The sequence below is a fragment of the Xenopus laevis genome, chromosome 5L, assembly GCF_017654675.1.
Source record: "Xenopus laevis strain J_2021 chromosome 5L, Xenopus_laevis_v10.1, whole genome shotgun sequence".
Taxonomy (NCBI): domain Eukaryota; kingdom Metazoa; phylum Chordata; class Amphibia; order Anura; family Pipidae; genus Xenopus; species Xenopus laevis.
Genome location: NC_054379.1, coordinates 162,912,384 through 163,056,562, shown reverse-complemented (window position 1 = coordinate 163,056,562; position 144,179 = coordinate 162,912,384). Strand labels below are relative to the sequence as shown.

Sequence of the window (144,179 nt, the reverse complement as noted above, 5' to 3'; positions counted from 1 at the left end):
GTCTTCTGTTCATACTTTAGAAAACTACAGTTATGACTGTTCCTAAATGAGCGTTGACAGGTGTAGAGTATCGAGGGGCATATTCAGCCTGAAGGGAATGGGGAGTTGGTAAGAACAGGAGACGATCAACCAAAATGATCCCTAATCACTCCTGATATTTATACCATGCACCATGGGCAAATGTTTTCTCTGGTTATCCTTTGTCTCAGCTGTGCAACATCTGTTCCTAGAAGAATCCTCGCAGCCATAGAGTCCATATTCAACCTAAAGGGAAAGAAGTTGCTATAGATGAAGGGAAGAAAAGGGAACAAGAGCCACTGTTGATTCCCCAAGTAACATGTGCTGTTAACACCTATTTCAGCTCCCTACTCAGCTGGTCTTGTGTCAATGATACAAAAAAAGTTGCCAAACAGTGCAAGACGTGTGTGAACCCTATAAAGGTTAGCAGCCCTATGGTTAATAAAATCCAACTCACAGACATGAAGGGGGAGAGAAGCTGGAACAAAACTGTCAGATATCTCAAACCATAGTTATTAGAACATTGGGAAGAGGAGAACAAAACAATATTTCATGGTAATTTAACAGGCAGTCTTGGGAATTAAAAACAAATAAACCCATCACGCAGCTCCAAACAGAAGAATATTTGTAATTATATCATTTACACACAGTAAGATCTACCTTGTTCATATTTAAACCCCGGGGAATGTTGCTAACACGTTTAGAGATCAAAAACACCTCTCGTTCTGACAACAAAATGCGTTGAGCTGTTTTTATCTCTGCGATTAAAGGCTGCGTTTAATTACGGTGTGAAACATGTGTATTTGTGTAATTCATGCACTCTCGCACTTACCCACAGACTTTCTCTCTTGGAAAGTTTTCACAGGAATAAATTACAGAAATGTCACGGTGTTCACTCCCTGCGCTTTGTCACATGCCATTTTATCATCCGCGGTTACGTGGCCCACAGAATTTTAAGCAATAAGAATCTGTGTTACTCAAAGGCCAAAACAGATTCTTATTGGAAAAGCTGAGCTGCTCAACCCAATATTCAAGAATAGTGGTTGGACTGTTTGTTTGCAAATTGCTCAGACTGCCCAAGTGCACCCACAGACACCTCCCAAAACTTTCCCTTTGAGTTAAAGTCGCATTACAAGATGCCAGTAGTTGGTATGGTCTTGTGCTAAAGAGAAAGCATGTAGTTACGGGTGTGACAGACAAAGATTGAATTATACTGTGACATTAGCCCTAAATTTGCTCATACCCTATGCAGAGACTAAGCACATGGATAGCCAATTTGGGCTGATCTGATTATTTGATCCCAAGCCCATCAATCAGATCACAATGCAAGCCTAAAGGTGGACTTATACTACCTTATCAGATCTGGGTCAGATTAGGCCATCCATATGCAGGGGCGAATTATTGGGTCATACACTAGGGCAAATGGAGGTTGTCAGACAATGACCACATTAGCGCACTGATGTGCTCCACATCCAGTGGGAATTTTAAACCTATCCAATTGATACATGGGCGGTTTTCGGCCAGGTATCAGCTGCAGACCAGGTGGTGGGCCCTTGCATGGGCCAATAAGCTACCAACTTGGTCTGGAGCAGGGATCTCCAACCTTTTGTAATGGTGAGCAACATTCAAATGTATAAACAGTTGGGGAGCAACAAAAGCATGAAAAAGCTCATAGGGATTGTTAAATAAGCAATAATCACCTGCTTTGAGGCCACTGAGAGCAACATCAAATGGGTCAGTGAGCAGCATGTTGCTCGTGAGCTACTGGTTGGTGATCACTGGTCTGTAGGCACTGAATCAGCAGCATTAATTGGCCCATCTATAGCCACCTTTAGAAGAACCTATCTGGAAGGGCTGAATCCACAGCTTGTATTGGCCAATGAATGGCCAGCTTAGCTAAGTTTGTGATGTTTAATTGAGAAATTCTTGAAAAGTGCTTTGAAGGCTTTCGTTAACCATATTATTGCTGTAAAGTCTACCTAACAAGCTGCCAAGGCTCCCTTTCTGTTATATCACTAGTAGTAGGCTGCTATTTGATTGCATTTTTAAATAATAGAGCATTTTAGGAGCACTTTCTCGAATTGCCCACCAGTCTCGAGATACTAACAAGGACCAATGTGACCAACCAGCCTAAAATGATGATGTCAGGGCATGCAAGACCATATAAGGGCCTGTACAGCCTCAAATTTCATTGGCATTCCTCCATGAATAGGAAAACATATAGTCACCCCATTGTGCAAGGCTGTGCTGAGGTTTGTGTAGCCCCCCATGTATAAGTCTTACAGCTCTGTGCTCTAGAGAGATGTATGATATGATACGGACAGTTATTGCCCAACAGCATTATATTAAGTATAAGGTTTGTTATGTCTTTCAGACAAATGGAATATTGCCTGAGGATGACTGCTATTTGGGTATTTGCAATGGACAATTATCATTTATCTCAGATATACCCACCATGGGCAGAAAGCCAAGGTGCCACCATCTGTTATAATGCATGAGCCTATATATATTTTTATAAAAATGCCCCGTAGTAGAGTTATGAGAGCTCTTGCAATCACTAAAGTCTATTTATTTTGTATGAAAGACTCGGTTAGATCTTCGTTCGGTTCTATCTGCTCTATAATGGGGTTTCCAGTAGCGTTGCTAAATTACGCTGCATCGTGTGACGGGAATAAATAGTGTCTTACTGTCAGCTCTTGAGTGACTTGACACCAATTTATTGGCCGTGATATACTGGTCCCCGGGGCAGCCAGATAACAAATGTTTCATTCTCAGCAGAGCTGCTAATTTATAACCTCCATGGTGTGTTGAGTGGAAATGGTGCCTTTGCTTCACACTACTTCAGCAATGAGTTTTCCCTCATAGTAATATCCCACTCCCTACAGCGATTCTTCACCCAGTCTTCTCTACTCACTGCCCTTCACCTCCTCATCTTCTCTCAAATTCATTTCTACCCTCTGTATGTTCTGCCCAAGTTGGGGCATCAATATTGTTATGCCTCAATCAGTCTCTATGGCTGGACTTAAGCTCCTGCCTGTGGCATTTCCAAACAACATTGTGCTTATTATCCTGGAACTCTTTTGGCCATACACAAGAGAGGTCATTTACAGTCCGTACAGGCAGTCTGCAGGTGAGCCACATAGGTATGTTGCTGAGGTGCAGGGCTGATCCTGGGTCAGAAGGTAAGTTATCTCTTTGTGGTCTGGGTCTGGAAGCGTTTCTAGGTAGGGGGATGTATTGGATGGTGGGTGCAGGTCGGGTTATGGGTCAGTGAGTCAATGGGTCTTGCATGGATCTGTCCAACTGGGCCTGGGCAGGATTCTACCCTGCCCTGCACACTAAACAAATAGCCTGCATTCAGCTGAGGTTTCATGAGGGTCAGTAGACAGTGATGGTTGGGTCAGACCTGAAAGCTTTGTGAACCAAAATTAGAGCCAGTTTGGGCTGAAAAGGGCAGCCACTTTGGGTTCAGGTTATCATTGCCCAGCAGGAGCAGACATACCCCCATATGTAATAAAAGGCACCAAGTTTGCCCAGTAACAGTAACCTATAGCAACCAATAAGATGTCTACTTTTAACTAGGTGACCAGTAAATTCTACCTGCCGATTGGTTGCTGTGCTTTACTGCTTCTCTGCAAACTCTGTGTGGGGGGGTCCCTAGTAAATAATTTTATGTTATTGAGTGCAATATACCAAAGCCGTGCCTGGTAATACTAGACTAGAGTTCTGGTGGAAAACATTTTGAATTTTGGGTAAAAAAGACCAATTTAACAATGTAATTTCCACACATTTCCAAACCGATTGTTGTTTCTATTGTGATACGCACGCACCGATTACAGATCACTAGGCTGCCATGTTGGTGGTGGCATTGGCAGACCCATAGAACAAAGCCATTGATTGTGCCTAAAATCTGCATTCAAATAAGGACTTTGCGCATGAAGCCGAATGAGCAGCTTCTAAGGGCAGAACAGGTTAAATCTGCAGCAGTTGGGTAGCAGGGGCATCCAGGCCTGACACCATTAATCATCATTACCACTGATTATCAGCAATATTCTCTCTTTAAGGTCAGAGCTTGGTCTCCTTGATATGAAGAATCTCATTTCCAAGTATTGTTTTACAGTCTTCCAATGAAATCATTAATGTTTTTTGTTTTCCTACATTCCCTGTATTATAGATTCATCAAAGAGCAAATTAGGGGTGCATGTAAAGTTTATACTGCCCTAGATTAGTATACAGGGCTGCCTAAACCCGTTATACAGAAGGCTCTGAATTGTGGGAAGGCCATCTACCATAAACTCCATTATAAACAAATAACTCAAATTTTTAAAACGTATTTCCTTTTTTTTTTTTTTCTGTACTTGATCCCAAGTTAGATATAATTAATCCTTATTGGAGAATAAAAACATGGAACAGGAGAGAAGACAGAAAAGTAGGAGAGCATACAGAGCAGTGGAAGAGAGAACCACACAATGATTGGGGGTGGGGGTAGGACACAGAGAAAAGGGGTATTTATAAATGAAAAGAGTCAACAAACACAACAAATTTGTTCATAGGTTCAAGAAGGTAATTAAGAAAATGGCAATATTTTCCTTCTTCACCCATTTATGCATAGAGTCCTATTTTCCTCTAAGTAGTAAATCTTGCTTTTCCCATCAGAATGTAGATGTAGAAAAGGCACGTGTCAGTATCTTCTCTCCTTGTCTTTCCCCCCATCTCTTGGCTTCAGCTTTTACCCTTTTCTTCGCCCTTCAAGCACCAAGATTCCGTCCCGTATTGTTTGCCTTTGCAATAAGCCGTAATTACTTCTCAATTTGCTGAAAAGCCTAATGGCAGCGCTGCCGGTGAGCACACACACATCTCCAGCTTTCTTTCATTGTGCTCATTATTTACTCCTTGTTCCTCCATATTGTTCATCGGGAACAACAGTCCCATCTCTTGTCCTTGCCTACTCTGTCCTGAAAGAACCTTTGTGGTGGCCAGCGTGTTGTCTCTGCAAATAATGGGCTTCTTCCTTTCTTTACCCGACGCTTTTCAGGGCACAATGTTGGTTTTTTAGTTAATTTATTCTTTATATAGCACTGACGTGTTTTACAGATTCACACTTGTTTTCATAGCACCAAATTCAATAACAAATCAAATCTTTTAGGCCCAATGTGCAGCAGAATAAATATGATTTATAACAAAGGATTGCTACATATTTTTAATTTAAAAACCTTGGGCTGTTGAGGGGATGCTGGGGTTGTAGTTAACCAACATCTGGAGGGCTGCAGATAGGTTTTCCTTGATTTTTGTAGTTTTCTTTCCCCTTTCATACTGTCTCTAGCCTCCCTTCATTGTCATTGCCCCATCTTTTTGTGTTGCATTCTGTTATTATATCTGCAGTCCCCTCCCATTTGATATCCCCACCCAATGAGCTTATTTAACCAACTGTGTATATGCCTACAAGGTGCCTTTACAACCTGAACTTGCTAGTTAGTAGTACATGTAGGCAGTTGTTGGCCAATTGGGCCATATGGTTTCTGTTTGATAGTTATTGGGTCTGGAACATTACTAGACTATTTGGCCAACCACGGTTTTAGCAAAAACTGACCAGTCATCTGCTTCTTCAGTCATTGGATTGAAGGGACAAAACTGCCTTTTTGTGAAAAGATTTCTCATTAGTACATGGTCGGATAGTGGCCTCCTCCCCCTACTCTACCAGTGTTCTACCATACCACAAAAATAAATTGCTTTTGAGTACAAAATAACACAAATATAAAAACCATGAATGTGATCCAATCTTGATGGTTCTACATCAAGGATCCCCAACCCTTTTTTTTTTGCCCTTGAGCCACATTCAAATTTAAAAAAAAGTTGGAGAGCAACACAATCATGAAAAAGTTCTTGTGGGTGCCAATTATGGCTGCGATTGACTAGGAAGCTCTGTTTGGTAGCACACCTGGTTTTTATGCAACCAAAACTTGTCTCCAAGTAGGAATTAAAAAATAGGCATCTGTTTGAGGCCACTGGGAGCAGCATCCAAAGGATTGGTGAGCAACATTTTACTTACAAGCCACTGATTGGGGACCACTGATCTACATGGAGCCGTATTATGATACTATCATTGGCCTGAAAGTCAAATTGGATGAGGCCAATTTGGCCTAGCATTTAGGTGATCTTAAGCCAACTTGAAAACACAGCAAAGAAATACAAAGTATTTTACACATTCTGTGAAACATGCAACTGCAACCTAGAATGACAGCACTAATAGCTATTTCACTTTATAAAATGTCATGTGGTGCATCTGTTTTTTCTCTCCTTGCCCAGGAATGCGCCAGGGTAACGATGTTGGCACCATGTACCGCTCTGCAATCTACACCTACACTAAGGAGCAAACAGAGGCAGCTTTAAAGTCCAGAGAAGATTACCAAAAGGTAAGGCTTATTTGGAGAAAACACATGGCTGAACCTGCCATATTGAATGATATCTTGTCAGGTTTCTAGGCAGATTTTTCCCTTGTCCAATAAATAAAATCAACATCATGTTTTATCGTGACCGCGTGCTCAGCCTTTTGTGTCATTTTCACTCCATATGGTTAAATGTGGCATTAAGGGAGCAGGTGTGTAAATGTAGTGGAAAGTGACAGCTGAGTGTGCATTAGACATATGTACAGAATGGGATCCTGCAAGGCAAGGTCACAGGATGACAGGTGCTGAAAATAGCAGGAATTGCTGGTGTAACGGTGGCATGATTGGATAGAAGAAAACAGTATAATAGAATGAAGACCAGAGCTACTACACTAATGGACTTCAAGGACTGACACTTTATAGGAAAGGCAGTCAAAAACAATTGAAGAAAAATTTAAGGTGCATAGGGAGAATAGACGGTGCTTAGGGAAAGAATGGAAGGTGCATAGGGAGAATAGAAGGTGCATAGGGAGAATAGACGGTGCATAGGAAAAGAATGGAAGGTGCATAGGGAGAATGGAGGTGATAGAAGAAAACAGTATAATAGAATGTAGACCAGAGCTACTACACTAATGGACTTCAAGGACTGACACTTTATAGGAAAGGCAGTGAAAAACAATTGAAGAAAAATTTAAGGTGCATAGGAAGAATGGAAGGTGCATTGGGAGAATAGAAGGTGCATAGGGAAAGAATGGAAGGTGCATAGGGAGAATAGAAGGTGCATAGGGAGAATAGAAGGTGCATAGGGAAAGAATGGAAGGTGCATAGGGAGAATGGAGGTGATAGAAGAAAACAGTATAATAGAATGTAGACCAGAGCTACTACACTAATGAACTTCAAGGACTGACACTATAGGAAAGGCAGTCAAAAACAATTGAAGAAAATTTTAAGGTGCATAGGAAGAATAGAATGTGCATAGGGAGAATGGAAGGTGCATAGGAAGAATGGAAGGTGCATAGGAAGAATGGATGGTTCATAAAAAGAATAGAAGGTGCATAGGAAGAATGGCAGACACACTGAACAAATGGAAGGTGCATTGAACAAATAGAAGGTGCAGTGAATAAATGGAAGGTGCATTGAACAAATGGAAGGTGCATAGGAAGAATGGAAGGTCCACAAGAATTATAGTAGGTGCATAGGAACAGTGAAGATGCGAAAGAATAGAAGTTGCAAAGAAAGAATCTAAGGTGTACAGGGAAAATGGACGAAGCACAGGAAAGTAGGAAGAAGAGGGAAAAACAAAATCCAGGAATCTTTTCAAGTGCAAATTCTGCTTAATGTTCATGGATGTTGCTGCTTTATGCGCCGGGTGCTAAACACCAAGCTGAGAATCCTGCTGCCCATTAGGTGTAATTGCTGTTTTGTAGCCGCTCGCCAGCATAAAGAAGAGAGCAGAACGGATTTCGCTGAATCGCCTCCTCTGTTGGCAATAAAATCAGGGGCCAATATCTAATAAGCGTAATGAAGGCAAGCAAAGCAGTATTTGGGGTCCAGTCAGTGTGACTAAAAGGAAAAGCGCAGTGTAATAGTAGGTTTAGAAATCTCATTTCAGTAAGGATATTAAGCAGCTGGCTTTGTACTTACTTGAAATGCTCAGAGCCCCGTGCCCAAAGGTGGCCAACAAAGAGTTAAAGCTGCCTTGAATTATGCGATAGTGCACAGGAAATAATTTTTTTTGGGGGGGGTGATTTAGAGGCTTGTCTTGATCTAGGGACAGAGGAATAGGATATGTAAGGATATGAAGATTTTTCAGTTGAGTGTAGGCAGTGTTATAGCAGGGATGTTATTGGAGGGGGGGAGGCGCAGCTCCTGGACCTTTTGCAAAAATGCGTCTGATGCAACTTCTTATAGAGGCAGTCTCGGGGTTGCGTATCATCAAGTGTTCAAAAGGGTGCGAAACAAAGTAAACATTGTGCGAAACAAAATAAACATTGTGTATCCCAAGGTTCTGTACACCAGTGTATCCGCCATCTTGAAATACTTCTTATAGAGATGTCTGGCTTTGTTTTGGCATATTCCTACCGGCTGGTTGTCATTAGTTTGGCTAGAGAATCCAGCATTTTGGACCTGAAAGTGGGAAAAAGGACGGGCCTTATCAGAAATCTGATGAGGTTTAGTGTGAATCTGGGTATGGCTTGTGTAGATTAAGGGTTTGGCCTAAAATATTCAGATTTTTTTTGCACCTAGAAAAAATTGTTAGGCACTTCCCAGTGAATTAAATAACTAATTACTCTTTCTTAACAAAAAAACTGCACCAGCCTGGGGTTATAACTAACAGAGCGCTTAGCTGACTTCTTACCATATCTCTAGGCAGCGCCACCATCAACGGGGTACTGGGGGGCCTTGAGACAGAAAGAAGTATTTTGGTGGGCATTGCAGGTAGTGGGAGGTTTGGGAGGATTGTGGCCCTACTGGACAATCGCCATGCATGTGAGGAGCATTTTTTTTTTCAATGGGCCCACGTTTTACTTGTTGGTAGGGGCCAAGTTACTAGTAAGCTAATAATGTGGGCCCTGCTTGCTTAGAAGTATGGGGAGCCATGATTACTGTTGGCAGCAACCGGTTCCCAAGCACCCATGGCTTGGGGTTTATTTCTGCAACCAGAACCCTGTGTTTCTGCTCCCGGCTCATGGATTTGGGTCCAGCATTCAGTGCAGGGATCAGATATCCCATTCCCTATCTCACAGTGCTGATTTTATTTCTCCTAGGTGCACCATAAAGTGCTCCTTCCCTCTCTTCTACATGAACCGTATCATACAAATATACATTCTGACAGTCTGAATTGGGCTGCCGTCCTTTTCTCTGCCGCTTAAATGGATCATTTTTCATGCTTTTCTTTAATCATTATTATTTATTAGCTGTATTGCAGACTAGTAATTAGAACAAATAAATCATCGTGTAATGCAGTAGATGTAGACTGCGGGGTCTTGTTTACTCTAGTGCCCTCTAGTGGCCTGTAAATATCTTGACTTATCTTCATGAGAGGAATAGCTAAATGGCATTGGATTTACAGCCGCAGAACCTCCAACAATATGATGGGCTGGTCACACTTAGCCACAGCAGCTATTCACAGTTAGTCATAGTTTTATACATGGTGGTCCTACTGATCCCTGTAGATCTTCATTTAGATCTTAGTCTTTCAACCCTTTACTATATGGACACAGAGGCTGTTAAGACCTAGTAGTTCGGTTTAGGTAGTACACTTTGCATTTCAGCCTGATTATGGGCAGTTCTTGATGATAAAGCTCTAAAGCCTGATCTTAGAATTTTCCCTATGAATCTAGGGGGGTGCATTTAGGACAGGTATAAGCCTCTGTTATGGGGAACATGAAACAGCATTGAACTAATACTCACTCTGGAAGAGCAAAATATAAGCAGGGACAAAACACCCCACTGGTTACATTGACAATATCCACCTTCTACAAGAAAGGAACAATTGAAGAGATAGTTGACTTGACAATTAGGCAAGGGTTTTTTCTGGTAACATGGGTTCCATGTGGCTGGTGGTGCCTTAACTTCAGCCTCTACATTTTAGTGCTTGGTTATATCTTCTGAAACAGCAACGAGTAATATTAGTTAATATTAAAAAAAGGATACAGTGATGATTGTTTTTATTTCTAAATTACATTGTTTACACTGCAAATAATTCACTCTACAATATAAAATTTAATTCCTGAACCAGTAAGTGTATTTAGTTGTAATATTGGTGTGTAGGTGCATCTCAGGTCATTTTGCCTGGTCATGTGATTTCAGAAAGAGCCAGCACTTTAGGATGGAACTGCTTTCTGGCAGGCTGTTGTTTCTCCTACTCAATGTAACTGAATGTGTCTCAGTGGGACCTGGATTTTACTATTGAGTGCTATTCTTAGATCTACCAGGCAGCTGTTATCTTGTGTTAGGGAGCTGCTTTCTGGTTACCTTCCGATTGTTCTGTTGTTAGGCTGCTGGGATGGGGTGATATCACTCCAAATTGCAGTACAGCAGTAAAGAGTGACTGGAATTTATCAGAGCGCAAGTCACATGACTGGGGGAACCTGGGAAACTGACAATATGTCTAGCCCCATGTCAGATTTTAAAATTGAATATAAAAATATCTGTTTGCTCTTTTAAAAAATGGATTTCAGTGCAGAATTCTGCTGGGGCAGCACTATTAACTGATGTGTTTTGAAATAAAACATGTTTTTCCATGACAGAATCCCTTTAAAGTATTCCACAAAAGCTGTAGTTGATATAGTAGAGAAGGTTCCTCAGCCGTGAGTCACATCCTAACTAGACGTGAGGTTCATCTATGAAGCCCCTGCAGTAGTTAATACAATATCATTGAGGCCATGAGTAGGTTCAGACTGGGCCTGTGGGACACTGGGTGGGCCCTGCAGACCTAAATCTGCCCCAAAGGTAAGTATTCCCCCCCCCCCGGGGGCTGGCTTGTTGCGGTGTCAGCTCAAAACTGGAGAAGGGGGTCTCTGAGTGGGTGTGTTGGCCCCCTGGATGCCAGTCCCAGTGGGCCCTGGACACCCCAGTCTGACACTGGCCACCAGGTGAAAAAGTGACAGGATCTGACTGGCCTTTCAGGATACCTGGGAATCTCCTGATGGGCCAAACTCTGTGACAAATCCCACCAGCTCTTATTTGTTCTGTCAAGATGAGTAATATTAGTAATATTAGTAAGTAATACCTAGTGATGAGTGTATCTGTCCCGTTTCGCAAAAAAATTATTGAAATAGCCTGAAAAATTTGTGAAACACATTAAAGTCATATTTTTTTTACGTGCAACAATTTTTTATGCTTGTGACAATTTTTCTTGCTCCAAATGCATTAAAGTCAATGGGAGTTTTTGCTTATGGGTGCGCTTTCTCTGCGACTTTTTTGTCATGGCAAATTTTTCTGCGACTACATTTTGCCGCAGTTTGTGAATAAATTTGCAGATGGCGAAATGCAGATTTTCGCCAAGAATCCATGGCAGGCGAAAAAATTCACCCATCACTAGTAATAAAGATGAGCTTTTTTAACCATAATGGGCCCTAGGAAGCCCCTGTCCAAAAAGGTTTAGAGCAGGGGTCCTCAACCTTTTTTACACGTTGGTTACGAGTTCGGGAGCAACACAGGCATGCAAAAACTTCCTGGGGGCCAAATAAGGGCTGTAATTGGCTATTTGGTAGCCCATTTGTGGACTGGCAGCCTACAGGAGGCTCTGTTTGGCAGTACACCTGGTTTTTATGTAACCAAAACTTGTCTCCAAACCTGGAATTCAAAAATAAGCACCTGCTTTGAGGCCACTGGGAGCAACATGTTGCTCACGAGCTACTGGTTGGGGATCACTGGTTTAGAGAAAGGCAACAAAGGTAAGGTAGAAGGCCAACCAGTAGTTAGGTGGCACTTAAAGGTGGCCCACTCCAACCATTGACATTCAAGCAGGACAGCAAATAAGCAGTGAATAATCCTGGAAAAAGTACAGGCATATGAAAAAGTTTGGGAACCCCTCTCAGCTTGCATAATAATTTACTCCACTTTAAACAAAAGAGATAACAGTGATATGTCTTTCATTTCCCAAGAACATCTGAGTACTGGGGTGTTTTCTGAACAAAGATTTTTAGTGAAGCAGTATTCAGTTGTATGAAATTAAATCAAATGTGAAAAACTGGCTGTGCTATTTGGGTAGCCTTGTAATTTTGCTAATTTGAATGCATGTAACTGCTCAATACTGATTACTGGCAACACCAAATTGGTTGGCTTAGCTGGTTAAGCTTGAACTTCATAGGCAGGTGTGTCCAATCATGAGAAAAGGTATTTAAGGTGACCAATTGCAAGTTGTGCTTCTGTTTGACTCTCCTCTGAAGAGGGACAGCATGGGATCCTCAAAGCAACTCTCAAAAGATCTGAAAACAAAGATTGTTCAGTATCATGGTAGGGGGATGCTACAAAAAGCTATCTCAGAGGTTTAAACTGTCAGTTTCAACTGTAAGGTGTAACGGTTGGCACCCTAAAGTCAGAACAGATGCCAAGCACCCTGGTCTTGGCTCGTGCTTCTGCCTGTAGCAGCTGCCTTTGGCCTCGGAAGGAGCCCTCAGATGCCACCAGGTCTTATAACGAGAGGTGCAAGGCGAAAGGTTCTGACCAGGCAAAAGGGGCACAACGGTATGCAAAGTCTTTGGGCAGAAGGTTGTAGTACAAGGCGTTATGCAATAGAGTAGTCAGATCAGGCCGGGTCGAGGCAGGCAGACAATAAGTGTAGTCAGGCAGGCAAGGGTCAAAACCAAGTACTCAATCAGAAGGATGAGGCAGAAGAGGTAGTCGGTATTCAGGCAAGGGTCAAGATACAAGAATTCAGAATAGTCAATAACCAGCCAGGGGTCAAAAACAGGATACAGATCAGAATCAGGAACAGCTGAAGCTTAAAGGGCACCAATCATAACTAAAATCATTTCCTAAGTAAATACACTATGTGAAAGTTAAAGAAATCCAATTTCTAAAACAGTTAGAATTGTTTGTATAATGTAAATGATCAGCTCACTATTCCTTCTGCAAGATCTCCCCTATCTCCCCTGCAGTTCTAGCTGAGGCAGCCATCTTGGATTTCACTGGCTCCTCCTACCTATATCTTCCCAGCCAACTGTAGCTCTGAAATCTCGCACATGCTCAGTTGAAATCCCTTGTTGCTTATCGACCCTTCTAAGATATTTTCAAATCAGCCAAACCTGTGTGTTAGCTGCTGTTCAGTAGTGCTGCCCCCTGCTGGAAGTTACTGTGTGCCCTTCATTTGCATAATAACATCACCAGCAGGGGACAAGATAGGGAAATACTTCTAGTGGAGGAGTTTACTAAAACAAGGCATTCTGGGTAGAATACTCAAAGCAGTGTTACAATCTGAGCATGCTCCTGAAATTTCCATATTATAGTCTCAGTATGGCCTCCCTCAGTGAAAGAACCCATTTGACAAAGTAAGGGATTTTTTAAAACCTGCAGTTTTTTTTTTTCAAAAAACTGTAAATGTAGGTTGATTAAACGTGTTTATGTTGTACTGGTCAGATTGTTAATATGTGTTTGATTTTGGCTGTGATAGGCAGGGCCGCCATCAGGGGGGGACAGGGGGGACAAGCGTACCGGGCCCGGGCATGAAGGGGGGCCCGGCAGCGCTGCATTTTTTGAAGATCCGGGCCCCCCTTACGAGTGCCCGAGCCATACGTCTTGCCTCTTGCGTGCCGAATGCGGAAGTGCCGAAAAGCCGAAGCCGATGCGCCGAAAAGACCCGAAGTCACGGAAAAAGCCGAAGTCACGAAGCGCCGAAAAGACCCGAAGTCACGAAAATAGCCGAAGTCCTGAAGCAGCGCAAAGACCCGAAGTCACGAAAACAGCCGAAATTGAAGTCCTGAAGCGGTGAAAAGACCCGAAGTCACGAAAGGAGGCGAAGTTGAAGTACTGAAGCCATGAGTTCAATCCTACTGAACATCAGTTTGTGTTTTTTTTTTTTTTTAATCCCCTGGCCACCAATGTATTATTTTAATATTCTATAGGCCCCTGCCACCAATCTTTTTTTAAAACTTTTTTTTGGGGCCCCAATTTTTTTTTAACTCGTAAGGGGCCCCTTGCCACCATTGTTTTTTTTTAAAGAAAAAAAAATTAATTTTCTTTTTGGTGGCCCCAAATTTTTTTAACTTGTAAGGGGGCCCCTGCCACCAGTTTTTTTTTTCAAAAAAAATTATTTTTTTTTTCAAATTTTTTTTGGGGCCCCAATTTGTTTTTAACTTATAAGGGGGCCCCTACCACCAGTTTTTTTTTTTATTCAAAAAAAAAATTTTTTTTTCAAATTTTTTTTTGGGGCCCCAATTTGTTTTTAACTTTTAAGGGGGCCCCTGCTGCCAATGTTTTTTTTTTTTTCAAAAAAAAATTTTTTTTTTACATTTTTTTTTGGGGCCCCAATTTGTTTTTAACTTATAAGGGGGCCCCTGCCACCAATGTTTGTTTATTTTTTAGTTTTTTTACATTTTTTTTTGTTGGGGCCCCAAGTTTTTTTTAACTTATAAGGGGGCCCCTGCCACCAATGTTTTTTTAAAAAAAAAAAAAAATACAACCATACAACTTGTGTGGGGGGGGGTTACTTTTTTAGCGCTGATGTCTGTGTGGTCTTTTAACTGCGATGTGGAGTGGGCGGGATATGGGGTGGAGCTTGGTCGTCAGTGTGGGCGGGGCCCAGGGGGCCCCAAAAATTTTGTTGTACGGGGCCCCGTGATTTCTAATGGCGGCCCTGGTGATAGGTGCCCTTTAACACCACCAGGATAAACCTATAACGGGCAAGGTCTAGGAGCCCAAATGAGCCTTTTATAGTGGTTTGAATTTCACCAGCGTGTCGGCGTAAATTTTTGAAACGAGACACGGGCGCGCGCAGCCTAAGAAACAAACATGGAGGAAGAAGCATGCGTGGTGGGCGTCCCCGCCGCACCACTGGACCACCAGGGCAAGTAGTTTTTGGAAGGCCAATGGCACAGTTGCTGTAAAACCCAGGTCTGGCCGGCCAAGAAAAATACAGGAGCGGCAAATGCGGAGGATTGTGAGAATGTTACAGACAAGCCAAAGATCATCTCCAGAGTCCTGCAAGAAGATCTTGCTGCAGATGCAGGTGTATCTGTACATCGTTCTACAATTCAGCACAATTTGCACAAAGAACATGTGTATGGCAGGGGGATGAGAAAGAAGCCCTTTCTGCACTCACACAAACACAGTCGCTTGTTGTATGGAAAAGCTCATTTAGACAAGACACAGTCATTTTGGAACAAAGTGCTTTGGACTGATGAGACAAAAATTGAGTTATTTGGTCATAACAAAAAACGCTTTGCATGGCGGAAGTAGAACACGGCATTCCAAGAAAAACACCTGCTACCGACTGTCACATTTGGTGGAGGTCCCATCATGCTGTGGGGCTGTGTGGCTAGTTCAGGGACTACTGGGGCCCTTGTTAAAGTCCAGGGTTGGATGAATTCAACCCAATATCAACAAATTGTTCAGGATAATGTTCAAGCATCAGTCACAAAGTTGAAGTTCCGCTGCAGGGGTTGGATATTCCAACAAGACAATGACCCTAAACTCACTTGGAAATCTACAAAGACATTTATGCAGAGGGACAAGTACAATATTCTGGAGTCCCCCGACTTGAATATCATGGAAAATCTATGGGATGATTTGAAGCAGACTGTCCATGCTCGGCAGCCATCAAATTTAACTGAACTGGAGAGATTTTGTATGGACCAATGGTCAAAAATAGCCACATCCAGAATCCAGACACTCATCAAAGGCTATAGGAGGCGACTAGAGGCTGTTACATTTGTAACTAAGTATTGATGGAATATCTCTGTTGGGGTGCCCATATTTATGCACCTGTCTCATTTTGGTATGATGCATATTGCATATTTTTTGTTAATCCAATAAACTTTGTCACTGCTGAAATACTACTGTTTCCATAAGGCATGTTATATATTAAAAGGAAGTTGCTACTTTGAAAGCTCAGCCAATGATAAACAAAACTCCAAAGAATTAAGAGGGGTTCCAAAACTTTTTCATATCACTGTAAATACAGGGTAAATAAAATTGCGGTTCTACTGTTGCAAGACATTCTACGTGTCTCATGTTCTCTGCAGAGTTCTAGAACCGTTGGATACTTTATCAGTTTGCATTACTAATGCTACTTTCCTCCTAATCTTTTTTTTTTTTTGCCCAAAAGGACTAAAAATAAAGTATCTCCGGCATGTAAACTTTCTAAAGAGCAAGTTTTAAAGCTGAAATATTCATGCAATGTGTTTTAATTATGGATAGAGTTAGCTCGGAGTGTTCCAGATCAGCTGGAAGGAGTCAAGTCAAATCACTTATCTTGTTGCTCGTTGAGCGAGGCTTCTGCTCGTATACATCACTCGGCGAGTCTCTGCAAGACGATTAATGAACTGCTAAATAAGTGGATGCGGCTTTATGTGTCTGCACAGCCAGCCCAGATGATGCATTAAACTCACTTGTTGCCGGAGAAAATGGTTGTAGTCGAACAAAAGAGAACAAGGTACTGATATCAATAACATTCTGGGGTAATGGGATATTTATTATGATCGGAGACAGACACACTTATCAAATAGGGGAAATTGCACATAAAACAACGGACGTACTCCTGTAACATTGTGTAACGATCGCAAATACCATGAGCAACGGCAGCATTTCTGTGAATTGCTTCCTAAAGGAAAACAGTGATTTAAAGGGTTTAGTTTCCCTTCTTGAGTGGGACACATTGTAAGGAGCAATCCTGTCCTGCTTTATGGCAGCTGAGATTCTAGCTATCTGTATAACAGAACATTCTGTCCCAGTGGCTGCACAGATCATATCTGATCCCCATTGTAAGCAGCAGTCCTGTCCTGCTTTATGGCAGCTGAGATTCTAGCTATCTGTATAACAGAGCATTCTGTCCCAGTGGCTGCACAGATCCTATCTGATCCCCATTGTAAGCAGCAGTCCTGTCCTGCTTTATGGCAGCTGAGATTCTAGCTATCTGTATAATAGAACATTCTGTCCCAGTGGCTGCACAGATCCTATCTGATCCCCATTGTAAGCAGCAGTCCTGTCCTGCTTTATGGCAGCTGAGATTCTAGCTATCTGTATAACAGAGCATTCTGTCCCAGTGGCTGCACAGATCCTATCTGGTCCCCATTGTAAGCAACAGTCCTGTCCTGCTTTATGGCAGCTGAGATTCTAGCTATCTGTATAACAGAGCATTCTGTCCCAGTGGCTGCACAGATCCTATCTGATCCCCATTGTAAGCAGCAGTCCTGACCTGCTTTATGGCAGCTGAGATTCTAGCTATCTGTATAACAGAGCATTCTGTCCCAGTGGCTGCACAGATCCTATCTGATCCCCATTGTAAGCAGCAGTCCTGTCCTGCTTTATGGCAGCTGAGATTCTAGCTATCTGTATAACAGAGCATTCTGTCCCAGTGGCTGCACAGATCCTATCTGATCCCCATTGTAAGCAACAGTCCTGTCCTGCTTTATGGCAGCTGAGATTCTAGCTATCTGTATAACAGAGCATTCTGTCCCAGTGGCTGCACAGATCCTATCTGATCCCCATTGGAAGCAGCAGTCCTGTCCTGCTTTATGGCAGCTGAGATTCTATCTATCTGCATTCCTCTGATCCAGATGTGATCCCGTCCTCTCTCTTCGCTCCCCTGATCACGGACAGTTAGTATAAGTACAGTGCGCATGTGGGGGAGGAGCTGGCGGTTAGTGGATGGATGGCAGGGGACCTAGAGGGGGTGTGGGGGGCCCCTAGGGTAGCAGCCCCTCAATCCGACCTTGGTTCCACCCTCCACACAGACCTGCATAGACATTAGTTATGATCCGATTGTTGTCTGTGAAGCCAAAACATTGGATCAGCCCAATATGCCCAAGCACATAAATGGCCAAATTGGCAGATCTTGCAATGTATGACCAGCTTTAGTTAGCGGTCAGAATAAGGCAATTTTAAAATATGTAAATTCACTTTAATAAACGTATATAATACACAAAAGCCATGAATATCTTGTAAATTATATCCTTATAAACGGTGAGTAGTGATGTCATCAGTTATAAACGGTGAGTAGTGATGTAATTTCTGTCACATGACTCACTAAAATTTGTGTATTATAATAAATAAAGTACCCCCAGTTGCAAAATATGAGGATATTATAAGTTACCTCAGAGTTCCATGACCTGTATAAAAACACTCGGCCTTCGGCCTCGTGTTTTTATAGGGTCATGAAACTCCTCGGTAACTTATAATATCCTTATATTTTACAAGAGGGGGTACTTTATTCACTATATATTTAGTAACTAAAAAAAGTGCCCAGCACTAATTAGAATTTGATAACGGCAGAAATGATAGCGAAGGGTGATTATGGGCTGTTAATGCCCCTGTATTATCCCTCGCTGAAGCAATAACAATAATTGGAGCACGATCCTGCGCTTAAATGAAATTGCCGCCCAGTAGATACTCATGTCCCAGGTGCTATTACTGTTAACGTTGCGTTAGAAAATGCCACTGGGAATAGGGAATTAAAGAAAACCCTCGGCCCACGCGTATTTATTAATGTTTCCTGCGCAGAAATTTCATTTTGCTTAAGATAAAACAAATTGCTTTTTTGTCATGCTCGGAGACCTCGCTATTAACACCACAATATATGGATTCGCTAGTTTTTTAATTTGTAGTAATGTTAGTGCTCGGACGTGACGGGGTAATCGTGGGGAAATCTGACAACTCGAATCTGGCTGCCTCCGCACGTACCAGGGAAATGTACCAGGGGCTTATTTACAAAGGCTGCGTAGGTCCAAACATGTGGCCCCCGGATTTTCAATCCACTTTTTTACCCACTACCCAACAGCTTTAACCACAGCCTCACCCTTTACCTGTCACCTGCCGTCAAACCAGAAGTGATGTCATCATAAACCTGGGAGTGATGTCATACAAGGGCTGGGAGGTGAAAAAACATATTTTGCAGCCTGTTACCATCAAACCTACTGACTGTCAACCTGCACCCCTAAAAACTGCCACTTTTAGGTACTTGCATTTTTCTGGATACCCATCACCCTGTACAATGTCAGTTGGGTTGAAGTGCCCACCATGTTTAATATACATCATTGCTATCATGTTTCTGGGGTGCTCAGGGCCGGAACTAGGAGTAGGCAGAAGAGGAAGCTGCCTAGGGTTCAGTTATGGAGGGGCTGGGCAGCTACCTATAAAACTGTCTTCTGTCTACCCCTAGTCCACACCCCTCAGTCTTACTCTGCTTCCTTCCCTCTGTCACCCACCCCTCTGTCGCTCTGCCCTCCTTCCTGACAATTACCGCTCCATCTTCTCCCCACCCTCCCCTCCATCTTCTCCCCTCTCTCCTGTCACTCTCATCTCTTTTGATCATCCCTCCCCTCCATCGATCTCCCCTCCGTCGCTTCTCCTCCCTCGCTCACCCCCATCCATCGCTCACCACCTTCCAATGCTCACCCCTATCTCTGTCACTCACTCCTCCCTCTGTCACCATTGCTCTCCCCTCCCTCCCCTTCGTCACTCACTCCTCCCTCCATCATTCACCCCTCCCTTAGTCACTCACCCCTCCCTTGCTCACCCCTCAATCGATCTCCCCTCCATCGATCCCCCCTCCGTCGCTCACCCCTCCCCTCGATAGCTCACCCCCCCCCCCTGCTCTTCCCTTGTCATGGTCGGGCAGGCGCGCATGCGCACTGAGGGCGGGCAGTGGCTGGCCAGGTTGTCTAGGGCGCCCAGCCCTAGGGGTGCCTGATTCTATCCTCTTATTCCAGACAATCATGTTCAAGCCTCCAGGCTATATATTCCAGCTAAATGCCATGGCCCAAAACAATTGCATAACTAGATGTCAATGTGACATGCTGGGGCCCCCAACATACATAACCCAATAACCAGAGGTTATTCTGTTTTACCAATATATGTTGAAATTGCTCTTTATTTGGGCCTCATGGAGCCCCTATACCTCCTGGTCTCCCCTGCAGCCCCAGGGTCTGCTGTGTCTGTAATAAACTTGGCACTTGTCTCCATAGCTGACCCCCTCCCCCCACACGTCCAGAGCATTGACTTTTAATAGCAATAGACTCGCATGTCATGCTTAAAAGGTATCTATGTTCATTTGATTCTCCATTGATGGCAGCTCAGGGACAACCATGAAAAACTCAGATTTTGGCACTTTCTTCTTTTTTTTCTTTTTAAGTTGAAATAAAAAAACGATAAGAAACAGGGAAAAAAGCAAACAAAAGTGCATCTGAGGGAGATGAAAGAGTCAGATCTTTTCTTTGAGGCTGTCCGCTGCCATTCCCAGTCTCTCCTCGTTCTAACATCACTTGGACCCTCTTGGGTGCCTCTTCTCCTCCATAACATCAGCCAATTCTCCTCGTGCCTATTTGCCCCCGTGACATCTGCTCAAAGGAGTCACGCATTTCCGACGGTTTCCATGGCAGCCGAATCTAGTGCTGCCTCTGGTTGGCTGGTGATGGCAGAAGAGTAAAAATTGAAATCCCTGGGAGTCAAGGTTGGTGGCCCCTGGTGTGTGTTTGTCACCGTATACAATCAGCTCTTCCTCCTGCTGGAATTAACCGTGTGTATGGCGGGGGCAGAGTTCACAAGGTCTTGACATCTGGCAGCTGAGCACATCAGACTGGGCGGGGTCCCTGACCCCCGGGTCAATGTCATTAGCTCTATCTGTGAGATGCAGCCTTTACCAAGCTCCTTTTGTTTATACCCTTCATCATAACGCCTCTCTTGTTCTCTCCGTCATTTGTACAGATCAAAATAGTCAAAAAAGACAATATTGTACGCTATATATTATTACTATTATTTAATTATATAGCTCCAACATATTCTGCAGCACTTCCTGAGATTATACATCACTCACGTATAAATAAAAATACAGATGGTGTGGTGGAAGGGCCCTTGACAAATATTCTTGTAATTCCATAATTGATATAAAGTTTGTTTGTTTAATGTATGGGCCTCAGCTTTTCGTCGTACTACAACTCTCAGATCCCCCCCTAACAGACTTGTTGTACTAGTGTCATCTTGCTCTACTGTCTCCATCTTGCCCTACAGTCAATATCTTGCTCTACTGTCTCCATCTTGCTCTACTATCTCCATCTTGCCCTACAGTCAACATCTTGCTCTACTGTCTCCATCTTGCTCTATTGTCTCCATCTTGCTCTACAGTCAACATCTTGCTCTACTGTCTCCATCTTGCCTACTGTCTCCATCTTGCTCTACTGTCTCCATCTTGCCCTACTTTCTCCATCTTGCTCTAATATCTCCATCTTGCCCTACTGCCTCCGTCTTACTCTACTGTCTCCATCTTGCCCTACTGTCTCCATCTTGCTCTACTATATCCATCTTGCCCTACTGTTTCCATCTTGCCTACTCTCTCCATCTTGCTCTGCTTTCTCCATCTTGCACTACTGTCTCCGTCTTGCCCTACTGTCTCCATCTTGCTCTGCTGTCTCCATCTTTCCCTACTGTTTCTATCTTGCCCTACTGTTTCCATCTTGCCTACTGTCTCCATCTTGCCTACTGTCTCCATCTTGCCTACTGTCTCCATCTTGCTCTACTGCCTCCGTCTTACTCTACTGTCTCCAGCTTGCCCTACTGTCTCCATCTTGCTCTACTATATCCATCTTGCCCTACTGTTTCCATCTTGCCTACTCTCTCCATCTTGCTCTACTGTCTCTATCTTGCTCTACTGTCTCCATCTTGCCCTACTGTTTCCATATTGCCTACTTTCTCCATCTTGCTCTACTTTTTCCATCTTGCCTACTGTCTCTATCTTGTTCAATTGTATTTATCTTTTCCTACAGTCTCCATCTTGACCTACAGTCACCAGACAGGTGTGTATACTCTTAGGGGCACATTTACTTAGCTCGAGTGAAGGATTAGAATGAATAATACTTAGAATTTCGAAGGTTTTTTTTGGCTACTTCGACCATCGAATTGGCTACTTCAACCTTCGACTTAGAATCAAACGGTTCGAACTAAAAATCGTTCCACTATTCGACCATTCGATAGTCAAAGTATTGATATATTAGATATCATACCTCTATATTAGATATCATACCTCTATATTAGATATCATACCTCTATATTAGATATCATACCTCTATATTAGATATCATACCTCTATATTAGATATCATACCTCTTAATTAGATAAAATGAAGGAATGAGAAAGTGCCATGGTATGATATCTCATATAGAGGTATGATATCGAATATAGAGGAATGATATCTAATATAAAGGTATGTTATCTAATATAGAGGTATGATATCTAATATAGAGGTATGATATCTAATATAAAGGTATGATATCTCATATAGAGGTATGATATCTAATATAGCAATACAGCCTCAGTGTTGCTGAACTACAGCTCTCAACATGCTTGAAACCTCAGTAATATATTGTATTCCTGAGTCTCCTGTCTGCCCCGTTCTCTATTCATCAGCTTTCTGCTTTTGTTGACCTATAAATCCCAGCCTCCTCCAGCACCCTTTGTAGTTTAACAACAGCCTAAGCGCTGAAGGCCACGTCATGATAATGGAGCCAGTGCTTTATAGAAATGATACAGACTTTACCTTTTCCGCTGGCCTTGCACATCTTCCGTATGGTAAAACTGATCTTTTCAGCACTTACATGCTGGAACGTATTTATTTTATAGCAAATAGCAGGAGAATGATGAGGAATTCATGTGCTGCTCATGCTGTCATTAGAGCGCCATCTGCTGGACATTCTACTGTAATACAGCAAGACATTAGTACATTCTACCTTAGTGATTTATAAGGGGCTGCAGTGAAAGCCAATTTGGCCGGATTCAAGTGTTCCCCACCAACAGTTAGGCACCCCAAAGCAATACAGGCTGCTTGGGGTGCTGGTAGTTGTAGATGGTGAGATGTGTTTTCTGGTCCATGAGGGCAGCAGGGAGGTATTGGTAGACTGTACACGTTATGTATTTATGATTAGAAATAAAAGCAGAGAGAGCACTAAGAGTTATTGATATTCTTGTTCTTACTGGTTCTGACAAGAGACACAGTGAACTGAGTTACTGGCGACTGTCACACAATCTGTTCTAGAATCTCAGCCATAAAGCAGAGTAGAACTGCTGCTTACAATGGGGATCAGATAGGATCTGTGCAGCCACTGGGACAGAATGCTCTGTTATACAGATAGCTAGAATCTCAGCTGCCATAAAGCAGGACAGGACTGCTGCTTACAATGGGGATCAGATAGGATCTGTGCAGCCACTGGGACAGAATGTTCTGTTATACAGATAGCTAGAATCTCAGCTGCCATAAAGCAGGACAGGACTGCTGCTTACAATGGGGATCAGATAGGATCTGTGCAGCCACTGGGACAGAATGCTCTGTTATACAGATAGCTAGAATCTCAGCCATAAAGCAAGACAGGACTGCTGCTTACATTGGGGATCAGATAGGATCTGTGCAGCCACTGGGACAGAATGTTCTGTTATACAGATAGCTAGAATCTCAGCTGCCATAAAGCAGGACAGGACTGCTGCTTACAATGGGGATCAGATAGGATCTGTGCAGCCACTGGGACAGAATGTTCTGTTATACAGATAGCTAGAATCTCAGCTGCCATAAAGCAGGACAGGACTGCTGCTTACAATGGGGATAAGATAGGATCTGTGCAGTCACTGGGACAGAATGTTCTGTTATACAGATAGCTAGAATCTCAGCTGCCATAAAGCAGGACAGGACTGCTGCTTACAATGGGGATCAGATAGGATCTGTGCAGCCACTAGGACAGAATGTTCTGTTATACAGATAGCTAGAATCTCAGCTGCCATAAAGCAGGACAGGACTGCTGCTTACAATGGGGATCAGATAGGATCTGTGCAGCCACTGGGACAGAATGTTCTGTTATACAGATAGCTAGAATCTCAGCTGCCATAAAGCAGGGCAGGACTGCTGCTTTTCTAAACCTTAATAATATTTTCAGGCTGACACTTGGGTGGAAGTACCAGTATAACACAAAACCCAGGTGAATTGCCTATTTGCCCAGGATCATATCCACTTTGCCGTTACTAAGGTGACATTTCATAGACATAAAACATTGTTCAGAGAAATAGAAGTTACACGTAAATATTTATTGTGTCCCTGGTGAGTAGAAGTGATGAGTTAGTGTTCATTAATTCAGTACCATCTGGTGCCGAGATCCTTCAGTCCATGAATCAAAAATGCATCAAACTTCGGCAATCAAAATAAATACGGTACCCAGCATGTGGGATGGAAAACAACCTGTAGTCGTGCAGTGCCGCCCTTTTTATTCCTCGCTCGTTCAGTCGGATTCGCCTTTGATGAGAGCGTCAGATGTATATTTCATGCTTTGATGTGGGGGCTGATACTGTCAGTCTGTCTTTAGGACATGGACATAAAACAAAGGGAAATCATGAAAGGCCACACCTAATCTAGGGTTCTATGTGGTTTGTTCCAAGATACATTATGATCAGGGGCAAGTCCCACAGCTCTTTTTTGGTCCTACGACCCAATATGCCCACTGGCTGGCTTGTGCACAAGGCAAGTGCCCTTACAACAAGAAAAAACTACTTTGCGATGCAATTTTAGGTCCGAAGAGAAGTTGCTGGACTCAACAGGAGCCCTCAGTTGTAAAACTGCCTTAGTATTGCATACCTACAGAGAAACCTGCTTCCATTACATCATGTTTCATAGGCAGAACTCCCATCTGACTTGGCCTATCATGGCACAGCTTTCTCTTTACTTTATGGGACCACGTTGGATGAGCGAAGTTGTCAGGGGGCAATTGGATGGTTGATGCTTCAAGCAGTTTAATGATTAGGTAAAGGTAATTTTATCTTCTGCCCTTCAGGTCATATCGAGGTGAAACATCCAATGACTCCCTCTCCGCTCACTAATTTCTAAGCAGAGCAACATCACAAGACGTTCCTTCTTTCTCAAAGTAATTTTCAGCCGTCTCTGGCAGGAAAATTAATTTTGTGGGAAATGGAACCTCGTGTTATGTTGCTTTGCTTAGATGAAGTTAGTGAGCAGAGAGGAAGTCATTGGATATTTGTAAGATTAGTTCTATGTTAAAAAAAACCTGTTAATACCTTGAAAACCGGTGAGAAAGTCTAAGAAGCAGTTAATAAATTGGTGCACAACTGTGGCCGCAAGAGTGGATGAAAAATCACTGCTGCTCATTTTCAACATATCTTGTCTTTCCCCCCCCCCCCCTTTATTTTGGCAGGCATTAAGCAGAATGACATTTTGATTGGATTTTTTGTTTAACAGAAGGTTTAAGAACTTTTTTATTTGACCTTTCCCGAAGTTCTAACTTCACAGATTTGTCACTTCTCAGACTGAATTTATTTCTGGCAGGAGATAAGAATGACCGCATACAGTAGGCTGCCATATGTTTCCTCACGGTGAGCTCGATCAGCCGGCACCTGGTCTGGGTCCAGGAAGGATTTAACTCATGGAGAAACAGAGGCTTATGTGGAAGAGACCTCTGGCAATATAGAAAGGCTGGGTCTTATCTATGTAGGGAAAAATGTCCAAAATGTAGCCCTTCAGCTCTTGTTGACCTTTGACTTCCAACCCACCTAAAGGCCTTCAGTTGTTGGTGGGAGGCTGGGGATTTACAGTAGTGTAGCCTCTGGGTGCTGAGATCATAGCACCCAAAGTTGGAACATTGTTACCCTCAAAAGTGCACAGTACTATGGAATAATACAATTGACAGTACCTGATACATGAATTAAATGAAGGAACTAGTGCGTTGGTTGAGTTGGAGGTCTCCACTCACTATGGGGTCTTCTTCACCAAAAATAGTTCAGATAGGAATGGAAGTTGCATCTGTGCTTGTCATGCAAAGTAGAACAAAGGAAGAATTGGGGCTGAAGTGAACCATACGGCCGAGGCATCAGAGGCTGTTCCAAAACCAGCTATAAATGAATTGTGATGATACAGGTGGAAGACTGTGGCTCTAGAGGCCCAACATGGGTTCTCATTAGGGATGCACAGAATCCACTATTTTGGATTCGGCCGAAACCCCGAATCATTTGCGAAAGATATACCGAACCCTAATTTTCATATGCATTTTCATATGCAAATTAGAGGTGGGAAGGGAAAAAAAAGATTTCTTCCTTGTTTTGTGACAAAAAGGCATACGATTTCCCTTCCCGTCCCTAATTTGCATATGCAAATTAGGATTCGGTTCCACCAGGCAGAAGCATTCGGCCAAATCCTGCTGAAAAAGGCCGAATCCCGAACGGATTCTGTGCATCCCTAGTTCTCATGAGATGACTTCCTTGACTATATGTATAAAGCTGATTGTCCTATAGCTTAAGGAAGGTTCTAAGATTTTGCGGTAGGGGGTCCCTTAAAGGAGAATGAAACCCCCCAATAATAAACGCAGCGGAGCTCATGGGCGCCATCTTCCGGATCTTCATCTGTAAGCGAGAGCCGTATTGGATGAATGCACAGTTGGCGCAGTCTTCCAGTTCATAGCAACTGCGCATGCTCCAAAAGTGCAGTGAATTGCCGAAGGGAAGGAAGAGGACCTGAAGAAGACCAAAGATCCACAAGTGGACCTGAAAAAGACCAAAGATCCGGAAGATGGCGCTCATGAGCTCCGCTGCACTTTCTCTGCACCGATGTGTAAGCAATGTATTTGGGACACTTTCAGGGCCAATGAACTATGCAGGGGGGAGTGGAAGCAGGGTGGGGGGGGTTATCTAGGGTAGTAGGTAGGAGTTTTTCTTATTAGGGGGTTAAGTGTACTTACAGTATGTCCCTGATGTTACACCTGCAAATGTTTCTGTTTAAACATATGAAGCCTAATGCAAAGTGTTAACAATGGGAGCAAAGTAGTTGTACCTTAATTTTATTACAGTGCCGTGAGTTTGGTAGTGCTGTAATTTAGGAGCAGGTGGCATGTGGGCATCTCCTTGGACACCCTCTATCTCCTAGTGTTGTATGGGCCGACCCATACAGTTGCCATGTTTGAACCTGTGAAATTTGATTTGAATTTTTTTCGGCCGGGCCATTACCATACACTGTGGAGCACTAAAATCCGACGCAGGAGTGTGTACTTACCGGTCGCCATAGGAACAGGTCTCCCTTGCACCCACAGTGTCACACTCTAAACCAAATTAGCAACTAGTGCCAAAATGTGCTTCGTGGGTCCTTTTATTTGGACACGGGATTTGTAGTGAAAGAAGCCTGTGCACTTTGATAAATTAAATCAGATCAGCATCTACTATTTGGTCACTAATATGACACCATGTCTATCTGTAGCTCTTTTCCAATGTTGGTTATGTAGCTGCAGTCAGAAAACCATGAGAGAATGCCTGATTGGTTACTATGGGTTAAATGTGACCATAAAATGGGTGTTACTGATTGATCAGCCCTTTGGTCACATGGTCGGATAGGTACAAATGGGCACACACAATGTAGAGACAACCTTTTGCTGTTAGTTTGGGCCGAAGGCAGGTAACGATGAGCAATGCGGCTTCTCTTCACTTCCTCAACTGCCAATGAACCCACAATGGCTAACATGATGCTTCAACAGAATGTCCATACCTACTATCTAGGTCCCATGGTACTGAGATATCAGTGAGGGTCATCTGTCCAACCTACACCCAAAGTAATCCCACTCTAGCCCAGATTAGCTGTAGACATTAGGGTACAGAGAAATCAGTGAGGGTCGTCTGTCCAACCTACACCCAATGTAATCCTGCTCTAGCTCAGTTTAGCTGTAGACATTAGGGTACTGAGATATCAGTAAGGGTCGTCTGTCCAACCTACACCCAATGTAATCCCACTCTAGCCCAGTTTAGCTGTAGACAGGGTATTGGGATATTCGTGAGGGTCGTCTGTCCAACCTACACCTAATGCAATACCGCTCTTGTCCAGTTTAGCTGTAGACATTAGGGTACAGGGATATCCATGAGGGTCGTCTGTCCAACCTACACCTAATGCAATCCTGCTGTAGCCCAGTTTAGCTGTAGATATTAGGGTACAGGGATATCAGTGAGGGTTGTCTGTCCAACCTACACCCAATGCAGTCCCGCTGTAATTCGGTTTAGCGGTAGACATTAGGGTGCTGTCTGTTTGCAGTGGTGCTGAAATGGTTAGAAGCTCCATCCCTCCCTCTCTGTGCAGCTGAATCAGAAAACTTTCTCCTAATTACCATCATTCTCTGTTGTTTCTATTCTGCGAGCTCTCTCTACTCTTCCTAATTTCCTGACCAGCTTGTGCCCCTCCCCCGCTCCTTTTCCAGCATCTGTGGCCGTTTTAAATTGAGCTGCGCTACCTGCTGCCGCCACTCACTAACATACCCTGCCAGTTGGTTTGCCAAAGAGTAAACTGCCAGCCATCTGCCGCCCACATGACAATTTACATTGTTTCATCTTAAGACGAAGCTTCCAGAATATCAATTATCTATAGGCATCTACTGCTTTATGTCCTGTACTGAAAGCCGACCAGAGATTAGACAAATACCAAACGTGCCCGGGTTGGAAAGTGCAGATGAAATGCTGGCGCAGCAGTCGTGCCGACCAACTCACCGACCATAAATTACTAGCACAGGAGCAAATGCTAAACACTGCACCAAGTGCTTCTGGGACTGGGAACCGTCTGAATTTATTTTGCTGATGTGCCTCAGCTTGTTTGATTCTATGATTGTCCTAATCTTGTATCGATGTAGTGCTGACATTCTGCAGAGCATGGAGGAACTAAAGGGAGAACAGGCATTTTAATCAGGAGCCAGATACCAGTTAGCCTGCCTATATATTTTTAGTGGGGGAATCCACGCAAGCACTTAATATATAGTTTGAAATTCTATGTAGAGTCTATGTTGCTCCACATTCAGTCCTCCAACTCGAACTAATCCGGCACAAGAGCAAAGCACTGCACTGGGGCAGGCAGTAAAGACTCCTCAGTCCCTGCTCCTGGTGGTTCTCCATAACTTGTGTCTGAATAACATACAACTTAGGGGGTGAGATGAAAGTGCCTACTGTAGCAGCTTCCCTCAGGATGGCTCTCATTGCAGACCATTCATAGGGAGGGCAAAAGTCCAAGTGCTCCATTCTTGAGTGCAAAGAACTGCACCCCTGGTGCCAAGTTCAGGGCAGAGTGCCAGTTTGCAAAAAAACATGGCAATTTGTTTCATTTCCTTTTTCACTTTATAAATGACTCGTCATTGTCCTTCTTCATAACTTTTGGTCCCTGGTTCGCTGGTGGTGATCCCTTGTAGCATGCCCTCTGGAAACCAAGATCAGATCAGCATCTACTAGTTGGTCATCAGCACTGGGGTCTGGAAACCAAGATCAGACCAGCATTTACTAGTTGGTCATCAGCACCGGGGTCTGAAAACCAACATCAGATCAGCATCTACTAATTGGTCATCAGCACCGGGGTCTGGAAACCAACATCAGATCAGCATCTACTAGTTGGTCATCAGCACCGGGGTCTGGAAACCAACATCAGATCAGCATCTACTAGTTGGTCATCAGCACTGGGGTCTGGAAACCAACATCAGATCAGCATCTACTAGTTGGTCATCAGCACCGGGGTCTGGAAACCAACATCAGATCAGCATCTACTAATTGGTCATCGGCACCGGGGTCTGGAAACCAAGATCAGATCAGCATCTACTAGTTGGTCATCAGCACCGGGGTCTGGAAACCAACATCAGATCAGCATCTACTAGTTGGTCATCAGCACTGGGGTCTGGAAACCTACATCAGATCAGCATCTACTAGTTGGTCATCAGCACCGGGGTCTGGAAACCAAGATCAGATCAGCATCTACTAGTTGGTCATCAGCACCGGGGTCTGGAAACCAACATCAGATCAGCATCTACTAGTTGGTCATCAGCACCGGGGTCTGGAAACCTACATCAGATCAGCATCTACTAGTTGGTCATCAGCACTGGGGTCTGAAAACCAACATCAGATCAGCATCTACTAGTTGGTCATCAGCACCGGGGTCTGAAAACAAACCTCAGAACAGCATCTACTAGTTGGTCATCAGCGTCTGGAAGCCAACATCAGATCAGCATCTACTAGTAGGTCATCATCACCAGGGTCTGGAAACCAATATCAGAACAGCATCTACTAGTTTGTCATCAGCTTCGGGGTCTGGAAACCAACATCAGATCAGCATCTACTAGTTGGTCATCAGCACCGGGGTCTGGAAACCAACATCAGAACAGCATCTACTAGTTGGTGATCAGCACCTAGGTCTGGAAACCAACATCAGAACAGCATCTACTAGTTGGTCATCAGCACCAGGGTCTGGAAACCAACATCAGATCAGCATCTACTAGTTGGTGATCAGCACCTAGGTCTGGAAACCAACATCAAAACAGCATCTACTAGTTGGTCATCAGCACCAGGGTCTGGAAACCAACATCAGAATGGCATCTACTAGTTGGTCATCAGCACTGGGGTCTGGAAACCAAGATCAGATCAGCATCTACTAGTTGGTCATCAGCATCGGGGTCTGGAAACCAACTTCAGAACAGCATCTACTAGTTGGTCATCAGCACCAGGGTCTGGAAACCAACATCAGATCAGTATCTACTAGTTGGTCATCAACACTTCCCAGTCTTTCCAATTTAGGGATGACAGTACCAATACACCGACCCAAGCAAAGGCTGGATTTCAGAGGAGGTGGGTGCTATTTAGAGCAGATAGAAGACATATATGGCTGCCACTGGGCATTACATTGCTGGCAGTTGTATAATGTTGGCTGCTTTGAGATCTTCACACGTGGGAAATGTTTCTGTTTTCAGGACAAATCTCTTTATCTCATCCCAGTTTAAGAAGTTGATTTATTTTAATAACACAGCTTGGCCGTTATCCCCTTAAATTCTGGGCTTTCGAAACTTGGCGACCAGGCGCGAGTACCAGGCTTGCGCTTAAGAACTCTTGTAATTGTTCTGCCTGGGCCAGATGAAGGGATAACCTCTTAGTTGGCGGCATTTGCTGTAATCTCATTGCCATCTCTTGCGTTCTTTCATTTGTATCTTTAGTTATTTGTTGGCAGGGCTGAAAGAAAACCTTGTTGCCAGCCGGGCAGATTGGAAACTGTTTAAGCGGGCGCTACCACTTGGCTGGGGGGGGGGAGAAGTCATCTGTTTTGACTGTCTTGTTGATTGCAGAATTGGAGGCTGGGGTCATGGAGTTAAATGAACTGTGTTCTATTGCAGAAGGTGAGACGTTGGGTTCTGTGGTTACCCTTTCATTATTTAAAAAATAAAATTTAAAGGGCAACTAAAATTGAGCACTTAAACTGCCCAGCTTGAACTGATATAAGTACAAGTGACAAAATAAAATGACTACAGACGTTATTTCATTCTAAAAATTGTCCTTCAATGTCAACCTTAGACTCATCTTGGATGCACATCTTTCTAGATGACTCATGAGCCTTGGGAAGTTCTCCGGATCCTTAGCCAGTCAACAGTACTATATTCCGAAACATTCCGTGCGGGGGGGGGGTTGCTGTATGGTTTGGAATTTTAAGAGGGCCCCTGTTCTCTCATGCTCTTACTTAGTTGCATGAAACAGAAGGGCCTCCAGGCAAAGGCTGCCCATGCCAACACTTATCAGCCAATGGCAGCTGGCCAGGGACAGGGGGGAGCAAATCCTTGAGCAATATATTCGGCTCACAGACGGCACCCGCTCAAAGCTGTTTCCCCCACAGCTACAAAACCATTGTTAATTTATTGCTATTTTATTAGAGACTGGGTTCTCAATGAAAAGCTCACCTGTAAATCATGATATAGCTCAATAATATGTTTTATGACACTTTGGTGGGTTTCTTAAAGGGGTTGTTCACCTTTTAATGAACTGTTAGTATGATGTAGAGAGGGATATTCTGAGACAATTTGCAATTGGTTTCCATTTCTTTATTATTTATGGTTTTTGAGTTATTTAGCTTTTTATTCAGCAGCTATCCAGTTTGTAATTTCAACTATCTGGTTGCTAGGGTTTATATTCCCCTAGAAACCATGCACCTATTTGAATGAGAGACTGGAATATGAATATAAGAGGCCCTGATTAGAAAGACGAGTAATAAGATGTAGCAATAACAATGAGGCCCATTTATCAAAGTCCTAATTACTCAATATTTTCTGAAAACAACTCAATACACTTTCCCAAAAATGTTGTGAAAAAAAAACCGAATCGTACGTTTTTTTCACAAAATCTTCGGATGATTGCACGAAACCCAGAACAGATCTAAATATCTTTGGGACTACTCCCATTGACTTATATGCAACCTCTGCAGGTCTGAGATGCTGGATTTTCCGATTCTGACTTTTTCCATCCTCGGGGTATATTAAATCCAAAAATATTTGTGTATTTTTTTTTTACACTAAAAACACAAATTTGTTGGGTTTTTGGCATTCTGAGTTTAGTAAATAACCCCCTAAATGTGTAGCCTTACAGAGTATTTGTTTTTAGATGGGGTCAGTGACCCCCATCTGAAAGCCGTAAAGAGTCATAAGAAGAAGGCAAATAATGCAAAAACTATAAAAAATAAATAATGAAGACCAATTGAAAAGTTGCTTGGAATTAGCCATTCTAAAAATGAGCTGGCAACAAGAGGACATAGGTTGAGACTGGAGGAAAGGAGATACTTTCTGGATCTTACTTCAATCATTTCCCATTATGATTATTATTATCACAGAAGGACGGCGTGGATATTTCTTTCTTTATCAAGCAGTCGGGGATCTCACGCGCTGTCATCTCACGTTATTAGAGTTCAGAACATCTGCTTCATTGTGTCACATCAATTCCATTTGTCTCAGCCTTCCAATCCGGCGCAGGTGATACGCTGATAATCCTCTCATTTCATTCTCAAACCAAATATCTTTTTTATGCTAATTCCTTATCGTCGGGAGGCATCAGCTGATCCTGTGTAACCTAAACTGTATGGAGGGAGCCCTTTAATCAGATGTAACCCAAAAAATAGTCCTACTCTACAGAAAGTGTATCATTAATATACAAATAGTGATCACACACATGCATATTGCTCTGTCTCTCACTACGGTGGTACCTTCTCTCTGTGCAATATGTTGGCGCTTTCAAAATACATGTTAATAATAATAATTATACCTCCAGAGCCTAGATAGAGTCTGGAGACTAAGTCCACAAAGGACACAATGGCCACTTGAAATGAACAGTAATACAAAGAATACTGGGTGCTAAACACCAACGCTGCCCCCATCTCACCTGGATGTCTCTAAGGCAGTCAGTAGAGAGTCCCTGGCACCAGCTAGAGGCAGATTAAGGTACCAGAAGGCAGAAATGGAACCATATACATAGACACACGGGCAATACCTACATGAAGATCCCTGAAGCTCTTGTTAATCTTAGAAGAATCTTAACAGCCTTGACCAGAAATGCCATATATCCATCTTAAAGGGGATGTAAAGTTCTTTAATGAAAAAGAAACCTTTCTCCAATATACTTCAATTAAAAAAAGTGTACCGTTTTTATAAGAAACCTGACTTTATGCATTGAAATTGCTCCTTTGTTTTACTTGCTCTGACTGCTGTGGATAGGAAACTTGAGATGGTCCCTAACTGCTCTGCAGGGAAACAATCATACTTTCAAACAGCAGGGCACCTTACTTCCCAGAACTCAAGCAGCTTTGTTTGTTTCCCTGTAGAGCAGTCAGAGACTTGTATTGGATTTTATTTTTGCCTTTACATCCCCTTTACTGTTTCCAACTCCAGCTGTAGTGACAAAGATCATGGAGCCAGATTTAAACAGATAAACTGGGATTCTATTTGGAGGATTATTTTGCTGCAGCCACTGGTTCTGCAGAGTTGGAGAAAGTTTGTATTAAACAATACAAAAACTATAAAATCCACATTAGATCACATGACAACACAGGCCCCAGTACAGTCTGTATATTCTGATTATTAATCAGTCTTGCTGTATCGGCTTCTGGCAGATATTATTTGACTTGTGCTGTTTTGATAATTTATGACGATCCCTAAGCAGCCCAGACCACACTGAGCATGTGCACAGTCTTAGTCTTGCAAAGATGTAGAACAAAGTTACAAGATGGTGACCCCCTGTGGCCAACTTTGAAAGCATAAATCATGTGTTTGATTAGACTTGTGGTACAGTAAGTTCATGTTTATGTTTAGTATACAAAATACAGCATATTTAGTATTATTCTATTTTAGACTTTAGTTTCCCTAAGGGTTGTTCATCTTTGTCTTAACTTTGAGTATGACGTAGAGAGTGATGTTCTGATATAATTTGCAATTTGGTTTTCATTTTGTATTATTTGTGGTTTTTAGCTATTTAGCTTTTATTTCAGCAGCTCTCCAGTTTGCAGTTTCAGCCATATGGTTGTTATGCTCCAAATTACATTAGTAACCATACATTGATGTGAATAAGAGACTGGAATATGAACAGGAGAGGCCTGAATAGAAAAGTGAGTTATAAAAAGTAGCAATAATGATACAATTGTAGCCTTACAGAGTATTCATTCTTTAGATGGGGTCAGTGACCCCACCATTTGAAAGCTGGAAAGAAGAAGGCAAATAATTCAAAAACTATAAAAAAATAAATAATGAAGACCTATTGAAAAGTTGCTCAGAATTGGTCACTCTTTAACATAACAATTAACTTCAAGGTGAACCACCCCTTTAACGTATATCTGATCTGAAGGGGAGAAAAACTGTATATTTCGAATGTATATGACACGTACCCAATCCCCCTCAACTGTCGTTCCTTCCATTCTTGCTAATAAAGCACAGTACTAGTTGACACTTGATAGACTTTTTTAAACTCTGTCCCCTTTCCCTCCATTATCCATGCAATCAGGACTATCTTGATACTCCCAATTACCAAACAGGAATTCAAAATGGCCATTCCAAGTCTAGATTGCTCACCATCAAAGCCCTTCTGAACATCTACCCAAAATTGCTAGAAATGTTCTAACCAGTACATAGTGGTTGTACATAAGCCAGGGGAAGACTCAACCTTCTATACTTTATCTTGGCCCTTTTTACTCCTAAACACAGACTGGCCACCCCTACCAATCTGGCTTATGCCATGAAGGTCTTCCAATATCAACCTCCGCACACATGTTTAACAATCTTTCTCATCAAGAAATTGACTTAAGATTAGTGATCTTTCTTGACTAAGGGCTTTGATTCCATTGAGTGGAATTACCTATGGGAGGTCCAAGAACAGACCAGAGGATTGTATCATGGATCAAGCTCTTCTATAAATGCACCTTTGCACAAGACTGAGTTGTCCCCTCTTCCCAACCTTGTTTGACCTGGCGATTGAACCCCCTGCCCATATTGGTAAGAGACTCCTCTCACGGTCAGGGACTATCATTTGGGACTGCAGTGGAGACAAAATGTTTTTCTTTGCTGAGAACCCTCTAGATTACCTTGCTGGACCCATTGATCAAACTTGTTAGTTATTGTTATCAATGCTCTGGGCTCCAAATAAAGCAGGAGAAGTCATTGATCTCATTTATATGGAACAATAAAACACCTAGAATTGACTTGGTAAAGATAAAAGCATCAGTTGCAGAATGGGCTTGGGATTCCCAAATTTCCCAAACTAAAAACTCTTTTAAACTCTAAACATTTTTTATTATAGTTTCAAGTATATTTACTGGTTGACCAGCAAAGGACTAAAAGGTCTCAGATTTCTTGTATAGTTTGTTGCACTGGGGCACTTACAAGAATTGATATCTCATGTGGTTGTATCAGATACTTGGCGAGTAGTTTATTTGACAAAATCAAATTTAGCCAGAAGGGTGTCATGACCTAAACTGTGCCGGCTGCTTTAATAAATCCTGAAATCAACAAAAGGGAAATATAAGAGGATACAAGTCAAGAGCCTTAAAGGCCTCATGCAGAACTTAGTCTTGTTTCTTAAAGGTGGAGGCCAAAGCTTCAGCTTAGAGTAGGATTTTGTAGGATTCTATACAGCAATGAGCCTGAAACCTAAGCAGGACGTGGGTTAAACAGTCCTTGGCAGATATCTTCACTTTCAATGAGTAAAAACTTGTTTCTGCCATGCATGGACAGTGGCCATTCCCCCTCCCCATGTAAGATAAGGCGAAAAACAGAAAAGTGGGAGAGAAGACAACAAAAAAGGGGGGGGGGGAGAAAGAGTAGAAAAAAGACAAAAGATGTGAGAGAATAAGAGAGAGAAGAGGAAAATAGAAACAGAACAAGAGAGAGGAAATGAAAGGTGTGGAGATAGAATGATAGGATAGAATGATCATTTGGAGAGTGCATCCTAAGCTCTATGTGGGACATTCACTAAGATTTGTAGTTTCGCCAGCGCTTCGCAAATTCACTAAAATCCGAAGTTGCGCTCAGGGGTAGCGTAAGGTTGCGAACTTGCGCTAGCGTTGATTCGCTAAGCGAAGCGAAGTTACGCTAGCGATGGTTAATTTGCATACGGCGCCAAATTCAAATTTCAATGGAGGTATATGTAGCAGCACTACAAATGCCTGGGAAACCTTCAAAACATCAAATAAAATGTTTATTTTGCCCTACACATGTGCCCACTGTATAGTTAAGTTGCCATGAGTCAGGAAATGTAGGGGGGAAGGAGGGGGGCCCCAAAAAAATTTTTGATCTTTTTCAGCCTATCACCCATAATATAGAAAAAACGCCAGCGTTTTTTGGGACTTAGAAAACATTTTAACTTTTTTTGAAGAAATCCCTATCTGCGCTATTGCGCTTCGCCTGGTCTGAGGTGGCGAAGGAAGTCTAGCGTAAATGGTAGCGTTCAAAACAATGCGCGCGTTAGTGAATTTGCGTAGTTACATCCGTTGCACAAATTCGCCAGGCGTAAGGGTGCGAAGTTACGCCAGTGTCCGTTAGTGAATTTGCGAAGTAACGAAAATGCCCAAAGCTAGCGAATTGACGCTAGCGTTGGGCGCTTCGACGCATAGTGAATTTGCCCCTATGACTCCCCAGTCAGACACAATAATGGATGTAAAACTTTTCTTTTAGACTTAACGCATTTATTTGCTTTTGTCGGCAAGAGAGTAAAGGAATGGTTTCGGCTCTCGCTCTCCAACCTGTAATCGCAGGCTCATTGTCCTGAAACACAATATGGAAGAGAACCCGTGGCATTTTCTATTCAGGATTTCAGCAAGTGTTTTTGTGCAAGTGTTTTTCTTTCTCTATTAGTTGTCTATTCAGAAGCCGAAAACAACAAAATATAAAGGTGCAATGTACAGGGAAGCAGTAAAATTTACAGGACTAGCATCAGTCTTGCCTCCTTTTCCAATTGCCCAAAGTCTGAATATTGATGCAGGGGAACCCTGGAGATAAAGTGGTGGGAGCTCTAAGGTTCCTCCTTTATGAATCTTGTGCCAATGACAACATCCCACCTTTTAGTGCAGTTGTGTCTGATTTGCATCAGAACATCAAGCCTATCTATGTAGATGGCCAGGCTCTTTTTCTAGCAATGTGACATTATCAGGGTTTGGGCAGCAATGGGAGATGCCAAGATGACAGCAAGTCAACAACGATAGGGCGAGATGCCAAAAGAAAGACAAGATGGGGACAGCTGGGTGACAGTAAGGCAACATTGACATATTAGAGGAAAAAAGGCAACAATGGGGCAAGATGGAGTATGGTGACAGTAGGGCGTGACAGTAACAGTAGGGCAAGGTTCTGCAGTAGAACCTGATGCCAACAGTAGGACAAGTTGTGATAGTAAGAAAGCAACAATAGGGCAAGATAGAGACAGTAGGGTGACATTTTGGAAAGATGGCAGTTGTAGGGAAAGATGGTTGCAGTAGGACCAGATGGCTTCAGCAATACTTAACCTCAGTCCTGCCCAGCTTGTTGGAATGCTGCAAGTTCAACAACAACTATAGGCCAAACCTTTAAAGGGATGGTTCATCTTCAAACAACTAGTTATCTGACAGATCGCCAGAAATAAAGACATTTTCCAATGACTTTCTATTTTCTATGCGTTTTTCTAATATTAAAGTGTAAAGTGTCATTTTTCACCTTCTAAAGCAGCTCTGGGAGGGGGGGTCGCCGACCCTGTAAACTGTTCTAAATTGATACATTTAGTTAATCCATTTCTTATCTTTGTCCCTGCTGAGCAGAATCCCTGAGTTTCATTACAGGCAGCTGTTAGACTTGATACAATAGTTACTAATATTCCAGAGATGCTGCTGAGAAATGGATCAACTAAATGTTGTAAAATTGTAACAGAACCTGCACCTGAATTACTGAGCTGTCAGACTCACCAGAGACACCAACATTCAACTTTAACCTTAGATTTTGGAAAAACGGTAAAAAATAAATTATGGAAAGTAACTAAGTCTTTATTTCTGGGGAAAAATCAAAAAACAACTGAATTGAAAAAAGTGTTTGAAAGGTGAACAACCCCTTTAAGTAACTGGGTAGCCCTGTTTCTATTGGTTACAAGCACAGCCCTCACATTCCTCTCCTCTGCGGCCAAAACTGAGCACAATCACCCCCTGTGTTTTATCTCATCGATCAAAAGAAACTCAAATGATTCATAATGGGGCCCAGTCTGATGCCTGTAGCGCCCAATGATCTTGTGTAGCGCAACTGCCATAATCTACAGCACCCGAAATCCACTTCCTTCTTTAACTAGTCCGGTCCAGAGAGTTAGGATTAAAGGGAAAGTGCATGCATTTTTTTTTTATGATTGGCAGTCACATGACAAGATGAGAATAAAAATAGCTGAACTCTCACTGCAGCTTTGTCTTTTAGTTAGTGTGGCCCTAGAACACAAAAAGCTCAAAATTAAAGGGGTTGTTCTCTTTTAAATTAACTCTTAGTATGATGTAGAGAGTGAAATTCTGAGACAATTTGCAATTGGTTTTCATTTTTTATTATTTGTGATTTTTGAGTTTTATTCAGCAGCTCTTCAGTTTGCAATTTCAGCCATCTGGTTGCTAGGGTCCAAATTACCCTAGCAACCATGCACTAATGCAATAATAGACTAGAATATGAATAAGAGAGACCTGAATTTAAAGATGAGTAACAAAAAGTAGCGATAACAATACATTTGTAGCCTTACAGAGTATTTGTTTTAGATGGGGTCAGTGACCCACATTTGAAAGCTGGAAAGAGTCGGAAGAATAAGAAGGAAAATAATTAAAAAACTATAAAAAAAAGGTGAACCACCCTTTTAATAGCAAAGGTGAAGGTGTGACTACCTCATTTAAACAAGCAAGAATCAATACAATACAAGCAGTTTTAATATATGTCATTTTACGCAAAGTGTATGTATTCAGTAACAGGCCACTCAATAGCAGAACAGAAAACATGTATTAAGAATGTTTTGGTTTCTTTTTTAAAAAGGGAACCTTCAACGTACTCTGTGCCTTTAAGAAAAGACAGTTCTGTTCTCTCCCTGCGCTTTATTATTTTGCTGTTCATTTGAAGAAATCACTGAGCCAACACAATCCCATAAATATGACATCTGGCTCCCAACGTGGTGCCAAGTCAGCGTCGTTCCCAATCTGGCACCAGGGCCTATCAGATGGGCAACTGGGAAATATAGGTTTATACAGACTCTTTTATTCTTAGGGAAATGCTGAATTGAATACGAAATAAGGGTGAGACAGCGAGAGCTCCCTAACTGAATCTTCATATCTACAGTATCACTGGAAAGGATATACTTATACTTTATTATACAGAATATTGTCCCCTACTGTAAATGATAACATATAAAGGCACAAGGCTGCAGGCTGAGTTATACAGGGAACTCTGAGTATGACTTGTGTATTATAAGTGATAATGTACCCCCTACTGTAAATGATAAGGATATTAGAAGTCACTGAGGGGTTGTTCTGTGACCATATAAAGGCACAAGGCTGCAGGCTGAGTTATACAGGGAACTCTGAGTATCACTCATGTGTTATAAGGGATAATCTACCCCCTACTGTAAATGATAAGGATATTAGAAGTCACTGAGGGGTTGTTCTGTGACCATATAAAGGCACAAGGCTGCAGGCTGAGTTATACAGGGAACTCAGAGTATCACTCATGTATTATAAGGGATAATGTACCCCCTACTGTAAATGATAAGGATATTAGAAGTCACTGAGGGGTTGTTCTGTGACCATATAAAGGCACAAGGCTGCAGGCTGAGTTATACAGGGAACTCTGAGTATCACTCATGTATTATAAGGGATAATGTACCCCCTACTGTAAATGATAAGGATATTAGAAGTCACTGAGGGGTTGTTCTGTGACCATATAAAGGCACAAGGCTGCAGGCTGAGTTATACAGGGAACTCTGAGTATCACTCATGTGTTATAAGGGATAATCTACCCCCTACTGTAAATGATAAGGATATTAGAAGTCACTGAGGGGTTGTTCTGTGACCATATAAAGACACAAGGCTGCAGGCTGAGTTATACAGGGAACTCTGAGTATCACTCATGTGTTATAAGGGATAATCTACCCCCTACTGTAAATGATAAGGATATTAGAAGTCACTGAGGGGTTGTTCTGTGACCATATAAAGGCACAAGGCTGCAGGCTGAGTTATACAGGGAACTCAGAGTATCACTCATGTATTATAAGGGATAATGTACCCCCTACTGTAAATGATAAGGATATTAGAAGTCACTGAGGGGTTGTTCTGTGACCATATAAAGGCACAAGGCTGCAGGCTGAGTTATACAGGGAACTCTGAGTATCACTCATGTATTATAAGGGATAATGTACCCCCTACTGTAAATGATATGGATATCTGAATAAAGAAAGCTATTTACATTTTCAGTAGTACAGTGCTCCTTTGTTAGTGTTTTAGCAGCTGTCGCCCCCAACCCCTGCACAACTTTGTTCCTTTTTAGGGTCAGGCCACACTGGGCGTTTTGGGGGGATTTGGTTGCCTGGCAACTAATCGCCTCGTTTTTGTGCCGACCAATCTCCCCAAACGCCTTCCCTCACTCTGCGCCGGCTAAAATGAAAAAACTCCGGCGCTAATCACACGCGGCGTTTTGTTTTCCAAAGTCGCCCGAAGTTTCAACAAACTAGGCGATTAGTCGCCAGGCGACCAAACTTTCCCAAAACGCCCAGTGTGGCCTGACCCTTACAGTCTCCTCAGTTTCTATTCTTTATAAGGATTATTATTGATTGTGGTTCCTGACTGATTGGGACACTGTGTAGAAACAAGCGACTGCAGGTTCATCTGAGGCTACAGCGACTCCTGCAATTGCGGCAGAACAGAGAGAGGGGCAGAGATCTCCTCAGTACCATCTGTCTTCAAATCTGTTCATCTCTTTCTATCTGTGGAATGTGCGTCAGCTGGAGAGAAGTGTTTATATTGTTTATATAGTCGGTGGCTCTGTCTTTCCAAGTGAAGTCAACGGATCAGGATTTGTACCTGGGACAGCGAGGGGCAGTTACATTTAGGGCTGAATACAACATGTTCAGCGAGGAACAGGCTCTTCTCATTGGGTCTAAGTACAGGGCACCAAAGATGTTGCCGAACTACAATGTCCAGTCTTAAACTGTCAGTCGGTGGTAGTTATAGTTCAACCAGTTACCTGGTACATCATCTTGCCCCACCATCATCATATTACTCTACTGTATCTGCTGTCCCCACTCTGTCACTTTAGCTCAGTACATAGCAAGGTCATCCTATTACAGTCCAGCGCGGAACCAATTTATAAGACCCGCAGCCCGCGACCCGAATCCCAACTCGCTTTGATCCACTACCCGACCCTGACCCGCAACTCCCTTACCCGCAACCTGCAGACTAACATTAAACAGGAAGTGGTGTTGCTGCAAACCGGAAATGACATCATCAAAAGTGGGCGGGACAGAAATAAGTATTGTAACATTGCAGACGCACATCTATTCCCGCACACGAAAATCCTACCCTCATCCCGCAGGGTACCCATTTTATTTGTGGGTAACCTGCGGGATGAGGGTAGGATTTTTTGGAAAACAAAACGCCGCGTGTGATTAGCGCCGGAGTTTTTTCATTTTAGCCGGCGCAGAGTGAGGGAAGGCGTTTGGGGAGATTGGTCGGCACAAAAACGAGGCGATTAGTTGCCAGGCAACCAAATCCCCCCAAAACGCCCAGTGTGGCCTGACCCTAAAAAGGAACAAAGTTGTGCAGGGGTTGGGGGCGACAGCTGCTAAAACACTAACAAAGGAGCACTGTACTACTGAATTTTTACTCTACCACCCATTATATGTTGGGTATCAGATCTTTGACCTATATGAGCACTTCGGTACTGGATCTGATCATCTGTCTCACTGGCCAACAATCAGATCATAATGCAGGCCAATGTGGAGCCGTGGGAAGACTGATGGGTGATGGGGTCCTTGGCAAGCAGATATCAGACAGAAAGGTCCCACACATGGGCCAATAATCTGCTGAGATGATCTGGAACAGCCTATTTGCCAGATTTAGACTCTACTTGCACCTGTTTCCAAGGGCATCAAGGAAGGAGTTAAACATGTTGATGCCTTCACTCTCCATCAGTTTGTCCCTAATATATGTTTTTTCAGGCTGAGAATTGAAAGCTGAGAAGCTGGAGCTCGTGCAGGATGACAAATATTCCCTTCTTGGAACCGTTCCAGCGCCATATGTGCATTCCAGCTGAATAATTCAAGGTTGCCAATTAAAAAAAGAAATAAATAAAGTATTCACAGCTGTCTCTGGCGCCTCTGTGTGTGTGTTCTCTCCCCGTGCCAACCCAACAGCTGGCAGAGTCACCCCCGTACACCTGGATTTATGGTGCGCGCCGATGTTCTGGCCATAAACCTGTTTGCTGAACCGCAAGATGTTTGTTTCACTTTGGGTCGGTGTCGTCGGTGGGTAAATAGAATAGAGCGCAGGTTGGTCGGCAGATGTCTGTTTGTCTATCACACCCATCATGCTGACTTTATTAATCCGGCCCTGAGAATTTATCAGCACTTATGGGCCACGCGGGCTTCGTATGTGTGTAGACTGTAGGGCTGGCTTTAGGGGAATAGACGTAGGGACACTGAAGGTATACATGCCCAGGTTTGGTAAATTTCCACCATTCTGTCCCACCATCCGGAAATGTAGATCCTCACAGGGCTGCTCTGACAAATCAAGTTGTCTCGTACACTGGCTGATACTCTCTGGTATCTACAGCACTCCACTTAAGGTGGCCATACACTGTAGTTAAGCGGAAGTACTGTTTTTACCTTCCATTTTGTTCTACTGGAGCCATCTTTTCCTACGGTTTTCATTTTGTTCTACTGGAACCATCTTGTCCCTTGGTTGCCATTTTGCTCTACTGGATTGATCATGTCCTACTGTTGCCACTTTTTTCTGCTGAAATAATCTTCTCCTACAGTTTCCATTTTGTTCTAATGGAACCATTTTGTCTTATAGTTACCATTTTGTTCCAGTAGAACACAACGGAAACTGTAGGACAACATGGTCCCAGTATAATACAGTCCAACAGTAGGACAAGATGGTACCAGTGGAACAAAATGGCAACTGTAGGGCAAGATAGTTCCAGTAGAACACAATGGAAACTGTAGGACAAGATGGTTCCAGTAGAACACAATGGAAACTGTAGGACAAGATGGTTCCAGTAGAACACAATGGAAACTGTAGGACAAGATGGTTCCAGTAGAAGAAAATGGCAACTTTAGGGCAAGATGGTTCCAGTAGAACACAACGGAAACTGTAGGACAATATGGTTCCAATAGAATAAAGTAGCAACTGTAGGACAAGATGGTTCCAGTAGAACACAATGGAAACTGTAGGACAAGATGGTTCCAGTAGAACACAATGGAAACTGTAGGACAAGATGGTTCCAGTAGAACAAAATGGCAACTGCAGGGCAAGATGGTTCCAGTAGAACACAATGGAAAATGTAGGACAAGATGGTTCCAGTAGAACACATTGAAAACTGTAGGACAAGATGGTTCCAGTAGAACACAATGGAAACTGTAGGACAAGATGGAGATAGTAGAACAAAATGGCAACTGGAGACAGTACAAAATTGGGGGGTTGTGGAAGCACTCCTAAGGCTAAATCAAAGTATATTTAAGTATAATGGAAGTGCTACTTACAATGCACTTCCCTGGGCCCCTGTCTCATAAGCAATTCAGTATAAATGCAAGTGCATGTGTTTACAAAGACAGGGGGTTTTTTGTTACAAAGTTATGATCATAAATCATCATTATGCAGAGAATTGTCTTTTTATATTATGACCTGAGAATAAACAAGTTAGGGACCGCCATATGGGGTTTACCTTGACGTGGTATGGTGGCTTTTCAACTTTATGATCATAACTTTGTAACTAAAAAACCCCTGTTTTTGTAAACACATGCACTTGCATTTATATTGAATTACTTATGAGACAGGGGCCCAGGGAAGTGCATTGTAAGTAGCACTTCCATTATACTTAAATATACTTTGATTTAGCCTTAGGAGTGCTTCCACAACCCCCCAATTTTGTAACTGGAGACAGTAGACCAAGATGGAGACAGTAGACCTAGATGAAGACAGTAGGGCAAGATGGAGACAGTAGGCCAAGGTAACAACAGTAGTTCCTTTTCACTTCCAGTCATTCAGGCTGTATACAAGACTCCACGTAAGGCAGTCATACACTGGTCAATACTCTTATCCAACCAAGACGGAAGGGCTACTGTAGGACAGGAGGCCAAGGTGACAATAGTAGCACTTTATATGAGTATTACAAGTTAGGCAGAACAATAACCCTAGCAGAGGAATGACTGCTCTACTAACGTGCATCATCTATTAATGAGAACTGATATGGAATTGACCTCTAAGATGGGGGTAAAAAAAAAAAAGAGAAAGAAATAAAGGCAAAGTAATCCTACATGAATGTATGTTATCCAACTTGAGCAGGTTTTTTCTGGGTAGTTTAGCAATAGCCCTGGAAGGCTGACTTGCAGCCCGTATACTCATTTGTCACTGAAAATTTGCCCTTATGACTCTCTCCCTTCTTCCTCACAGGAGCTGAGTGCCCACGGCTATGGACAAATCACCACGGAAATCAGTGAAGCAAAGAACTTCTACTACGCTGAGGATTATCACCAGCAGTACCTGAGCAAGATCCCAAACGGCTACTGCGGAATGGGGGGCACTGGAGTTACCTGCCCTATCGGCCTCAAATAGCAGCTGTCTGTATATGGCATTAGGGCACCCTTAGTCACGTGACAAATGTCTATCTACCTCCACTATGGTCAATAGGTCTTCCATGTTCCCAAGCTAATAGCCAAATATGGCATGTTTAATGTGATGTCACAAGTGGCATTATTTTCTTCAGGACTCTGTCTGCTTTTTACCAACGTTAATGGAACCCGTGTGCCTTTCTCATAGCTGTTGCCTTTGGTTACAATGTGACGTCAATCATGATTTTTATCTGCAGTTGTCCTAGGGAAAAAGGCAAAATAAAATGCCACTTGTGACATCACTCATGTATTTAGTGTTTATTTCTTGCATTTGTCAGAATGCACTGGAATGGAAGCTGCTAATTTGAGGCATCAGTAAAACATCACCATCTCCACCTAGTGGTCATAAGGTGGAGCTGTTCTGCTGAATTCTATGCAGTTGGCCTCAGCAGAGCAAACCAATATGGCAGCTTACAGTCATTAGTACAGTATAATACACAGTAAACGCGGCTCAATAAAACAAGTTATATTTGATCTTTAGTCTTTTTTCCTCTTTTAAATATCTAGAGATAGGTTCAGTCGATTTGGTGGCAAATCATTGTTGTGAGATCTGGAATTTTGGGTAAAAGCACCTCGATTGTTTCATAGAATAACAATGTACCAATAAAACTATCCTTCCCTCTTCTGTAAGTCTGTTTTTGGACCAATGACATTATCAGTTGACACGGGATTTACAGGGACGGGAAGCAGCCGAATGAACCCAGGAGAGTTTTGAATTTGCTACACAGACATTAAAGGGATACTGTCATGGGGAAAAAAAAAAATTCAAAATGAATCCGTTAATAGTGCTGCTCCAGCAGAATTCTGCACTGAAATCCATTCCTCAAAAGAGCAAACAGATTTTTTTTTATATTCAATTTTGAAATCTGATATGGGGCTAGACATATTGTCAATTTCCCAGCTGCCCCTGGTCATGTGACTTGTGCCTGCACTTTAGGAGAGAAATGCTTTCTGGCAGGCTGCTGTTTTTCCTTCTCAATGTAACTGAATGTGTCTCAGTGGGACCTGGATTTTACTATTGAGTGTTGTTCTTAGATCTACCAGGCAGCTGTTATCTTGTGTTAGGGAGCTGTTATCTGGTTACCTTCCCATTGTTCTGTTTGCTCTTTTGAGAAATGGATTTCAGTGCAGAATTCTGCTGGAGCAGCACTATTAACTGATTCATTTTGAAAAAGATTTTTTTCCCCATGACAGTGTCCCTTTAAGGTTAAAAAAAGAGACCTGTACGTGGGGGTTACTGAGGAATTCTATACAAATGGTTGGTGGGGGGTGGACAATAGAATAAAAATCTTTTCTTTTACCAATTACTGCTTAATAAATCATGGCTTTTGTCCTTTCTAGGTAAGGAATTACATAACATGACTGCCCTCATAGTACAGACCCCCTTGCAATGCTGATGGTGAAATCTCCTTTCCTCCGTTCAGCTGAGACTCGGTTACAACAACCTCATTGCGCAGTTGCTACACCAGCGCCCCCTGCTTAATATTTCATGGCGCCTATTCCTGACCCGAGCACATTCAGTAGGACGTCGTGTCCTGGGAGGAACAGTCTCAGTTTCTGTGTCCCACACCAGCACCTGGCTAATTCCCTCCCTAGAAATACTTTAGTATCCTGTGCACTGCAGGGCACGACTCATGAAATATATTTATTAAGGGAAAAGCCACAATGTAGAACTGAGAATTGCAAGCGGGACATTTGTGCATTAAAAATGGAGCAGTTGGGTTTAAGACTGGGTTCAAGAATCGAGAAGCTCCAGTGCCAGCATGTAGGAAACTGGGGGGGGGAAGAAAATTACTTAAATCCAACAAGCAGCCCCCCCCCCCCACTTTTTAACTTGTTTTTATGATGCTGTGAGTTCCGAAAAAGACCCTGATATTAAACCTGTATTTGCCTTACAAATCTGCCAATGTGAGGAGCAAACCTTTACATTAACTATTAGTATGTTGTAAAATGGCTGATACTAAGCAACTTTTCAATTGGCCGGGGTTTTTTATAGTTTCTGAATTATTTGCCTTCTTCTGACTCTTTCCAGCTTTCAAATGGAGGTCACTGACCCCTTACTCTCTACAGTTACAAATGAATTGTTAGCGCTGCTTTTTATTCCTCATCTTTCTATTCAGGCCTCTCCTATTCATATTCCAGTCTTGTATTTAAATCAGTGCATGGTTGCTAGGGGAATTTGGACCATAGCAACCAGATTGGTAAAATTGCTGCTGAATAAAAAGCTGAAACCCACAAATAATAAAAAATGAAAAACCCTCTCTACATCATACTAAACATTCATTTAAATAAGTGAATGTAAAATTGATGAGGGGACTATTCTAAGCCTTTTTGCAATGTACATTCATTATTTATTTTGTTTTGATTCCAAGATATTAAGAGATACATGTGAATATGAATGAATTGTGTTACAACAGCGCCACCTGCTGGTCATTTTCCCACCAGTCTGACCAGCAAGTAGTCAAGGAAGTTGTCAGGAGAAAGAAAGAGGCTGCTCTGATGTTCTTCTGCTTTTGCATTTAGTTTTATTGCTTTTTATTCCTCATCTTTCTATTCAGGCCTCTCCTATTCATATTCCAGTCTCTTATTCAAATTTAATGCATGGTTACTAGGGGAATTAGGACCCTAGCAACCAAATGGCTGAAATTGCAAACTGGAGAGCTGCTGAATAAAAAGCTAAATAACTCAAAAAACACAAATAATAAAAAATTAAAGCCAATAGCAAATTGTCCCAGAATATCCCCCTCCATCCCATCCAAAGGAACTGATAGTGGCAGAAAGCAGATAATGGTGGGGCAAACATTCTCCTCTGATTGTGTATGTGTTACTAGGCACCACTCAGCATAGCAACACCCACTATTGGAAAACCTATTTCTCTATTTTTTTTTTTGCCTAGAAACAGCGAATCCGGCCCTATGAGCTATTTTGACATTGAGGAGACCTGGGTGCTTCGTGGGATGAGCTGGGGGACATCAGATGGTCCAACAAGGAGCAAGTGACAAATTTCACTTTACTTATCGGGAAAAACAATCAATGTCCTGTGACAGATTTGCCGGAATGATGGGGATTTTCCTGCGACGCAGGTGTAGGAAATGCACATTTCTTGTACTCATACATATTTCAGTGGCTTGCCTGAAATTCACTTACTTTAAGGGACTTGCTGTTTGTTTAAAGAGCCATAAAACCCATCAGAGCGAGGGAGGGTTTCTGGTCTCTGCATCAACTGGATCTTGATCTGGGGCAATTCATATAGTTTCATTTTTATACAACAGATATGCCCCTAGTGGGCTGATGGCAATTCTCCTAGTCTTGGCCCACTAGTGATAGAGAATAAAATTCGCTGTATGTAGATTCCCCCAGGAGCCCCCCTGACTTGGATGGATTCTGTTCTCAAGTCTTGGTCACTAGTACCCTGGCCTTCAGGGCAGAGCCACCTGCTTGGCTGAAAGAGCAGTTCTATGTTTTTCCTGTGCTGTGGAGCAACATCTCTATGTTCTCTCACCCAAGTCTATAAAAAACTCGTGATCTCTTTGTTATGTTATTGTCTTTTATCCCAAGTGGTCTCCAGTAATTCGCACAACACTAGCATCTGGGCCCACCTGGATATTCTCTGGTACAGTCTGACCCTGCAGATCCTGAACCCACATTCAGCATTCATAAAGTTGTTGCTGAGCTGAGTTTAAGATGTAGATCTAAAGAGAGCCCCACAGGTACATAATGACGTTCCCCAAACACTAATGTTCCCTTGTATTGAGCTCAGCCCTGACCCACAGCAACTCATTTTTCCCTTGTGTGGGTTTTGTGCCGTTTGGGTACAGGCGGACTCGTGTGCTTCCCATGCTGTTACAAATTACATGAAATTTAGTGTTAATACGATTTCTTTGTACGCGTCTCTTTCTCCAAAGTTCTGTCGTTACCCGGGGGCCCTTTGTGAGCGGCGGCAAAGTGGCACGAGAACTGGATAGAAAAATTATAGTCATTTTGGCTATTTAGTTTTGATTTCTGAAATTCAGATGCATTCACGGCGGGAATTAAAGTCAGATCAGTACAAGAGTGGAGATTGTACTCGATTGAATGAGGGGCCGTTCTGAGTAAAAGCAATTACAGTAATGGAAGATTTCACTCAATGGTTAAAGCAGAAGGTGGGGAGCCGAGAGCCCTGAGGTTGTACAACCTGTATATTTGCCATTATTACACATAAGAAGGCTTTATCAGCCCACATCTTTTATTTGCATGAAACTCTGAGCTGGGTTTCCTTTTTAATACTGGACATAAAAATGTCCTACTGTTGGGGGCACATGGTTGGCTAACGGTTGGGCTAACGGTTGTTAAAATGAAATGTCAACTTTGGAGGTGAATGACTGAAGCTCCTGACCTTCTGCCCATACATGGGACCTACTGTGTTGGTTGAAAAAAACCCCAGAAGTAGTGGAGAGAGAAAGTGTCTCTGACCAGTGACTTTTAGGGAGTTGAACTGTCAGTTAGTGTTTCACTAGAGTAGCAGAGCTGGTATGAGCCCCACTAGGTCCTACATGGGCATCTCCTTGTATTCCTAGGGGATGCTAGAATTACGTGACAACCTATATATATATATATATATATATATATATATATATATATATATCGTAGAAAGTGGTCTGGAACCTGAGTTGTAATGCTCCAGTGGACCATGAATAGAAGAAAGGGACTTGTTTATGAGTATTAGCCAGTATATGGGCTAGATTACAAATCGAGCAGCTCCTGGAACACAAACTAGCCAGACTGAGCAACGAAAGCTCCTCTGAGATTTACTCTGTAGATACTTGTGAAGGGGTCACCGCGGCTAGTGGACACCCATTACAGTGAGGTGTAAATATTAACATGTATTTATAGAGCGCCAACATATTGCTCAGCGCTGCTGCTCACAAAGTTGAGATGAACAAAGACTCACTTTATAGACAGCGTCTTGCAGGGAGGCAGGTTTCCAGGCCAGGGCACTGGTTGCCAACTGAAGTAAATCCGTTACACAAGGACAATACTTATACAGAATCTCTGTCCTTAACTGCTTCTCTCGTACACTCACATTTTTTCTCTCCAGAAGCCTCCAGGACCTCTGTCATGTAGGGGATACACAGGCAGAGTGTCGTTAGCCATACAGGGGCCTCCTCTCATTCCCCAATTCTCTCATCGGAACTTACCTAAATATCTTTCACTCCAAGAGTGAACGCTCCACCTTCTACCACTAGTTAGCCCTGAAGGAGTCAGTCTCTGAAAAATGGTAGGGCCACATTGGGCTTGATACTGCCTCTGGATGTTCCTAGGCCAAAGAGGAAGTGAGCAGCGCTTGCTCCACCGTAGTAATATATATATATATATATATATATAACAAACAAGGGAAAGTTGTGCTCACCACTATTTTTTAAAACCATTAGGCGGGGGTGCAATGAGGTTGTGACCACAAAATACATATAGACAAATACGTAGGCACCCCCGCCTAATGGTTTAAAAACTAGTGGTGAGCACAACTTTCCCTTGTTTGTTATAGTTCTACAGGAGCAGTGACCAGCTCCATGTTGTAGCTCCCACCCTTCCCAGCTATAGTCAGGTGATCCCACTGGTGTCTAATAAAAGGGCAGCCAAGTTTGGGAGTTTTACTTTGAAAGCAGCAAGTAAGTTGCAGGTAAAACTTAGTCCCTTTGTAAAATGTATAATGAAGCAATAGAATTCTTAATGAATCATATGAAAATTGAGCGTAGGACTGGCCAGATATGGGATGACTGTGATGTAGTTGTTCAGCTTAAATATATTGCAATATATGGACAAACAATCCCTGTTTTGTTTAAAGGGTAAGGCATTTTTCAGTAGCAGTAGCACAAAATGTCTCTGTCTTAAATATATTGATAATGGGTTGAGTGCAGAGGACTCTTGTATGTGTGTGTATATATATATACTAAACAAATGACCGCAGCACTCCATTATATAGCCTTAAAGGAGAAGGAAAGTCATCTCTCCTATCCTGACCATTTGCATGTCTGCTGACTATTCTACGCTCTCCAATCCTGATTCTGGCCTGTCTGACTACTCTCTGCTTCTGCTGGCCCAGCCTGCCTGTTTTCCAAGTGCTGTTCTTCCATTCCAGTATCCTGGTGAGATGATCGTGCCCCTTTGCTTGTCCAGAACCGTTAGCTTTTCTCCTCTCTCAAATAAGACCTTGTGGCATCCAATTAGCCGAGGGCTCCTCCCAAGGTTCGTGACAGTACAACGGGCCCATGAGACGGAAGAAGCCTCTTCTGAGATTCCTGAGGGGTCTGTTCCGTTAGCTACTCCGGGTAATAGAGGTTTTTGCCATGACCCAAAAATCCCCTTCCCTGATAAGTTTGGTGGCGATAGGAGTACATTTTTTGTTTTTCAAGAGGCATGTAAGTTATACCTCAGTTTTTTCCCTCACAACTTCCCTTCTGGTGAGGATGAAGTAAGGTTCGTTATGACCTACTACAAGGTGACCCACAAGTCTGGGCACTAAGATTACCCTCCTCTGACCCTGCCCGTTTATCCCTAGAAGCATTTTTTGCTACCATGGCCTTGTTATACGATGACCCGGATTGTGCTAGCTCTGCCGATTCCACGACTCGTAAACTCAGTCAAGGGAAAAGAGTTATTGAGGCGTATTGTACTGAATTCCGCCGCTGGTTAGTTGAGACGGGGAGGAATGATACAGCTCTTCGTAGTCAATTCCGGGTGGGTCTGTCTGTCTCTGTCAAAAATAGCCTTGTTAATTACCCTCCTTCATCCACTTTGGATGACCTCATGAAGTTAGACATCCAAATTGATAGGAGGCAAAGAGAGAGATGGGCTGAGGGGGGTATAGATTTCCCAATTATATGTAATGACGAGTCACCAACTCCCTCGTTTCCTAACCCACAGGGGGAACCCATGCAATTGGGGGCTACACGTTTCTCCCCTGAGGAAAGGGCCCATAGGCAATCCCTATGCATATATTGTGGGCATAAGTGAAGAAGGGAAGCTCCATTTGGCTAGAGAGATTTTCTCTCCCCAATTCGCCTAAAAAAACGTAGTCCCTGTAGTTTTATACTGGCCCAGGGGTTCAGTTAAAGTTTTGGCCTTGGTGGATTGTCGGGCTGGGGGAAATTTTTTAGATGCTGCCTTCGCAGAAAGGTTCAATATTCCCCTTATTCCCCTCACACCTCCTATGGGGATTTCTGCTATTGATAAAAGCCCACTGGGGTCAGGTTTGGTAACCCAAAAATCCAAGGCATTATCAATGTGTGTGAACAATATGCATTGTTAAAAAATTCACTTTTCACGTTCTTGATGGTTCCTGGTCCCCGTTAATTCTGGGGTTACCTTGGCTACAGGTACACAACCCCCACATTGATTGGGTAACTGGGAGGTTATTCAGTGGGGTTCCAAGTGCAAAGATTCCTGTCTAGCTTCCACTCTAATGGTGGCAGTTGCTTCCCTAGAGAAACTCCCTTCTGTTGAGCATTGCTCTAAGTGTCGTTCTGGGGTACATAGTTCCCTTTCGGCAGTTACATCTGTTCAGAAAAGAGCAGCCAATAAGCCCCGTAGGGAGGTACCCAAATATCAGGTTGGGGACTTGGTTTGGCTGTCCACAGGGAATATTAATCTTAAAATCCCCTTTCTTAAGCGGGGGCCAGGATTTATTGCTCCATACCCTATTGTGGAAATTGTGAACCCAACCTCTGTCTGTCTCAAGTTGCCTGATATGTTTTTGTTATCTAACTTTTTTCATGTTTCTATGTTGAAGCCAGCTATACAGGTCCACCAGAAATCATGTTCTCCTCCAGTGTTGGTGAAGAGTTTGGTCAAATCCGACACCAGGGTTGACCACCTTAGGAGACAGTCCCATTCCAGGTCTCCTGGTAATCTTGAGGGTCCAGTGGCCCCTCCTTTGGGGGGGTAATGTAAGGACCCTGGTGGTCTAGAGGGCGGCGGGGTCCCCAACCACGTCTCCGGCGGGGACGCCCGCCGCATGCTGCCTTTTCTCTTCAGTGCCGGTTCTTCTAAGGCGCACTTCCGGGGTTATGCGCCAGTGTGATGATGTCACGCACAATGGCGCGAAATTCAAATAGTATTTAACGGAAATTCAGTGTACTGCACATTGCCCATTGATAGGTTTAATTAGTTCGTTCCTAGTGCCTTTCTTAAGTGATTCTTATTGATCCTCTGGTTATTTGACCCTTGCCTTGCCTGACTACTCCGATCTCTCGTATCCTGACCATTTGCCTGTCCGCTGACTATTCTACGCTCTCCAATCCTCATTCTGGCCTGTCTGACTACTCTCTGCTTGTGCTGGCCCAGCCTGCCTGTTTTCCAAGTGCTGTTCTTCCTTCCGGTATCCTGGTGAGACGATCGTGCCCCTTTGCTCGTCCAGAACCGTTAGCTTTGCTCCTCTCTCAAATAAGACCTGACGGCATCCGATTAGCCAAGGGCTCCTCCCGAGGTGAAAGGCGGCGGTTATAGGCAGAGGTGAGAGCCAAGACCAGGGAGCTTAGCGTGGGTTCTGGATTTAGGGTGCCGTTCATGACAGAGACTCAAGCAGGAAGTGATGTCACAGCAAGCTAATATGGCAGCTGCTATCCTAAACAAACAGAGAGAGCTTCTACAGCTGTTTACTCAGGTAAGGTAAAACATTCTACAGAATAAATATAGTGTTACAGCTTGTACTATTGTGTCTAATCTATTGCCAATAAACTGTCTCTGTCGCTTTCCTTCTCCTTTAAACACCTTCTTAACTACAGGACTGTCCTTAAAAGGGCTGGGGGTTTGGAGAGCATTCAGGGGAGAGCAACCTCCTCACATAGAACATACAAAATCAAAAAAATGCAGCTCATCCCCATTTCAATTAAAGTCAGTTCGGTGCACGTGGGTGTGGCTTTTATCACGTTAAACAAATGACCCCAGCACTCCAATATATATATATATATATATATATAGCCTTATGGAAAAAATAGATTGAAAGGAAAAAGTCTAAGAAGTTAAAAAAGTGTTTAAAAGCCCATAAAGCTGAATGGTTTCTTTGGAAGAGGTCAAGCCAAATAAAGAGATAAACAAGTATGGTCTTCCTCCTCCCAAAATACTCTTTTCACTGTTAGCACCAGACCCACGTGCAGCCAACGGGTTTTAAGTGAAACATGGGTTTGAGCTGCATTTTTTCTATATATATTTCTGTAGAGCAAGTCTTGTGTTTCTTCAGCTTCCCTGGGACAATAATGGAGTCTAATCAGAACACAAAGGGCCCAATATTCAGAGACGCAGAACAGCAGCCTCTGCACTTAAGAAAAAGAGACAAAACCAGCCATTATTGATAATAACATTTCTCTCTTTATGTTCAGCTTCCGAGGCCGCAGCCATTTTAAATAATGAGTTCAGCCCTATAAGATGCCTCTGGCGTTTCGTTGCATTTATGTGCGACCCATCTAGATCTAATGAATGGCATTTCTTCCCTTCCACCATTATTTCTGTGTGCGACCCCAGGCTCCCTCGTGTGCCCCCATTCCCTTCTTTTCTTCTCCTTTATTTGTGTTTCCCCTCGGCTGTGCCACAAAGAATAAAGCTTTTCATTAGTGGGCGGGAGGCGCCGGCTTTATTTCCTTTATTGGCAAGAAATTTAAGTTGAGGGTTAAGTATGAAAACTTCCAAATTGAGAGGAAAAAAAATGCAATTGAATGGGCTGCCGGAGATCAGCAGGGGCTTGAGATAGTTTATAAGGAGAAGGAGCTTTGCAGCATCACGGCCAATCTGTTTCCCATATGGATTTAGTGGGGATTTTGTCTCCATACAAGTCAATTGTGCACTTGTAGCTTCACGCAGGGTCTTTTGTTCTACTGAGCTCCTACATTGCCCAGGGCTGGGACAGGCTGCTGAGGGGTCATGAGTAGTAAAAATAGGTCGGAGGTCTAGGAAGGATCAAGGAAACAATGTTGTTCAGGCAACAAAGGCCCAGATCAATGGATGGAGCAAAGGTTCAGTCATCCAAGGCCAAAATTGTAACCAGAGCTCATCATTAAACTTGTGAGCCATGTCCTTCTAGTGATGCTTTCCACCTCTGTCCTACTGAGGTGATGTATTTGCCTTATGGATGGGGCCACAGGTAACCCTAGAGGCATTTGTTCGTGAAATTAATCCCATATATCTGTGTGAGGAATCCTTACCCCGGTGGTCTAGTGGTGGTGCGGCGGGGACGCCCGCCGCACCGTCCTTCCTCTGCCTTGCCGTCTTCCTAATGCGTGCTGCGCGCACACTTCCGGTTTTTATAGGCGCATGCGCGCTGGCGTGATTAAGTCAGCACGCAATGGCGCAAAATTCAAATGTATTTTAAGAGACATTTTCTTCCTTGTCATTGCCCGTGATAGGATTTGTTCCTGGTGCTGTTAGTTATTGCTATTCCGTTTGAATCTGATCCTGATTATCTGTTTTGACCCCTGCCTGCCTGTTTGACTATTCTGATCTCTGGAACCTGACCCTTGCCTGCCTTCGACAACTCTTCCTGCTAAATCCCTTGATTGACAACCCGGTTTGACCCTGCCTGTCTGACGATTCTCGATATCTGCCTGCCTCGATCCTGCCTGTCTGACGATTCTCTTGCCTGCTCCATTTGTACCGTGACCATCGGCCTAACTGACTCTAGCAACAGTCGTGCCCCTTTGCTTGCCAGAACTCCTCGCTTTGCTCCTCTCGAAAAGTCCAGGTGGCATCTGAGTAAGCTGAGGGCTCCTCCCGAAGCCAAAGGTGGTCACACTACTGGTGAAGCCGAGCCGAGACCAGGGAGCTTGGCATTAGTTCTGGTTTAGGGTGCCGACTGTGACAATCTGATTTACTTTGAACTATAGTCTGTCCGATATTGCATTTCTGGACACCAGGGTTTATAAACAGGGTGACAGATTGTTGACTGATTTATATGTAAAGCCAACCGAACGGAACACACTTTTCAGTCATTTCACCCACCCCAATTAAAAAGGGCATTGCCTAAGTTCCAACTAATGAGAGTGAAACAAATAGTTTCCTCTGATGAAGTTGCAGAAGTAAAATTAACAGAAATGTGTGACAAATTTCAGGCAAGGGGATATCCAGAAGGTCTGTTGCTCGGGGTAATGAATTTAGCACAAAAGAGAGAGCAATGTTATTGGAGAAAAAAGAGAAAAAAACTGGTGAACATGTCACCTTTGTCACCCAATTTGGGGGTAAATTTATCAAAGAGTGAAGTTCCGCCACTAGAGTGAAATTCCGCAGCTCACAATTCATTTCTATGGGATTTTGAAAGGCGTATTTATCAATGGGTGAAAGTGAAAGTTCACCCTTTGATAAATACGCCTTAAAAAATCCCATAGAAATGAATGGAGAGTGGCGGAATTTCACTATTAACTTCACTCTTTGATAAATATACCCCATAATGTTCTAAGCAAACATATCTCAAAAATATTGAAAGGGCATTGGGCTCTGGTAAAAGACAACTTACCTCATATTAAAGCATTTGAAAGACCCCCCATGATTGACTATAAAAAAGGTAAAACTATTGGTTCAACTTTAGTGAAGACAGATATAGGGGCAAATAGTGTAGGATTGAAAGAAAAAGGTAAAAATGGTACTTTTCCTTATTTTAACTGCAACAAAACATCAAAGATAGAAGGCGCACACTCCCTAGTTAAAAATCAAAAAAATACAAAAAGTAAATACATGCGAGGTGCTAGTCCTAAAGGAGGCTACCCATCTGTAGTTTCCAATAAATCATGCATGAAACCAAAAAATAAGGAAAGCACACTCTGTAAATAAATGAAAAATAATTTATTGCATGCTAGTTACCCCACATGGCAACAGCATGGCGCCCTACGCGTTTCGACCTGCAAAGGTCTTCATCGGGCACAAAAAAAAAAAAATGCCTTTTTTTTTTATTTTTTGTGCCCCTGATGAAGACCTTTGCAGGTTGAAACGCGTAGGGCGACATGCTGTTGCCATGTGGGGTAACTAGCATATTTTAACTGCAACTGATGCTCCGATATTCAACAGGGTGAGTTTTTATACCACCCCAGAAAGGGGACCCCCATATGGATTTCTGGACGGTTTCCATGTATTTCCTCTTATGCTATCAAATGCCCGTGTGGCCTGGCATACGTGGGACAGACTTCGAGAAGCGTCCGAGAACGTTTCCGTGAACACAAGTCAGCGATTAACACTGGTAACAAGGAACAAGCAGTTGCAGGTCATTTTATTGAAGAAGGACATAATGTCAATCAGTTGAGGTTTCAAGTTACTGAAGCCGTTCTTCCGAAACGTCGTGGGGGAAACAGAATTAAAACTCTTTTATACAGAGAGGCCTTCTGGATTAGGAGATTGGAGACATTGGGGCAAATTCACTAAGATTCGTAGTTTCGCCAGCGCTCCGCAAATTCACTAAAATCAGAAGTTGCGCACAGGGGTAGCGTGAGGTTGCGAAGTTGCGCTAGCATTGATTCGCTAAGTGAAGCGAAGTTACGCTAGCGAAGGTTAATTTGCATACGGCGCCAAATTCAAATTTCAATGGAGGAACACGTATCTGCACTACAAATGCCAAGAAAACCTTCAAATCATCAAATAAAAAGTTTATTTTGCCCTACACATGTGCCCACTGTCTAGGTAAGTTGCCATGAGTCAGGAAATGTAGGGGGGAAGGAGGGGAGCCCCAAAAAGTTTTTCGATCTTTTTCAGCCCATCACCCATGATATAGAAAAAACGCCAGCGTTTTTTGGGACTTAGAAAAAAATTTACGTTTTTTGAAGCAATCCCTATCTACTCTATTGCGCTTCGCCTGGTCTGAGGTGGCAAAGGAAGTCTGGCGTAAAAGGTAGCGTTCAGTACACTGCGCGCGTTAGTGAATTTGCGTAGTTACGTCCGTAGCGAAAATTCGACAGGCGTAAGGGTGCGAAGTAACACTAGCGAATCTACGCCAGCGTTCGTTAGTGAATTTGCGAAGTAACGAAAATGCCCAACGCTAGCGAATTGACGCTAGCGTTCGGCGCTTCGGCGCTTAGTGAATTTGCCCCATTGGGTCTAAATAAAGAGTATGAAGAGTATGAAAGCTGTTGCTCATTCTTATACACTGGTTTTATCTTGTATTCTTTGCAGGTTTTCTGCATTACTGTTACAAACGAACTTTGTTCATCTGCACTTTTGCATCTCTCACCGGACGGATTCTTTTTGTAAAATGTTACTCTTTCCATTGGATGTAACAATGTGTTTCACATGATTGTAACTTGCTACTAATTGTCCACTCGGTGGCACTAAAAGTTTAAATAGTGGTGGAATCTTTGTCAGTTTAGCTTGAAAAAGGGCCAAATGAGGCCTGAAACGTTGCGGTAATGCCCTATAAGTGTGTAATAAAGGCATTTAAATGTCAACAAGATATTGTGGTGCTGGTCATATCATCGAATCTCTGCTGTATTTGCTGGTGGGAAGTAAGAATACATACAAAGTAAGAAGATTTAACAAAGTTGTGCTGACTATTTTGCCTATACACCTCTGTCTGATCATGTCATATCCAGGCTCCTTTCTAACTGTCAGTTCCTTCTCAGCCAAGTCACAGGTCTCAGACTCAGAGATGGTGGCGGCATTTTTTCTAGAATCTCAGCCATAAAGCAGGACTGCAGCTTCCAATGGGGGATCAGATGGGATCTGTGGAATTTGGAATATACATAATATATAAATAACAGCAGTAGACGTGTATCAGAAGCCAGAGGCGAGGAGATGGCATTTGGGCTGTCAGATTGGCACGCCTGGCTGTTTAGTCCCAGTAGCACGGAGCAGCTGAGAGTAAAACAGTACCAGTCACCCCCACGCATTTCACACCAAACGATTGCTTTCTAACAGCTCGGCCAGGGACCCGCCATAATGATGGATGAGTTGTCAGGTGAAAACCAACACGTCTGTACTTTTTATGATTCGGGGCCTTTTGGAAGTCCCTACACATCTGCTGTAATAGACGCAATTAAGGCACCTTTTTCTAGAAAACATGCAGCAATTTGCTGGCGCTAATGTGTCATCCCGCGAACGTGGCATCTCAGCTGTCAGATACGGGCGCAGGCCGCCGTCCAATCTTCTCACCAATTAGACGCTGTTGGGATAAGATATCCGAGTATGGGATTGTACCTCTGTCACCAGACGCTGATAGAATTATACAAGTGCCATTTCTTAGTCCCATAATTACCAGTATTAAAAATTAAAGTGACACTGGCAAATGTAGGGAAAATGCCCCCGAACTCCCCCTCCCTGACCCTCTTTCACATTATATTATATATATATATTATTATTATTGTAGTCGAAAACCCATAAATAACAATTTCTTTTCATTGACTTCCTGAACTCAACAACTTTCTCAGTCTGTCCACTCTCCTCCCACGGGTACAGCTGGGCGGGACTTCATCTCCTCCTTTCTAAAGGAGGATTGAAATCATGTGACCAGTTGTAGTCACATGACCTAGAAACCACCTGTCCTGCTACACATTTCACTGGTTGATAAAAACAGAACTCTGCTCCCCGGGGCCTCATTGAAGAGATACAAGTATTAATAACCCCAAATCTTCTGTTAGGGGGAAATTTGGGGTGAGTGTTTATTTGTACCCTGGGTACCCCTGGAACTATAGCAGGGTGACTGTTACCCCAATGTTTCTATATATCTGTAACCTTGTTATGAGCTAAGGGGGCCCACTCTGAAGGTCAGTTAGGGGGAGATTTGGGGTGAGTGCTTATTTGTGCCCTGGGTACCCCTGGAACTATAGCAGGGTGACTGTTACCCCAATGTTTCTATATATCTGTAACCTTGTTATGAGCTAAGGGGCCCAGTCTGAAGGTCAGTTAGGGGGAGATTTGGGGTGAGTGATTATTTGTACCCTGGGTACCCCTGGAACTATAGCAGGGTGACACCCCAATGTTTCTATATATCTGTAACCTTGTTATGAGCTAAGGGGGCCCAGTCTGATGGTCAGTTAGGGGGAGATTTAGGGTGAGTGCTTATTTGTACCCTGGGTACCCCTGGAACTATAGCAGGGTGACACCCCAATGTTTCTATATATCTGTAACCTTGTTATGAGCTAAGGGGGCCCAGTCTGAAGGTCAGTTAGGGGGAGATTTGGGGTGAGTGCTTATTTGTGCCCTGGGTACCCCTGGAACTATAGCAGGGTGACACCCCAATGTTTCTATATATCTGTAACCTTGTTATGAGCTAAGGAAAGGTGACCAAACACCAGGTGACATAAGAAGTATAACCTAATCTGCCCTGTGTTATTCTTCATGAGAAATAAAATATACTTTCCGATCCTTAGTTCTCCTTACAAGAGCAATAATAGAAGGTTATTTTGGAATTATCCGGACCCACAGGTTTTCGTGACTATAACACCCCGTGAGTAATGCTTTTAATTTGGAGCTTGTACGTTTGTGATATTCAGTGTCACTAATTTTAGCAGAGAACCCCAGTGTGTGACGCTCTATTATTTCAACTTCCCGGGCTCAGATCATCAGTCATACGGCTTAATTAGGTAATTACTCAAGACGAAGTTGCACATGCTCAGCAAACTCTGCACAAAATGGGAGAAGTTGCTCCTAATTTATAATAAGTTTATTCAGTGAGAGCCCAACTGAAACCACACGGCCGAACTGCAATGGAACTTTAAACTGGAATTCAGCAAACAATACAAACAATCAGTAGCAGGAGGGCCCAGCAAGGTCTTGTCCTGTATTAAAAGGAGTATTGGTTTATGGGAGGAGAGGCTCATTCTTTCCCTCTACAGAGAACTGGTTAGGTCCTTTCTAGAATATGTCGTTCAGTTTTGGGTCTTAATGATATTAGTAATTAGTACAATAATGTACAGAGAAGAACGACTAAGCTGTTAAAGGCAATGGAAGGGATCAGTTATGGGGAAAGGCAAGTTGGGATTGTTACACTGGAGAAGAGACAGTTAAGGGGGTATGATCACTATATATAAATATATAAGGGGATATGAGCACTATATAAATAATTGAGAGGAATTCTGTCCCAGTGGCTGCACAGATCCTATCTGATCCCCATTGTAAGCAGCAGTCCTGTCCTGCTTTATGGCAGCTGAGATTCTAGCTATCTGTATAACAGAACATTCTGTCCCAGTGGCTGCACAGATCCTATCTGATCCCCATTGTAAGCAGCAGTTCTGTCCTGCTTTATGGCAGCTGAGATTCTAGCTATCTGTATAACAGAACATTCTGTCCCAGTGGCTGCACAGATCCTATCTGATCCCCATTGTAAGCAGCAGTCCTGCCCTGCTTTATGGCAGCTGAGATTCTAGCTATCTGTATAACAGAACATTCTATCAGAGTCTTTAACTCAATATAACTGACTGATAAGACTACTGTAGATGGCCATATTTATAACAGCCCTTTTAAACTCACAGTATAATTCCCCTGGTGAGTTCCCTGTAACACTGTACTTAGATAGACCCAGTCTGTGCCCCTGACTAAACCCTGTTCTTTCTCCTGTAGGGATGTAGCGAACGGCGGAAAAAATGTTCGCGAACATATTCGCGAACTTGCGTCCAAAAATGCGAACGGTTCGCGAACGTCGCGAACCCCATAGACTTCAATGGGAAGGCGAATTTTAAAAGCTAGAAAAGACATTTCTGGCCAGAAAAATGATTTTAAAGTTGTTTAAAGGGTGCAACGACCTGGACAGTGGCATGCCAGAGGGGGATCAAGGGCAAAAATGTATCTGAAAAATACATTGTTGACACAGCGCTGCGTTTTGTGCTGTAAAGGGCAGAAATCACACTACGTCACTCAGGTGATGTTTCTAGACACGGAATGTGAAAAAGCTCACACAGCTAGGTGGCACTTGGTTAAAGACTGGGCAAACAATGCCTGCAAGGGCAACGTATACAGTAGTGGGTACGGAATATATTATTGCTGCTGTAAAATCATCACTCAGGTGATGTTTACGGACACGGAATTATTATTGTTATTTAGACAGAATGTGAAAAAGCTCACACAGCTAGATGGCACTTGCATACCTCCCAACTGTCCCTCTTTTGACCACTCAACCCCCTGTCCCTCTTTTGTACTGGAAAGTCCCTCTTTTCTCTGCACTGAACAGCCAGCAAAAAAACAGTTTCTAACTTAATTGGCTTTTGGCAGAGAGCTCAGAACAGCTAACAGGTGCAAATAAGATACTTTGTAACAATTTTGACTCTGGTTGGTGCTGGTAGTGGTGAACTACTAGGAGGAGCAGCACACCAGTCCCACTCCCCAACACAGCTAGACTAATAGCACTGGGCTCTTATAGTAGCAAAGTAAAAAAACAAAAAAGAAAATAAAAGCAGTCCTTACAAGGACTATTGGGTTATTACAGCAGTCAGCAGATGAGATCAGAAGCAGTGAACACAGCAGCTACATACAGAGCACTGCAGTAGAAGGTAGATTACTAGTCAGCAAAGCTAACTAACCTAAACTCACTGTCCCTCAAATCCCTGCAGAGTTCTGTCCCTACAATACAGAGCAGTATCAAGTAGATTACTAGCCAGCAAAGTTACTATCAACTGTCCCTCAAATCACTAAACAGCTCTCTCCCTACACTAGCTCTTCCAAGCACACACAGGCAGAATGAAAAAACGCTGCAGGGCTTCAGTTTATATATGGAAGGGGAGTGGTCCAGGGGGTGTGGGGGTGGTCCAGGAGGGAGAGCTTCCTGATTGGCTGCCATGTATCTGCTGCTCTGGGGTGAGAGGGCAAAATTAAGCGCCAGCTAAGGCGAACCCAAATTGGCGAACGTCGCGTGACGTTCGCGAACATTCGGCGGACGCGAACGGCCGATGTTCGCGCGAATTAGTTCGCGGGCGAACAGTCCGCGACATCCCTATTCTCCTGTTGTTATTAGAAAATCCTGAAAGCTGTCAGATCCCTCACAAAATGTCTCATAAATACATGTTTGTGACGGCACCTGGCTCCCCTAAAGATTCGAGGAGAAGCCACTTAACTGGATTTTAAGCAAAGAGAAAGAGCAAGCAGCTTTATTGTGACTCTATTCAGGTCAGATATTTGATGGGAAACTTACAAACTGTTACGAACAGGGGATTGAACTGTTAAATGTGATGTCCTTCCCTGTTGGATTGAAGGTACGTAAAACTGAATCTTATAAATACGTTTTATTTCCGTGTTCCTTTCTACAGAGCTACAGTGCCATCTGCTGCTGGTACAAATAATGCACAATGTATGTGGCTTTGTAGGATACAGAAGAGCAATAGTAAAGGGGAACTATCACAAAAATGAAAATGTAATATAAGCTTCATCATACTGAAATAAGAAACTTTCTTAATACAATCAATTAAACATTTTTTACCGTTTTTGAAATAATCAAGTTCATCTTCACTCTCTCAGCATCTGTTTCTTTTCGTTCTCTCTTCATGCAGCAGTTGGGTGTCAGATGTTCATTGACAGTTAGATCCAATATATCTTATAGGGGGGCTCCTTTCCTAGCAGATGTATTAGAGCTCACTCAAATAACTGATTCCAGTACAAACAAAATCTAACAAAATAACTGCCTTTTGCACAAATTCTGCATGTAGAGAGACATGATGTCTGGTGAGTTTAATAGAGTGAGCTCTAATACATCTTCTAGGCCAGGGGTGCCCAAAAGGTAGATCGGGATCTACCAGTAGACCTTTACTTGGTAAAATTTGTAAAGTATGGGCACCCCTGTTCTAGGCAAAAGGAGCCCCCCTATAAGATATATTGGATCTAACTGTCAATGAATATCTGACACCCAACTGCTGCATGAAGACAGAATGAAGAGATGGTGAGAGAGGAAAAGTAAAGATAAACTTGATTATTTCAAAAAACGGTACAGAATTTTTAATTGATTGTATTTAGAAAACTTCTTATTTCAGTTTAATGAAGCTTATATTAACTGTTCATTTGGTGATAGTTCCTCTTTAAGGGGAAGAGATCCATAAAGTCATCTTACTGCAGAACTGTGGCCCCAGAGGATCATATTTACAAACGTGGTCCCTATTTCTGGGGAGACGAGCTGTAGTGTCATCATTCCAAAAACACACACTTGTTTGTGCTTTAAAGGGGAAGGAAACCTAGTCGGCGCAAACCCCCCACCCCCCCTCCCGTTTGTTGCCCACCCTCCCTCCTCCCCCCTGGCCTACCCGTCCCGCTGGGCAAATGCCCCTAACTTGTTACTTACCCTTCTGCGCAGGTCCAGTCCAGGGAGTTCACAGACGACATCTTCTTCCACGCGATCTTCTTACTGCTGTGAACGGCGCATGCGCAGTAGGGTCATTTCACCGGTATGGATCTACTGCGCATGCGCCAAAAGTCACGCGCATGCGCAGTAGATCGTACCGGCGAAATGACCCTACTGCGCATGCGCCGTTCTCAGCAGGAAGAAGATCGCGTGGAAGAAGATGTCGTCGGTGAACTCCCTGGACTCGACCTGCGCAGAAGGGTAAGTAACAAGTTAGGGGCATTTGCCCAGCGGGACGGGTAGGCCAGGGGGGAGGAGGGAGGGTGGGCAACACACGGGAGGGGGGATGGGGGGTTTGCGCCAACTAGGTTTCCTTCCCCTTTAAGGTTCTATACCTTATAATACTGACTTAGCTGCTCAGAATAGACGGTAATAGTATTAATAAAAGTTGTTTTGTTTAAGGAACAGACAATTATACCCTCATATAATAACCTATACGTGTATTCAATTATAAGAATAAGAATAATAAATTATAAGAAGTCTCCTTCTTGTAATTTAATACATATATAGGCTATTATATAATTATATTATTTAATTATTATATAATTATATTATATGATTGTCTGTGAGCCCGGTTCCTTAAACTAAACAATTTTTATTAGTCAATAGGGATGTCGCGGACTGTTCGCCCGCGAACTAGTTCGCGCGAACATCGGGTGTTCGCGTCCGCCGAATGTTCGCGAACGTCGCGCGACGTTCGCCAATTTGGGTTCGCCTTAGCTGGTGCTTATTTTTGACCTCTCACCCCAGAGCAGCAGATACATGGCAGCCAATCAGGAAGCTCTCCCTCCTGGACCACCCCCACACCCCCTGGACCACTCCCCTTCCATATATAAACTGAAGCCCTGCAGCGTTTTTTCATTCTGCCTGTGTGTGCTTGGAAGAGCTAGTGTAGGGAGAGAGCTGTTAGTGATTTGAGGGACAGTTGATAGTAACTTTGCTGGCTAGTAATCTACTTGATACTGCTCTGTATTGTAGGGACAGAACTCTGCAGGGATTTGAGGGACATTTTAGGTTAGGTAGCTTTGCTGACTAGTAATCTACCTTCTACTGCAGTGCTCTGTATGTAGCTGCTGTGGGCACTGCTTCTGATCTCATCTGCTGACTGCTGTAATAACCCAATAGTCCTTGTAAGGACTGCTTTTATTTTCTTTTTTGTTGTTTTACTTTGCTACTATAAGAGCCCAGTGCTATTAGTCTAGTTGTGTTGGGGAGTGGGACTGGTGTGCTGCTCCTAGTAGTTCAGCACCAACCAGAGTAATTTTTTTTTTTAAATATATATATATATTTTTTTTATTTTACTTATCTCACTGTTCTTTAACGTGTGCAGTGCTGTTTGCTGTTCTTCATAGTAGTGCACCAATAGTAGTGCAGTTGCAGGCATTATTTGCCCAGTGTGTTCTTCAAACAACGGCCACCTAGCTGTGTGAGCTTGTTCACATTCTGTCTAAATATCAATAATAATACCGTCTCCAGAAACACCACCTGAGTGACGTTTTTCAAGCAGCAATAATATATTCCGTATCCACTGCTGTAGTGTATACGTTGACCTTGCAGGCATTGTTTCAATTTGTTTGCCCAGTGTGTTCTTCATTTTCAAACAACGGCCACCTAGCTGTGTGAGCTTTTTCACATTCTGTCTAAATAATAACAATAATAATTCCGTGTCCATAAACATCACCTGAGTGATGTTTTTACAGCAGCAATAATATATTCCGTATCCACTACTGTATACGTTGCCTTTGCAGGCATTGTTTGCCCAGTCTTTAACCAAGTGCCACCTAGCTGTGTGAGCTTTTTCACATTCCGAGTCCAGAAACATCACCTGAGTGACGTAGTGTGATTTCTGCCCTTTACAGCACAAAACGCAGCGCTGTGTCAACAATGTATTTTTCAGAAACATTTTTGCCCTTGATCCCCCTCTGGCATGCCACTGTCCAGGTCGTTGCACCCTTTAAACAACTTTAAAATCATTTTTCTGGCCAGAAATGTCTTTTCTAGCTTTTAAAATTCGCCTTCCCATTGAAGTCTATGGGGTTCGCGACGTTCGCGAACCGTTCGCATTTTTGTCCGGAAGTTCGCGAACATGTTCGCGAACATTTTTTCCGACGTTCGCTACATCCCTATTAGTCAATAGGCTCATTCTCAGTCCCAAAAAACCAACCATGGTCTAACCAGAAATGCTGAATCCTATGAACAGAGAAACTTTGATGTACTTGGCCTGATTATATAGTAATTTAATTATTTCTCAGAATGTAATGTGACTCATTTTACATCCCAGTCACGTATGGCTGCGAGGATGGGCCATTCCCTATATAAACTCAGACCTACTGCAACTGAGTAACTTGGGGGCTTCATTCTTTACTCTCTAACAAATAGTTTCTTAAAGGGATACTGTCATGGGGAAAAACATTTTTTCAAAATGAATCAATTAATAGAGCTGCTCCAGCAGAATTCTGCACTGAAATCCATTTCTCAAAAGAGCAAACAGATTTTTTTATATTCAATTTTGAAATCTGACATGGGGCTAGACATATTGTCAATTTCCCAGCTGCCCCCAGTCATGTGACTTGTGCTCTGATAAACTTCAATCACTCTTTACTGCTGTACTGCAAGTTAGAGTGATATCACCCCCTCCCTTTTTCCCCCCCAGCAGCCAAACAAAAGAACAATGGGAAGGTAACCAGATAGCAGCTCCCTAACACAAGATAACAGCTGCCTGGTAGATCTAAGAACAACACTCAATAGTAAAAACCCATGTCCCACTGAGACACATTCAGTTACATTGAGAAGGAAAAACAGCAGCCTGCCAGAAAGCATTTCTCTCCTAAAGTGCAGGCACAAGTCACATGACCAGGGGCAGCTGGGAAATTGACAATATGTCTAGCCCCATGTCAGATTTTAAAATTGAATATAAAAAAATCTGTTTGCTCTTTTGAGAAATGGATTTCAGTGCAGAATTCTGCTGCAGTAGCACTATTAACTGATGCGTTTTGAAAAAATGATTTTTCCCCATGACAGTATCTCTTTAAGAAACTATTTGTTAGAGAGTAAAGAATGAAGCCCCCAAGTTACTCAGTTGCAGTAGGTCTGAGTTTATATAGGGAAGGCCCCATCCTCGCAGCCATACGAGACTGGGATGCAAAATGAGTCACATTACATTCTGAGAAATAATTAAATTACTATATACAGTAATCAGGCCAAGTACATCAAAGTTTCTATGTTCATGTTTTCCGATGACAGGATCCCTTTAAGGTTTATCCCAGGTTTTCCCCAGGTCTAGGGATCTAGATCCAATAAGTTGTTTCCTTCCAAGCAGCTGACCAGTACCTTGGTTCCTATGGGTCACTAGCAAGGACGCCATCAGAAATCACAGGGCCTCATTCAAAAACATTTTCTGGGCCCCCTGATCCTCGCCCACCCCACAATAAAAGGCCACATAGACATTGGGACTAAAACAGTAAATACACTCTCCCAAAAGTTATAAAAAACCATTGGTGGTCAGCCCCCCCCTGTAAGATAAAAAACATTGGTGTCCAGGGCCCTGCAAGAATGTGCCTGAACCCACTCGACCCACAGGTCCCACAGGTTTGGTGCCAGCCCACACATCACTACTCCTGACCATACAGACCACCCCTATTGTAGCAGTAGGAATAACACTCTCTTATAAGACAGGGATAGTAAGTGAGATGGCATCAGTAAGTCATGCCAAAAAAAATGTAGTTTATATATTACACCTAGGAGAAGCCATAACTTAAAATATAACACCACCCAAAAATAGTTTTATTACCTAATGAAAGGAAATATCATTCGAACCAACTTTCCAATATACATTCATTTCACATTTTATCTGGTTTTATATTAATGCATAGATGTAATTGATAATGAAAGATGTGTCTGTGCAGCCATTTGTGTTCCCTTCCCACGACAGTTCTGCTGTTTGAAACAATGTAACAGACCTGAGTTTTCTGGAAGGGGAATCTCCATTTTGCAACATTGTTTCAAACAACAGAACCAAGAGTAGAGCAATGTCCAGACAGATGCTGCTTTTAGTAACAATTATATTTACACATAACTTTGCAACCAATGAAAATCTGCAATACATGTATATTGGAAAGTTGCTTAGAATGATATTTTCTTTGATTAGCCAGCTTTTTAGTATTGGTTTTATATGCCCTTTAAATCTGCTTCGTGAACAAACAAACAAAACCTTATCCTGGCAGCCCATTTCTTTGCGCCTCCTGTGGAAATGGAAGTCTGTGTACAGGTGATATATATTGTTCCTACACAAATAATGAAGCCCTTCTCCGTGTGTCAGTAGGGATTTATATGCCTGCCCCCCCCATCATAAACATTGCTTCCTGTGCTGCGTGGGAGACAAACACAGCTTTTTTGGGGGGTCAGTTTTCCCTTAAGTCTATTGTGTGCCGTTCCCTGTTTGAGAGTTTGGCACAAAGAAAGTTGCCGTTCATGTGTCAGCAATAGGAAACTGCGTCGGGTAAACAATAGAGACTAGATTGGGCCCTTCAGGTTACTGAGAGCATCAAAGGGCAAGTTATACTGACAATTATGAGGTTTTTCCCCACTAAAACAATAGACGTTGTGTATGACTTCCCTTGCTGAGTGAAACCAAGGGTTTCCCATGTCTTTTTACACAAAGTGTCGCTCACTATTGCCCTGTTGTTATATTATATTGACATTGGCATAACTAGCCCCAGTGGGGTCTGGAGATGGTGGTGAGCCGGTGATGATAGCGGTTGGGGAGCAGGTAATTTGGGAGTGGGGCAGGGGGTCTCTAATGTATTTCTGTAGCCAGTCTGGAGTGCACTACCATTCCCAGCATCCTTGGAGCAGCAGAGGAGTCTGGGAGTCCTGATTATATTACACGACCCCTTGTCCTTGGATGCACCAAAGCGACGCAACTGACTTTTTCCCTTCTGTTTCCCGCGGGTGGATCCTGAACTTCACAGGGGAAGAAATGTGAATGAACCATTTAAAGGGATGTTGCCGGCCCTACAATTCACAGGGCCACTTGTCATATCCAGAGAAACTGGCTGTATTATTAGAGAGTCTGTGATTTCTCCTCTTCCCTCGACAGTATCCCATTACATAAACACCCCTGTTTCCTCAGCTCCCCAAAGTGGCCCCCAGTTTCCTCCTTGTGTGGGAACCTCTCCGCTCCCGTCAACATCTGCCCAGCAGTCTGGCCTTTCTCAGAGCTGTCTCAGGCCAGGAGATCCTCTTGTATTTCCCCTCGGCTCGTGTACAAACAATGACTGTGGGGGTCTCGGCGGTGCTCTCTTTGTGCTCCCTCCGGACACACTTTCTGTTGCTTCCGCCATTCACAGGGACCTGTTTGTATTTATTCTACACGTGTGGTCAGGCGGGGGGACACATTGTTGTGAGCGGCCGCTTGTTTTCTCTGCTAGGAGGGGGCAGAAAAAGTAATTGGTTCCGTAGGAAATGCTCCATTCATGTTGTTATTGAAGCCAAGGCCTCGGGGGGATGTTTCTATGAGATGTTTATGTCCTGTCTCTGCCGGCCGGGCAAGGAGAGGGGCCTCATGAGTAGTCAGGTGCAGGGGTTTCACTTTAGGCCTATGTGGGACTCAAGGATTCACTTGAGCCTTTCACTGCGCTGTGTGAATATAATCTGTTCTGTGCAATGAGATGATGATTCCTGCTGCTGAATAACTAATATTAATATAAATCCAATGGCACATGCTCCATCAGCCTGTCCCTGCTCCTGTTGTACAAAATGGAAAGTGCCCCCTGGCTGACACATATGGATACGCCAGTCCTTGCGCAGAAACGCTCCACATGCCATAAACCTAGCGACTATTAGGGATGCACCGAACTTCGCTTTTCAGGATTAGGCTGAACCTAAGGTACAAATTCAGCCGAATACCAAACCAGATCCAAAGCTTTGTGCCTGGAGGAAATTGTTGGCATGTGGGTTCAGGTTGGATTCCCCCAGGCTCTTGGATTCAGCCAAAGTCAAAGTCTGCTAAAAATTGCTTGGATTCAGCCAAATCCCGAACTGAATCCAAAATAGTTACATAGTTCAGTTGAGTTGAAAAAAGACCAAAGTCCATCAAGTTCAACCCCTCCAAATGAAACCCAGGGCACATACCTACACCCACCCACTGAAACTATGTCTACCAATATTTAGTATGACTATGGCCCATAATAGTCTGCTTCTCCAAGAAATCCTCCAAGTCCCTCTTATAGTCATTAACTGAATCATCACCCGGCAGTGCATTCCCCAACCTCACTGTCCTCACTGTGATGAACCCCCTACTCTGTTCCTTTAAATGAAACTTCTTTTCCTCTAGTCTGAAGGGGAGGCCTCTGGTACGTGATTCTCTTTATGGGTAAAAAGGTCCCCTGCTATTTGTCTATAATGTCCTCTAATGTACTTGTAAAGTCTAATCACGTCCCCTCGCAAGCGCCTTTTTTCCAGAGAAAACAACCCCAACCTTGTCAGTCTCCCCTCATAATTTAACTCTTCCCTCCCTCTAACCAGTTTAGTTGCACTTAGTCTCTGCACTCTCTCCAGCTCATTTATATCCCTCTTAAAGGAGAAGTATACAAAAAAAATGAAACCTACTTCATTATGCTTATATTTACATTATTTAATGGAGAATTGGATTTAAAGTTACTATTAGTCTGAATTCCTTGTAACAAACGGACCTCCTTAGCTGGTAAACTGTAAGCCCCCCACTCCTCCCCATGACCCCTTACTAATCCCACTGCCCCGTAGCTTCCCATAATACACTGGCTCACCCCACCCCCCCGCCTAGTTTAAACACTCCTCCAACCTCTTAGCCATTCTTTCCCCTAGCACAGTGGACCCTTCCATTGAGGTGCAATCTGTCACGACTGTATACGTTGTACCCCAAGGAAAAATCAGCCCAGTGCTCTAGGAACCCAAACCCTTCCTTCCTACACCAAAGCTTGAGCCACACATTTAGCTCCCTAAGCTCCCACTGTTTTCCTAAACTTGCACATGGCAGGGGCAAAATTTCAGAAAAAATTATATTGGAAGACCTTTCCTTGATCTAAGAGCCTAGACCTCTAAACTCATTATTTAAGGTCTTCCATCTACCATTTATTTTGGCATTATTAACGAAATGCACTAAGACAGTCACCCAACAATTTGTCTTCTGATCAACCAAATGCCGAACCCTGGCACCAGGAAGACAGCAAACTGTTTGGTTGTAGCGATCTGGATAACAGATTACCCTAAACACTTTCCTAATAATTGAATCCTCTACAACCACAATCTACTTAGGCCTGACTCTGCTCTCCTCCCCAGATAAACTGGTCTCCATGCTGTTAGAGAGATCAGCCCCACCTAGAATTGCCAATCCAGAGTTCACACTAGTCGCTAGTGACTACATAGGCACCTCCATATCTACACCCAAGTAGAGCTGTCAAAGGAGTAAGAATGATCATCCCCTCCATCATCTTCATATTCTCATGGGACCCCACTAGCACCTATGCCCTGATCATTCCACCCACTTTCCCCCCAGCACTGAAACACCTTCAAGGTCTGTGGGTGGGTATTTAGGATTGAAAATGTTGCCATTTTGGGTTACTCAGGTCACAGTGGACAGGACAGTGGGCCTTCCAGTTGCCAAAATCACCCACCCCTTTCTCCCTCCAGTCTCAATGGACAAACCCCTGGCCCATCGGGATTTCTCCAGGTATGGGCAAGTCGGACCCTGGAATTGTGCCAAAAGACTCACCCACTAATACAGTTCCATACACTGTGCGCATCAGTAGAAGAGACATGGAACCCACCCGGACTAACTAAGTAAAACTTGCACTGAGTGGATTTGCCAAAGCACCACAAATGCACTGAACCCCATAGCGCTTCTGCTACTTAGTTGAAACCGGAAATGATGTTTGAATTCTGGGGAAAAAAACAGATGAAAAAAAATATAGTGAATTGCATACATCACTAGTTTGACAAATGAGCCCTTAAATATCTGAAATCTTAATGAGTCAACCTGAGGGGAAGTTAAAAGTAAGTGCACACAACTGCCAACTCCATAGCTAGTCTATCTGCCATCTCCTACACACATAGCCAGCAGTTCCCTCTCCTGACAGTTACCACTAGGGAAGAAACAATGGGGTACGACATGTTGACTGGGCAGTTACTATACAGTACTAGCGATATACTACTTTTTCTCCTTCCCCTAGTGGTAGTTGGGAATGGTAATCCACCCTGCGGTTTCCAGCAAACTGCCAGTAGGGATGAATAAAAGGGTTCCGGGTTGAAAAGCCAGGGATAAAGGAACATGTAGAGGGGAGAAAAGGGAATCATGAGACAATGGGCAAGGGGCACACATGGGCAACACAGAAGAAAATGGGGGAGGGGCAGTTAAGCAGGTTTTATTTGGACAAAAAAAGGCTGACCTTGAATGTGTGTGTATTCTTTTATAATACACAAAAGCCATGAATATCCTGTAAATTAAATCCTTATAAACGGTGAGTTCTGATGTCATAAGTTATAAACGGTGAGTTCTGATGTCATTTCTGTCACATAACTCACTGAAACTTGTGTATTATAATAAATAAAGTACCCCCAGTTGCAAAATATGAGGATATTAGAAGTAACCTCTGAGTTCCATGACCTGTATAAAAACACTCAGCCTTTTATATGGTCATGAAACTCCTCGGTAACTTATAATATCCTTATATTTTACAAAGAGGGGCTACTTTATTCACTATTTTTCTCAACTACTATGATATATATGGAATTTCACAGCACCCCCCAAATCCTGCCCCATCAATCCCAGTTTTGCCAATTTTGTGACTCACAAAAAAAGTTTTTCCATCTTGGGGCCATGGAGACCCTGACCCCCCCCCCAATGGCGGCTAAACCCAGGAGTATAGTTGTATGAGATGATTAGTTTCAGTTGAGTTATTTATACAGCAGCACATAAATAGTGCGAGTGGCTATTGTGTCCCCAGGAAATAATGGGCCGACAAGTGTTTATGTCCCGCTGCTCACTGGAGTCCGACTGGGAAAGGGCAAGTGGAGAGTAACAATAGCTCAGAGAGGGGCTGCCTGTGGTCACTGGGACACCACGCGTTTTGCTTTCAGAGATACACAAAGTCAAGTGTATGTCCTGAGTCATCACAATGGAATCAAAGGGTCCCTGTAGCCACAGCGACTCCACAAGGAGCCCCCCTGATATGTACATGTCGCTGCTCCTACAGGGACTAGAGACGTAGCAGAACTCTCATCAGCACAACAGGACGGCCTAGCAGTGGTCTTGACATGGGCTGAGGGCTTATTTATCTCTGGGAGTGGTTCTGGTAAAAAGAAATTATTTACAGTCATATGAAAAAGTTTGGGAACCCCTCTCAGCCTGCATAATAATTGACTCCACTTTCAACAAAATAGATAACAGTGGTATGTCTTTCATTTCCCAGGAACATCTGAACAAAGATTTCAGTTGTATGAAATTAAATCAAATGTGAAAGACTAGCTGTGCAAAAATTTGGGTAGCCTTGTAATTTTGCTAATTTGAATGCATGTAACTGCTCAATACTGATTACTGGCAACACCAAATTGGTTGGATTAGCTCGTTAAGCCTTGAACTTCATAGGCAGGTGTGTCCAATCATGAGAAAAGGTATTTAAGGAGACCAATTGCAAGTTGTGCTTCTGTTTGACTCTCCTCTGAAGAGTGACAGCATGGGATCCTCAAAGCAACTCTCAAAAGATCGAAAACAAAGATTGTTCAGTATCATGGTTTAGGGGAAGGCTACAAAAAGCTATCTCAGAGGTTTAAACTGTCAGTTTCAACTGTAAGGAATGTAATCAGGCAATGGAAGGCCACAGGCACAGTTGCTGTAAAACCCAGGTCTGGCAGGCCAAGAAAAATACAGGAGCGGCATATGTGGAGGATTGTGAGAATGTTACAGACAAGCCAAAGATCACCTCTGAAATACTACTGTTTCCATAAGGCGTGTTATATATTAAAAGGAAGTTGCTAATTTTAAAGCTCAGCCAATGATAAACTAAACTCCAAAGAATTATGAGGGGTTCCCAAACTTTTTCATATGACTATATCATTAATAAAGGGGTAATAAGGCACCTAGAAGAGGAGCCTAAATATCACACACTTGATAGCTGCATCCCTGAGTGTAATGATCCATGTCTCTCATCTTTCTCAGCTTGGATCCCTCTCTCTGTGTCTCCCTCTAAACTACAACTCCCAGCATCTCCACACAGCCTTTTCTATGAGAAAGCAAAAAAAGGAGGGCTGTGGGAGAACTCAAAGGCTCAGTAAGAATATATTTAAATACAATGGAAGTGCTACTGATCTGACCAAATTAACTACAAGCACATACAAAAGGGATTGATCAATGCACATTTGCTGGTCCCCTGTCTCATAAATAATCCAGTATCTATGCAAGTGTATTTACAAAAACAGGGATTTTTAGTCACAAAGTTATGATCATAAAATTGATAAGCCAACATAGCACATCAAGATAAACCCCATATGGTGGTCCCTAACTATTTACCTCCGGTCATAGTGTTCAAAGTCTGGCACCCCCTGCACGGTAACATTTCTTGGGATAAGTGTCTCCTGACTTGGGCATTGGGTTTAGTCAGAGGGCTTAAGGTGGCCAAAGACAATCATTCCTGGGAATACACACGTGTAGAACTGAATGGTCAGATATACATATAGAAACAATAGAATTCTACCTCTATCTGACGATTCAAAACAAACCATGGCTGATGCGCCTGATCAAAATTTTACAACCAGTCCGATCTATGAGACAACCAATATCTGAGTCTTCTGCCGTGGCCTTTGTGCATGTGATCAAATTTGCCTTTAAATGTGCTGCTGTCACCAACTTACCCTGCTTGTCCTACTGTCCTCGTCTTGCTCTTGTATCAAACGTTTGTACTACTGCTGCAATCTTGTGCTCTCTGTTTTATCCTACTGTCTTCATATTGCTTTACTTGCCCTACTATCTCCATCTCTCCCTACTGTCTCCATCTTGTTTTCCTGTCTCCATCTCTCCCTACGGTCTCCATCTTACCCTACTGTCACTATATTCTTCTACTGTCACCATTTTTTCTTCTGTCTCAGTCTTGACTCTACAGTCTTACATCTTGACTCATTTATTGTCCTCCACTGTCTCCATCTTTTCCTACTGTCACCTTGTTTCTACTGTCTCAGTATTGCCATATTGTCTCCATTTTGCTTTTCTGTCTTCATCATTTATCCTACTGTCTCAATCTTGCCTTATTGTCTCCATCTTTCCCTACTGTCTCTATCTTGTCCTATTGCCTCCATCATTCTTTGCTTTCTCCATCTTTCACTACTGTCACCATCTTGTCCTACTTTCTCCATCTTGTCCTACTTTCTCCATCTTGTCCTACTTTCTCCATCTTGTCCTACTGTTTCAATTGTGCCCTGCTGTCCCAGTCTTATTATTTCTGTCTCCATCTCACCCTACTGTCATTATTTTGCTCTTCTGTCATCTTTTTTCTACTGTCTCAATCTTGAATCTACAGTCTTACATCTTGACTCCCAAATCTCCCTCTTTCTTACTGTTTACATTTTCCCTAAAGTCTCCATTTTTTCCTACTGTCACCATCTTGTCCTACTGTCTCCATATTGTTTTACTGTCTCCATCTTGTTTTATTGTCTCCATATTGCCCTTCTATATCCATATTACCATACTGTCACCATCTTGCTCTACTATCTTCATCTTTCTTTGCTGTTCCCATTTTGACCCTACTGTTGTCATATTCCCCTTCTATATTAAAAATTCACCTCTTCTTCCTCCCGTCAGCTCATGCCTTGTAGGCCCCATTTTTTGGAAAAACAACAGTACATGACAGATGCATTTCTTGGGGAGTTTGGTTAAAAACACACTGTACCTTTAACAAGGGAAGACTGGCAAGTGATTATGGTTTGTTTCTCTCTTATTATTACAGAGATCACAATCCCATGGACCCAGGTTCAGCCTTTGCTCTCACCCATGAACACACAATGTTGGGGCCTTGCCAGCCTGTGCCAAACCTGAATGAATAGAATTCCTATAGGAAGCATCTGTTAACCACGGAAATCCAGGACAACTTTTATTATCCTTGTTCACAGGTCTATTGAGGACTCCAATAGTGAGTTTCCTCTTTCCTCAGATGGTACTTCACACACGTTTGCAACAAAGGCCACATTGTCCTCATAATCCCCATAATAAAATATACTGCTGGGGAACGGGGGGGGGGGGGGGGGTTGAAGGGACACTTGCCAAATCTTTGTTTTGCAGATTATGTCTAATGGGCTGTGGGAGCTAAAGTTCATAACAGAGCCCCAATAAATGTCCTATTAGGAATGGAACTCACCTGTTCACATGAAATATGAAAACCTGTAAGGGTTAAAATATCTACATATGATTCATATAAATGGTCTGTCTTTGTCAGGGCTCTCCCTAGTGGTGGTAGGACCCAGGCCAGACAGACTGTGTGTTCACTTGTACATCTAAATGGCACCCAAGCTTGGGGGTACTTGCTGGGGAAAACCTGTCTCCTGTCAACCTACAAATCTAAATGGCACCCAAGCTGGACATTACTTGCTGGGGAGATGCCCATGTTTTGCCTCCTGTCCTCTTGCACATCTAAATGGTGCTAAATCTAGGGGGTTCCTGCTAAAGAGATGCCTGTGTCCTGCCTCCTTCCCACTTTTCAAACTGAAGAAAAATCTGCTCTGCTGTTGCTTTTGAATGTTCCTTCAAAATTGGTGCAATGACAGAAGGTAGTTTGAGCAATTTAAACACTATGGGGCAAATTCACTAACCGGCAAAAATTCGCCAGCAATGGCTTCGCGCACATCGCAACACTTCGCCAGGAGCAAATTCGCCTGGACAACACTAATTCACGAAGATCTGAAGTTGCGCACAGGGTACCGAAATTACGCCAGCGAAATTATGCTCAGCAGTTCCACGTTACGCTAGCGTTGGCTAATTTGTATACGGCGTGCAGTTAAAGTACAATGGACGTATACGCTGCAGTAAATACATTACACTACACAAGCCCAGGGAACCTTAATAAAATTATATAAAGTTGTTATATTGCCCTACACATGAGCCCAGTGTTTAGTTTAGGTGCCATATGTTAGCAAATGTAGGGTGGAAGGTGGGTACCCCAAAAAAATTGCGATCTTTTTCAGTCTATCACCCTTTAAATAGGAAAAAACGCCAGCGTTTTTTGGGACTTAGAAAAATGTTCAACTATTTTTTTAGGAAGTCCTATCTACTCTATAGCACTTTGCCTGGTCTGAGGTGGTGAAGGCAAGTCTGGCGATAGAGATAACGGTCAGTAAAATCAAAAACATAGTGAATTTGCGTAGTAACACTACCGAAAATTCGCCTGGCGTTAGAGGGCAAAGTTGCGCCAGAGTCTATCTCCTTGGCGAAATTATGCCAGCGAAATTACGCCAGCCACCATTAGTAAATCGGCGAAGTGCTGAAATAACGTCACGCTGGCGAATTTTCACCAGCGTTAGTCACTTCGCCCTTTAGTAAATTTCCCCCTAGGACTTGCCAAAAACACCCAGTGCACCTGGACAAGTCCGCACAGACAGTAAGAATCTGACAGACGATGGATAGTTTTGGGTGCTTTGGCACCAGATTTTTTTGCCACCTTAAAGACCCAGACTCAACACATACATACCTCCCAACATTTTGGAAGTAAAAAGAGGGACAACATTTTTTTTCCGCACGTAGCGCAGTGAATTTTTTTGACAATGACCCTTTCTGTGGCCACACCCTCTAATTACCATGTTCATTTTACAAAATTTGGCAGGTTATGAAAGTCTGAAAATATTTCTCCTTATCTAAACTGTTTTTTTTTTGTGTCTCAAAATTGTTACAAAGTATCTTATTTGCACCTGTTAGCTGTTCTGTGATCTCTGCTAAAAGCCAATTAAGTGAGAAACTTTGTTTCTTTTTCTGGCTGTTCAGTGCAGAGAAAAGAGGGACTTTCCAGTACAAATGAGGGACTGCGGGTTGAGCTGTCAAAAGAGGGACTGTCCCTCTGAAAAAGGGACAGTTGGGAGGTATGAACACATCCAAAACCGTGTCACCTGAGATTGCACTTGAGGAGCTGCTCATTTGTAAATCAGGCACCGCAGAACTCACTTACATTGCTCAGGGCTGGGTATAAAGCTGAAAAACAGCCTTGTTTGTTGGACTTTGCACCTGCCTCCCACTCCCATAGGCTCCAGACTTGCACACTAGAGGGTTAATAGGTGCAAGACATAAGAGGCGACATTGCACCCACAGCTTTTCTACTTTGCACTAGTTTCAGTCAAATGCCACAGGTGCAAGTGTTTTTTTTGTCCAAAAATGTTTATGTTTTGGATGGAGCCCGGCTGAGTCACATGACACCACTGGTCTGAGCCCTGATTATCGTACAGTACGTCCACGACCCCATTCTGAAACCTCCTCACTAATCACTTTAGCACATTCCTCTATATTGGGCTCGTTCCTTCCTGCTTGGGGCACAGGGAAGTTCAGGACATTTCCTCCGAGTTGCCTGACCCCTGACTATTCCTTGTGGCTAATCTGGATTTTCCCGTTATACGTCTTGAGCGTCTTCTACTGTATCATTCACTTCCAGCGAAAGGGCAACTAATACCATTCAGTGAATCATTCAGTGGCTTTTCCTGACCTCTCACTAATTACTGCCTTGTAGATATTTTGCCTTTAAACATCAGGGGCCTCATGTTTTCTGTCATTGCTGACGCGAATGCTCCAGATTCTCTGACTACATTTCCTATAGAAACTCTCTGAATGTCTCACTGCTGTGTCTCAACGTGATCCTTGGAAATCCCTGTATTACTGTTTTGTAAGTGAAACCTTCATAAAACTCTTTATCCTCTATGGAGAGAAATAACTTTTTAGACCGTACAATATAAGGGTGACAAAGTCATTTATATTAGGCACCTATATATCTAGTGCTGTCAATGGGGGCAAATTTACTAAAGGGCAAAGTGACTAAAACTGGCGAAAATTCGCCAGCGTGGCGTCATTTCGGTACTTTGCCAATTTACTAACGGTCTCTGGTGTAACTTCGCTAGCGAAGGAGATAGACTCTAGCGCTACTTCTCACTCTTACGCCAGACGAAGTTCTGCTCTGGCGAAAGATCGTTACTTCGCAAATTCACTAAGATGCGGATTTTACTGAACGTTACCTCTTGCGCCAGACTTGCCTTCGCCATCTCAGACCAGACGGAGTGCAATAGAGTAAATACGAGTTCTTCAAAAAATAGTTGAAAAAAATGCTGGCGACTTTTATTTCCTCAGGGTGATAGGCTGCAAAAGAGCATAAATTTTATCTGGGGTAACCGGCTTCCCCCCTACATTTCCTAACATACGGCACATAAACTATACACTGGGCTCATGTGTAGGGCAATATAACAACTTTATTTTATTTTATTCAGGTTCCCAGGCTTGTGTAGTGTAATGTATTTGCTGCAACATATACGTCCATTGAACTTTAACTTCCCGTCGTATGCAAATTAGCCAACGCTAGCGCAACTTCCTGGCGAATGTACGTCTGGCGAAGTGTTGCGCTGTGAGCGAAGCCATCGCTGGCCAATTGTCGGAGGTTAGTGAATTTGCCGCATAGTGTCAGCAAGGTCACCCCATTGTTCTATAAAAAATTTATGAAACTTTCATTGTCTGGAAAAGGTTCCCACCAGAATGACCTGACTAAAGCTGTGAGTTTTTTATTTGTTTTCCACTCATTTTTATAGCAAAAATTACTGTTGCCCTATGGTTGGCCTGTAAGACTATACTCCAGGCTTAGAGAGTGTTACACTGCAAGTGCTGCCCTACAGTAGCTCAACTAAGAGACTTGTATCATATCACTTATTCAAGCTTTATTTTGTAGAAAATATTCCCCACCCTGAATGTGAAGAATATGTATATATACAGTAAATCAGGAGTCTGCAAAATATAAAATAGCAATATCCTTATCATTTACAGTAGGGGGTACATTATCCCTTATAATACATGAGTGATACTCAGAGTTCCCTGTATAACTCAGCCTGCAGCCTTGTGTCTTTATATGGTGACAGAACAACCCCTCAGTGACTTCTAATATCCTTATCATTTACAGTAGGGGTACATTATCCCTTATAATCCATGAGTGATACTCAGAGTTCCCTGTATAACTCAGCCTGCAGCCTTGTGCCTTTATATGGTCACAGAACAACCCCTCAGTAACTTCTAATATCCTTATCATTTACAGTAGGGGGTACATTATCCCTTATAATACATGAGTGATACTCAGAGTTCTCTGTATAACTCAGCCTGCAGCCTTGTGCCTTTATATGGTCACAGATCAACCCCTCAGTGACTTCTAATATCCTTATCATTTACAGTAGGGGGTACATTATCCCTTATAATCCATGAGTGATACTCAGAGTTCCCTGTATAACTCAGCCTGCAGCCTTGTGCCTTTATATGGTCACAGAACAACCCCTCAGTGACTTCTAATATCCTTATCATTTACAGTAGGGGGTACATTATCCCTTATAATACATGAGTGATACTCAGAGTTCCCTGTATAACTCAGCCTGCAGCCTTATGCCTTTATATGGTCACAGAACAACCCCTCAGTGACTTCTAATATCCTTATCATTTACAGTAGGGGGTACATTATCCCTTATAATACATGAGTGATACTCAGAGTTCCCTGTATAACTCAGCCTGCAGCCTTGTGCCTTTATATGGTCACAGAACAACCCCTCAGTGACTTCTAATATCCTTATCATTTACAGTAGGGGGTACATTATCCCTTATAATACATGAGTGATACTCAGAGTTCCCTGTATAACTCAGCCTGCAACCTTGTGCCTTTATATGGTCACAGAACAACCCCTCAGTGACTTCTTATATCCTTATCATTTACAGTAGGGGGTACATTATCCCTTATAATACATGAGTGATACTCAGAGTTCCCTGTATAACTCAGCCTGCAGCCTTGTGCCTTTATATGGTCACAGAACAACCCCTCAGTGACTTCTAATATCCTTATCATTTACAGTAGGGGTACATTATCCCTTATAATACACGAGTGATACTCAGAGTTCCCTGTATAACTCAGCCTGCAGCCTTGTGTCTTTATATGGTCACAGAACAACCCCTCAGTGACTTCTAATATCCCTTATCATTTACAGTAGGGGGTACATTATCCCTTATAATACACGAGTGATACTCAGAGTTCCCTGTATAACTCAGCCTGCAGCCTTGTGCCTTTATATGGTCACAGAACAACCCCTCAGTGACTTCTAATATCCTTATCATTTACAGTAGGGGGTACATTATCCCTTATAATACATGAGTGATACTCAGAGTTCCCTGAATAACTCAGCCTGCAGCCTTGTGCCTTTATATGGTCACAGAACAACCCCTCAGTGACTTCTAATATCCTTATCATTTACAGTAGGGGGTACATTATCCCTTATAATACATGAGTGATACTCAGAGTTCCCTGTATAACTCAGCCTGCAGCCTTGTGCCTTTATATGGTCACAGAACAACCCCTCAGTGACTTCTAATATCCTTATCATTTACAGTAGGGGGTACATTATCCCTTATAATACATGAGTGATACTCAGAGTTCCCTGTATAACTCAGCCTGCAGCCTTGTGCCTTTATATGGTCACAGAACCCCTCAGTGACTTTTATTATCCTCAAATCTGAACAGGATTTGTGGGACATAAAAAAACAATATCACATTTGACCAGTAGAGGGTGCCAAATCCCTACAGAATTAGAGCTACTGTAGCAATACAATTATTACTGTGTATTTAGGCCAGACCTGAGCTGGGAGCCTCTTAGCATTTGAATCAACTGGTTTGTGACCCTATTTCACAGCACAATTGGGCTCAAAGCTAAACTACAAGTACAACTCGTACATTTGATATTGCTTGCTCCTCTGGTTAGCACTGGGTAGTTTATTCTGATCTACACATCACAGGGATCATTTAGAATCTGCTGAGCAGAGCCTTATGGTTTTTCCTTTGGCCGTTGTAATGGTTCATAGCAATTATAAACTTAATAAAGACTCAATTATGTTTCTGCTTATAATTAGCATCATGTCTGCCTAATTAACAGTCGCCAACTGCACTAGGACGCACACGGTGGGAGCTGATCTCTAAGGGCCAGAGAATCGCATTACTATTATTACTACCTATTCTTCCCAGCCTGCTGTATTTTACAAGTTCAGACAACAAATGGACGTTTTCTACTTTCCAAATCCTATGTATTGTCTCCTATGTTGGAGATACAGCCCTTACTTAAAACTATCTAATGTATCTGCCATTGCCACCGCTGATAGGAAAGACATTTCACTGTTCTCATACAACTAGATAAGAAGTGTAACTGGAGGCAGCACCCAGAGACCCCCAGCACCTAGAGCCATGGACATACTTTACTCTTCATTAGGACCAGTTGGTGCCACCATACAATATACAACTGCTTATTTATAGAGCTGCCTGTAGTAGTCATTCCGATTGCATGAAATGCGTTGTCTGAGTCAGTGGAATGAACAAACCCACGTGCGGTCTTGGCTAAGTATGAAAACACTTGAGAGACACAGACAGCTCCCTCTCTGCTAATCTGTTTGTTATGGCTTCACCCCATGTCCCACGAGGCTTTACCTGTTCCTACACGGCACGTAATCCTGCGGTGCAACATCGATGACTTCATAATACACCGGGGTTAGTATCGAGCAGCTCCTCGTTCTGGCTCTGTCGTCCTCCCTGTAATGCTTGGCTTGTGCTTATCCCGTTTATTCAGAGAGGAGGTAAATAAACTGGTCATAGAAGAGTTTTGAATGAATATGATGTAGTAAAAGTTGCAAAGGTCTAGTAACCGATAGCAACCAATCAGCAGGTAGCATTCACTAGTCACCTATCTAGAAGCAAACATCTGATTGGTTACTAGACCTGGTGCAAACTTTGTGGTTTTTATTACATTGCCCATGGAAGATATTGCCTTCCATAACTGAGATATACCATGGGGCACATTCAAGTAAGTGACAGTTGGAAGGTTGGAAAACTGGTTGGAAGATGGCAGAGCAAGATGGATGTCATAATGATAAATATCACTGTTGCCCAACCTACTGCTTTTTTTTTTGGTTTTGACAAACAACTTTCTGTTTTGTTCTGGTCCAATAAAATTGTTTGAGGTCTGGCATTGCTCCACCAAAGGGCCACAACCACCACATCTCGGCCAACACTTCCTCTAGCTACTTCTTAGCAGACTTCATGCTCCAATCACATGCTTAGAGTAGACAGAAGACTATATATACTTTAGAAATGTACATATTTAGGTATAATTGGGTGTGGCCAGAGTCCAATGGGGTGTGTCCAGGATGTGACCAAAGACCTCTTGACAATCACCTCTGGAGGGCATCATCACTGGCACATACATGTTGACTATGAAGACTGGACAATCAGAAACCAAATAAATGGAGGACACAGGTCCAACAGGTCAACACATAAACAATCTTGGGAAGAGCTTGGAGAGTTAACCCTAGGAGCGAAGGAAAGCTTCGGTGATTGGAGAAACCATGAGAGATGTTTGATTTAAATTTGCTTTCATGTAATTGATCTAGAGTTGGTTTATCATTGAGTTCGGGCAGTCATGACAATAAGGTAACATGGAGCAACGATAGTACGAATGTGTCATCAGAGGACTTTTTGGGACCCACCATTCAGGATTTTTCAAGCGATATTTAAATCTTTAGAAATAGAGATACTGTAGGTTATATCCAGCTGGTGCAACAGTGGGTCCCATCTTGACTGGGAGTTGCTTTCTTCAAATATTTATTCCATTTCAAATATCAATGCAACATCAGATTGTTCTTTTTGCAACCCAAATGAATAAGCCATATAAGCCTGCTGTTTCGCAACCTTACTCTGTAATAATGTTCATGTTCTATTATGGTCAAATTGTAAAGGAATTGCTGGGACCTGAACTGGGAACCATCTGGTTATTGGCTGGTTTTCTTCCAGCGTTGAGCAAGGAGAGTCTCCAAGTTCCTGGTCATTTTGTCCTTTCATCTGCCTTTCCCAGCCAGTCTCACCAGCCTTATTGACTATATGGGACCAGCCTGTAAGACCCGGGTACCTCCTGGCATTGTTGTTTGAGTTTGGGGCATCTACTGGCTCTGGTCCTGTCTTGCTCTCATTCCTGTCCTGCGGCTCTGCCTGCTCCATTCTACTCCAGTCCAGTCCTTTCCTACATGTCCGGTCACTTCTCAGCCTGGAGGACCCACCATCCACTATTTTGTGTATTGGGGAATCTTTTACACAGAGTCAGACTGGGGGGCCCAGGGTCTATTGGGCCTGCAGCCTCAGATGCCCCCACACTATCCCCCGGGCCCCCCAGCCACAACCCCCCTCCAGCCACCCCATTCCAGCTGCAACCCAACTCCATGTACCTTCTGGTGCGTGTCGGCAGCGAGGGCCAGGGAATGAGGCCGGGGCAGCAACCGGGGTCAGGGAGGGACGTAAGAAGATTTTGCAGTGCAGGGATCGGGTATGGGCCGGCTGCACCCAAAAGAGCTGGGCCCACCAGTTTTTCCCGGTGTCCCGCTGGCACAGTCTGACCCTGCTCTACAGAATCCTCGTTTTTAATCAGACAGAAGATCAATTCAGCATGACACTATCAGAAATAAAATTACTAGAGGGACACTTTTTGGTGAAAGCATTGGCATATCATGGGTATGTTTATAGTGGACCTATTGAGGGGGGGGCATACATACATATATATATATTGAGAGCCTTCCAGTTTCTATAGACATGTCATTACTCTGTGTCCTGCCTGAGGACAGCAATCATGGTAAATACACGTCCCTGATTATATTGTGATATTATAGATGTGGCCAGAAATATATCCCACAGAGCGAGCACCTGAGCCGCCAGCAAGCGCCCCCCGATCAGCCGTAATGGTGAAGCTCTCAAGTTGATATATAGTGGCACGGATATTATTAATGGTTTGCTGATTTTTACCTTTAAAACTTCAGGGCGGGTTATTTATTATGTCAGAGCCCTGTATGCATGATATATGAACAGCAAAATAATCTTTGTCTACCAGCGGAATAAATCTATAGCATTTCTCAGGGAAGAGAGGGAGGCTTTCCCCACGATCAGGCAAGGAATTCACACAGGGTGCCCGGGAGTTGTCGGAGGCAAAGAGAACATTATTATAAGAATAAGGACATTATTATATATTGTTTAAATGAAAGTACAACAAAATCTGCCTCATACATAATATTTCCCTTTTATAGTGCAATGTAAGGTCGTGCGGCTTTGTTCTGTTTCAGGACTGATGATTGATTGTGTGACCAAGAGCCAAACGAATACATTGGTGACATCCAGTGCCAGTTACAGTGATGGCACAATGAGCATCTAACTCAGTAAGTAAAGTCACTTCCCATTATATTACATGATATTGGTATAATACTGTCTGTGTGGCACAGGATGGTATAGAATGTGCACTAGTGTTCCATAGGCCGGCTCAAAACCCGTGAGTCAGGTGGGTTCAGCCTGGTGAAATATGTTCTACATAAACATAAAGACACCTCTCCTCCAAAAATAGTTTCCCCCAACTGGAGGTGTGGGCTAATAGAGCCTTCTGGTATATTATAGTATATTAGTATTTTATCAAGAACCCTCCACTCATAAGTGCTATGAGCACTATGCCTGGACTTGATTCAAAATAGGCCCAGGCATTTCAGCTACACAGAGGCCTAAACAGCCCCCTCCCCCACAAACCCAATCAATAGTCACTGTCTATTGCATTTACAGCAGCCCCTCTGGCAACCTGTGCCATCTTGGGGCACATCCATGCTGATAATGAGCGAAGGCCCCTGTTAATGTGGCCCTACCATGGCCAATAAAAGCTCCCAACTTCACCCTTAAATACCAAATTGGCAGCTTATTGGCCCATGCATGTGCCCCACCAATATCAGTATGAAAATCAGCCAGATATCTATGGAACATGTTACAAAATCCGATTGTCTAGGACTGTATTGGTGCCTTAATGTGGTCCTCTCCCACCCATAGGTCTACCTACAGCGTAGGACTGGGCATGTGTGCAAGATGCCTACTCTTCCTTCTTTGCCACTATTGGGACCATGGCAGGGGAGAAGCTAGGTTCCAGGGGAGCGAACAGGCTGGGTTGCCAAGGCCCACGAAGGCTGGGGTCCACTGGGCTTTCTCACTTCCAGTCCAACACTGGCTACTGTACCTAGGTCCCCATTATGACCAGTCATTCAGATTTGGCCCGTCGAGCCCAAATTAGGCAAAAATGCGCTAGTTTGTCAACCTTGTCAGACACTCATATGTTATATATGTTATAGTGTATTCTTATCTTCCTATCTATCAATGCCAGTCAGCAGCGGAAAGGGCCAGCAATGTACTGTCCTGTGATAAAATCGGTTTAGAATAAAAGCTTCTAACTTCACCCTTAAAGACCAAATTGGCAGCTTATTGGCCCATGCATGGGCACATCCAGATAGCCGGCCCCCCAATATCTGTATGAAAATCAGCCAGATATCTATGGCATATGTTAGATAATCTCATTGGTCTAGGACTGCATTGGTGCCTTAATGTGGTCCTCTCCCACCCATAGGTCTGTCTACAGCATAGGACTGGGTTTTCTTCCAGGTAACCAACCTAGGAACCCCCACCAATGTGCATGTGTGCAAGATGCCTACTCCTCCTCCTTTGCCACTATTGGGTCCAGGGCAGGGGAGAAGCTAGGTTTCAGGGGAGCTAATGGGCTGGGTTGGCAAGGCCCATGAAGGTCAGGGCCCACCAGGCTTTCTCCCGGTGCTGGCCCAGTTCAAAACTGTCTATCTAGGCCACCATTATGATCAGTCATCCAGATTTGGCCCATCATGTTGGCAGTCAAATTGTTAAAAAAATTGTTAGTTTGTCAACCTTGATAGACACTCATATGTTATAGTGTATTTCTAGCTTCCTATGTATCAATGGCAGTCAGCACCAGAAAGGGCCAGCAATGTATTGACCTGTGATAAAATCGGTTTAGACTCATGAAAATAACCCCCATCCCTTTATAAAGCACTGGTGGTAAGTAGTGATTAGAGATTTCCCACCCAACCTACCTGGGCCCAAATAAATGAAAACCCCTGTCTGTTCTTTTAGAGGAATGTGACATTTCCACTGGGAACCAGAGAGAGGAGGTTATGGATTGTGATACGAGAGCAAAGGGTCACTTTCCCATCTGTTATAAGACTGTCAATTATGACTTTATTTCATTACATGATCCCCGGTGCTTGACTACAGATGGAGGGCTGTATTGTGGACATCCTAGAAGACAATGTCCCTTCTTCCCTTGGTGGAGAACATCTGCCAGTCAAGCTTAAAAACAGAAGGGCAGGTACCATTACAAACTAGGGTGTTGCGCCCATCAAGTTGACCCATAATCAATATTTGTTTTTGCAGCTGATCAAGAGGAAGGTAAAACTGAAACCTTCTCAATCAACCTCAAGGTAATTCTTTCCAGGCTCTGAAATGGCATTTGGTCTAATCACTGGATCGACACATCTAATATTCACTTAAAATTCTATTAGCAATAGCCTCGTATATTCTGATTGGCTTAGGCAGCCGACGCTTTCTTGAAGCTCACATCCCTGCCAGTACTACCCCTTTGGAGAACACGTTCCAAAACAAAGACTTTGCCTTTGAAGAGTCTAAAGTTGTATTTAAGTTGTATCTACCTGCAGGTGCATTCAATCTGCATTTACTGTGCTTGGATCTGTTTTTTGTTTTCATTCTAACTTGTCAGTTACGAAGTGCTTGGATGCAATTACAATGTTCTAATAATTTAGGGTAGAAAAGTCTTTTTTTTTGGACTTGTTTCATCTTTCCTGGATGCTGAAATCCCAGGTGCTTTTCTGGAGAGCACAGACTAATCCTGCCAAGGAGATCTCACAGCTCAGCAAAGCCCGAACCATTAAATCCATCACGGACACAAGCCTGGACCTGCCCCGTCCCATCCTCGCCCCAATCACACCCCCGTCGGTTTCATGATGTAGGTGGCCAGGTGCCTGGAGTCAGATTTAGGGCTGATTCACTGCCCCGGGGGAGGCTTCCAGCAGAATGAAACCTTTTATAAACAAGTCTAACAAACTTTCTACCCATCCCTTTTTTTTTTAAAAAAATATCTCTTTTTTTCATAAAGGCAGAAACTGGGATTAAAGGGGAAATTAACCAGTTTTTAATAATATATACATATAAACATATGGCACAGCTAGAACATTCTATCTAGTTATGAGCTTCCATACTGATTGCCTTCACAATGAATATACAGATATTTGTGTTCCAGAATAAAGAGAATAGACCCAGGACTTCTCCGTGAATAGGCCACTGCTTGTATTCAGAAACTCTGTATTCCCTAGGGGCTGGTTGGGGAGAGGCACCCACATACAAGTTAGGACAAAAACAGGGTGCAAGCTTCTATGGAATCCTTTAATTACTGCCTGGCATTAAAGGGGTTGTTTACCTTTAAAACTAAATTTAGTATGGTGTAGAGAAGGATATTCTGAGCCAATTTGTAATTGGTTTCCACTTTTTATTATTTGGGGTTTTTGAGTTATTTAGCTTTTTATTTTTTTTATTGTCCAGTTTGCAGTTTCAGACATCTGGTTGCTAGGGTTTAAATTCCCCTAGCAACCAGTCACTGATTTGAAGAGACTGGAATTTGAATAGGAGAGGCCTGAATAGAAAGATACTAATAAAAAGTAGCAATAACAATACATTTGCAGCCCTAAAAAGCATCTTTTTTTTTAGATGGGGCCAGTCACCCCCATTTGAAAGCTGGAAAGAAGCAGAAGAAAAAGGCAAATAATCCAAAAATGATAAAAATTGAAGACCAATTGAGGTTGCTTAGAATTCGCCATTAGATAACATGAAGTTAGTTTATAGGTGAACCACCACTTCAAGTATAGGGCTCCCTTTCCAATAGGGATTCACCGAATCCAGGATTCAGTTCGGGATTCAGCCAGGATTCTGCCTTACTCAGCAGGATTCGGATTCGGCCGAATCCTTCTGCCCAGCCGAATCCAAAACCTAATTTGCATATGCAAATTAGGGGTGGGGAGGGAAATCATGTGACTTTTTGTCACAAAACAAGGAAGTAAAATTTTATTCCCCTTCCCACCCCTATGCATATTAGGGTTTGGATTCGGTTCGGTATTCGGACAAATCTTTCACAAAGGATTCGGTGGTTCGGGCCGAATCCAAAATAGTGGATTCGGTGCATCCCTACTTTCCAGCCTCTAGTTTGCAACAGATTTTGAATCCACAGAAAGTTGCCCTTGCTCAGTGGATGGGTCCCAAGGGATGCAATTTTGTGCTTTTGTATATGAGCCAATAGGATTAGCAAATTAGCCCTAATAAGCTATAATAATAATTTCATTGTTATAATGATTAAATAAAAAAAGCCAAGTTGTTAAACCCACATGGAGTGATGGAGATTTACGGAGCTCACACACGGGGTGGCATTTGCCCTGGTGCCACAATGGAGTTATATCAGTCCGACAGCTCAGCAAGAAGTGGAAATAATCAGTGGAAATAATCAGTGGAAATAATCAGCGGAAATAATCAGCGGAAATAATCAGGCAGTGCAGAGTCATGTTCTGTCATATCTGCTTGTGGCTCATGATGAACTGAATGTAATCCTGGGTGTAATGTTGGGTGTAGAGCAACACAATGACGATCTGGGAGCAATGTCTGCTACTCATTGTATTATATGATTATAATACATAATTACATAATAAAAAAGAGAGATTATGGTAGGGCAGAAAGAAGCAGAAACTGAGATTAAAGAGGAGATTAACCCCTTTTTTTAGTCAACTAAGAGGCCTGTGAAGTTATACAAATGAGTTTCCATACCGATTGTCTTAACTGCAACCAAAGATCACTGCATTATAGAGGCCCTTGGGGGGGGGGTTAGAATAAAGATATAAGATACAAAGGATATTTTATATTGCCTAGCAATGGTGGAACTACAACTCCCCTGTTGTAGAAGGAGCACGTGATAGGTCCTAGTTGTTCTTGCACCACACTGGATTATATTATATAGTCAACTGGGCGCACCTCCCTCCACATTCACTTTACATGGGCAATGACAACGTTCACATTCCAGACAGCCGTTCAGAATTTTTCATTAAATTAAAATGCCTTTATTGCAGATATTTGGCACAGATTTCAGGTCTACATTGACCTTTTATTAAGTGCGGAATATGAATGCTGGTAGTTAAGACACAGTGGGGCAAATTTACTTACCATCGAAGTTGTGCCAACTTTGGCCTCGCCACACTTCGCCAGGCGAAGTTTCGCCAGTGCGCCGCTAATTCACTAAAATCCAAAATTGCACTCAGGGAGGCGAAAGGTAGCGAAGTTGTGCTACCGTTGAATCGTCAGCAAAGCGAAGTTACAATATCGAGTCCTAATTTGCATCCGGCGCCAAGTTAAAGTACAATGGACGTATATGTAGCAGCAAATACATTACACTACACAAGCCTGGGAAGCTTCATAAAATAAAATATAGTTGTTATTTTGCCCTTTACATGTGCCCATTGTATAGTTTAGGTGCCATATGTTAGGAAATGTAGGGGGGAAGCTGCCCCCAAAATAATTTACGATCTTTTTCAGCCTATCACCCTTAAAAAAGTAAAAGATCCAGCTTTTTTTGGGTTAATAGAAGTTAGACGGCTCCTCCCAATTTACAAGATCCCTTGCCTGCTCCTAGCAATTTCCATTGGCTGAGCCAACAGAGAACTCACTCTGACATCACCGGAGAATCTAGGTTGCCATTAGTTCTGTAGCCCTTTCCCTACTTTGGCCTGGGTTGAGTCTGTGTTGAGAAAGTGCAGTTTAGGGGTCGTTGCAGTTTATGAATCACTACTCAGAATCCGGGTGCATCTCTGTAGAACAAGTTTATATACCGTCTACTTCTTAAACCCAGCCTTCCATTTTCTGGGTGGAAACTTGGACCCATAACCTGCATCTCAAGTTGCTTAAATTTCTTAATTTCCTTTCCTTCAAAGAAGAAAAACTTGTCTCTCTGTACAATATAGCTACAAACATTGCCCTTGCCTTGTGGTAGACTATATTCCAACCACTGCTCAGAAATATCAAAGAAACAGTTAATCAGATGCCAACATCTCTTCCTTGTCTGATCTTCTGAATCCACCATACTCTTCTTTGGCAACATCTGAGCACAATTAGATCTGTGCAGTAGACAAAATTGCCCATTTAGGTTTTCTTTAAATAACCTACTGTGCACAGAACTGCTTCTTATAACAGGTTATACTTACCCTTACACCAAAGTTTAATTTCAAACCATTTCCTTTTTCCTTCAAGCTTGAAAACCTCTTGTTCATGAAGGGGCCCATTTATTAAACCTCAATTTATTCTGGTCAGGGTTTTTAGGGGAAAACCTGAATTTTTTGTGGAGAAAAAAAACCCTAAAGTTTTAAGAGATTTATCATACCTCAAGGCTGCTAAAATTCCAAATGTTTAAATACTACATCTCAAACCTATGGAGGTCCTGTAGAAGTGAATGGCAGATGTGCCTGAAGTTGTTTCTCGACATCGTGATCTGCGCTGGATAATCCGTAAAAAATTCAGGGTTTTTGTACAATAATCTGAAAATGTTGAATTTTCGCAGCAAAAACTCGGTACAATCAAGTTTTTGGAGAGTCAATTTTATGATGCGAAACGACACTCGACTTTGTCATGATGTTTTGTCACTTTGTTTTTTTTGAGGAATATTATTAATAAATGAATTAAAATCGTGGAAGGGAGTCTGGTTGGATTTGTTTTCATAAAATAATGAGATGATTTAAGTTTTAATAAATGTGCTCCTCAATGTTACCCTCAACTTGCCCTACGATGTCCATCATAACCTTCTGTCTCCATCTTTCCTTTCTATAACCATCTTGCCATACTGTCTCCATCTTACTCCGTTGCCTCTATCTTGCCCTAGTTTCCCATTACGGATGCTGAGGCCAAGCTCATATTTTCATCATCTGTCCACATATAAAATGATCTCTTCACAGTCATCCTCTGCCACCCATTAACCCCATAAGCTACATCTGTACTTCAGAATAAAATTTAATAACACCTTTCACATCTATAAGATAATTTTCAGTCTTCTCCAAGCCACCACTTATCTCTATACCCTTGATCTATCTTACAGTTCTTTGCTTCTTACTTCTTCTTTACTTCTTACTTCAATATCCCTTTCCATGCTCCTTCAAACTTTGCTGCATTTTATTCATCCCTTATCCTTATTCCTCTTTGTAGCCTTCAAGATTAAGATTTGAGATCTGCATTCAACAACGATGATTGCCGTGATGACTTTACTGGCTAATGGAATTTATAACAATGGACGGAGACATGAAAAATCCCTTGCGACGGACCCTCAAACTCTTCACTTGGACAACACTATTAAAGCTGGGTAGAAGATCCAATTATTCCTGACTTATTTAAGAATAAACTAGACCCAACCACATCGTTGGACTAATATTTCGCTAATAAAGCTGGTTATAGCTTTTCTGAGAGCACAAAAAGAAACGTTTTTTCCCCCCGCATTATTCGCCATGCACCCACCTGACCCCTGCCATAAGCAAACAGATTGTCTTGTGTTGTTATGCTCTTAGAGTATTCTCCTGGCGCCTAGCGGATTTTTGCAAGATTTATGAAAGCGGCGGAAAAATTGCTAACTGCTGCAATACGCTGATCGAGTTTGGAAGGCAGGCGTACATCAATGGCCGTCTCTACGGGCTCCTGACAGGGTCTTCTTCTGTAAAAATAATGTCAGAGGTGTCCGTGGTCATTTTATAATTACTTTTTCTTGACACTCGCTTTGTTTCCCAGGGTTGGGCCCCTCTGTTTAAGTGACAGGCGCCCAAAAGTGCAGCTGGGTTGTTAGTTTGTCTTAAACAAAGGTCTGTCTCTTAATGGATTCCGACGCCCACGCTCCACCCAGAGGGAGAGCAAATCACATATGCACAGTGCTTGCTAAGCGTGGGCGGACTACGGCAGCTGCAATGGCGGACGGACAGACCATTAATCCTTATTTCAATGAGAGCCATTTAAGCCTGTAATGCAGGCCTGCCTGTCTCCTTTATCGCATTAAAAAGTCACGGAAGATAATGAGAGACAGAATTTCACTAGCTCACACAGGAGACTTAAAGCAGATCCAAACCTGATTAATTTATCAATTAGCCCATTTTCATAAGTGACAGAACAAAAGAAAAGATCAGTGTGGTGGTGGTTGTTGGGATATCAGCCATTAAATTATACACCAACGCATTGGCCATAGGGCAGCCATGACAGTATGTGACTGGGTTAAAAGAGGGTTTGGAAATTCACACCGACCCCCAGTGTCTATGACTTACTACTTTTAGTAATATATTGAGGCACATTTTTTGAAGTGTTGCTTCCATCACCAGAGTAGAACAAAACTATTCCGTATTCCCTTGGGAATCTGTGCAGCACATACCATTAATTTTGCTAAAAGGGTCCATATTATCCTCTCCAATTATAGATTTTTTGAAAACAATAGGGTTGTGTACAGGGTTTCCTTCTGACATAAACAAGGGATAGTCCCCTGTCTGGGGGAGGCTACTTTATTCATATGTTATTGTTTGCTGTGAAAAAATGAAGAAAGTAGAGTTCTCTATGATAATTTTAGCTCTGATGACACGGTTTCACTAAGAACACAGTTTCTTCACAGTATACAAGTAATACATATTTTATCTGACGTGCTGATGCAGTATGAGACCATTTGAAACCCCCACATGACTGGCGATAGTTTCTTTTTAAATTAAACTAAATGAAATGTGTTCTGTAATGGGCGAATGTCATCAAATTATGTTTTTACAATAACAGTAAAAAGGTTTAGAGATCTATATCATGTTCTCCATAACATTGTGCCACATTTATTATAACTTAATTCCACCTGCAAATATAGAAATATATGTATAATACTGCTCTGTAAGTGGAAGGAGGTAAACATGCCTGTTGTTTTTAATGTCCTGCCACAAAGATGTTGACAGAAAGATACCACTGAATGGAGACAGAAGGACAAGATGGAGACTATAGGGCAAAATGGAGACTGTAGGATGAGATTGAGAGAGCAAGAAGGAGACTGTAAGACATGGAGACAGTAGGGCAAGATGGAGACATTAGGGCAAGATGGAGTCAGTAGAGTAAGATGGAGACTGTAGGACAAGATGGAAACAGAAGGGAAAGATGAAGACAGTAAAACAAGATGGAGACAATAGGGCAAGATGGAGATGATAGAGAAGGAAGGAGACAGTAGGAGAAGGTAGAGACAGAAGGGCAAGATGGTGACAGTAGGACAAGATGGAGACAATAGGACAAGATGGAGATTGTAGGACTAGATGGAGATAGAAGGGCAAGTTGGAGACAGTAAGACAGGATGGAGAAAGTAGGGCAAGATGGAGATAGAAGGCCAAGTTGGAGACAGTAAAACAGAATGGAGACAGTAGGCAAGAGAGAGATTGTAGGGCAAGATGGAGACAGTAGGGCAAGACTGAGACAGTAGGGCAAGATGGAGAGCGTAAGGCACGAGGGAGACAGTAGGGCAAGATGGAGATTGTAGGACAAGGCGGAGACATAAGAGAAAGATGAAGACAGGAAGACACGATTTAGTCAATAGGGCATGATGGAGTCAGTAGAGCAAGATGGAGACTGTAGGACAAGATGGAGACAGAAGGGAAAGATGAAGTCAGTAAGACAAGATGGAGACAATATGGCAAGATGGAGATGATAGGGCAGGAAGGAGACAGTTGGAGAAGGTAGAGACAGAAGGGCAATATGGTGAGAGTAGGACAATGTGAAGACAGTAGGACAAGAAGGAGACAATAGGGCACAATGGAAACTGTAGGACAAGATGGAGACAGTATAGCAGGAGGGAGACAGTAGGGCAAAACAGAGACAGCAAGACAAGATGGAGATATTAGGGCAAGACAGAGAGAAAACAGCAAACTGGTGACAGTGGAGGTAGTTGGTTATTTTAAGCATAATACTCGGAAACCAAAATGTAATGTAGGGCAAGGCGGTACTGGTAGCATAGGAAGGTGGAGAAAGTAGGAGAAAATGTTGAGAAAAGGACAAAATTGATTGCATGTAGTAAGAAATTATGGAGACATTAGGGAAAAAACGGGACACAATGGACAAAGTAAGAAAAGACTGTGACAGAAGGATATAGAGAGAAGGGCAGGACCTAGACAGCAGGACAAGATGGAGATAATAGCACAAGCTTGTGACAATAGGATTTTATATCAATGTTGCTGTTTTTGTGAAAATCCCACACAATTTCAAAACAAAGAAAAAGTTTAAAGTTAATTTTTTATTATTGTTTTTAGTGCAAATATAAATATGTCCCATTCAGATACAGGTGGGTACGTGATAAAGTGCTTTATAAGAAGGCTGTAGCTTACTGTATATCTGGAGGTAAATCTCTAGCATAAAATATAGAAATACTCTGGATCCAGTGTCGGACTGGGATGCCAGGGGCCCACCAGAGACCTTAGGCTGAGGGCCCACTTTCCAAACTATTATAACTCCTCTCCTCACTCAATCTCTTTAATCTCCTAGTCTCTACATAATTTACTCTATTCTTCCATTATTAAGCCTCTTTTTCTCATAAATAAATAGGGAATGACCATGAAATAGGCTAAATGTTTAGCAGCAAGAGGCCCATTGACACCTGGGCCCACCGGGAGTTTTCCTGGTATCCCGGTCCAACACTGTCTGGATCTGTCAGTTTCCCAGCATTCCAGGCTGCACAGCTGAACCAGTGGGGGAAGCAGTTTCTTGCCCATAGATTCCCAGCACCAGCGCAGCCTCAGAGGCCTAGTAATACTGCAGCATAAATCAGCATAAAATAACACTATTCAGCACCTTTTCTTACTATTTTCTACATTGTCTTTTACAGAAAATATAAGTGAAAAAAAACATTCTACAGAAAGATGTAGATGGCAGTGGAAATAAATATAAATACAGGTATGGGATCTCTTATCCAGAAAGTTCCAAATTATGAAAAGGCCGTCTCCCATAGACTCCATCTTATCCAAATAATCCAAATTTTTAAAAATTATTTCCTTTTTCTGTGTAATAATAAAACAGTAACTTGTACTTGATCCCAACTAAGATATAATTAATCCTTATTGGAAGCAGAACCAGCCTATTGGGGTTATTTAATGTTTACATGATTTTCTAGTAGACTTAAGGTGTGAAGATCCAAATTAGGGAAAGATTTGTTATCCAGGAAAACCCCAAGTCCTCAGCATTCTAGATAACAGGTCCCATACCTGTATACGTAGGGGATCTGTTATCTGCAAACTCATTATCCAGAGAGCTCTGAATTAAGGGAAGTTCATCTCCCATAGATTCCGTTTTGATCAACCAATTCTAATTTTTAAAAAAATGATTTCTCTTTTTTCTCTGTAATAAATAAAACAAGTACCTTGTATTTGATCCTAACGATGATTTAAGAATTATTATTTATATGATTTTTTACTAGACTAAGGTAAGGTATGGTGATCCAAATTACAGAAAGACCCCTTATGTGGAAATTTCCAGGTCTTGAGCATTCTGGATAACAGCTCCCATACTTGTATATTTTGTTGAATGGATATTTTATCACACAGAGGCTATTTTTTTACAGAAGGCCTATAGGATTAGAGCTATGGCTGATGTGATGGTATTGAAAAAATAAATTCCAACTTGGAACAATGGCAGCCATTCCTGGGAACCAATATCCAGGGCATGACACTTTATTTTGTCCAATGTGCAGCGTTATGTCTTGGGATAATCAACAAAAACTCAACTGTATATGCTCTGTGAGAAGTAGGATCCATATTTTTTGGCTGTTCTAATCCTGAAAATAAAATACAAAATGAAGGGCCACAGCTAGGATATTGGGTGCTGGAATTATGGTATTGGTTACAAATTGAAAATTTCTGTTTTAGTATCAGTGTAAGGTCAGAATAAGAGCTGGAGGAGTCTGGAGAATGGAAATAAGAGAGAAGCAGCTCTAGTTAACCTCTAGTTACGCTAATGGCTCTTGATGTTACCAGTTCAAGTCTATGGGGCAGATTCACTAAAGGGCGAATTGTCGCCAGCGACCACTTCGCACACATCACACGACTTCACCAGGTGCAAATTTGCTACCACTACGCTAATTTACTAATATGTAAAGTTGCTCCCAGGGCACCGAATGCTGGCGACTTTTCGCTAGCGTTACTTCGGCAGTGTGAGCATTTCATAGCGAAGATGCACAAGCGTTCGTTTATGCCTAGTGAAAATTCGCTAGTGATCTTAGGTCAATTTGCATAGGGGACGGGAAAATTAAAGTTGTATGGACGTCTTTATTATAAATGTTACTCCAAATGTCCAGGGAACCTTAATAAAGACAAAAGAGTTAATATAATGCCCTACACATGAGCCCACTGTAAAATGTTATAAAATTTCTGGAGAAAACCGGTTACCCAAAAAAAGTCTAAGTTAGGACATCCCACTTAAAAAAGGAAAAGTCACCAGCTTTTTTTGAACTTTAATGCATTTTCGGCTCACAGGATATGATGTGACAGAAGATTGAGGAAGATGTAGCTTCTTTTTAGCACTTCGCCTGGTCTGAGCTGGTGAAGTCAACTCTGGCGAAAGAGGTAACGTTCAGTAAAATCCGCACTTTAATGAATTTATGGAGTCATGATCGTTCGCCAGAGCAAAAAGTCGCCTGGCAATAGAGTGCGAATGACTGCTAGCAATGGTCCAGTTCGCTAGCGAATTGGCGCCTGCACCTGTTAGTGAATTGGCGATGTCCCTGCGGGTGGCAACGCTGGCGAAATGTCGCTAGCGTTAGCCACTTCGCCCTTTAGTGAATCTGCCCCTAAATGGAGTGATCTATTTAAAAGGAGACATAAAACTGTTCATGAACATAGTCATCAGCCTATGACTAAGGGAGTGTGTTCCCGAAATGCGTAAGGCCATGTATTTCTGCAGTATCTTGCAAAAAAAAACCTGCCTTTTACCGGAGTGCCGTCCTCCTGTTCGTTTATCATATGTTGGCAGTGGGGGCGCTGCGGACTGAGCACCCGGGAACATAGGGGAGCAGCTAAGGGGTGGTGAGTTTGGAGCGGCCCTAATTTGTTTTGGTCATCACAATATAAAGCTTCACATGTATGTTGGCCAGGATGAAAAGTAGATCCAAACTACTTATTGGTGCTGTACTAAACAGAAAATCAACCCCTGGTTCCACTAACAAGACACCTTCCTTTTAGACTGTTACATCTTTAACATCTAATAAAAGAATGACCTCAATAAAAGCAGTCATATTTCAAGTATGTCTTTGTGGTGGTGTTTAGTTGTCCTTGTATATGAAAATAGTACTAAATAAATATGTACTCCGCAGTTATTACAACTATTATATACATGTGCATGGTGAATCGTTATACCATAAATAGACACGTAATAATGAACTATATTAATAAAGAAGAATAAACCAGCACCTAAAAGTCAAATTCATCTTCACTGATAATGTCTTCCTTTGTTGTCTTTGCCAGATTATTTAGACTTTCTTCTGTTCTTCCTTGAAGGTTCACATTTCCCTTCTCAATAGTTCCATTTTTATCCCCATCAACAGGGCTTGTACCCCCTGAGGACACATTATCCTCCTCAGAAGAACTATCTGGGTACATCTGTGTTTTCTTGCTGTCTGGACTGTCTAAATCACTGTTAGGGGATGTCTCTGCTGTGCTATTAGCAACTTCATCTGGATTATCAACAGAGCCCTGGTGTGTTATGAGAGAGACCTGACCCATGTGAGACTTCTGTAAATTGAAGCCATTCTCCAAGATTCCCAGATGGCAATTTTCTTCAGCACTACTCACAGATATTTCTTCTTCATCTTTCTCATGGCCTGAACCTTCTTCTAGGCAAGTTCCTTCTGTTTCTTCTGTCTCGCTTGTATCTTCTAAATTCTCCTTTGTCTCTTCCTGTTCAGCTGCTGGTGCTGAATCAATGTCATCTTCATTTATATCTGAATTATTGTGTTCCTGTTCACTTTGCTGCTCCTCTTCACTGACTTCATTGCTCTCACTTTTTGCTGAATTTTCCCTGCTCATGGGTTTACAGATGGCATGTTCAGTCCCAGAACATGCCTCATTTTCTGTCTCATTGTCCAAACGTTCATTATTGTTAGTTTCATCATCTAGGCCTTTATCAGCATCAGGGACATCATTGCACTCTCCATTCTCCACCACAATGGATGATCCTTCATTAATGTCATCAGCCTCCTTTTCATCGTTAGAAAGACTTAAACTTAGGTTTGTATCTTGTTTTTCTAATCTACTAGAGGAGTCCTCTTTTCCTGAACCATTTTTGTTTCCCTCTTCATCAGAGCCATTTTCATTGCCACCAGAACAAGCATTTTCATTGACCGCTTCCTCTTTTGCACTATTGCATTCTTCCAGTTGTAGATTGTTATCCTTCTTCATCTTTAGAATCTGCTGAAGGTCAAAAGCTCGGGTGATGGGGGCATCAGATATCACCACTTTAGGCTGTGCTAATTTTAAAGCTCTCTTCTTTTTAATACACGTTTCACATGGACAGAATTCATCATAGTCTGTAAGTCCATTGGCATCATTGCCTAGTGATGCACTAAAAGTTAGGTTTTCTTCATCAGTTTCACATGAAGTATCATTTGTCCCAAGATCCTTATTTTTGTCCCCATTGGCAAGCTGCATGGCTGACCTTTTGTGCATTGTTTGCAAGCGTTGCCTTCTTTCCTCTGCTTGAAGAGAAGATCTCAGACTTGAATGGTCACCTGGAGGCCTTGGCATCCTCTGTCCGGCCTTACTTTTTATTTTTTTAAATTCATTTGTAATACTTTTCTGAATTCTTTGACCTACGTCATTTTTAAGCTCAGCAATCATTCCCTCAAGATTTTCATCATCTTCTAAGTTCCACCTAACCTTGAATTCATTCATTGCATCAACATAATGGGCCATGAATTCAGTCTCTATTTTTCTCAGCAGTTTTAGTGCCCAGATGGGATCTGTCTCATTTAATTGTTTTTGGGCTTCTAAGTCTTTTTTACCATTTGAATCAGAAGTGGAAATAATGGTGGATTGGACATCACTTTGTGAACTTATCCCATTACATTCCTCTGTGTTGGACTCATTGGATTCTGGGCTGTTTTCAGTTTGACTAAGAATGTTCATGGTGTCATTACTTTGTTCCATGCACTCCATATTTTCTGTTATTTCTTCATTTACATTATTTGTGTTATCGGCATCATTTGTTGACTCACTTTCAGCCATGTTACTTTTATTGTCTTCTACCATTTTCTCATTCATATTTTCATCTACAAGGTGTGTATTGGCCTCATCAAGACCAGCAGATGGTCCTCTAACCAGGGCTGGTGTATCCTTTTCAGCACATTGTCCATTTTCTAGTTCTAAATTTCCAGATGTTGTTTCAGTTATTTCTGTAAATTGACAATCGTTAGTTTTGTTGTCACTGGGAGTTACAGACAATTTACTTTCATCAGCCTTTTCAGCTATACCTGTAGAGTCTCCACCACCTGTAATACTACCATCACCAGAGCCATCATATCCGCTGTTGACATCAACTCCAGAAGATGAAACAGGAGTTACTTCATCCTCCCTGGAAAGCTGCTTTCCAGATTTTGCATTCTTTAAACATTTGTTTTCTGGTGCTTTAGTCCATAGATCCTGTAATATATTCAACAACTCATTATATTTTGGTTTATTTGAAATGTTTGATTCTTCCATGCAGTCTGTTGTGCCTTCATCCAGAAGTTGCAGACTGGCAAGACAAGAGATCAGAACTTTTGCGGAGTTACTTAGTCTTTTTCCCATAGAAGGTGATACTTCAGGTAAACTATTTGAACGGTCAAACTTGGATTCCTTTAAAGGTCTTAACAGTGCCTTCATTATTTGCACAGAATTATGTATAGTACTTGGGAATATTTTATCACAGAGAGGTACTGCTGTTATTACACTGTTGTCATCATTGCCTTTGATCCTATTTGGTAATAAAATGTCTTCTTTTTGCTCTTCATCGCATGTATTTGTATCTTGTATATTATTTATATCATTAGTGCAATTTTCTTCATCTGTTGTTTCTTTGTGAACTTGGCAGCTTTCTTGAATCTCTTTCACAACATCTTTTTCTGCATCCCCTTCTTCTGCTGATTTATCAGTTTCTGGCTGCAGATCTTCGGTTTGGGTCTCCTCACTTATTTTTGTTGAACATTCTTCCACTTCATAATCAACATCTATTGTCCGAGAGGGGATTTTCCTAAGCCACTCATGGACAACTTCTTCTGAGGTTACATTTGGCAATGCAGAAGGATGGAGCTCAGAATCTAAAGATTCCTTTTTGAACATTCTCTTTGAAGAACTAGAACTATCTTTTCTTTTTTTACAAACTGATGTTTCCTCAGCACTGTTGTTACTCTTCATTGAACTTTTTCTCTCCTTGCTAACTTTATCTGCCAAAATACCCTGTGATGCTGGGGAAGTAGACCTTGAGCAAACAGGATTTTCACCATTCATAATCTTTGCTGGGTCACTGTATTCGCTACTACAGGAATATTTCAAAGCTGACGATCTCCGTTGCCTTTGGTTTGGCTTATCTTTTGGTGGGGTAGGCCTAAAACCAGTGTTATGTTCACAGTCTGATCCTTTATTAGAAACATTTCCATTTTGGATGTATTGTTTTGTATTCTGCTGAGATACTTGACTCTCTCTATCATTGGCTGAACTATTGTCGGTGGAGTCTTTACACTTACTTTCTTTATCACAGGTTGAAGAGACCCTTGAATTGGCACTACAAGATTTTCCAGAATTGGGATATCTGACATTATGTCTAGAGCTGGCTGAGTGTGATATGCTTGATGACCGTGATTTATTAATTAGACTGGTATTTCTGTCTTCTTCTGGTCCTGACATATTGTCATCTCCTGGTTTACCTAATGAACAGTTATCATCGCAAACAGGGATCTTTGTAGTTGGTTGTCCTTCTTGACCATGACAAGACGTAGAATCAGTCCAAGAGGAAACAGACTGAAATGATGTTTGAGACTGGAGTTTGACTTCATGTGTTTCTGATCTGATAGAAGAACAAGATTCTTGCAGCTCTGAGGCCACCTCACATTGGTCAGGGATATTATTAGCATGCACATGAATACTGACATTTTCCTTTGGATTAATCGAAGAGCAAGGGGACCTGGGAGGATCTATTTTGTTACTAGTGTTTTTGCTAACTCTCTTTTTCTTATGAGTGGAGTGGCACGAAGACTTCGTTGAACACTTTTCACAGTCACTGAGACTTATTCTTGCAGAGTGCTGAACAGGTCCATTCTCCTGACCACTGTCTATTTCATCATTGCTAGTTCTGTGGCATTCAATGAGCTGAGCTGTGGAACTGCTTAAGCACATTTCCTCACAATTGTTATATACATTTGAGATGCTAAGAAGGTTTGTTGGTGTAGACATACTAGGACTCTCTTGCCTTTCTACCATCTTTAGGCTTAAATTTGATTGGCCACAAATTGTTTCAGCACTCACTCTATTCTTCACTTTCCTATGACTACTTCTACTAGACCGAACTGGAGATTGGGAAAGTACACTAATTCTTTGGCTACAGTTTTTATTATTTATCTCATGGCTGGAAGATGGTGTTGGGGATAGCTCACTCCACTCTTCAATACTGGCACTGTGGCTTGTCATATTAACAGACTCTTTAAAATCCTCCAAAACAGTTTCATTTAGCAACGAATTTTCAGTTTTTGAACTAGACCGTGACTTTCTTTGTCTCTCCCCTGTGCTTTTACGTCCAATTTCTGTGTTAATTTCCCTGTTTGAAGCAGCAGTAGATTGTCCACTGCAGTTGGTGCATTGACTTACTGCAGAGTATGTCACCCTAGTCTCTCCGTGTTCTTTAGTTTCTGAATAATGCGAAGACCTGTGCACAATGTGTTCTGTATACTCTTCTGAAGAAGTCCTATGAAGGCTGTCTATAGATGTCTTTTGATTGCATATTACTCTCTTATGTGAAGAGGAGCTGGAGACTGAAGATCGAGTCTGCCAGGCACCCCTGCTGGTATAGTCTTGAGGTTGGTTGACATGCATAGGGTTTTTCCAGATATCATATTCTTGGCATTGCAATCCGCAATGGGCACAGCAGACATCTTCAAGTTCTTCATAATTGGGTTTTGAGCTATATGACTCACCATCACAGGGGTAAAATGATTCATCTGTTTCTGAAAAAAGTTCTGGGTTCAAACCTTTCCTGGTCATTGTTTCATCCTCATCACATAAGCTAAGTTGTTCGCATTTGGCCTTACCCGCATTGCTAGATTTTTTTATCTGTGTTGACCACTGAAGCGTTTCTTCATTTAACAAGCGAAAACGTACCTTCATCTCTACTGAGAGGCTACCGTCCTTATTGACATGAACTCTTTTTTCAATATCCTCATTGACCAAGGAATGAGAACTGTCTTCTGATTTTGTATGCGGGCACGCCTTGGAGGAAGATGCATAACCGCTATTCATTGGGGACATGTTGAGATCATTTGGGTAGGACTTCTCAGATGACAAAGAAAACCTGGTCTTTCCACTGGACGCAGTCCTTGGATGGATAACACTTTTTTTAGCTTTCAGGCCAAAGTTTGCTGGATCACGTTGATGTGCAGTAAGATAAAAAAAAAAAAAAAGAGAGAGAGAGAAATAGCATTAAAATTTTGTTTTCACATGTCCTTTCCATTCATATATCATGTTTTATAAAACATTAAACAATACAATACTATATTATACTATCATTTTGTGTACATGCATGTTGTGAAACAGACAAGCGATAAATTAATATCATGAAGTACCTTGGGCTCTTCTCTAAATTTTTGAGGGAAAATACTAGGGATGCACCAAATCCAGGATTCAGTTCGGGATTCGGCCAGGATTCAGTCTTTTTCATAAGGATTTGGATTTGAAAATCATGTGACTTTTCATCACACAAACAAGGAAGTAAAAAAATGTACATTTAGATGTATAGTCACTTAAAAGCCATCCTATGCTTAAAGGGATACTGTCATGGGAAAAAAAAATTTTCATAATGAATCAGTTAATAGTGCTGCTCCAGCAGAATTCTGCACTGAAATCCATTTCTCAAAAGAGCAAACAGATTTTTTTATATTCAATTTTGAAATCTGACATGGGGCTAGACATATTGTCAATTTCCCAGCTGCCCCAAGTCATGTGACTTGTGCTCTGATAAACTTCAATCACTCTTTACTGCTGTACTGCAAGTTGGAGTGATATCACCCCCTCCCTCCCCCCCCCCCCCAGCAGCCAAACAAAAGAACAATGGGAAGGTAACCAGATAACAGCTCCCTAACACAAGATAACAGCTGCCTGGTAGATCTAAGAACAGCACTTAATAGTAAAAACCCAGGTCCCACTGAGACACATTCAGTTACATTGAGAAGAAAAAACAGCAGCCTGCCAGAAAGCATTTCTCTCCTAAAGTGCAGGCACAAGTCACATGACCAGGGGCAGCTGGGAAATTGACAAAATGTCTAGCCCCATGTCAGATTTCAAAATTGAATATAAAAAAATCTGTTTGCTCTTTTGATAAATGGATTTCAGTGCAGAATTCTGCTGGAGCAGCACTATTAACTGATGCGTTTTGAAAAAAAAATGTTTTCCCATGACAGTATCCCTTTAAGTATAAGACAGACTTTCCAATCCTTGAGATGCATATTAATGGTACTTTCTAAGTTTATCTTGTGCAAGTTATCTTCGCTGTTGCAAGTTACTACATGACTGGCATCAGACATTGCTTTATGGACTCCCAGATTAACTCTGGATGGTAAAACTCAAAGGGAAAAGCAGTAAATGTCTTTTTCATTGATCCCAAAGTAAACAACCAGCTTTAACATCTGACAGTGCCTTTCTATGCATGAGTGAGTCGCCATTAGCTTCATTCAGTAATCTTGTACCATAGAAATGATAGCTTTGATGAGTTGGGATACTGGGACTGGCCACCCATACAGAACAGGAGCATGGAGCACTCCGCTGGCAGGTGCAAAAAAGCCCTGTACTTATATTCTACCCTTATGGCAGCTGGGAGAGACAAGACTGTCTGCCTGGGACCTGCTACCACTGATCTCTGCACATCCACAAAATCCTCCATAATGGGCAGAGAGCAGTGAGACCCCAAATGCAAGTGGTTCTTGTCTGTGGACTAAGGGGCCTGATTTGAGCCCATAAGTGTTCTGAAACTTGTGTTTTTGGGGTCATACTAAATAACCCTTATAAAAATAATAATAATAAAGTGCACAAAATCTGGTTACTAAACACAATAGGGTTTATTTACTATGGGTACCAGGGCAAGTGCTGGAGATTAAACCCTTATGAGTCTATACCCTAAACAATTGTACTGGACCCATAGTGACGTATAAGTTGTACTTAATACTTAATAATATTATTAAATTATATTAATGATTCTAAGGTTATTTAAAATGAAAATTGCCACTGAAAGTCTGTCCTTTGCTATTCTCTTCTCAGATTGTCTAACTACAGAAAGAGTGAACAGAAGTCAACTCTTCTCCGGCCAGGACTACAGTTCCCACAATGCCTTGCACACTTCTGTTTTTCTTCTACTTGCATCGCAGAACATATATATATAATTTATATATGAGAAAAAAAGAAAGCGCTTTTTGTTATGACCAAATAACTGCATTTTTGTCTCATCAGTCCAAAGCACTTTGTTCCAAAATGACTGTGTCTTGTCTAAATGAGCTTTTCCATACAACAAGCGATTGTGTTTGTGTGAGTGCAGAAAGGGCTTCTTTCTCATCCCCCTGCCATACACATGTTCTTTGTGCAAATTGTGCTGAATTGTAGAACGATGTACAGATACACCTGCATCTGCAGCAAGATGTTCTTGCAGGTCTTTGGAGATGATCTTTGGGTTGTCTGTAACCATTCTCACAATCCTCCGCATATGCCGCTCCTATATTTTACTTGGCCTGTCAGACCTGGGTTTTACAGCAACTGTGCCTGTGGCCTTCCATTTCCTGATTACATTCCTTACAGTTGAAACTGACAGTTTAAACCTCTGAGATAACTTTTTGTAGGCTTCCCCTAAACCATGATACTGAACAATCTTTGTTTTACATCTTTTGAGAGTTGCTTTGAGGATCCCATGCTGTCACTCTTCAGAGGAGAGTCAAACAGAAGCACAACTTGCAATTGGTCACCTTAAATACCTTTTCTCATGATTGGACACACCTGCCTATGAAGTTCAAGGTTTAAAGTGATACTGACACTAAAAAAAATACTTTTTAAAATATGAATGTACATTAAAAGTTAAAGTTTCTAATGCTAACGGACTCCTGCTGCACAAATATGGCAGCCCAATGTTAGACGATCACCGGGAGTCAGTTAGGTGATGTAAACACATTGGGCAAATACTTTATGGCAAAATTATAAGAAGCATGCAAAGTCAATTTTATGGTAGATGTAAAAAATGGTTCAATTTCTGGTGTCAGTATCTCTTTAACAAGCTAATCCAACTAATTTGGTGTTGCCAGTAATCAGTATTGAGCAGTTACATAAATTCAAATTAGCAAAATTACAAGGGTACCCAAAATTTTTGCACATCCAGTTTTTCACATTTGATTTAATTTCATACAACTGAATACTGCTTCACTAAAAATCTTTTTTCAGAAAACACCCCATACCATACTTTTTGTTGAAAGTGTAGTAAATTATCATGCAGGCTGAGAGGGGTTCCCAAACTTTTTCCTATGACTGTATATACAGGTATGGGACTTGTTATCCAGATGCTGGACCTAGGATTTTCTGGATAATGGATCTTTCTGTAATTTGGATATTCATAACTTAATACCTTTCTACTAGAAAATCATGTAAAATTAAATAAACCCAATAGGCCGGTTTTGCTTCCAATAAGGATTAATTATATCTTAGTTGGGATCGAGTACAAGGTACTGATTTATAATTACAGAGAAAAAGGTAATCATTTTTTTAAAATCTGGATTATTTTGATAAAATGTAGTCTATGGGAGACGGCCTTTTCATAATTCAGAGCTCTCTGGATAACGGGTTTCCAGGTTAACGTATCCCATACCTGTATATATATATTATATATATATATATATATATATATATATATATATATATATATATATATATATATATATATATATATATATATATATATATATATATAGAGATAGAAACTGGAATACTGGTTTACTGGAAATGTACTTCATATTGCAATTCTTTCTTTAGGTGCATATCCCCTTTCAAAATAAATACGCAAGTGGGAATAATGGCCTTTAAATGTCTGCTGTTATGTTTGCTGTATCCAATTTGAAGTCTCTCTTTGTGCCCTGGATTAATGAGTTTCTTTAGGTCGGTGTCTCTGAGATTAAAGCTGATAATAGCAGCAGCTCCATAATGCAGGGGGTGAGCTGGTATTGAGCTTTAGCCACACAATCCGTGTGAGACAGAATATATCTTTAGGTATAGAGTAAACAGTACAAGTAGCTTCTCATATCTAAGTATTTTGCATTTATTGATTTAGTAAAGACAAACCTTCATGACTGACACCTTCAATTCATGGGTAAGTTGGAGGGGGGCTGTAATGAGTAGTTTAAATAAGGTGTTTCTCTAAAATTGCCCTATTATAGTAATTGTCCCACAGAATTCTTGCCCTAGGAGCTCACCATTCTTCCTATTGTCCATGCTCGCGCTTGTAACCGCCGGATGAGATCGGAGGCCAGGAAGCTTTTCAGCAACACTTTTCCTGGCATTTTCCAGATGAATTGGTTTGAAGGGTTCCCGTCCCACACAGATGAGGAGGCTCGGGACCTGTGACACGGCTTGGATGCTTTCAATCTGGAATTAAAGAGCATGTGTGTTACACAACTCCTATCAAGCCTGGGGCATGGACAATGATGGTCAAGTATCCAACATCTTGAGACACTGGAGCTGATCTAAATATAAATCAGCTTCCAATCAACAAGTCAGATCTCATTTAACTATCTAGTGTTTATGTTATACCCCCTATACAGTGCCCTCCCAACAGCATTGCCCCCCTATAGCCTTAGTACAGAACTGTGCAGGGGATTTAACATTCAGCATAAGCAGTTGTCTTATATTGCCTGTATGTTGGGATAAGTCCAGAAGAAGTGGAAAAAAAGTTTGAAATAAAGGTTGTTAGGTTGAAGTCCTGAGTGCCGGTTTTTCTTTTCTAAGTGTGTCAATCAAGGGTTGCCGATCCCTTTTAACTGAGCACCGGACCAGCTGTAATTTGAGAGGCCAGGGTGTGCTGGTGGGTTTTTGGAAATTAGACTGTTAGGTTGAAGGCCCATGGTGTGGAGACTTGTAGTTATCAGATATGTTCTATGCAGCATTGTATAAGGCTACTAATCATGGAGTGTAAGTATGAGTGAAATTATCCCAGTCATCTATGTCTAGTTTAGGTGCCTCGTAAGTCCAACTGCAGATATTGGTAGAAAACGGTTCTTGGGACTTTATTTGTAGCAAGGATCTCATATTTAAAGGCCTTTACTAGAGTAGAGCTGTAGAGCTAGCATTCTTGGAATGGTGGGAACACACATCCTTGGCACTCACCACTGGATTGGGATGTTTGATAAGAACCTATAAGGGGAGGACGAGACATTCCACCAAGTGGGAGAAGAAAAATGAGATATACATTAACTGTTAGACTAAGTAGCTCTAAAAAAGCGAGAAAGCCATAAACCACTCTGGTTCTTGGGAGCAGTCAGTGATTTAAGCAAACGTGTGGCTGCTATAAAGGGACAGTCCATGGAAACCAGCACCAAAGTGTCCAAAGAAACTCCTCTTAGACTTCAATGTATTGTCCGGTGATACTGGGATGAACAAGAATAGTGACACATTTCCAGGCACATGAGCACTTGTCAGTACATTCATGTCTATGGGGTGGGTGCTGTGTATTTGGGGTGGAAATCAGCTCCACATGTCATTGCCCTATGATGTTATTCCAAAAATCACCCATCCATCCAAGCCATGGGCAAGAATCAAGATGCTTCCTTAATGGACTCCCCAATTCTTGAATCTCATCAGGTTGGCAGTAGAAGGGGAACAATCTTTACTTAGAAGAGTACATACCCCTCCTTCTTTGTCATAAAGAAAATCTAGAGCCATATGATTTTGTAAGGCAACCTTACAATTATTGGTAGTCATTTGTCTCAATGACAGTTTTAGAAGGGAAGATAATGAATAAGAATCACTCAGTTTCTGAAACATCCCATCCATCAGGAATTGCTTTTCTTTCAGTGGTGGAACATATGTCTATGACACGCTGATAACTCCTATGCTTCAAGACCTAGCTTCGTTCCGCCCAGTAGACATACCAGTGATCTTTTTACCAATACAGTGTAACAGGAATATCCTTATTATTTCAGGTGCAACTAATTCTATTGTACAAACTCCGGAAGCTCAAGGTGGCAGCCAATCAAATGCCTTTCTATTATAAATACAGCCAGTAGTACCTCCACTACTAAGATTAATGCATATGCTGGAGTATCCAGTGGTTATACAAATATATGAATATTAAGTGCTATGTCAAGGAGATTAATAAATCATTGATCTGTCTCACTTTTCCATACAATTCATAGTAACCCCTATCATAGAGGAATCTTTCCTGTTCATAGAGATATAACTACAAGCCCAATACATCTTTTGATTTGAGTCTGGCTTGGTCTCAGGGATAAACATATTTAATACTGAACAAAGACATGCTGTTAGGTGAAAAGGCAAATAGCTTAAGTCCTGTTAAATAATATACAGCTTGTTCAGCTTCCTTAACTAAACCTGTAGACTTCTCCTCTTTACTCAAAGTTCCCTGACCTTTATAACTCAGCCTGAATCTTGTGCCTTTATATGGTCACAGAACAACCCCTAAGTGACTTCTAATATCCTTATCATTTACAGTAGGGGGTACGTTATCCCTTATAATACATGAGTGATACTCAGAGTTCCCTGTATAACTCAGCCTGCAGCCTTGTGCCTTTATATGGTCACAGAACAACCCCTCAGTGACTTCTAATATCCTTATCATTTACAGTAGGGGGTACGTTATCCCTTATAATACATGAGTGATACTGAGAGTTCCCTGTATAACTCAGCCTGAATCTTGTGCCTTTATATGGTCACAGAACAACCTCACAGTGACTTCTAATATCCTTATCATTTACAGTAGGGGGTACATTATCCCTTATAATACATGAGTGATACTCAGAATTCCCTGCATAACTCAGCCTGCAGCCTTGTGCCTTTATATGGTCACAGAACAACCCCTCAGTGACTTCTAATATCCTTATCATTTACAGTAGGGGGTACATTATCCCTTATAATACATGAGTGATACTCAGAGTTCCCTGTATAACTCTGCCTGCAGCCTTGTGTCTTTATATGGTCACAGAACAACCCCTCAGTGACTTCTAATATCCTTATCATTTACAGTAGGGGGTACATTATCCCTTATAATACATGAGTGATACTCAGAGTTCCCTGTATAACTCAGCCTGCAGCCTTGTGCCTTTATATGGTCACAGAACAACCCCTCAGTGACTTCTAATATCCTTATCATTTACAGTAGGTGGTACATTATCCCTTATAATACATGAGTGATACTCAGAGTTCCCTGTATATCTCAGCCTGCAGCCTTGTGCCTTTATATGGTCACAGAACAACCCCCCAGTAACTTCTAATATCCTTATAATTTACAGTAGGGGGTACATTATCCCTTATAATACATGAGTGATACTCAGAGTTCCCTGTATATCTCAGCCTGCAGACTTGTGCCTTTATATGGTCACAGAACAACCCCTCAGTGACTTCTAATATCCTTATTCATTTACAGTAGGGGTACATTATCCCTTATAATACATGAGTGATACTCAGAGTTCCCTGTATAACTCAGCCTGCAGCCTTGTGCCTTTATATGGTCACAGAACAACCCCCCAGTAACTTCTAATATCCTTATCATTTACAGTAGGGGGTACATTATCCCTTATAATACATGAGTGATACTCAGAGTTCCTTGTATAACTCAGCCTGCAGCCTTGTGCCTTTATATGATCACAGAACAACCCCTCAGTGACTTCTAATATCCTTATCATTTACAGTAGGGGGTACATTATCCCTTATAATACATGAGTGATACTCAGAGTTCCCTGTATATCTCAGCCTGCAGCCTTGTGCCTTTATATGATCACAGAACAACCCCTCAGTGACTTCTAATATCCTTATCATTTACAGTAGGGGGTACATTATCCCTTATAATACATGAGTGATACTCAGAGTTCCCTGTATATCTCAGCCTGCAGCCTTGTGCCTTTATATGGTCACAGAACAACCCCCCAGTAACTTCTAATATCCTTATCATTTACAGTAGGGGGTACATTATCCCTTATAATACATGAGTGATACTCAGAGTTCCATGTATAACTCAGCCTGCAGCCTTGTGCCTTTATATGGTCACAGAACAACCCCTCAGTGACTTCTAATATCCTTATAAATTACAGTAGGGGGTACATTATCCCTTATAATACAGAGTTCCCTGTATAACTTGTGCCTTTATATGGTCACATAGTTGCACAGGACTAGCCTAATGCATTCGGGCAAATATGTAAGGCAATGTTCTACATTTGTTGTGCAAATATAACTCAAATTTGTACATGCAGATAAGAAAATACAGATGCAATGCACCATTAGTGTCCACCAATTCGGACTAAAGTGGGAGAGGGGCTGAGCAGGGTTATTGCAGCTGGTGCATGTGCAGAGTCTTTGAATAACCATCATCATCATCATCATCAGTTAAATCCAATATGATGTCCCAAGCTATGGATGTCTGTCTCCAGTGGGAGACTGGGAGGTTTAATGTAGCTAAATCCAGAGCAGGGAAGTCTCAGAGAAGCCCCCACACTCAGGAAAAAAACCAATGAAAAATACAAACTACATATTATTATTGTGCTGTGTAATATTTGTTGCTATTGTGATGTTCTAGTTGTTGTTGATCTTCAACTCCCAACGCTGCATTCACAGCTGAAGCCTATCAAAGATTTCTGAGAGTTGCAGGGCCATAAATGGACCTTCCTGGTTGGCCAACAAGACTAAACAGTATGAATTATCAATGTTATGTAGACGACAAAGTGTAGTAATTGGCTTTGCACAAGTAACAAGGAAATGGAATATAACTGAGCAGAAGCTTTGAGCACGTCAAATCCCAGAGAACAAAGTCTGATTAAAAGTTAAATATGCCTAATCTGGTAATGCCATGGAATTTCCAGCACTCCAGAGTCATGTGATCAGTAACCACACTTTACAATGGTGTAACTGGAAGATATTGGGCCTAAACATATAAAATTGCCACTCAGTGGATTACTGTCATTCTCCCATGGCCTTCAGCAATTTCACATCACCATTAATCTCCATGGAGTTTTAAAAATGTAACGCAAATTTATATGTGTGTGTGACTTGCCATATGTGGGGCATTTTCCTTTCAAAATTCAGATTCTGTAGGGCACATAATAATGATATGCGATGACATGACGTTACTGTGAGATCAAAATCAGTTTTCATGCAGTAGGACCATAATAAAGAATGACTAAGAGTCATCAGAGTTTGTATCATGGATGGCCATAGTAAAAAGTTTAAAAGAAGGTTGACTGATTGCAAGTGGTCTGAGGAGAATAGAACACTGGGCAAGGGTGGGGTGTGCAAACGTACAACCTTATATTCAGTATATTTGACTGAAACAGATCAGTTTTCCAATATTAAGGACAGTGGTCCTCTTGGAGGTTCAACCTTTAGTCATTGTCCCCTAAGCTAATAACAAGTTTAGAGATATATAGAATCTATAAAGTAATTTAGCAATAGTTCCAGAAATCAATCAATGATATCAAATAAGCCCCCCCCCCCAAAAAAAAAAATCACCCTATCTGACCTTCAGGTTTTGCTGGAGCAAGTAGCAGAGTAAATAATCATTCTGCCCAAATCCCATTCTATATGGCCTTCAGGTGGCTGAACCTCAACTGACACTTATCGAAGACCTCCAAGGAGACAAGCCCCACAGTTTGGTAACTGATTTAGGAGATTAAGTAAGACAAACTTTCCTACAGGGTTAAGTATCTTCTGAGGATCAAGTAAACTATACCGCATGCTGGAAGTGGAAATATCACCACCAACGATTCTAAAGATTTAAAGCAGAAGAGAAAAATGGTGCCAAATACTGTTAGTGCACATGGGTAAATGTCCATGTGCTCCAGTAATCCATTTCTTCCAATCAGACTTTGCTTTCATCTACAAGTAGCATTAAACCAGTCAAAGCTAAATTCAGATTTCCCATTATGGGTTATTGCAAATTAGGCCTATATTGCTATATAACCCTTATCATGTGTGTGTAGTTATATATTTGGCAGTGACTACATATGTCTTTAGCCAGTGAATTATAATTCAATTATAGCTGAATGGCTGCACGTGCAGCACTCAAATATGGTGTTACTATTGCCTTCTTGCCCTACTGTCTCCATCTTGCCCTACTGTCTCCATCTTGCCCTACTGTCTCCATATTGCCCTACTGTCTCTATCTTGCCCTACTGTCTCCATCTTGTTCTACTGTCTCCATCTTTCCCTACTGTCACCAACCATCTTGCCCTACTGTCTCTATCTTGCCCTACTGTCTCCATCTTGTTCTACTGTCTCCATCTTGTTGTACTGTCTCCATCTTTCCCTACTGTCTTCATCTTGCCCTACTGTCACCATCTTGCCCTACTGTCTCCATCTTGCCCTATTGTCTCCATCTTGCCCTACTGTCTCCATCTTTCCCTACTGTCTCCAACTTGCCTTACTGTCTCCATCTTGCCCTACTGTCTCCACCTTGCCTTACTGTCTCCATCTTGCCCTACTGTCTCCATCTTGCCCTACTGTCTCCAAGTTGCCCTACTGTCTCCATCTTGCTCTACTGTCTCCATCTTGCCCTACTGTCTCCATCTTTCCCTACTGTCTCCATCTTGTCCTACTGTCTCCATCTTGCCCTACTGTCAGCGAAATCTATTAACCATTGGGGTATATGCTATCTAGCAGTGAGCACTGTGATCAGGTCCAATACCATGTCTTTAAAAATTTAAAGACAACCATAGTATCTCACTTCAAACATTTATTTGTGAAAAATCACCAATAACAATATAAATAGCATTTAATCATTGAAAAATAGACATGAAATACCTTCCTCCATATCACACCACAAGGCAGTGTCTCCCCCTGTCTGCATTCCTCATATCAGCCACTCTCTCCTGGCACTTCATACTATTAGGAGCTTCATCAGAGGAGGTCCACCTCTGTAGTGATAAAAATTGTGTATTTGCATTGCATTTTATGTACAACCAACATTTCAAACCGTCGGTTGTAGAAACTGTGCAATAATACACTATTTTTGACACTACAAGACTCTTGGTGCTGGTTTGTGATTTATATTTGAGGAATATACTGTATATAGGAATGTACAGTATTTTCCTGGTAATAGGATTCACTTCACTTCCACAGGGCTTGCTGCTCATGTAATGCTGGAGACACTGCTTATAGGTTAATAAGAAAGAAGACTCAGAAATAACTTGGGGCTTAAGCACTCTTAAGTATCCTGAGATTTACCCTGATTCTGAATGTTCTCATGTGTAAAGCTGTTGTTTTCTCTATAAGGCAAAATATAACCCAAGGAAGAAAATCCCATTATATCATGTCTAGAGATCACTCAAATATTCATTACACTGAACAGTCGCACTCTCTGTGTTATAGTCATAGGTGGGGTCCTTGTTCCTTAGAGGAATTTTGCTTTCCATTAATGGCATTACTATGGTACTCAGCACAAACCACGTAAATATACTGATTTTGAATAGTGAAAGGGCTTTCCAGGAAGGGGGCAGAGTTTAGGCAGATTATGGCATAGCTAGATATAACTGGTCAGAATGAAGTGAAATAAATGTTATATATATGATGATAAAAATCAGCTTAGAGGGGCTCAAATTTAGGGTGAGTACTTGACCATTAGGAGACCTTTAATTGAAGAAGACAGTCTTCATTGTTCGTAATGAAAATTATTAGGTGGGCACATCCATGCTAATATTGGCATCTAGTTAGGACAACACTGACCAAACTGTCCTGAATTCTCCCCACAACTGCCCAACCTTTCAGTCTAACACAGGGATCCCCAACCTTCTGAGCCTGTGAGCAACATTTAGAAGTGTAAGGAGTTGGGGTCGCAACACTAGCATGATAAATGTTCCTAGGAAACCAAATAAGGGCTGTGATTGGCCATTTAGTAGCCCCCATGTGGATTGTCAACCTACATTGAGGCTCTGTTTGGCAGTACACCTGGTTTTTGTGCAACTAAAACTTGCCTCCAAGCCTGGAATTCAAAAATAAGCACCTGCTTTGAGGCAACTGGGAGCAACATCCAAGGGGTTGGAGAGCAACATGTTACTCACGAGCTACTGTTGGGGATCACTGGCCTAACACAAGATGAATATTTCGAACGAACATGGATGCCAAATCTGTTCTGCCAAAACTCTTGTTGGTCCATATATGCGGTTGTCAGTTTAAATGCCAACAATGATCAACCAGTGGTTCTGAACATTTCTATATGTCTGTATTTGGACAATTGTGCGTTCTACATGTGACAACTAACTGACTAACTAGTCTGGTTATGTTGGGCCTACAAGCCTATGGTTGAAATTGTCTACAGATCTGCATATATAATAAGGATTTAATAATGTGTACTTAGCTTTAACTCCCCTGTTTTCTTTCTTTCAACAATTTTATTATCAAGCAGTGCAGTTATTTTCCCCCAGTAATCTCGTTGCTGTGTTTCACATGGTGTATAACTGTAGGATACATCTCCTCTTGTCCTAATCTTCTAAATACCTCTACTTGCACCTCATGTGGTTGGTCTGATAGGCCTACTCACACTATGCACTTCTATAAAAGGTCTAGTTTTCCAATCAGATCACATAAAGGGAACTTCATTAGAAGGCAGCTGGTACAACTTTGCCCATGCCGGGGAGTACCCAACTTTTTTTTTTACCCGTCAGTCACATTCTAATGTAAAAGAGTTGGGGAACAACACAAGCATGAGAAAAAATCCTGGGGGTGCCAAATAAGAGCTGTGATTGGCTATTTAACATAGTAAGTTAGGTTGAAAAAGACACACATCCATTAATTTCAACCCTTGAACTATATTTTTACCTGCCTAACTGCTAGTTGATCCAGCAACCTTTGTAGTCCCTTTGTAGACTGGGACTCTGTTTGGCAATACACCTGGTTTTTATACAACCAAAACTTCAGGAATTCAAAAATAAGCACCTGCTTTGAGGCCACTGGGAGCAACATACAAGGGGTTGGAGAGCAACATGTTGCCCATGAGCCACTGGTTAGGGATGATATGCTGTATAGTTAAATCCTACAATGCAATGATGTCAGGTAAATGTCTAAAGACAGCTCATGAGTTCAGACCTTTAGGCATTTGACAAAACAAATTACCTTAAACCCACCACCACCCTGTATAAATTAGTGTTGTAATTAATATATAAATATAAACATATATATAAAAAAAATTTAAATGGTGCTTAGTGATGTCATCATGAATCACATGCTTGATGATGTCATATGTGTCACATGAAATTTGTGTATTGTAAAAGAACAGGGGATATAGTTTTCTTTGATAAACGCACTGACCCTCACTGTTCCTCTCTCTCTAAAGGCAATGTGGAATCGAGGTTGAACTGGGGAAGAACGTCAAAGATGACTGAGGATTACATATTAACAGCACAGGGGGAGACGGTTCTGGGCACACCATCCATCTGCCACCCACCCAAAAGGTCACCACCTGTATAACTGCTTTTGTAGAGTAAGCTATTCTGTTCTCTATACTAAAGGCCCCCATACACGGGCCGATAAAAGCTGCAGACAGACCATAGAGATCCGCCAAACAAGGGGATCTCTACGTCTATGGCCACCTTAAGGGGATTATTTACTAAACTCCGAATAAAAAAATCATGAAAAGTTCGTGATTTTTTATTTATTAAATTGAACGAGTTTTCGCGCAAAAAGTTTTCGGGCAAAAAGCATGAGAAATCTCAGTTTTCGGGTGAAAAATCCGAAAAAATCATGAAAATCGGATGAAAAATCTAAAAAAAATCGTGAAAATCTGATTTTTACCCGCAAAGCAAATTTTCAGGAAAATATAATAATAAATAAAAAATCCAAGCAGATTTGATCGGACTTTGTAGCAGAAAATATTGAGATAAATTCGGACTTTGATAAATAACCCCCTCAAAGGGCAAAGTTTTCAAATTTAAAAAAAAAAAATTGTCTCATACATTTACCAGGGTTGGTTTATCTCCCAGCTTGCCTCATGGCACAGACGTCACTAACTAACAAGCCTGCATTTCATGAGATTTTTTTAAATAAACACAAGAAACTACCCAGGGTTCTACCAGCATAGACCAACTTACCTTTCTTCCATCTACAGTGTAAATTCTTCGTACAGTATATTGCAAGAGATCCGATGCTTCCTCAAGGAATGTTTTTAGGTTTCGCCCGTTGGTGCGGTTTAGAATAATAGAACGCCTAACTGTTGGGTCTCCATTCTTCACAAGAGTGATTTTCTTGCGTACCCTGGGAACTTGCTGGAAGTGTGTTGCAGTATATTCATCCTCATGCTCATCTTGTCTACTCTGTTTTCGGGCACTGGCTGGGGGACCAGGCCGCTGTACAGCCATCTTGTGTCCTGGCTTGCTGGGAGCAATGGGCTGAACATATTTCTTATCAGAACATATATAGCTCCCACCATCTACCAGCTGTTCCAGTCTGTTAACACTGTGAGTCCCACGAGGAGTTGTTATGGTCCTAACACCAAATGGCAAAGGGACACGATTGGAGAGATCATCCATGAGAGCGCTGAAGCTTTTAAAACTACGATGGTTGATAGCCATTTTGACTCCACCAAACTGAGGGTCTCCGCTCTTATAAAATGTTATCTTCTTGGCTGGGGCCACTTTGGTCACCTGATGGCCTCTGGGGACAATAGGGAGGGTCTGCTCAGGACTAGGGGCGGTATCCATATAGCCATCTCCTGTGGGACTGTCCATTGTAATTGTTGGAACTGGAATTAAAGCAGAAAGATAACATTTAGACTTTTACAGAGTTTTGTAGATTTCAGTTAAGACACACATGGGAATTAAAATGGCTTGCCCCTAAAATGTAACAAAGATTGCCCAGCGACCCCTAGCAACCAATAAGATATTTCGTTTTAAACTATTAAATGATGCACTAGTTAGGGGATTAGCCGCTCTGTATTCATGAGGAGCGCATCCCCCTGCCCATCCTTCATGAATACAGAGCTGCTAAACATATACAGCACTGTATTCAGGGGGGTCTCTACAGGTGCTCTGAAACTGAACCCAGAGACAGCAGCAATTTGGCAAAGGAGAAAGGCATTGTGCAAAGTTAAAAAAAAAACTGGGCAGAATTTTTTTGCAATTTGCACACTGCCTTCCCATAATCCCTTTTCTTTATATGAATCGTAAAGCCACTAGGCACTGGTTACATTTGCTTATTAAAAGAGAAGTAAACTTTAAAAATTAATATGGCTATAAATGGCATATTTTATATACTGAGTATATTGCACCAGCCCAAAGTTTGAGCTTGTCAATAGCAGCAATGATCCAGGACTTCAAACTTGTCACAGGGGGTCACCATCTTGGAAAGTGTCTGTGACACTCACATGCTCAGTGGGCTCTGATTGGCTGTTGAGAAGCTAAGCTTAGGGCTCGTCACTAATTATCCAGCAGAAAATGAGCTTCCCTGGCTGTAATATAAGCTGATGCTACAGGTTTGCTGATTATTCAATTCTGGTTTCTGTGCTGCCATGTAGTAATTATGTGTATTAATTACTAATCAGCCTTATATTGGGACATTTCTATTCTATGTGTACTGTATATTGTGAGTGGGTCCCTAAGCTCAGTAAGTGACAGCAGCACAGAGCATGTGCAGTGAATCAGCAGAAAAGAAGATGGGGAGCTACTGGGGCATCTTTGGAGAATCATATCTTTACTGCTAAAGTGCTGGGGTTGCATTGGGCTGGTACAGAAGCACAAAACATCATGTACAACATTTCTTTAGTTAGGATTTACTTCTCCTTTGAGTAAACTCTCCATCAGATCCTACAGGGTATGCCTTTATCTCAGATACTTTATTGGGTTTCTAACTCTTTTTGCCATTTACCAGGTTAGCGCTCCTTTATATCGGAACAGCACATATTTATAACAAAAGTCAATTCCCAGTATTTATTTTAGGAATGCACCGAATCCACTATTTTGGATTCGGCAGAAACCCCGAATCCTTTGCGAAAGATTCGGCCGAATACCGAACCGAATCCAAAACCTAATTTGCATATGCTAATTAGGGCTGGTAAGTGGAAACCATTTTTTACTTCCTTGTTTTGTGACAAATAGTCATGCGATTTCACTCCCTGCCCCTAATTTGCATATGCAAATTAGGATTAGGATTCAGATTCGGTTCGACTGGGCCGAATCCGAATCCTGCTGAAAAAAGCCGAATCCTGAACCAAATCCTGGATTCGGTGCATCCCTAATTTATTTAAATATTCACAAGATATTTTCATGGTGAACAGTTAACAGTACTAATCAGAAATCCCTATGAAATCCACTCCACAAACTGATTATGTAACAGCATTTCTCTTACAATTATCAGGAAAGGCTAAAAACAATTGCACAATTCCAGCTTTTACAATGTGGATTTGCTGCACAACCTTCAGGCTGGGCCCCAGAGTCAGTGGCCCAAACCCCATAAGGGCCAGCACAACAGTTTGGGAACATGTGATTTAAAGGAGGCCCATTAACACAAGGTTATTATTGCTTCTATAGCTTTAAGGTTACGGCAAGTGGTAACCAGATACGTCTCAGGAATGAAACCAAAACCAATAAATACAGCAGTTCTGCAATGTACCGTCAATGTTACAGAATTAACAGTAACAAATCATTGTGACTGTATCTCTTTGTCTATTTGACAAGGATTAACTGGCTGAGAGATCAAAACTTGGTCAAACCCACATAATCCAAAACAAAAACAATACCTAAATATTTGCTTTTTGGGATCAGCCAGACTAATATTTGGGCCATGGTGAACTGCCAAGAGAGAGGCACGTATTCCTTTCTAAAACACGCTCAAAACATGTGACAATTTTTCAAAGTTTTGGTGACAACAGAAAGGCTGATTGATTAAAGATCAATTTGTAACTATTACTGAATTTTTAGGAATCAAAATTATATGATCAGCTGTGATTTCATTTATTTTTATTTCAATATTTATCATTTTCTCAGCCTTTAAGATTTGCTATGGCAGAATATGACGGACCAGGATGCCAAATCCCACAGAAGCCTATGGGCGGTGATATATTTTTTCGGAACCTTTTATCCTGTTAGTTTGATGTTGGTCAATTTATTTGTGGAATTCGTGGGTTTCACTAATGTGGATCAGATGCAATTGCACTAAAATGTTCTAAGCTAGGACTCAAACTGTCATTTCTTCTTAAGGCACAAATCTGTTGTACATACTGAAACAGCCTCAGCAGGAATTATCGCCATGGTTCCCCTACATCAATACCTGCACTTGCACACAATTTGGAACCCTTAAGGGCAGAGACACAAACTCCCCAAACTGCCTTCTTCTGCCTTCCCGCCGGCTAGAATATAAATCGATTGCACTCAAATCACTCTGAGTGCCGTCCCACCATTGATTTACATTCTAACCGACGGAAAGGTAGTTTGGGGAGATTAGTCGCCCCAAAGAAGAGGAGATTTGTCGATGGGCAACTAATCTCCCCGAATTTGACTGTGTGTCTCTTAAGGAATGTATTTACCCCCTACTTCGGGCGACTTTGGAAAACAAAGCTCTCAGAGTGCCATTCCGCCGGCGATTTACATTCTAGCCGGTGGGAAGGCAGGGGAAGGCAGTTTGGGGGGGATTATTTGGACCGAAGAAGAGATTTGTTGCCGGGTGACTAATCTCCCCAAATCTGACCATGTGTCTCTTGGGCAGTGATCCCCAACCTGTGGCTCATGAGCAACATGGTGCTCACCAACTCCTTGAAAATTTCTCCCAGTGGCCTCAAAGCAGGTGCTTATTTTTGAATTCATGGCTTGGAGGCAAGTTTTGGTTGCACAAAAACAAAAATGACCTCTGAAATGCTAGTACCACACGAAAGAGAATACCTTTGCAGATATGGGACACATTTATAAACACGGGACAAATTTGCACCGGGGCAGTAAACCATTTTAACCAATCAGATTTGCTTTTATTGTTCTACCTGCCGCTGGCTGAAAAAAGCTATTCACTCATTGGTTGCTATGGGATACTGCCCAGATGCAAATGTGCCCAGTGTTTATAAATAAGCCCAATTGACATATATATGAGATTTCATGTGCTATTGTTCAACAGACTGGGGAAGCCATTGTTCTTAGCACTTAGCACTAAGGGAGGCTGAGACTGCTGCCTTTATCTTCCTGAAACCAATACAAGGAAAATCAGATATAAGTAATCAGATTAGCGATACAAAATGTTCTAGGTTCTTTTAACACGTGTTCCAACAGCTTCACCTGAAATATTTATAAAATACAAGTCAATAACGTGCTTCAAATGAGATTACAGTTTTCTTTGTTAAGCAGGAGCTCTACGAAAGCAGCGGTCTATAAAAAGACGGAGAGCTGATCAGCTTGGCTAAAGTCTACTGGGATAGTCAACAAGTGCTTCTCACCTCCCTGCACAGTCCCCATGTCTTATGCAAAGATTTGTAACTACTACGGGGACAATGTCAGCTGTGGGGTATTTCAAGTCAAACAGATCTTCTATTGGGTAATTTTTGTTTTAAAGAAATCAGAAAGTATATGCAGTGGAATCCATTGGCAACCATGTAGAAGTGCAGGAGCAGGTTTGGACTCCATTACCTTAAAGGAGAACTAAACTCCCCCAATAAGAAAAGCCCCTACCTACTACCCTAGATAGTCCCCCCTCCCTGCCTCCCTGCTTCCCCCCTGCATAGTGCAGAGTCATGGGCGTCATCTTCCTGCTCTTCGGTATTCTTTCTTAAGTGAACTCCGTATTGGCGCCAAAGTGACGGAAATTGGCAAAGGGAAGGAAGAGAACTCGAAGAAGACTGAAGAGCCGGAAGATGGTGCCCATGAGCTCTGTTGCGTTTACTCTGCAGTAAGGGGCTTTTCTTATTGGGGGCTTTTAGTTCTCCTTTAATAAATTGCATTAACATCTGCTCTCCATTGTGTCCATTTTAAAGCACTGGGTGCATTTGTGAATGACCCTAATGTGTTTTTGGTGGTTGGAGTAATTTTCAATTGCAGGTTGTACTGAGCCAGAATAGAAAAACTAATAATTGAAAAACCAAACACCTGAAAAAAAATGGCAAATGTAAAATCAGGGTAATGCATTATTTATTATATACTGTTGGAACCACACAAAAAAATGAGGGAAATCTTAAAATGAGGGGATGTAATATTGAGGTTTCACTGTATGTACATGCCTCTAATTCATTGTAGCTCAAAAAGAAAGGGAATATAAGGGATTACAGCATTAGATTATGGGCTATCATCCCCAGTTGTCCCTCATTATAATCCACTAAATTTGGAGGGCCATAATCCTATGGACTACATTGCAGGGCCTACTGAATGACAAGCCTCCATTCTGCTAGAAAAACGACAAAGGCAGTGGAAGAAAACAGAGTAAAAACTCGAATATGAACAAAGATGCAAAAAGAATGCAAAAATAACAGTGACGCCAAGAGAAGAGCCGGTTGCTGTGATTAAGTGGCAGTAAGTCCTTGCAGCTAATAGTGGCCATGATTAAAGATACAAGACAAAACTAAGACTAAGACCAAGACTAAGATAATTGTGGGATAAATTGACTATCCAAAAGTTTCTTTTCAGGTATTGCAATCATCAATGACTCAATATGAGCAGCTCAACAAAGTATGTAAGAACTGGTCTGGCTTTTTTGGGGCAGGGCCTGCTTTTACCTATTGTATTGGTTGTATTTTTGTATATAATCTGTATGTTCAATGTATACGCATAAGTATTGTGCAGCACTGCAGAATATGCCGGCTAGAGGTTGGGGTTTAATGCTGCTTTTCTTGTTTATAATACATTTTTAATGTTTTCCCAGTTTAAAGGCCCCTCCAAGTGTGTTTCAAGGGACTAAACCAATCCACTTGGATTACACCTGGGGTCCTTGGTAGAGAGTCTACCTGCTCTGCTTGCTACCCTAGCCCTTTTCCTATGTATAGAGTGAAGAAAATCTGACTAGTCCAGGCTAGTAGACCATAGCTAGCCCTCGTCCATGAGGTCTCCAACTGCCTTTGAGGTAGAGGCTTCTCTTCACTAAGTCCTCTTTTGCCTCGGGCTGCCAGAACTATCTATCTCCATGAGTAGATTCTAAAGAGGTCTAACATGGAAACTCTTCTACTTTGTATATCACTAGGTTAATACCACCTGACCTTGGCCAATATGGATTTCCCACCTCCTACAGGACATGTCAATGCCAAATACTTCCACTCACTCATAGTGAATGCTGGCCAAGGATTCTCCATTTTATTTACAGAAATTATTGATTTTGTGTATCCCTACGCCTGGCCTGGCCCAAGAATACAGAACACCTGTGGGCAATCATAACTAATTGATATGGGCAAAAGGGATCACTTCTCACTGGTTTTGAGGGTGGAGGGCCATAAAAAGGATTTAGTGGAGGGAGCCAAATCACATCCTTGGTGATAAATATCCAGTGAAGATATTTTAAGTTTTTTTAATAACTGTATGTTACAGCAAAATTCAAACATGTTTTTTCAGCATTTTTGGATCAACGAAGAATCTATGATTAGGGGATGCACAGGGCCGTATATGTGTTATTTGTAACTTCATTATCTCATGGCTTCTCAACATTAAGGTTTATCCAGTTTAATTGTTTTATCTAGCAGGATCCAAATGAGCTTGTATTAGTCTAATTAATGAGGGGGCACTTAATATTTCTTTTTTGAATGTAATAATAGAACGTCAGACTAAAGTTGAGGTTTGGTGCACAATGTTTCTGCCGAATTGTGCTTAGTACAGAAGAAAATGTTATATTTGATGGTATCTCTGTATTTAGGGGGCTGTTCCTACTGAACTGTGTAAATAACTAAGCTGGCATCTACAGTATACATGCTGCCTATAAAAAGTGTCACTTGTTAGTGACACCTGCCAGTTAGACAATAATAAGGTGGGGGCGTCTATGTGCCAAACATGTTTTCCTCCAACCACGAGAGTTCTAGTAAGGCAGGCCCTAACATAAGTTAGCAGAGGTTCCTAATTAGAGCTGCTTCCCAAGGGCATTTCATTTCATTTCTGAAAACCAAATTAATTTACAACTGCAACCGCTCATTATCAACTTTCTTTTGATTTATATTCCTGTGTCTAGAGCCATTTCTGTGCATTAATTTATGATCTTGAAAATGAATGATCCATACTTTACCCACAATCCCCTCTGACCCAAAAAGGTATGTGCATAATTACAATGCGCAACGGCCCTATTAATGCATGATAAAGCATAATAAATCTGTAAATGTATATATACTGTATGCAGTACTTTTAAATCCCTGTGTGTGGCCCTACATTGACAAAAGGACCCTTAGAAAAAGGTTGTAAATATCTACACTTTTAGTTGAATCCGATAAATGGCAAAGGATCCACCAATGTTTAAAGCAGCAAATAAGCAATCCCCCGGTGCACTGGCTAGGGTGCTAACCAAGTAACCCATAGCAACACGTCATCAGTTTGATTTCTTCAGTAAAAAGCAGTTGGAATAATGAAAGCAAACATCTGTCTGGTTGCTATGGGTTGCCAAGCTAGGGCAAAGCGATACAATACAAAAATTAAGCAAAGTTCCTAATAATGTAAGCAAAGGATAAAATCATGGAACTAATTTCCCATTACTTCTGATATCAAAATGCAGAGGAGTGAGATATTATCATGTACAAATTTCAGTAAGTCATTTGAAACAAGTGACATCACTAAGCATCATTTCTAACTAATGACATCACAAAGCATCATTTCTAAGTAATGACATCACTAAGCACAAATAGGTACAGGTATAGGAACCATTAACCGGAACCCCATTATCGAGAAAGCTCCAAATTACGGAAAGGCCGTCTCCCATAGACTCCATTTTATCCAAATAATCCACATTTTTAAAAATTAATGAGCTTTTACTTGATCCCAACTAAGATATAATTAATTCTTATTGGAAGCAACACCAGACTATTGCGTTTATTTAATATTTAAATGATTTTTTTAGAAGTTAGAAGGTATGGAGATCCAAATAACTTGAGACCCCTTGACTGGAATAACCCAGGTCCCGAGCATTCTAGATAACAGGTCCCATACCTGTATTTGCAAAGAAAATCTGGGCTACACTGCAAAATGTGGAAACCCAAAATGTAAATTCCAATAAAACCCTCACTGAAATGCCTTGGAATTAGCAGAGCAACAGAAAAACTGCATTATGTATAATATCATATAGACCTTTCCCATTTGCTATTAACTGTAAACTCCCAGCGTGGATATGCTTATCCCACAGCCATGTGCTTCTGTATGGTACTTTATACAGTTTGGAAATGGAATTTAACCTTATTGAATACAGAAAATGTAAACTTTATAATATCATTTAAATCTTTCAGTAGTTTATAGGCGTAGTTCACATTTTAGTTAACTTTTAGGGGCACATTTACAAAGCTCGAGTGACGGATTCGAATTAAAAAAACTTCGAATTTCTAAGTGTTTTTTGGGCTACTTCGACCATCGAATGGGCTACTTCGACCTTCGACTACTACTTCGACTTCGAATCGAACGATTCGAACTAAAAATCGTTCGACCATTCGATAGTCGAAGTACTGTCTCTTTAAGAAAAACTAAAAAGCTAAAAGCTACCGAAGTCAATGTTAGCCTATGGGGAAGGTCCCCATAGGCTTGCCTGTGATTTTTTGATCGAAGGATATTCCTTCGATCGTTGGATTAAAATCCTTCGAATCGTTCGATTCGAAGGATTTAATCGTTAATCGAACGAATAATCCTTCGATCGTTCGATCACAGGATTTGCGCTAAATCGTTCGACTTCGATATTCGAAGTCGAACGATTTTAGTTCCTAGTCGAATATCGAGGGTTAATTAACCCTCGATATTCGACCCTTCTTACATCTGCTCCTTAGTATGTTATAGAATGGCCAATTCTAAGCAACTTTTCAACTTGCCATTATTTATTTTTTATTATTTCTTTTTTCCACCTTTCAAACTAATACTCTGTAAGGCTACAAAAGTATTGTTATTGCTACTTTTATTACTCCTCTTTCTGCTTAGACCCTCTCCTATTCATATTCCAGTCTCTTATTCAAATCAGTGCATGGTTGCTAGGGGAATTCGGACCCCAGCAACCAGATTGCTAAATTTACAATCAGGAGAGCTGCTGAATAAAAAGCTAAATAACGCAAAAACCACAAATAATAAAAAATGAAAACCAATTACAAATTGTCTCAGAATTTTAAATAAAAAAAAAAACAACGCCCATTCATGATGTTGCCTTATTTATTAATAAAATAACTTGAATTAATCGAATGGGGAAAAAACAAGATAAAATCAAGCGAAAACCCGGATTGTATGTTTTTTCTGACTTTTTGCCCAAAAGCCCCAAATTTATTTTATAATCGGGCTAAACCCAGCGCAGTTCACGATTTCTTCCAATTGAGATAGGGACATCTCCCATTGACTTATACATGACCTTGGCAAGTAATGGTCGATGATGGATTTTCGGATTCTGGCTTTTTGCAGCATCGTTAGCAGAGTTAGTTGAAAGGTGAATAACCCCTTTAAAGGAGAATGAAAGGTCTTTTAACTTGGGGGTGCCAAAAGTTAGGCAACCCCCAGTGATCGTATGTACTTAGCTGAAACCCTGGGCCAGTGCTCCTATCAGAAGAAAACTGCACTGCCCCGGGATTCTTCCAGTGAGCACCATGGAGAGTTCGTCTTGTGTCTTCTTTTTTTTCTCACAGCTGCACATGCGCAGTGTTGCGAAAAGCCAAACTTTTACAAAAAAGTTGTCTATTTTGTTCTACTGCGCATGCATTTGCCCTGAGATATTTGAGCTTAGTGGTGCGTGATGGTATAACCCTGGGCCGGTGCAGTTTTCTCTTAATAGGAGCACCGGACCAGGGGTTTCAGGTAAGTACATGTGATTGATTTTGGCACCCCAAAGTAAAAAGACCTTTCCTTCTCCTTTAAAGTAAATGTTGCTATTGAAAGTGTCATATGTCTATCCCTTTCTGCACTGCCGGTTCTGACAATGCAGCAGACGCCAGCACTCCTTCAGGCGTCACTCCATTTCCATCTAGTGCAGGAATATATTTTGGCCATTACATCACAGGAATACAAAGAAATTTCATAATATTATCATATTTATCTCTACATGGCCCCTATTAGCTCCAGTGAACCCCCTGTACCAGTAGTGGTTGCCCCGTTGTCTTTTCTATCAGCCAATCCCAGTTGAAGCTCTCAGGTAGCCCCTGATGTTACTGGGGTGGGCCAGTCACAATACAAGTTTGGATATACTATACACCTAAGCAATACCGCAGGGAGCACCACAATTTTATTCAGATACCTCCATGGCCTCAGTGCATGGAAAAAGGTATTGGTCACACAATGATTTACACGTGTTTCTCTTGGCACTAATCATGTCATGCTAATCAAGCTCAATGAGGCCTGAGATTAAGGTCAAATAGCTGTCACTCCTCTGAGAGCCTTTGCATTATAACAATCTAATCCCCGTATCCCAAAAATGAAATTGCTATGATACATATGGACAGACATAATATCAAAGGCTATTGTGATACTAAGCTCTATAGTTAGTATAGGTATGGGTATATAGAATTTAATTAAAAGTAGGGATGGGTGTATGTATGGGGCTGGGTTTTCATTTGGAGGGGTTGAACTTGATGGACTTTGGGGCAAATTCACTAAGATTCGTAGTTGCGCCAGGCGTAACTTCGCCGCACTTCGCCACACTTCGCCAGGCGTAGTTTCGCCAGCGCTTCACAAATTCACTAAAATCCGAAGTTGTGCTCAGGGGTAGCGTAAGGTTGCGAAGTTGCGCTAGCGTTGATTTGCTAAGTAAAGCGAAGTTACGCTAGCGAAGGCTAATTTGCATACTGCGCGAAACTTCAATGGAGGAATACGTATCAGCACTACAAATGCCAAGAAAACCTTCAAATCATCAAATAAAAATTTTATTTTGCCCTACACATGTGCCCACTGTCTAGGTAAGTTGCCATGAGTCAGGAAATGTAGGGGGGAAGGAGGGGAGCCCCAAAAAAAATGTCGATCTTTTTCAGCCTATCACCCATAATGTAGAAAACACGCCAGCGTTTTTTGGGACTTAGAAAAATTTTTGACTTTTTTTGAAACAATCCCTATCTACTCTATTGCACTTCGCCAGGTCTGAGGTGGCGAAGGAAGTCTAGCGTAAAAGGTAGCGTTCAGTACACTGCGCGCGTTAGAGAATTTGCGTAGTTACGTCGCTAGCGAAACTTCGCCAGGCGTAAGGGTGCGAAGTAACACTAGCGAAACTACGCCAGCGTTCGTTAGTGAATTTGCGCAGTAACGAAAATGACAAACGCTAGCGAAGTAACGCTAGCATTCGGCGCTTCGGCGCTTAGTGAATTTGCCCCAATTTCAACCCAATTTAACTATGTAACTAACTATGTAACTAACTATTACTGTATATGTTTTATTTTCCTTTAATCCCTTCCCATTCTGTACAAACTCTTTCTAGCCTAGAATTTAAACTGCCATCTGGTTGCTAGGCACTGCCACTTTTGCAATCAGTAATATATATTTTTCCATGATGTTAATTAAAGATGCAAAATAAAATATAGAGACTGGTTGCCTGGTTTTGTACTGGAAATTGCTATTTTTAGGATGGACATGCTAAGCTCTTTTATTTTTATTCTCAGGTGGTTTAGGGCCCAGGAATAAAGAAAACCAGGCAGTATGTTTTTCAAAAGTTTCATGAAACAAAGCACATGATTTACAGTATATGATTAATGCATTATAATTAAAGGTATCAGATCCGTTATCAGGTAACCCTTTATCCAGAAAGATCCAACTCAAAGGAAGACCATCTCCCATAGACTCCGTTTTAATCAAATAATTTAGTTTTTTAAAAATTGCTTTTCTTTTTCTCTGTAATAATAAAAGAGTAAAAAAAAAAAAACAATAAAAAGATATAATTCTTTTGTTTAATTCATGTTTAAATTCATTTTAAGTAGACAATGCATGTTGATTAAAATTATGGAAAGATCCTTTATCAGGAAAACCCAAGGTCTCAAGAAATCTGGGTAATCGGTCCCATACCTGTACCATTTCATTTATTTCCTTTGAACATTAAATTATCATTATTAGTTACTCTAAGCAGAACAGATGATTTTTTTTGAGTATTTATTAATTGCTAGGAGATGCCATACTACTTGCTGTGCAAAGATAAAATAAAACAAAAAACAAAAGCCACACTCTGTGGAAGAAGACCATCGTTAGTGGGGTTCTTAGCAAAACTTAAAAGTCCAATATTTAGTAGCCTTGCTACAGAATCTGTGGAACATACTTACCCTTTATACTTGCATAAGGGACTTATTTGTGCCGGGGGAGTAATCTGTTCTCTGCAGGACAGTTGGTTCTTCTTTTTTTTTTGCTCCCTGAATTAGAAATTTTGGGCCCAGTCTACATTTCTCCCATCAAACTTCATTGCATTTGCTTCCTGAGAAATAGAGGTAAGTTGGCAGAAATCTCCTGCTTGTGCCATTCATTGTAGCCCAGTTAGTCTCATTGCTCTGTCCATAGTCACATCTTCCATTCCTCGGGCAGCACGAGTCTGCTCTCCAGTACCAAGAAAGGAATCTGAGCCCTTCTGAGTGGTCACTTTGAGATGGATTAGGATGACCACAAAGCGGATTATGGCAGGGAACCATCTGTGGGAGAGAGACTTAACTAATAGGGTTAGGGACACCATTTCCTCGCTGTGCTAAAATGTAACTTGGAAGGATCTCAATGAGAAAGAAATTCTTAATTTTATTTAATTGCCTCTGCCCGGCTGTGATAGTAATGCGTGGTCTCCTTCCCACATAGACTGGGGAAAAGTCTTTTATTCTTTATCAAGTTCAACCCATAAATGACCCCCAACCCATAGATATGTACATATTTCTATGCAGACTTTTCACACATATAAAAATATCCTGTATATAAATACATACCTATAATAAACTAAAGAAGTTCAAGTGGAAACTGCTTTTCCTGATTTCCAAAAATAAACAGCATACATCATGAGATCCTAAAGTTTAGAAAATTATCCATCAGAGTTATCTTCGCTGCATCTTGTTACTGTCCCTTTAAGAGCAGACTGACAGCCACTGATTGGTTAGTCGGAAGAACACGGTTCCCCCTCCTCTTGGCATTTTTAAAGATGCTGAGCAATCACCTGTGCCCAAATGCAGCCGTGACCTGTTGCTATTTTTGGCCATGTTTGATCGCAATAATTGAATCTGCAATTTATTTGTATTGGGACACCGGCATCAGGCTACGGCTGCAGGAGAAGTAGCCTGTTTTTTTTCATTTTTGCTACATTTCCCCTTAGATTGCTGTAAGAGTGTACAGTTTGAAAACTGATAAGAGGCATTATGTCATATAATCTCAATCTATGCATCTTCTGCGCTTCTATCTCCATCCCATCCCAGATCCTGATATGTCTGAACTACCCTCTCTACTACCCTCTTTAGCCCAGCCCCTGGTTCTTCCAGTTTTTTCCATCTGATAGTAGTAGATAAACTACAGAAAATACATCTTCGGTGTACACCTTCGTTGGGATATCTTCTAAGATATTGGAAAGTCCAAGATTTGGTCAGGCAGTGTCGCAGATTTTGACCCTACTGCTCATTCATTGATCCTTTTGGACATTTTTGACAATTTCATCCACTGATGGACCACCGATCAGTGAGGATGTTGACCTGAATGAACGGATAAAAAAAAGGTGGCCATACACATGTAGGGTAGCCGTCTCTTCAGTCTAAGCACCAGGTGGCCATACAAGGCCCAATGAAAGCTGTAGACAGACCAAGTCAGCAGCTTATTGGGCAGTGTATGGGCCCCTCAGATGGACTTCCTAGACTGATTTCTGGGCAGAAATTGCCCATATGTCGATCGTGTAGGTTTAAAAATTAAGAACGCATCAGTTTGTTGATGTAGTCCTTGCATCGACCACCTGCATTCCCGCATTGTGATCCCTAGGGCCCAGAATAGGATCAGTCCTATATTTGGAACTCAAGGTCAAGGACGTCTGCCCCTGTATGGCCACCTTAACAGTTGTAGAGCATTAGCCAGGCCTAAACATGTTTGTGGCCTAATTATGCCTTGTGCAAATACAAGAACAATATACTACATGCCACTGCAGCTAACCTTGATAACACAATCTTCACCACTACTGCTACAACTGTCAATAGCTACTCTCTGGCCACTGACCCCTAAAACTAAAAGTTGAAAAAAGAGACAGAACTTCTTTGTGATCACTATGGTGGGAAAGTTGGCTTCTCCTTGCCAAAAACATGTGCTCTCCAGTGCATCATCAAAATAACCATGGTAGGGTCAATGTCAATGCCAAACCCAGTGGTGGAACTACCGCAGGGCCCGCACCCCCTCAGGGCCCCCCGGCAGCCCGTTCGCCACTGAAAATGCGGCCGTACGGAGGGGGGCGGGGCCCGGCTGTGCATCACGCACCAGGGCCCGCCCCCCTCTAGTTACGCTACTGGCCAAAGCCCAGTGGGTTACTTTGTTTTTCAATTTGTAACAACTCCAGATGGTTATTTTATGGGTCAGGCTGGGTTTCCATAAAACAATCAGTGATGTTTGAATTGACAGTTCTTTGGCCAAGCAAAAATTATCTATCAATCTAAATTAATTTAATACAGAGCCAAGACAATTCCCAAGATGCATAGCAATGCAAGATACTGTTAATTACTATTGATTTAATAAGCAGAAAATGATGTGTTTTGCAAATGAAGAAGAAGAGGCTGTACCTCCATAATTATAGGCCAGCGGAAGCCAACATTTCGATAAGCCAAGGCCAACGGTAACTCACTCCCCAATTCTCCGGCAAACTTTCAAACAGGCTGGAGCAGATCCCTTATTTATTGGAAGCAGAGGAGGTAATATAAACACCAATCAGCTGTCAGGTTAATTTATTAGATTCATTTTATGCTATTTTTGAAGAACAGGTTGGGTGAGGAGTAAGCCGGGAGGTGTCAGGGTTATGGGGAGTTTATGGTGTTAGATACCAATCAAGTGAGCAGAGAAACATCATTCCAACTCATCTGTGCGATAATACGGAGAGAGCAGGAATTAAACTCTTCAGCCTGTAATTTATATGCCATATTTATTATGGAGAAACATTTACAGAGGCTGAAATCAAATCAAATTGAAGATTTCCCAAACATTGTCCCCTCCCGCTCATGATTTACAGGGAAGGAAAGTTGTCCCAACACGACCACTGTTGATGTTCAAATGAACTAGAATTTACCCAATTTAATTGAATTATGGTACAAATACAGATCCCGTGTCCTTAATCAGACACCCAACTGTCTCCTCCAGCTTTATCTCCATGCACCCAGCCAACCTTGGCAACGAGTCCTGCATTCTTACACATACACCAACATTTCATGATTTTTGTATTCAATAGGACTTAATTATTAAACTGTGTCCAGACTTGCACTGTATAAAATAAATGCAGTCTATGTAAGAGTTTATACTAAATAAATGTGTATCCCAGTGCCCAACCGAAGTAGACGAATTAGCTGGATTAAATTACAGGTATAGGACCTGTTATCCAGAATACTTCAGGACCTCGGGGTAATCCAGGACCTAAGGGATCTTTCCGTAGTTTGGATCTCCACACTTGAACTCTACTAAAAGATCTTTTAAACATTGAAGGGGTAGTTAACCTTTAAGTTAACCTTTAGTATGTAACAAAATGGCTAATTCTAAGCAACTTTTCAATTGCCTTTCATTTTTTTCTTTTTTTATAGTTTTTGAATGATTTGCTTTCTTCTTCTTAATCTTTCTAGCTTTCAAATGGGGGTCACTGACCCCATCTAAAATCAAATGCTCTGTAAGGCTACACACTTATTGTTATTGCTACTTTTTATTACTCATCTTTCTATTCAGGCCTCTCCTATTCATATTCCAGTCTCTTATTCAAATCAATGCATGGTTGCTAGGGTAATTTGGGCCCTAGCAACCAGATTACTGGAATTGCCAACTGGAGAGCTGCTGAAAAAAAGCTAAATAACTCAAAAACCACAAATACTACTAAAAAACACAAAATTAAAACCAACTGCACATTGTCTCAGAATATCACCCCCACCACTGTGGTCTGATGATTTCTAAAGGCAAACTCTTTGGAAATATAAGATAAATGGACAAGGATCTAGTATAACACAACTCATGTCAGACAGAAATATGCAAAGGCTTTTTTTTACATAAGTGTACGTTTGGCTCTTCCCTCCACCACAAGTCAGTGGCCAACACAGTCACTTGGAGTTGAGCAGCTTCGCACAGAAGAAGCATATGTCTCAGCAGGGGGAATTTTCTGGAACCCCCTACAACTAAAAAAAACATAGGTGGCATGGCCATCCTACAAGTTAAAAAAAAAAAGCTGCCAGGCCCCTCAAGTTAAAAAAAAAAAAAAATCAGCAGCCAGGGCCACCCCAAGTTAAAAAAAAAAAACATCAATAGCCAGGTCCCCCCAAGTTAAAAAAAAACATCAATGGTTAGGGCCCCCCCAAGTTGAAAAAAAAATGAGTGCACAAAGGTTTGAAAAAGAAATTTGTGTTCAGCACGGTTCGGCTCCTACTTCGGCGCAACTCGGATCCTACTTCAGCGCAACTCGGCTCCTAATTCAGGGCAACTCGGCTCATACTTTAGTGCAACTCGGCTCCTGCTTCGGCGCAACTCAGCTCCTACTTTGCCGCAAATCGGCTCCTACTTCTCTGCAACTTGGCTCCTACTTCTCTGCAACTCGGCTCCTAATTCTGTGCAACTCGGCTCCTAATTCAGAGCAACTCAGCTCCTAATTCAGTGCAACTCGGCTCCTAATTCAGTGCAACTTGGCTCCTAATTCAGCGCAACTCGGCTCCTAATTCAGTGCAACTCGGCTACTACTTCAGCGCAACTCGGCTCCTAATTCAGTGCAACTCGGCTCCTAATTCAGCGCAACTCGGCTCCTAATTCAGTGCAACTCGGCTACTACTTCAGCGCAACTCGACTCCTAGTTCAATGCAACTCGGCTCCTACTTCTCCGCAACTCGGCTCCTACTTTGGTGCAACTCAGCTCCTAATTCGATGCAACTCGGCTCCTAATTCGATGTAACTCGGCTCCTACTTCCGCAGTTCAAGGGGGGCACGGCTATTCCAGGAAACGCAGCACAGCCCTCCCTTAACATATAGAAGCCATCGACCCAGGACAATTGTCCCCCAGTGCCCCCCTGATGGCAGCCTTGCTTCTCAGTAAAAGGAACAGGCCTCTTTGAAAAGGGGTTGGATTTTCTGGGTGCCCAATGACTGCCCCAGAGCAAGAACCTGACTTCAGACCTAGGGCCATTCACAAAAACTACAAGCCATCATTTATACATTTTTGAGCAGAAGCTTTGTGTTAGTTTCAGTAGCACTGCTAACATGGAGTTAATGGCGAGGCTACACATTTTTAGTAAATAGCTCCCAGTGTGACCCGACTCAGATCCATTAATCAGTCTAACGGCATGAGACAGAATAAGTTGCCTGTGTAACCAAGGCCTTTGTTATGTCACACAATTCTGTGCATGTTGGATATGTGTGGATAAAATAAACCAAATCCAGATAATATAACAATGTCTAACCGAGCTCTGCATTGGTATTGTGTCCTGTGTCACCTTTCTGTAGGGCAACTAGTCCCCTGCTGTGCTGCATGGTTTCCTTTCAATTCCAACAAACCCTCGCTCTCTGACAAACCTGCTTTCTCTACATACTGAGCCCAATGCTAAACACCCTGTCACCAGGCGAGTCATTATTCTGTGCCGGAGCAATGACACATTCCGTGGCCTGACATATTATTTGTCATTTTGTGTCATACTGAATATGTATTGTTCTGTTTGATGCCATACAAAGTCATTATTTATTGGGCTGCTGGGGGGGGGATGGGTGTTCTTTGGGTGGTTGTGTACTTGAAAGGCAAGGGCTTATTTTGAATCCCAGTCAAGACCTGCAGGGTTGGACTGAGCATTGGGGCCCATTGGGGCTGCAACACCAAGGGCCCTCCTGGCAGTTACTGGGGGCCCCCGTCCCGACTTCCGATCTCACCCCCCCTTCCCCCCCACAGATGCGCTCAAATAGTTGCGCTGTGTCACAAATTATTTTCTTTTTAGGGGGTGAGTAATCGGGGGAGCAGGTCCGACCCTGCAGACCTGGACCCAAATATGCGGCACATATTGACACATCAGTAACGCTCAGAGTTCCCTGCTGGCAATAATGACACTTGTGCGATTCTTTAAATAGACCAAGCGGGTGCAACTGCACTTGGTGCAAACAGGCATAACTGCAAGGAAAGTGGCCAGGCACAAGCGCATGCAATTTTTGCACGACTGCAGCTACGTCTGTGTTAGTAAATATAAGTCCATTCTGTTTTGAATGTGCAACTCATGTCCTGGTCTTGCCAGTGGGCACAACTAGCAGTTAGGAAGGTAAAAAGGTTGAACTTGATGGACGTGTGTCGTATTTCAACCTAACTTACAAAGGAAAATTATTATTTTTTTACTTTTATGTTTTTTTAACTTGGGAGGGAAGCCTGGGCAACATAGTCACACATTTATATGTGGGTTGCTTTTGATTTTTCCCAGGGCTGCTTTTTACTCTCAGTCCGGTCCTGTGCCTGACCAGCGGCTCCACACAACACTACCACAATACAAAAATATCTACAGTCATATGAAAAAGTTTGGGAACCCCTCTCACCCTGCATAATAATTTACTCCACTTTCAACAAAAAAATATAACAGTGGTATGTCTTTCATTTCCCAGGAACATCTAGTACTGGGGTGTTTTCCGAACAAAGATTTTTAGAGAAGCAGTATTTAGTTGTATGAAATTAAATCAAATGTGAAAAACTGGCTGTACAAAAATGTGGGTACCCTTGTAATTTTGCTAATTTGAATGCATGTTACTGCTCAATACTGATTACTGGCAGCACCAAATTGGTTGGATTAGCTAGTTAAACCTTGAACTTCATAGGCAGGTGTGTCCAATCATGAGAAAAGGTATTTAAGGTGACCAATTGCAAGTTGTGCTTCTGTTTGACTCTCCTCTGAAGAGTGACAGCATGGGATCCTCAAAGCAACTCTCAAAAGATCTGAAAACAAAGATTGTTCAGTATCATGGTTTAGGGGAAGGCTACAAAAAGCTCTCTCAGAGGTTTAAACTGTCAGTTTCAGCTGTAAGGAATGTAATGAGGAAATGGAAGGCCACAGGCACAGTTGCTGTAAAACCCAGGTCTGGCAGGTCAAGAAAAATACAGGAGCGGCATATGTGGAGGATTGTGAGAATGTTACAGACAACCCAAAGATCATCTCCAAAGACCTGCAAGAACATCTTGCTGCAGATGCAGGTGTATCTGTACATCGTTCTACAATTCAGCACAATTTGCACAAAGAACATGTGTATGGCAGGGGGATGAGAAAGAAGCCCTTTCTGCACTCACACAAACACAGTCGCTTGTTGTATGGAAAAGCTCATTTAGACAAGACACAGTCATTTTGGAACAAAGTGCTTTGGACTGATGAGACAAAAGTTGAGTTATTTGGTCATAACAAAAAGCGCTTTGCATGGCGGAAGAAGAACACGGCATTCCAAGAAAAACACCTGCTACCGACTGTCACATTTGGCGGAGGTCCCATCATGCTGTGGGGCTGTGTGACTAGTTCAGGGACTACTGGGGCCCTTGTTAAAGTCCAGGGTCGGATGAATTCAACCCAATATCAACAAATTCTTCAGGATAATGTTCAAGCATCAGTCACAAAGTTGAAGTTCCGCTGCAGGGGTTGGATATTCCAACAAGACAATGACCCTAAACTCACTTGGAAATCTACAAAGACATTTATGCAGAGGGACAAGTACAATATTCTGGAGTCCCCCGACTTGAATATCATGGAAAATCTATGGGATGATTTGAAGCAGACTGTCCATGCTCGGCAGCCATCACATTTAACTGAACTGGAGAGATTTTGTATGGACCAATGGTCAGAAATAGCCACATCCAGAATCCAGACACTCATCAAAGACTATAGGAGGCGTCTAGAGGCTGTTATATTTGCAAAAGGAGCTCAACTAAGTATTGATGTAATACCTCTGTTGGGGTGTCCATATTTATGCACCTGTCTCATTTTGTTATGATGCATATTGTATATTTTCTGTTAATCCAATAAACTCATACCTCCCAACATTTTGGAAGTAAAAAGAGGGACAGAAAATATTTTTCCGCACATTTTTTTTGACCACACCCCTTTCTGTGTCCAAACCCCCTAATTACCATGTACGTTTTACAAAATTTGGCAGGCTATGAAAGTTTGAAAATATTTCTCCTTATTTAAACTGTGTTTTTGTGTCTCAAAATTGTTACAAAGTATCTTATTTGCACCTGTTAGCTGTTCTGGGCTCTCTGCTAAAAGCCAATTAAGTGAGAAACTGTTCAGTGCAGAGAAAAGAGGGACTTTCCAGTACAAATGAGGGACTGCGGGTTGAGCTGTCAAAAGAGGGTCTGTCCCTCGTAAAAAGGGACAGTTGGGAGGTATGTAAACTTTATGTCACTGCTGAAATACTACTGTTCCCATGAGGCAAGTTATATATTAAAAGGAAGTTGCTACTTTGAAAGCTCAGCCAATGATAAACAAAACTGCAAAGAATTAAGAGGGGTTCCCAAACTTTTTCATATGACTGTAATTACAGGAAGGTCATCTCCCATAGATTCCTTTTTAATCAAATCATTCAAAATGAAAAAAAATATTTCCTTTTTCTCTGTAGTAATAAAACAGTAGTTTGTACCTGATCCTAACAAAGATATATTTAACTCATATTAGAGGCAAAACAATCCTGTTCGGTATATTTAATGTTTGGGTGATTTTTTTTAATAGATTTAAGGCATGGATATCCAAATTATGGAAAATCCCACCCCCCACAAGTATTCTGGATAACAGGTCCCATAACTTATTGATTTAAAAAAAGTCATTGTCAGAAGTGGGATTCGAACCCACGCCTCCAGAGGAGACTGCGACCTGAACGCAGCGCCTTAGACCGCTCGGCCATCCTGACAAGTTACACACGAAGCTCTTTCTGTAGGCTTTCCGCCTGCATCTAGACGTCAGAATGTCGGCGCTACATAATTCGAGCGGAACTCTAGCGGCCACCTCTAGAAAATAAAACCCGCGCTGTCACGGTGCTATATGCCCCAAACGTCACGTAGGTGCGTGCAATCCTTTGCCAACCCAACCGAGAACTGTTGGATCACGTGACTAACACGTGTTGTAGCGTCACAAGCTTACGGAGGAAGGAACGTCTGCGTTGCTTGGCAACACGACGCCGCGCCACCCCTTAGGCCTATAGTTACGAACTATGGCGTTAAATCCCAGAAGACAATCGTGCTGGCGAGGGCACAGCCCGGGACCATGTTAAGATATAACCAGTAGTTATCAGCCCCGCGCCATCGCCTCCTAAACACCACATCGTCTCCCCAAACTGTCAGCGAGTTGTGGGGGATGTGGGAGTTGTATTTCCACAACAACTTGCTGGGAATTTATCAAAGTGCAGTGTTCCCTTTAACTGAGCCTGGTTTTACACATTATGAGATGTTTGTCTTTACATAAGTGAATGTTCTTGCTTCTGGCGCATAAGGAATGTTTACAATCACATTATACCACGTGTTATATTGTCATGTGACTGATTTGAGTCTGATTTATAAGAGAAATGATTTGGGTCTGAATTATAAGAGAAATGATCTGGGTCTGATTTATAAGAGAAATTATTTAGGTCTGATTTATAAGAGAAATGATCTGAGTCTGATTTATATGAGAAATGAATTTGGTCTGATTTATATGAGAAATGATTTGGGTCTGATTTATAAGAGAAATGATCTGGGTCTGATTTATAAGAGACATTATTTAGGTCTGATTTATAAGAGAAATGATCTGAGTCTGATTTATATGAGAAATGAATTTTGTCTGATTTATAAGAGAAATGATTTGGGTCTGATTTATAAGAGAAATGCTTTAGGTCTTATTTATAAGAGAAATGATCTGAGTCTGATTTATATGAGAAATGATTTGGGTCTGATTTATAGAAGAAATGATTTGAGTCTGATTTATAAGAGAAATGATTTGAGTCTGATTTATAAGAGAAATGATCTGGGTCTGATTTATAAGAGAAATGATTTGGGTCTGATTTATAAGAGAAATGATTTGGGTCTGATTTATAAGAGAAATGATTTGAGTCTGATTTATAAGAGAAATGATTTGGGTCTGATTTATAAGAGAAATGATTTGGGTCTGATTTATAAGAGAAATTATTTAAGTCTGATTTATAAGAGAAATGATTTGAGTCTGATTTATAAGCGAAATGATTTGGGTCTGATTTATAAGAGAAATGATTTGGGTCTGATTTCTAAAAGACATGATTTGGGTCTGATTTATAAGAGAAATGATTTGGGTCTGATTTATAAGAGAAATGAATTGGGCCTGATTTATAAGAGAAATGATTTGGGTCTGATTTATAAGAGAAATGATTTGGGTCTGATTTATAAGAGAAATGATTTGGGTCTGATTTATAAGAAAATTATTTGAGTCTGATTTATAAGAGAAATGATTTGGGTCTGATTTATAAGAGAAATGATTTGGGTCTGATTTATAAGAGAAATTATTTGGGTCTGATTTATAAGAGAAATGATGTGGGTCTGATTTATAAGAGAAATTATTTGAGTCTGATTTATAAGAGAAATGATTTGGGTCTGATTTATAAGAAAAAATGATTTGAGTCTGATTTATAAGAGAAAACACCTCCAAACCTCCACTTATGGAAAATGTAGAAAGATGCCATTGACGTTGGGCTCAGTGAGGAGGTGGGTTATCAGAACCACTGAACAGTAACATCATGAATTTTAGCTTGTTTTCTTTGGTTTTAAAGGAATTGTTCAGGGTAAAAATAACAACTGGGTAAATAGATAGGCTGTGCAAAATAAAAAAATGTTTCTAATATAGTTAGTTAGGCAAAAATGTAATGTATAAAGGCTGGAGTGACTGGATGTGTAACATAATAGCCAGAACACTACTTCCTGCTTTTCAGCTCTCTTGGTTGCCACTGATTGGTTACCAGGCAGTAACCAATCAGAGACTTGAGGGGGGTTATATGGGTCATAACTGTTGCTTTTGAATCTGAGCTGAATGCTGAGGATCAATTGCAAACTCACTGAACAGTTATGTCCCATGTGGCCCCCCTTATAGTCACTGACTAACTCAGAGTTAGAGAGCTGAAAAGCAGGAAGTAGTGTTCTGGCTATTATGTTACACACTCCAGCCTTTATACATTACATTTTCAGATAACTAACTATTTAGATACATTTTTTATTTTGCACATACAATCAATTTACCCAGTTTTTATTTGTACACTGAACTATTCCTTTAAAGGAGTGGTTCGCCTTCAGGTTAACTTTTAGTATGTTATAGAATGGCAAATGCTTACTTTTCACTTGGTTTTCATTTATTTATTTTTTTATAGTTTTTTTTAACTATTTGCCTTTTCCTATTGACACTGTCCAGCTTTTTAATTATTTCCTTTCTTCTTTTCAGCATTCAAATGGGGGTCACTGACCTCATCTAAAAAACAAATGCTCTGTAAGGCTACACATGTATTGTTATTGCTACTTTTTATTACTCCTCTTTCTATTCAGGCCTCTCCTATTCATATCCCAGTCTCTTGTTCAAATCAGAGCATGGTTGCTAGGGGAATTAGGATCCTAGCTACCAGATCTATTCTATTCAGGCCTCTCCTATTCATATCCCAGTCTCTTTTTCAAATCAATGCATGGTTACTAGGGGAATTTGGAACATAGCAACCAGTTGGGACTGAAATTACAAACTGGAGAGCTGCTGAATAAAAAGCTAAATAACTCAAAAACCACAAATAATAAAAAATGAAAACCAATTGCAAATTGTCTCAGAATATCCGTCTCTACTTCATACTAACAGTTAACTCGAAGGTGAACAATCCCTTTAACTGACAGTGGGACAACACTTACCTAGTAGCCTGACGGATCGACATCCAGGCGCATTGGTCAGATTAGCATACCTCCCAACTGTCCCTTTTTCGGAGGGACAGTCCCTCTTTTGACAGCTCAACCCGCAGTCCCTCATTTGTACTGGAAAGTCCCTCTTTTCTCTGCACTGAACAGCCAGAAAAAGAAACAAAGTTTCTCACTTAATTGGCTTTTAGCAGCGAGCCCAGAACTACCAACAGGTGCAAATAAGATACTTTGTAACAATTTTGAGACACAAAAACACAGTTTAGATAAGAAGAAATATTTTCAAACTTTCATAACCTGCCAAATTTTGTAAAACAAACATGGTAATTAGGGGGTGTGGCCACATAAACGGGTGTGGTCAAAAAATTTGCTGCGCTACGTGCGTAAAAAAATTTTTTGTCCCTCTTTTTACTTCCAAAATGTTGGGGAGGTATGAGATCAGTACAAGGGGCTCATCCACATTTGTGGCCAAATTGCACAGTATTGAGCCTAGTGTCCTGCATAGAAATCCCTCGTGTGTGTGTGTGGCCGTCTTAACACACCAAATACAAGTGAAAATGTCTTTTTAAACAAAACAAAAATCAAACATGTGAATGAAGTGCTGCAGGGCGGTAGTTTTAATGAGTAAAACCCTTCAACGAGATCACAGGAATCACGTAATCTCTTCGCCTGACAGGAAATTCTGGTCGTACAAGTCTGGGCAATAGAGGAACGCGCCAGACAGTCCTCACAGTATCAAATAATTCATACCATGGGCAAAATCACTACCCCAACCCCCCATAAGTAATAAAGAGATGGGATTCACGAGTAAAAAAAAACGATTACACTTATTTAATGACTGGACTTTACTTTCAGGAGTTCTTTACTCTCTGGGTGGTACCTAAATCCCCATTTTAAGAGATGTTATATTTTTTACACTGTTGAACTTCAGGGCTTTCTCTGGTCCCACCATAGCCATTTATCATTAACACTTATAAGTTATTTGTTGGTGAAATGCTTTATAATGAAGCCATTATCTAGCTCTAAAATACGCGCGACCGTCTCCTAGCAACGCATATCCATTACTCCCATCAGCGCCGCAGAGGGGACAGGTCACGTGTTCCATTCAACAATGACTCGGCGGGTTTGTGAGCGGAACTTGGCGCGAGGGTTTTCCCGCCGTGTTAAGATGGTGGGGGCGGGACAATACAGCCTGAGGGCTTGAGCGCTATTTGCCGCCTGCAGGTAGCGCTGGTTTTCAACGCTCTTCGAGTTTGATTGACATCTGTGAGTTCCAATGAGCCGTAGGGAAAATAAGGGTGTAAATTATGCGGCAAGGGAGCTCAGCTTAGTTTACTTCATTATAACATTATTACTTGATGGGGTCACAGTGGAAACAGTAGAAACCAATAAAAAAAAGTGCAAAATGTCCTAGATGTCAGATCTTGTCACATAAAACAGGGCTAAGGGCTGCACTGGCAATTCCCTGAGAAAACAATAGCTTCTTATATTGTTATCATTCTATATTAATAATACTGGCATTTAAGTACACCTTTAAGTTAACTTGTAGTATGTTATAAAATGGCCAATTCTAAGCAACATTTCAACTAGTCTCCATTATTTTTTTTATAGTTTTTTTTTAGTGATTTTTTAAATCATTTAATTTTTTAATCAGTGCATGGTTACTAGGGTCATTTGTACCCTAGCAACCCTAGTTATTTGCCTTTTCCTATTGACTCTTTCCAGCTTTCAAATGGGGGTCACTGACCCCATTTAAAAACAAATCTTCTGTAAGGCTACAAATGTATTGTTATTGCTACATTTTATTACTCATCATTCTATTCAGGCCTCTCCTATTCATATTCCAGTCTCTTTTTCAAATCAATGCATGGTTGCTAGGGGAATTTGGACCCTAGCAACCAGATGGTTGAAATTGCAAACTGGAGAGCTGCTGAAGAAAAAGCTAAATAACTCAAAAGCCACAAAGCATTTGTTACAGAGCATT

General features: G+C 41.8%; 2 protein-coding genes and 1 non-coding gene across 7 annotated transcripts in view; 1 reads left to right on the top strand and 2 right to left on the bottom strand.

The window, feature by feature from the left end:
- The window catches only part of msra.1.L (methionine sulfoxide reductase A, gene 1 L homeolog), a 183,210-nt gene extending 137,382 nt beyond the window's left edge, over positions 1-45,828 (top strand). For 4 of the 5 annotated variants that reach the window (XM_041562079.1, XM_041562078.1, XM_041562080.1 and 1 more), the window contains 2 exons: positions 6,325-6,431; positions 44,986-45,828. In XM_041562079.1, coding sequence (XP_041418013.1) covers positions 6,325-6,431; positions 44,986-45,147 — 269 coding nt within the window. In that variant the 3' untranslated portion in view covers positions 45,148-45,828. 5 annotated transcript variants of the gene reach the window in all.
- A 52,586-nt stretch (positions 45,829-98,414) lies between these two features.
- LOC108717243 (retinitis pigmentosa 1-like 1 protein) lies at positions 98,415-130,752 on the bottom strand. The gene is made up of 4 exons (XM_018264107.2): positions 130,452-130,752; positions 118,198-118,847; positions 108,367-108,538; positions 98,415-104,289 (listed from the first exon to the last, which is right to left on the bottom strand). The coding sequence occupies exons 2-4, from the start codon at positions 118,831-118,833 to the stop codon at positions 99,098-99,100; spliced, it is 6,000 nt and encodes a 1,999-aa protein (XP_018119596.1). The 5' UTR covers positions 118,834-118,847; positions 130,452-130,752; the 3' UTR covers positions 98,415-99,097.
- An 8,383-nt stretch (positions 130,753-139,135) lies between these two features.
- On the bottom strand, positions 139,136-139,218 carry trnal-cag. The gene has a single exon. It is a non-coding gene; the product is annotated as a tRNA-Leu (tRNA).
- Between the last annotated feature and the right edge of the window lie 4,961 nt (positions 139,219-144,179).

Coding starts and splice junctions, on each gene's coding strand:
- LOC108717243 (XM_018264107.2), bottom strand. CDS start 118,833: ATGGACAGTCCCACAGGAGATGGCTATATGGATACCGCCCCTAGTCCT. Junction 108,539..118,197: donor ACACTGTAGATGGAAGAAAG/GTAAGTTGGTCT, acceptor CTTTAATTCCAG/ATTGAAAGCATCCAAGCCGT. Junction 104,290..108,366: donor CATGGACAATAGGAAGAATG/GTGAGCTCCTAG, acceptor AACGTGATCCAG/CAAACTTTGGCCTGAAAGCT.